At 43.9% G+C, this 143,766-nt stretch overlaps 2 protein-coding genes and 2 non-coding genes across 11 annotated transcripts; 2 read left to right on the top strand and 2 right to left on the bottom strand.

Moving 5' to 3' along the window:
• Nucleotides 1-9,744: 9,744 nt before the first annotated feature.
• On the bottom strand, nt 9,745-9,848 carry LOC136332686 (U6 spliceosomal RNA). The gene has a single exon (XR_010730851.1). It is a non-coding gene; the product is annotated as a U6 spliceosomal RNA (small nuclear RNA).
• A 27,947-nt stretch (nt 9,849-37,795) lies between these two features.
• Nucleotides 37,796-37,981, top strand: LOC136332534 (U2 spliceosomal RNA). The gene has a single exon (XR_010730764.1). It is a non-coding gene; the product is annotated as a U2 spliceosomal RNA (small nuclear RNA).
• Nucleotides 37,982-63,175: 25,194 nt separating this feature from the next.
• CAP1 (cyclase associated actin cytoskeleton regulatory protein 1) lies at nt 63,176-95,121 on the top strand. 8 transcript variants are annotated; one of them, XM_066269534.1, is made up of 13 exons: nt 63,176-63,337; nt 80,146-80,267; nt 80,885-80,985; nt 83,230-83,307; nt 86,066-86,209; nt 86,322-86,407; nt 88,268-88,373; nt 89,520-89,697; nt 92,279-92,463; nt 92,635-92,758; nt 92,870-92,952; nt 93,275-93,418; nt 93,953-95,121. In XM_066269534.1, exons 2-13 carry the CDS (start codon nt 80,156-80,158, stop codon nt 94,034-94,036), a joined length of 1,425 nt encoding a protein of 474 aa, XP_066125631.1. In that variant the 5' UTR covers nt 63,176-63,337; nt 80,146-80,155; the 3' UTR covers nt 94,037-95,121. The 8 variants fall into 8 exon arrangements, with proteins under 8 accessions (XP_066125631.1, XP_066125633.1, XP_066125632.1 ...); XM_066269536.1 differs by having other exon boundaries at nt 80,143-80,267; XM_066269535.1 differs by having other exon boundaries at nt 63,176-63,355; nt 80,143-80,267.
• A 68-nt stretch (nt 95,122-95,189) lies between these two features.
• On the bottom strand, nt 95,190-126,288 carry PPT1 (palmitoyl-protein thioesterase 1). Its single transcript, XM_066269570.1, has 9 exons — nt 126,150-126,288; nt 118,039-118,148; nt 117,690-117,817; nt 117,303-117,373; nt 114,013-114,115; nt 101,919-102,009; nt 100,601-100,699; nt 98,686-98,757; nt 95,190-96,674 (listed from the first exon to the last, which is right to left on the bottom strand). The coding sequence occupies exons 1-9, from the start codon at nt 126,271-126,273 to the stop codon at nt 96,552-96,554; spliced, it is 921 nt and encodes a 306-aa protein (XP_066125667.1). The 5' UTR covers nt 126,274-126,288; the 3' UTR covers nt 95,190-96,551.
• Between the last annotated feature and the right edge of the window lie 17,478 nt (nt 126,289-143,766).

The following is a 143,766-nucleotide window of genomic DNA, read 5'->3' as shown; positions in this document are numbered from 1 at the left end:
TGGAAGGGGCACCTCTTTCATTGGTGGTCAGTGAGAGGAGCATAGTTCCCATTGAAATATTGGTCAGTTTGTTGATTTAAATTTACTTGTTCTTTATTTTAAATATTGTATTTGTTCCCGTTTTGTTTTTTTACTTTAAAATAAGATATGTGCAGTGTGCTTAGGAATTTGTTCATAGTTTTTTTATAGTCCGGCCCTCCAACGGTCTGAGGGACAGTGAACTGGCCCCCTGTGTAAAAAGTTTGGGGACCCCTGGCCTAAGGCTTAGTTTTAAGACTAAGCTTTTCCCACACCCTTGACTGATTGCATGATGTGGGGTGGTGCACTCTTATGAGGAATCCCATTATGCCTCAGATAAGTGACTTTGTATCAGAGACTTCCTTGTTTGTATATTGGATTAAAGCTGCGGTTCTCAACCTGTGGGTCGCGGTCACGACCCACAGATTGAGAACCGCTGGATTAAAAGTTTTGATTTCTACACTATAAAATGGGGCAGACTGGAAGCTTGCTCTCTCTCTTGATTCCTGAGATTAACATTAGAGGAGAGAGCAGAGAAAAGAGAGCAGAGAAAGGCCACGTGTTGGAGGACAGGAGAAGCAGCCAAAATGGCAGAATGCTGAAGGAGAAGTCAGTTTGTGCAGTTTGTGCAGGAGAAGGAGATGGGGAACGGAGGTGAATAAGGCTAGCGAGCTAGAAACCTTTGATTCTAGGAAACTCGGATAAATCAGTAGCTTTGTGAGCACTGAATGAGTGGGTTTTGGAGCCCAGTGAGTGTTTTTACTTGCCCGCCGTACGCAAGCTAGGATTAAAGCTAATGGCCCACCAGTTCTTGGCTCTGTTGTTTCATTACTGACGGTCCGAATCTAATGAGAACCTGCATGGGCTAGGCGGCTGTGATGGTGGCCGCGGCTACTGGCTTTACACTAATCCAACCCCCATCTGATGCTTGAATGCTCTTTACAACTTTCCTGCCTTGTGTCTGACAGCTTCCGGCTCCCACACGCTGACATTGGCAGACAGCTCATTATGGTTCAAGTCAGCCTGTTTCAATTCTGGAGAAAGGTGTAAAAAAGATCTTTCTTATATTGAGTGGAAACTGTCTTTATGGATTGCCCCCACAGACCCTGAATCTGCCCTTCTTTGGCTACACAAAATACCTCCTCCCTCTCCCTCTCCTACCCGCAGGAAGTTGAAGATAGACTAATGTTCCCAGAAATGGATTCAAAGCGTGGTTTAATTCTTCTAGTTACACTTGTTTTAATTTCATGAAAAAAAGCATACTTTTATTTTGCTTTTGTAATTGAAAAAAAAGAAACTAATTTTAAAATACTTTATTAAGGTATAATTTCATAAAGGAAAATGTACAAATCTTAACTGTATAGTTCAGTTTTTCCATATGTGTACAGTTGGCCCTCTGTATCCGCAGATTCTGCAACTGTGGATTCAACCAACCACAGACTTAGTTTTAAGACTAAGTCTCTCCCACCCTTTTAATACTAAGATCTTTTCAACATCCTTCTAATACTAAGATCTTCTCAAAGCTAAGCTTTTCCCCACTCCCTTGACTGTTGCATGATGGGGGTAGTGCACTTTTATGAGGAATCCCATTTATGCCTCAGATAAGTTGCTTTGTATCAGAGACTTCCTTATTTGTATATTGGCTTAAAGGCTTTAATTTCTTTTTTTTTTTTTTTTTTTTTTTACAGAGACAGAGTCAGAGAGAGGGATAGATAGGGACAGACAGACAGGAATGGAGAGAAATGAGAAGCATCAATCATTAGTTTTTCGTTGCGACACCTTAGTTGTTCATTGATTGCTTTCTCATATGTGCCTTGACTGCGGGACTTCAGCAGACCGAGTAACCCCTTGCTCAAACCAGCGACCATGGGTCCAAGCTGGTGAGCTTTTGCTCAAACCAGATGAGCCCACACTCAAGCTGGCGACCTCGGGGTCTCGAACCTGGGTCCTCCGCATCCCAGGCCAATGTTCTATCCACTGTGCCACCGCCTGGTCAGGCAAAGGCTTTCTTTAATTTCTACACTATCAAATAAGGCAGACCAGGGGCTCTCTCTCTCAGATCCTGCCATCAGCATTGCAGAGGAGAGGCAGCCAAGATGACAAAGTGCTGAAGGAGAAGCCAGTTTGCGCAGAGAGAAGGAGATGGGGAACAGAGGTGAATAAGGCTGGTGAGGTAGAAACCTTTGATTCTGGGAATAGTCAGATGAGTCAATGGCTTTGGGAGCCCTGAATGGAAAGGGAAGTGTTTTCCCACTGTGTGTATTTTTGGCCTGCCAGGTGCGAGCTAGGATTAAAGGTAATGGCCCACCAGTTTTTGGCTCCATTGTTTCATTACTGTCTATCAGAATCAAATGCGAACCTGCACGGGCCAGGCAGCTGTGATGGTGGCCATGGCTACTGGCCTTACACTGTATATATGTTTTTTCTATACATACATACCTATGATAAAGTTTAGTTTATAAATTAGGCACAATATGAAAAAATTAGGCACAATAAGAGATTAACAACAATAACTAGTTATAAAATAGAATAATTATAACAATATACTGTAATAAATGTTATATAAATGTGGTCAAAGTCCAAATATCTTACTATACTGTACTCACCTTTTCACTTAAAGCACTTTACAGCTTTTCTATGGCATATCTGAATTACCAACATCATTATGCCTGTGCTTTAGGATCATTGTTAAGTAAAATAAGGGTGACTTGAACACAAGCACTCCCATACTGTGACAGTCATTCTGATAACCAAGACAGATACTAAGTGACTAACAGATACTAAGTGGATATGCTGAATAAAGGGAAGGGGCATGTCCTCGGCAGGATGGAGTAGGATGGCTGAAGATTTTATCATGCTACTCAGAATGGCATGCATGCAGTTTAATACTTACCAATTTTTTATTTCTTGGATTTTCTACTTAATATTTTCTGACCACAGTTGACTGTGGGTAAATGAAACCATAGAAAGTGATATCGCAGATAAGGAGGGACCACTGTATTTTGATTTCTATCACCATAGATTAGTTTTGTTCATTCTTGAACTTCTTATAAATGGAATCATATAGTACATATTCCTTTGTATCTGGCTTCTTGGTACAATGTTTTTGAAATGCATCTGTGTTGTTCTGTGTATTAGTATTTTTTCATTTTGATTAATGCTGGTAATATTCCATTTTATGAATACATCACAACTGTTTCATTATCCTCGTGATGGGTATTTGGATTTTGCCTAATTTTTGGCTATTATGAATAAAGCCACTGTCAATAGTCTGTACAAGTCCTTTATGGACATATGAACTAATCTTTAGTATATGTCTGAATGTGGCTTTAAAAAAATTGCCAAATAACAACAACACAGGAGAATTCCAGTTACTCTACCACCTCAGCAATCCCTGATAATGACAGTATTTTATAAGTTTTTATTTATTGATTTTTAGAGAGTACAGAAGAAGAGAGAGAACATTGACATATTGTTCCACCCATTTATGCATTCATTGGTTGATTCTTTTTTTTTCCCCATTGGTTGACTCTTATATGTGCCTTGACCAAGAATCAAATGTGCAACTTTAGCGTATTGGGACAATGCTCTAACTAACTGAGCTACCTGGCCAGGGCTTGATTGTATTTTTTCATGAAATATTATTTTAAGCACTTTTTCATATGTTTATTGGCCATTTAAATGTCTTCTTATGAAATGCTTGTCTTTTTTTTTAATTAATTAATTTATTTATTCATTTTTTAGACAGGAGAGAGAGAGAGAGAGGAGAGACAGAGAAGAGAGAGAGAAGGGAGGGAGAAGCTGGAAGCATCAACTCCCATATGTGCCTTGACCAGGCAAGCCCAGGGTTTTGAACCGGCAACCTCAGCATTTCCAGGTCGATGCTTTATCCACTGCGCCACCACAGGTCAGGCTTTTTTGTTTTTTGAATTGAACATTTGTCTTTTTCTTATTTATCTGTGGGATTTTTACATATTTTGGATATGATTTCTTCAGTAGACTATACCTTGCCTATTTGTTTTATCAATGCTATCTTTTGCTGATCAGAGGTGTTTAATTTTAATTTAAAACAATTTATTCATTTTTTTATAGTTTAGAGCATTTTCTGATCTGATTGAGAAATCTTTACTTATTCTGATATCTAAAAATTCTTCTGTGTTTTTATTTAGATGTTTGTTGAAGTTTTTATATTTTGATCTATAATCTACTTCAAATTAATTTTTGTATATAGTTTGAGTTAAGGGTCAATGTGTATCTCTCTACACATATCTAATTGTCCCAACATCATTTATTGAAAGGTCATCCTTTCCTTACTTAACTATAGTTAAGCCATGGCTGCAGGATGGGAACAGAGAAAGAGAGAGGGGTGGGGCAGGGAAGCAGATGGTCGCTTCTCCTGTGTGCCCTGACTGGGAATCAAACCTAGGACATCCACACACAGTGTTAATGCTCCACCACTGAGCCAAATGGTCAGGGCCTGCACCATTTTAATTTAACCTAACTTATTTTCTAAATGTTTTATCATGAGGAATTTTACAAACAAAAGTAGAGAGAACAGTGCAATATGTTCTCATATATCTATCACCTCAATTCAATATATTTTTTTGTGACAGAGACAGAGAGAGGGACAGATGGGGACAGACAGACAGGAAGGGAGAGAGATGAGAACCAACAATTTTTTGTTGCAATACCTTAGTTGTTCATTGACTGCTTTCTCATATGTACCTTGACCAGGGGGCTCCAGCTGAGCCAGTGACCCCTTGCACAAGCCAGCAACCTTGGGCTCAAGAGAGCGACCTTGGGCTCAAGTGAACAACCTTGGGCTTCAAGCCAGCGACCTTTGGGCTCAAGCCAGTGACCATGGGGTTATGTCTATGATCCCATGCACAAGCCAGCAACCCCTCCCACTCAAGCTGGTGAGCCTGCGCTCAAGCTGGCAACCTTGGGGTTTGGAATTTGGGACCTCTACATTCCAGTCCGACTCCCTATCCACTGTGCTACTGCCTGGTCAGGCTCAATTCAATATTTTAAACAATATTTCTCCTCATTTACTTTATTCCCCTCTCTCTTTTCTTTGCAGAAGTATTTTAAAACAAATCCCACACACCGTGTGTTCATACCTGCAGACCCAGCGAAAAGTCCCGAAACTGAAAATCTACTTCCATAACTAGAGGACAGAGGAGACCAAAGAAAGAGGCTGGCCACTCTAGTCTGGTAACTAATAATGTCTATTAAGGGAAATTTGCATATAAGGTGTGTCTTGGGTAACTGCAAGATGAAATGGATCCCTGTGCCTCTTAGCAGGCACCCAAGAATTCAATAGGGTACAGGGGTGGAGGTGGGACTGCAGGAATAGTCATAGGTACCTGTATGTCAGTGCTGCCGGTACGGAAATTACTTTACGTGCTTGCCCAGGTCAGGACAGTGGCCTGTTCCAGGAACCAGCACAAATGGGAGGCAGGGATGGGGTGCCATGACCATACATAACAAAACTTAAAATAGTTCTTCGGTATCATATAATATCCAGTCTATCACCTTCCCTAATGTCTCAGATATGTCTTATTCTGGGTTTGTTTAAATTTGGATCTAAACAAGGTTTACATATTACATTTCCTTATTGTTCCGTTTCCATCTTTTCTATTGTTTTTAGACTTTATTCATTTTAGAGATGAGAGAGAGAGAGAGAAGGGAGGAGCAAGAAACATCAACTCCTGGCCTGACCTGTGGTGGCGCAGTGGATAAAGCATTGACCTGGAAATGCTGAGATCGCTGGTTCGAAACCCTGGGCTTGCCTGGTCAAGGCACATATGGGAGTTGATGCTTCCTGCTCCTCCCCCCTTCTCTCTTTCTCTCTCTTCTTTCTAAAATGAATAAAAAAAAAAAAAAAGAAAAGAAACATCAACTCCTATCTGTGCCTTGACTAGGCAAGCCCAGAATTTCAAACCCCCGAATTCAATGTTCCAAGCTGAGGCTTTATCCACTGCATCACCACAGGTCAGGCATCCCTTTCAATCTTTTAAATCTCCAGTGGTACTCCTCCTCTATTTTTCATACCGTTGACTTATTGTAGACTTAGCTCAATTGTTCTGTAGAATGTTCCACATTCTGGATTTGTTCCCTTTTTACAACAAATCATTTGTAATTTTCCCTTTACTGTCTTGAAGTGAAATTCAGAAAGAATGTAAGTACTGTGTTAGTTAGGGCCTGGAAGAAAACAGATGGCACACACAAGCAGAGTTCAATTGAGGCCAGTTTAATCAACGGATTATTGACAAAGATGTGGGCAAAGTTAAGAGAACCAACAAGGAATAAGAAAGTAGCAGAGGGAGTGTCTCCCATCCTCAGGCCTCAGGGAGTGTGATTTCCCTTTGGCTGATCCCAACTGGAAATCACAGGGAATGGGGAACCGGTTGATGCCTTTCTTAAAGGTTGTTCTTCTAGGGCAGGGAGCAAGGGTGCAGAAGGGCAGAGAATGGATTGGGTCTGCAGGGACAAATGCAGACTACCCCTGTTGGGTGAACGAGTGTTTAGGTTTGCTCGCTTGCATTAGGGCAGTACCATGTGTGTATAGTCTGTGGAAGGCTGCCGGTGCTGATTGCAGATTGCCTTCCTGCTTGGCCGGGCTATTGTTTGCTGGAGAAAGGTTTTCCCCCAGCCTGTTTTTGCTGGAGAGTGCAGAGGTGGGGGGGGGGGGGGTGCTGAGGAGCTGGGAAGCCCTGAGAGAAAGGGAAGCAGTCTTCCCTGCCTATTTGCTCATCTGACATTTTGAGACTTTAATAAACAGATGGCCCACCATTTTCTGGCTCCCCAGTTCCTTTACCATCTGCCCAAATCCAATGAGAACCTGCATCTGCATGGCCACAATGGTGGCGGCTACTGGCCTTACAACCCCTCACCCCAGTTTATACAAATAATTTCAAAATGATGAATTTAAGTCCCTGTAATATAAGGAGAAATAAGGGGAATCTAACACATGCAATTATATGAACATGTAAAAGTTACACACTACATACAGTACTTTAGTGGAAGCTCTAAAGCTATCAGCAGATGCTTGCAGCTATCCATCTCTAGAATCACTGTACCTGCCAAAGCTGCACATGCACACTGACCCAGGAGTGCTGGATTGGCATTCTAATACAGAGAGCAGCAGTGTTATTGATTTTCCAAACAAGACAGAGCACCCTCTTCCACCAGTCACATGGAAGTAGCATTCTTGGGAATCTCAGTGTATATTAAAACCATATAAAAATACTGTGTTTTTATGTGCAAAACAGATTTATGCTCTAGATTGAAATGAGTAATAAACATATTTTTCACTAAATGAATGTCCAGTAGGACATCTGAAAATCATGTGAAATGTGGGACAGTTGCTGTTGTGCAGAGAATTGTCTTATGCATTGCAGGATGCGTAGAAGCCCTGGCCCCACCCACTAAAGCATTATAGCATTTCTCAGCTCACCACTGTGATCATTACGAGGCCCTTCCTCCGCCACTTATGTTCTGGCAATTTTCTAAATTTTTCTCTAGTGGGTGGATCATTCCAGGAAGAATCATTGGCTTAGCCTTAGGTGATCTTCTATACTATACCTCCCAAATTACTGATTCAACTTCATCCTCTCTCCCGAATACACACTTGTAGATTCAATTTCTACCTGATGTCTCTATTTACATCACTAACGAGCATCTCAAAACTTGCATGTCAAACCAAAATATTTTTTCCCATTGATTTGAAGAGAGAGAAAGAGAGAGAGAGAGAGAGAAAGAGACACCAACTGTACTTGTATACTTGGTAAATAAAGCTGCCCACTTGGGGGTGAAGGGGGCAGACACATCAGGTGGTACTTTAGCTCTCTTGACTGCAGAGATATTTAGGTCCTATACCGTATTTATCACACTGAGGGACAGTGATATGTCTCTCTCCTTATGGGAAAAATATCTTTCCACTCTATTGGCAGCCAACCTCAAACTTCCAGGGACAGCTCAGCTAAAGTGGTAAGTGCCTTATATTCAGTCTGAAGTCCTAGGATGGGATCAACCTTCAATTCACCACTTACTAGTTGTGTGACCTCGGGTGTGTTATATAACCTCCCCCCCCCTCCCCAGCCTCTGTGTACTCATTTCAGAAAAATCAGAAAATACTAACAATTGTGACTAGTAAAAGAAAACCACACTCTTTGTCCCCTTCTTATGTAACTTGCATAAGCACAGCCTGGAGGAGTTTAAGAGTTTAGTTTCAAAGCTTTGGCAGGGCCTTTGTGTCTTTGTGTAGAAAAGGGAGATGCTATTAAGAGGTACCTGACTCTTCAATAGGCCTGCTCATTATTCCCAGCAGGCCTAAAAGAACACAGTTTGGAAAGGCAAGGATCAAAGAAATAAATACAACTGTTCTGCATTGCAAATAGGAGTCCTAACCCATTGTGAGAGAGGCAGCTTTGCAAATTATGGGGGTAGAGGGAATGAAGTAGCTAAGGTGAAACCCAAGAGTGGAGAATTGTATCAACCTTCAGAGAAGGTAGGTGAGAAAGTGTTATATAGGACAGGAATGGGAGGGATAGGTTCCCCCTCCTGTTCTGTCACAGTCTGTGGCAGCAGGGCCACCTCCATCCCACACAGGAAGTTAGTAAACGATGCCCCTTCTCTGAGCAGAAGCAGCTCTGTGCCAGGGTGCAGGATTTAGTGTGTGGAGTGTGGGTTGGGCTCCATCTCCAAGGCTATGCTCACTGGCCCCGCGTGCCAGTCCTCACTGTAGGCTACTGGGCTGCAAGGAAGATCTGCCAATAGGAGTGGACCCAAATGGAGACAGAACAAGGGTGCTGCTCAGGATTCTCCCCCCTCTCAAGACATACCTGGTAGGACAGAAAAAGGAGAGGCCAAACACATAGGTTTTTTTTTTGTTTTGTTTTGTTTTTGTTTTTTTTTTGTATTTTTCTGAAGCTGGAAACGGGGAGAGACAGTCAGACAGACTCCCGCATGCGCCCGACCGGGATCCACCCGGCACGCCCACAAGGGGCAATGCTCTGCCCACCAGGGGGCGATGCTCTGCCCCTCCGGGCGTCGCTCTGCCACGACCAGAGCCACTCTAGCGCCTGGGGCAGAGGCCAAGGAGCCATCCCCAGCGCCCGGGCCATCTTTGCTCCAATGGAGCCTTGGCTGCAGGAGGGGAAGAGAGAGACAGGGAGGAAGGAGGGGGTGGGGGTGGAGAAGCAAATGGGCGCTTCTCCTATGTGCCCTGGCCAGGAATCGAACCCGGGTCCCCCACACGCCAGGCCGACGCTCTACCGCTGAGCCAACCGGCCAGGGCCACACATAGGTTTTTGTTTTTATTTTTCTTAAAAAAATATGGAGGCCCTGGCCGGTTTGCTCAGTGGTAGAGCGTCTGCCTGGTGTGCAGGAGTCCAGGGTTTGATTCCCGGCCAGGGCACACAGGAGAAGTGCCCATCTGCTTCTCCACCCCTCCCCCTCTCCTTCCTCTCTGTCTCTCTCTTCCCCTCCCGCAGCCGAGGCTCCATTGGAGCAAAGATGGCTGGGCGCTGAGGATGGCTCTGTGGCCTCTGCCTCAGGCGCTAGAATGGCTCTGGATGCAACAGAACGACGTTCCAGATGGGCAGAGCATCTCCCCCTGGTGGGCGTGCTGGATGGATCCCAGTTGGGCGCATGCAAGAGTGTGTCTGACTGCCTCCCCGTTTCCAACTTCAGAAAAATACAAAACACACACACACACACACACAAAATATGGAACGCTTCACGAATTTGCGTGTCATCCTTGCGCAGGGGACATGCTAATCTCTGAATTGTTCCAATTTTAGTATATGTGCTGCCGAAGCGAGCATCAAACACATAGGTTTTATATGTAGCCCAGCTCTTTACCCTCTGAGAGTACTTAAAATTGCCTCTAACCTCTAATCCCAAAACATATGGAGAAAATCTACAGATTCCTTAAGAATCCAGTCAATTCTCAGGGGTTACATGTTATCCCTCTAGGTTTCTGGTTCCTTCCATGTGTATCATCTCCCCTCTTTCTCCAAGTTTTATAAATGCTACTCATTCTTTCTTCCTTTTTTTTTTTTTTTTTTTTTTTTTACAGGGACAGAGAGAGAGAGAGAGTCAGAGAGAGGGACAGATAGGAACAGACAGGCAGGAACGGAGAGAGATGAGAAGCATCAATCATCAGTTTTTTGTTGCGACACCTTAGTTGTTCATTGATTGTTTTCTCATATGTGCCTTGACTGCGGGCCTTCAGCAGACCAAGTAACCCATTGCTCAAGCCAGCGACCTTGGGTCCAAGCTGGTGAGCTTTGCTCAAACCAGATGAGCCCGCACTGAAACTAGTGACCTCGGGGTCTTGAACCTGGGTCCTCTGGGTCCCAGTCTGATGCTCTATCCACTGCACCACCGCCTGGTCAGGCAAAAAGCTACTCATTCTAAGCGTAGCTTTGAGTATTAGATATTACAGAAAATGGGGATGGGCAGAGAGAAGAAGAAAGTGTTTGCATTGAAGTGATGTACACTTAAACTTTGCCTAAGGGAAAACTCCAATCTCATCTTTTCAGTTATCCTGCCATTCTACAGGTTTCTCACTGACATTTAACCCCATGTACACCCAATCTTCTAGAATTTTGCTAGCGCCCATCCCCCCTTTCTATCTCTTCCTCCTTCTAGAGCTGTCTTCTATACTCCAAATTTGTCTCCCTCAATTACAGAGGAAGGCCATCTTTGTGTGGCCTTTTCATGTGTGTGGTGTGCACACATCCGTTTCTCTGTATAATGGTGGCTTTTAAACATTAAAACATTGTTAAAAATGTAACTCAGCGGGACTTCAATGTCCTGCTTTTATAATGATGAAGGGGAGGAGTGCTTCACCTAAGGAATGCTAAGACTAGTTCAGTTACTCTGCACAGTTTTATGTAAAGATGGAGCTGCCATAGCCAACACAGGTCCAGAGTGTTTAGATTCTCCATAACTTGGGGGCAGAGATCAAAGCAAAAGGTCTCACTTCTAGTTAAGTTTAATAAGTCAGAGAATCTGCTGTTCCAAGAAGTTAAAATACGTCCTGCATGGACTTCAGTGAATCACAGTTTGTATCTTAGATAGTAGAGAGGTGAGTCAAGTGGAACTACCTACTACAAACTGGTGTGGAAGAAATGATCAAACTGACACAGTTTCATAATCAAAATATTTAGGATTCTTTTCTTTTTTAAAGATCAGTGTTTTATTTATTTAATTTTTTTTACAGAGACAGAGAGAGAGTCAGAGAGAGGAATAGACAGGGATAGACAGACAGAAACGGAGAGATGAGAAGCAGTCAATCATCAGTTTCTCATTGAGCATTGAGACACCTTAGTTGTTCATTGATTGCTTTCTCATCTGTGCCTTGACCATGGGCCTTCAGCAGACCAAGTAACCCCTTGCTCGAGCCAGCGACCTTGGGTCCAAGCTGGTGAGATTTTTGCTCAAACCAGAATAGCCCACGCTCAAGCTGGCGACCTCGAGGTCTCGAACCTGGGTCTTCGGCATCCCAGTCCGACGCTCTATCCACTGCGCCACCGCCTGGTCAGGCTAGGATTCTTTATCAATGAAATTTCACAAATCTCTGGCAACCTGCCAGGGTTCTTGGGAGGGACAAAAAGTGGTGATTGTTGAGTTAAGAGTGTAGATGTTGAACAACTTAGAATGTTGGGGCAGAATGTTTCTCAGGACGTCCCAAGAACATGGCATTTGCTGCTCTTTGTCCCCAGGTCCTCAACTTACCAACATCCTGAATCTCCTTTTTCTGGTAGCTATAAGAAAATCGGGTAAGAAGGGTTGGAAACTTGGTAGCAAACTGGTGGGATCTTTTTATTTTATTTTATTTTATTATTTATTTATTTATTTATTTGTATTTTTCCAAAGTGAGAAGTAGGGGGCAACAGATAGACAGACTCCCTCCCACATGCACCCAACCAGGATCCACCCGGCATGCCCACCAGGGGGCGATGCTTGGCCCATCTGGGGCGTTGCTCCGCTGCAACCAGAGCCATTTTAGCGCCTGAGGCAGAGGCTATGGCAGGGGTCCCCAAACTACGGCTCGTGGGCTGCATGCGGCCCCCTGAGGCCATTTATTTGGCCCCGCTGCACTTCTAGAAGGGGCACCTCTTTCATTGGTGGTCAGTGAGAGGAGCACATTGATAATCTCATTAGCCAAAAGCAGGCCCATAGTTCTCATTGAAATAGTGGTCAGTTTGTTGATTTAAATTTACTTGTTCTTTATTTTAAATATTGTATTTGTTCCTGTTTTGGGTTTTTTTGTTGTTGTTGTTTTTTTAAACATTGTTTTCTAAGGTTTTCAATTTATTCATTTTAGAGAGGAGAGAGAAAGGGGGAGAGAGAGACAGAGAGAGAAGGTGGGAAGGAGCAAGAAGCATCAACTCCCATATGTGCCTTGACCAAGTAAGCCCAGGGTTTTGAACTGGCAACCTCAGCATTTCCAGGTCGATGCTTTATCCACTGCACCACCACAGGTCAGGCCCATTTTTTTTTTTTTTTACTTTAAAATAAGATACGTGCAGTGTGCATAGAGATTTGTTCATAGTTTTTTTGGTGTTTTTTTTTACAGAGACAGAGAGACAGTCAGAGAGAGGGGTAGATGGGAACAGACAGACAGGAACGGAGAGAGATGAGAAGCATCAATCATCAGTTTTTCGTTGTGACACCTTAGTTGTTCACTGACTGCTTTCTCATTTGTGCCTTGACCACGGCCCTCAGCAGACCGAGTAACCCCTTGCTCGAGCCAGTGACCTTGGGTCCAAGCTGGTGAGCTTTTGCCCAAACCAGATGAGCCCGCGCTCAAGCTGGTGACCCCGGGGTCTTGAACCTGGGTCCTCGGCATCCCAGTTTGACGCTCTATCCACTGCACCACCACCTGGTCAGGCCATAGTTTTTTTTATAGTCTGGCCCTCCAATGGTCTGAGGGACAGTGAACTAGCCCCCTGTGTAAAAAGTTTGGGGACTCCTGGGCTATGGAGCCATCCTCAGCACCAGGGCCAACTTTGCTCCCATGGAGCCTTGGCTGCAGGAAAGGAAGAGAGACATAGAGAGAAAGGAGAGGGGGAAGGGTAGAGAAGCAGATGGGCCCTTCTGTGTGCCCTGGCTGGGAATCAAACCCAGGATTTCTACACACTGGGCCGACACTACTGCTGAGCCAAATGGCCAGGGCCCTTTTATTTTATTTTTTAAAATTGATTTTAGAGCGAGAGAAACATTGATCTGCTGCTCCACCCACTCATTCATTCATGTACCCCAACCAGGGATTGAATCTGTAAGCCCTGGCGTATCAGGAGGATGACCCATCCAACTGAGCTACCTGGCCAGGGCCCAGCTGGGGTCCTTTTAAAGGAAAAAAACCCCGCAAAAGTATGAGTACAAAGTTATGTACATGGTCCTGGAAGGCTCTGATGCAAGGAGGGGATCCTAAATCTAAAGTTTCATTAGCCTCATGGTAAATATGTTTCTCTTCTTGCCTGATATTTAGAAAATTTATTTCTGTTCACTGCATTTGTGGCTATTTGTCCTTCTGGAAGGTATTGTGGAAAAGGACTGAAATCCATCATATTTGTCCCTAATGAGTGATGGCATAACATCAGAGCAGCAACTCTGGGTCACTGTAGGAACATTATAGTGAACCAAAGGTCAATTCTGTAATGAGAGAAGAAAGTAGAACAGTAGGAACCTATCTGGAAAACATCGTGTTATTTATGACTCTTTTTCCAGCATCCTCATGCTGAATGCTTGAAGTTATTTGCACTAGCTGCACAATGAACTGTGGAGAAGAGCCAAGATGATTAGGCCAAGTTTGGCTATTTATAACTATCCATCACAGTAACACCTTCCTCCTTTTTTTTTAAAATTTTTTTTTTTATTATTAATTTTGAGAGAGGAGAGAGAGAGAGAGAAGGGGAAGGGAGGAGCAGGAAGCATCAACTCCCATATGTGCCTTGACCAGGCAAGCCTAGGGTTTTGAACTGGCAACCTCAGCATTTCCAGGTCGACGCTTTATCCACTGCGCCACCACAGGTCAGGCCCTTCCTCCTTTTTTAAAATGTGGAAATCACACAATTTTTACGATAGCCCCTAGTTTCCTACTGTGTAGCCAGGGGATGACACAGGGGGATACATTTTCCAGTTACCTTTTAAACTGGCTCATCACTATATATCTGATATGATCTGATTTCTCTTTTGAAAAGTCCCCTCTAGCTGTTGTGTGGAGAGCTGATAGTGGGGACAAGACTGACAGCAGGCAGATGAGTTAGGGTGCTATTGCAGTAGGTTAAGCAAGAGATGATAGAGGTTTAGATTTGGTAGGTAAGACTTCAGAAAAGAGGTAAGATTCTGGATATCTTTTGAAAGGAGAGTCAACAGTACGACTGATGCATTGGATAAATGAATATGAAGTGAGGCTGGGGATGGGAAGGGAAAGAGGATTCAAAGTTGCTTCCTAGGGTTTTGGCTTGAATTACTAGATAAAATTTCAGAAGGGGAAGATGAGGTCAGGTACATATTTGGAAAAAGAAAATCAAGAATTCTGTTTTGAGCCTGACGAGGCAGTGGCGCAGTGAATAGAGCATCGGACTGAGATGAAGAGGACCAGTCCTCCAAAGGAGGGCCAGAGGACCAGAAACCCAGAGGTCGCCAGCTTGAGCACAGGCTCATCTGACTTGAGTGCGGGCTCATCAGCTTGAGTGTGGGGTCATTGGCTTGAGGGTGGGATCATAGACATGACCATGACCCCATGGTCACTGGCTTGAACCCCAGATCACTGGCTTGAGCAAGGGGTCACTAGCTCTGCTGTAGCCCCCAACCCCCATGTCAAGGCACATATGAGAAAGCAATCAGTAAACAACTAAGGAGACTAAGGAGCCATAATGAAGAATTAATGCTTCTCATCTCTCTCCCTTCCTTCCTGTCCCTATCTGTCCCTCTCTCTGTCCCTTTCTCTGTCTCTGTCACACACACACACACAAAAAATTCTGTTGTTTTTTTTTGTTTGTTTGTTTGTTTTTGTATTTTTCTGAAAATGGAAACAGGGAGGCAGTCTGACAGACTCCTGCATGTGCCCGACCGGGATCCACCCGGCATGCCCACCAGGGGGCAATGCTCTGCCTATCTGGGGCGTCGCTCTGTTGCAACCAGAGCCATTCTAGCGCCTGAGGCAGAGGCCACAGAGCCATCCTCAGCACCCGGGCCAACTTTGCTCCAATGGAGCCTTGGCTGTGGGAGAGGAAGAAGAGACAGAGAGAAAGGAGAGGGGGAGGGTTGGAGAAGCAGATGGGCACTTCTCCTGTGTGCCCTGGCCAGGAATCGAACCCAGGACTCCTGTACACCAGGCCAACGCTCTACCACTGAGCCATCTGGCCAGGGCCAAATTCTGTTTTGATCAAGAAATTGACCAAGTCAAACTTCATTGACTATGGTACACCTATTCAAACGATGCAAATGTTCACTAAAATATTCATCCATTAGAGAACAAGCTCTATAAATACCAATGCAAATAATATATTTGCATAAATAAATGTTATTTCTTTTACCCTGACACAGAGACTTCCATGTCCTGTTAATATTATAACTGTGACATCTTAGGACAAGTGGTGCAGGCCACCAGCCATGAAAACTTAGTACATCCAGTACGTGGCTGGAGGAAAAAGATAAACAACCGTTAGAAATGTAGCAATATTTTCCACTGAACTCTATGTACCCAGATCAAGGAAGCCGCTACCCTAGAGACTTAGCCAAGAATGAGGTCAGCTAATCGCACCTCTCCCACCCTTGTAAGCATTGCTTGCTTGCTCAGCCTAGATAGCCACCCTATAAAAAGGAGCCATTTTAGAAGCTCAGGGCTGCAGTGTTCCCTTGCATGGGTTGCCTGCAGCTGCGCAGGTTTGCAATAAAACTTATAAAATTCACTTTGGGTTTGCTGTGGTCTGTCTCCTGGGATGTAACATATGGAGGCCCCAGCGAGATTGGCCATGTAAGACCCCTCCTCACAGAGTAGGCTGCAGCAGACGTTGGTAGTTGGCCAGCCTCTGGCAGTTCCCGTTTGGAAACTGAATTTGGCTGATTTGAAACATTTGGAATCTCGAGACTGTTTGGTAAGGAAGCTTCCTCTTTGAATATTTGGAAACAGAGCTCTGGTTAGAAAAGGGTGTAGTGGAGCAGGCGGGACACCACCTGATTTCTCCCTACCCGGTCAGTCGGGGAATGCAGGACGCTGCCTTCTCCCTTTGGTTTTGGTTTAGAAGTTTTGTTTGTTTTGTGTCCATATTTGGTTTGTTTGTCTGCTTCGCCCGTTGCTTCCTCACAGGATTCCTTCGAGAGTCAAGGGCCATGGGTCAGGGGCAATCTACTACCCTAATGCCTCTTCAGTACTTGCTTGATAACTTTTCTGATTTCTCTCGCAGGGCACGAGACTATGGGACTCCTGTTTATTCCGCCATGTTGCAGACTCTTTGTGAACTAGAATGGCCAACCTTTGGTGTAGGGTGCCCTTGGAGGGCACTTTCAATTTACCCACACTCTTTGCTGTCAGGGCAAATGTCTATTGGGTCCTGCACCCTGACCAGATGCCATACATAGATGTGTGGATTGACATAGCCACGGGAAGACTGGGTTATATTAAGAAATTTTTTAAGAACTATATTAAGGGAGATAAAGTCCGGGCAGGAGGAAAAGCTGTCCTATTGGCAACCCCAAACCAAGGCAAAGGGAGGCTTCCCTCCCCAAAACAAGAAACTTTGAGAGAACAGCCACAGCCTGCCCGCAGACTTTATCCAGTAATACCAGAAGATCCAGGGGCCGCTGAGTCCTTACTAGATCCCATTCCTCCTCCATATCCAGAGCAAGCTGAGGACCCGCCTAAAGCCGCGGGGCTACCCCCCGCAGCAAGCCCACAACCGGGACTGGCCCCCTCTTGGGAAAGCCCACCCCATACCCGTACAGGAGCCAATTATGGTCATCCTAGAATGCCACCAGCTCCAAAGCCTGCACCTTTGCTTCCCCTCCGAGAAGCTGCAGGGGGGATCCTAGGGGCCCGGTTAGATTAATTTATGTCCCCTTCTCTACTAGTGATTTATATAATTGGAAACATCAGAACCCCCTTTTTCAGAGAAACCCCAGAGTCTAATTTCTCTTCTTGAAACCATTTTCCATACTCATCGTCCTACTTGGGATGATTGTCAACAGGTTCTTTATACTCTCTTCACTTCTGAGGAAAGGGAAAGAACCTACCAAGAGGATGCTAAAGCAGCATTAGGGGATGGAGATCTACATAGCCTTAGTCAAAGGCAAGAATTAGAGGAAGTTCTCCCTTCGACTCCCCCCCCTGACTGGGACCCCAACACTTCTAGGGGACAGGAGGCTTTACACAAGTATCATGATTTCCTGCTCAGGGGTCTCCGGGCAGCAGCAAGGAAGCCAACTAATTTTAGTAAAGTCAGTGAAATCATGCAGGAAAAGGATGACTCTCCTTCGGCTTTCCTTGAAAGGCTTTTAGAAACCTATAGAGCCTGACCTGTGGTGGTGCAGTGGATAAAGCGTCGACCTGGAAATGCTGAGGTCGCCGGAAATGCTGAGGTCGCCGGTTCGAAACCCTGGTCAAGGCACATATGGGAGTTGATGCTTCCAGCTCCTCCCCCCTTCTCTCTCTCTCTCTCTCTCTCTCTCTCTTTCTCTCTCCTCTCTAAAATAAATAAATTTTAAAAAAAGAAAGAAACCTATAGAACAGAGGTCCCCAAACTTTTTACACAGGGGGCCAGTTCACTGTCCCTCAGACCATTGGAGGGCGGACTATAAAAAAAAACTATGAACAAATCCCTATGCACACTGCACATATCTTATTTTAAAGTAAAAAAACAAAACGGGAACAAATACAATATTTAAAATAAAGAACAAGTAAATTTAAATCAACAAACTGACCAGTATTTCAATGGAAGCTATGCTCCTCTCACTGACCACCAATGAAAGAGATGCCCCTTCCAGAAGTGCGGCGGGGGCTGTATAAATGGCCTCGGGGGGCCGCATGCGGCCCGCGGGCCGTAGTTTAGGGACCCCTGCTATAGAACATATACTCCATTAGACCTGGATGCCCCAGAGAATAGGAGTCTCATAAACGCAGCCTTTGTCTCCCAAGCAGCCCCAGACATTAGAAAGAAGTTACAAAAGTTAGAAGGATTTAATGGAGAAAATAGAATCAAGCTTTTAGAAGTTAGAAAGTTTATATGAACAGGAAGGATCCAGAGGATCGAGGTGCAGAAAAGGTGGCAAAAATACTAATCGCAGCCCAACAAAAGAAACCCACTAAAGGAAAGCCACAAAGGAAAGGGCAGAATAGTAGACGGCCTCTACACAAGAATCAATGTGCTTATTGCAAGGAGACCGGGCATTGGAAAAATGAGTGTCCTAAGCTAAAGGAGAAGAAAGGACAGGTCCTCTTCGAGGATCAAGACTGAAGGGGGTTGTCTCAGCGGTAGAGCGTCAGCCTAGCGTGCGGAGGACCCGGGTTCAATTCCTGGCCAGGGCACACAGGAGAAGCGCCCATTTGCTTCTCCACCCCTCCGCCACGCTTTCCTCTCTGTCTCTCTCTTCCCCTCCCGCAGCCAAGGCTCCATTGGAGCAAAGATGGCCCGGGCGCTGGGGATGGCTCTGTGGCCTCTGCCTCAGGCGCTAGAGTGGCTCTGGTCGCAACATGGAGACGCCCAGGATGGGCAGAGCATCGCCCCCTGGTGGGCAGAGCATCGCCCCTGGTGGGCGTGCCGGGTGGATCCCGGTCGGGCGCATGCAGGAGTCTGTCTGATTGTCTCTCCCTGTTTCCAGCTTCAGAAAAAAGAAAAAAAAAAAAAAAAAAAAGACTGAAGGGGCCAGGGTTCCATACCATTAGGCCCCCAGGAACCCATGGTAACACTGTCCACTGATAGGAAGCCCACAAATTATAGGAACTAAATAAAGACCTAAGAGAGTGCTAGAGGAAGTATAGAGTAGAAACTAGTTTCAGATATTCACCTACTGACCCAAAGAAATTTTACCCATTTAGAAAATAAAGGGTAAGAATTAATATTAAGAAGATACATTGAGCCTGACCTGTGGTGGTGCAGTGGATAAAGCGTTAACCTGGAAACGCTGAGGTTGCCGGTTCAAAGCCCTGGGCTTGCCTGGTCAAGGCACATATGGGAGTTGATGCTTCCAGCTCCTCCCCCCTTCTCTCTTTCTCTCTCTCTCTGTCTCTCTCTCCTCTCTATAATGAATAAATAAAATCTTTAAAAAAAAAAAAAAAAAAGAAGATACATTGAGAACTCTCTGTAAATTAAAATGGCCAACTTAAGAGCAGACTGGCCAAACCAAGGATTGCTAGACTCATAGAAAACATAGAGAGTCTAGCGTACTATCACCAGCACCCACCCGCAGGCAGGTGGCACGGTCAGTGTGCAGCCCAGTACGGCAGCAGAGGTAGAGAAAGAAAAGGTAGCCAGGCTGCAGCTGGCTGCAGGAGAAGCAGCAGAGAAAAGGAGAAGCGGCAGGCTCCCCTCACAGTTTCGGGCACCTGCCCCTCCCCCTTGGGAATCGGGAATTCCAGGCACCCTGACTAATTCCCTTATAGTGTATATAACAAACAAACCTCTTTCTTAGCTCAAGGGCTGAGCCACTGCTTGGTCAGGCAAAAGATAACAGCGCAGTAAGCTAGAGGCTATCATCACCTTGCTATAGCCCCCTGCCCTCCTCTGCTTTGGCTCTGGGGAATCCCCACCTTCTACCTGGAGCCAGATCCGAGGAGAAGATTTAGGGAATACGGCCCCTTCTTTTTTTTTTTAATTTTTATTTTATTTTATTTATTCATTTAGAGAGGAGAGAGGGGGGGAGAGAGAGAGAGAGACAGAGAGAGAGGAGAGAGAGAAGGGGGGAGGAGCAGGAAGCATCAACTCCCATATGTGCCTTGACCAGGCAAGCCCAGGGTTTCAAACCAGCGACCTCAGCATTTCCAGGTCGATGCTTTATCCACTGCGCCACCACAGGTCAGGAAATACGGCCCCTTCTAAACCCACTGCTTTAGCCATAATAGTCAAGAATTATAAGAAAAGGGTCCTCAGGGAATTATAGGGTTACTATGTCCCTGAGGAAATTGAGGACCTTAAGTAAACTAGAATACCCCACTGTTAAGAAAATAAGTTTATAAAATTGTGTGTTTTTTTTTTAGTTTACTACCCCGACCCTTATAATAACTTAATGTTGTAAAGCTTAATAGGTCAAAAAAGAGGGTTAGCATCTCTTTGCCAGCTGGGAAGCCACAAAATAGTAACTACATTTTGACCATTCCTTATTTTTCTCTGAAAATCAGTAGTTCATTAGGGATAGTAGTTTATAACCTCTTATTGTGAATCGTACTAAATTTGTACTAATAATAAAGCATATAGAATTGTATAGTCTGTCAAATACAAAGACCTCCTTTTTGTACCAAAGATCTGTTGTTGTAAAAAAACATTTTCTATGTTAGAAATGTATATGTTATTTCAACAGTCTTTTGTTAATTCTCCTTTTCATTTGCTATTTCATAGCCTGTGATGTTAAAATTTTAGTTTAAATATTAGGGGATATGTAATAATTCAGTAATTATTAATTGTTCAATGTTAGGTCACAAAACCCAGAGTAACAAATATTACTATTGATTAGCTTAATAGAAGAATTCTTAACATAATAGGCAGAAAAGAGAACTCTAGAGACATAATCCTGAACCTCCACCTGATTTACCACCCTATCAAACTGCAATTGTTAATCAGCTAAGTAAATTAGTACATTAGGAAAAGTGCAGAGGTGAAACTGCTCGGGTTTTACTTAGTATTTCCTATAGAAATGTCATAGATTAGAGCCCTCATAGTTCCAACCGAGTTAAAGGGCAGGGTGCTGATTTAAGGTAGCATAAGAACAATAGTTCAATTACAGCTGACAGTCAAGGAAGGAGAAAATAAGAAATAGTTTAAATTCTTTTTTCCAAGTAGCCTACAGAATTAGAAAGCTCAGAACCCCTTTTTCTCAGAGGGGCCTCAAGCCTGAACAGGACTGTTAGAAATCTGTACTGTACATAAGCTGCCCCACTTACAACAACTGAGACCACCTTGAGAAAATGTTTCTAATTGCCTAGCCTAAGCGGGACCCCACCACTCAAGCAAGTAAAGAAATTTTTAAACACTTTCCACCAGTTTCTGTTAGCCTAGATCAGAGAAGATACTCAGAAAAACAACCATAAGTTTATCTAAGGTGTCAGAAGTTATTCAGGATCCTCAGAAGACCCCCACAGCTTTCTTAGACTATAGAAAGCTTACAGAGTCTATACACCCCTAGACTTAGAGGAGCCAGAAGATACTAAGGCAGTCAACTTAGCCTTTACATAGCATTCAGCTCTAGAAATTAGAAAAGAAATATATTATAAGTTTTTCATTAGGTAGAAACATCGGCTGCTAAAACTAAGCATTTTAGAAGGAACATTGCTCCTCCCTCACTCTCATGGCCATAAATAACTCTGGCCCCTAAGATGGCTGGTTAGCCAAAGACGGGTAAGATTCCTGAAGTCAGGAACAACCTAAGACAGGCACAGTCAAAGAGGGGCCATCAGGAGAAGGCTTAAGAACTAGCAAAAGTGAGGCTCAAACCCTCACCCCGGAGAATACAGGAGACTGCTCTCCTGAAGTAGTGTTCATCCACTGGTCATCATCCACTGTCCAGGCCACCTAGAAAGGAGGACTCTGTAGAAACTCTCAAGAAAAACCAAGCAAGCAGCTGATAATGCTACCAATAAGGTAACCCTAAAACCAGTAGGGTTTTAGGAAATTTTAGTAACTTTTCTAGAACCCAGGTTGCCAAAGGTTTTTGGGTTTTTTTACAACCAATTAGAAAAGTCAGACTTAGAATCTAATAGAGAAAGCATAATTTCTAAGCGTTCAGTCTGTACCCAAATAAATATTAAGCAAAGTAAAGAAATTATAAAGAGAAACAGAGAGAGAACTTTCCCAGGTGAACATTTAGAAATAGATTTTACTAAAGTAATTGACAGGTAGAAAACATGAATTGGATCTTAAAGGAAACTTTATTTATTTATTTATTTATTTTTTGTACTCTTCTGAAGCTGGAAACGGGGAGAGACAGTCAGACAGACTCCCGCATGTGCCCGACTGGGATCCACCCAGCACGCCCACCAGGGGCGACGCTCTGCCCACCAGGGGGCGATGTTCTGCCCCTCCGGGGCGTCGCTTTGCCGTGACCAGAGCCACTCTAGCGCCTGGGGCAGAGGCCAAGGAGCCATCCCCAGCGCCCGGGCCATCCTTGCTCCAATGGAGCTTTGGCTGCGGGAGGGGAAGAGAGAGACAGAGAGGAAGGAGGGGGTGGGGGTGGAGAAGCAAATGGGTGCTTCTCCTATGTGCCCTGGCCAGGAATCAAACCCGGGTCCCCTGCACGCCAGGCCGACACTCTACCGCTGAGCCAACTGGCCAGGGCTTAAAGGAAACTTTAAACTTGTTTTAAACCGGTAGAAAGTAGCCCACCTTACTCCCCTTAGCCCTCCTTAGGGTGAGGTACACCCCCTACAGGGAAGAATTCACTCCTTTTGAGATAATATTTAGGAGACTCCCTCCCTTCCTACCGAATCTCAGAGAAGAAATAAAACAACTAAATTAAATAACCACTCCTTCCTTAAGTACTTACAGCATGTGTCCCCAAACTACAGCCCCCTGAGGCCATTTATCTGGCCCCTGCCGCACTTCCGGAAGGGGCACCTCTTTCATTAGTAGTCAGTGTACTGGAGTACTGTGTGTGCGGCCCTCCAGTGGTCTAAGGGACAGTGAACTGGCCCCCTGTGTAAAAAGTTTGGGGACCCGTGAGTCTTACAGGGTCTACAGATTACTCAGCAGGTTGTCCAAAAGACTGTCCGGGAAGTGATTCCAGCACTGCCAGAAGACCTAATACATCCCTTCCAGCCTACAGACTCAGTCTAGGTAAAGAAGTACACCACTCAAGGACTGACTCCCACATGGACAGGTCCACACACCATGATCCTGACCACTCCCACTACTGCCAAGGTGGAAGGCATACCTGCCTGCGTCCACCACAGCTGGCTGAAGCTTGCAGTCCCAGCAGAGACACCCTTGTAGACAGCGGAGACTGACCCCGCCAACCCTTGTAAGCTGACCCTGAGAAGGACAGCATGCCCTGCTTCAGCCACAAACCAGAAGTTGACTGGTCCACGCGTGGCTAATGCCTAGAGAAACTCACTAAGGACCTCCTTTTTTTTTTTTTTTACAGAGACAGAGAGTCAGAGGAACGGAGAGAGATGAGAAGCATCAATCATTAGTTTTTCATTGCGCGTTGTAACACCTTAGTTATTATTATTTTTTATTATTTTTTGCATTTTTCTGAAGCTGGAAACAGAGAGAGACAGTCAGACTCCCGCATGCACCCGACCAGGATCCACCCGGCACGCCCACCAGGGGCGACGCTCTGCCCACCAGGGGGCGATGCTCTGCCCATCCTGGGTGTTGCCATGTTGCGACTAGAGCCACTCTAGCGCCTGAGGCAGAGGCCACAGAGCCATCCCCAGCGCCCGGGCCATCTTTGCTCCAATGGAGCCTTGGCTGCGGGAGGGGAAGAGAGAGACAGAGAGGAAAGCGTGGCGGAGGGGTGAAGAAGCAAATGGGCACTTCTCCTGTGTGCCCTGGCCAGGAATCGAACCCGGGTCCTCCGCACGCTAGGCCGATGCTCTACCGCTGAGCCAACCGGCCAGGGCAACACCTTAGTTATTCATTGATTGCTTTCTCATATGTGCCTTGACCACAGGCCTTCAGCAGACCGAGTAACCCCTTGTTGGACCCAGCGACCTTGGGTTCAAGCTGGTAGGTTTTTGCTCAAGCCAGTTGAGCCTGCACTCAAGCTGGCGACCTCGGGGTCTCGAACCTGGGTCCTCTGCATCCCATTCCAACGCTCTATCCACTGCGCCACCGCCTGGTCAGGCAAGGACCTCCTTTAAATTAGACTTTCGGAAGAGAGGGGAACTAAGATCAAAGGAAAGCCAGAACAAGTTGTCTTAAAAGTTAATACATGTACTACTATAAGTCCCTTAGTTAGAAGGGAAGCTACAAGGTAATGAAAAATATATGTGTACTTACACTTAACCTATAAATACTAGCTACTGAGAGGGAGGACACCTTCAAGAGGAAGTATACTTTAAAGAAAATTACTTATTGCCAGCTTAGTTGTCACTAAAGGTAAAGGTTAAGATTTTTAAAATTAAGAGTTCTAACTGAAAGGAAATTGTAGTTTCAGTAATAAGAGGTATAAGGTATAGAAATACTTTAGAATGAAAAAGGGAGAAAGTAAGTTATTATAAAGCCAGTTATTTCTGAATAGATATGAAAGTTCATAAAAATTAAAGGTTTATGTAAGTTGCAGAAGGTTTGTGCAAGTTGTAAGAAGTTAGTACAGAGAAGAAAAATACAAGGCAGAAAGAAATTAGTATGAGAATTTATTCTCTTCATCCCCTTGGCTCATTACGTTATTTACTGCTCTTACCGGACCCCTCGTTTTACTTATAGTAGGGGGTCACCATTGGTTCGTGTATTATCAACTGCCTCACGCAGTATGTACAAAAGAGAATTCAAGCTGTAAAGGTTGTAGTACTAAGGGCACACTATCAGCATGCCAGCACATACTAGGGAGGACCCCTGACCCAATTAGCTGATAGCTACAGCTAAAGTAGAAAATTCTCATGAGCCTCAGCAAATATAATCTTGCTAGCAAAGGCAGGATACGTTCCTTGTGTATCAGCCTTGCAGATATTGCAGGAAAGTAGTTTATTATCTTAGAACAGTGTGTGTTTGTATGCTTTTGCAAAGATATTGTACAAACGTGCTGAAAACATTGTAACCTCGTAGGTTTCGCCTATAAATACCCCTCTCCCCCTGAGCTCATCGCTGACCATTGTGAGAGGTGTAGTAGGCTGATCACTAGCCAGTGTATAAAACCCAAATTGATTGCATCAGTTTAGGGTCCAGTTCCAGTTTGTTGCAGTTGCACCACAGCATTTGTTCGAGAAAAAATAGATACTGTAAGACTTATGGTCTTAGCTCAGCCCTACCAGATTATACCCAGTTTGGATGAGCAATACCAAAGTTCAATGATTTGAACTAGTAAGAAGAAAACGGGGGAATGTGACATCTTAGGACAAGCGGTGCAGGCCACCAGCCATGAAAACTTAGTACATCCAGTACATGGCTGGAGGAAAAAGATAAACAACCGTTAGAAATGTAGCAATATTTTCCACTGAACTCTATGTACCCAGATCAAGGAAGCCCCTACCCTAGAGACTTAGCCAAGAATAAGGTCAGCTAATCGCAACTCTCCCACCCTTGTAAGCGTTGCTTGCTTGCTCAGCCTAGATAGCCACCCTATAAAAAGGAGCCATTTTAGAAGCTCAGGGCTGCAGTGTTCCCTTGCGTGGGTTGCCTGTAGTCCCTGCGCAGGTTTGCAATAAAACTTATAAAATTCATTTTGGGTTTGCTGTGGTCTGTCTCCTGGAATGTAACAATAACTAGGTCAGCCAAACCAAATTTCACTTCCATTTACTTTAAAAAGTAAATACAGTAAGTAAACTCAAATAACCACCATTTTTTAAAAAAGAGTTTATTTCAGCCAAATTCACAATTGCCAACAAGTATATAAAATGTTCCCAAATAACCACCATGTTTGCAGGCCAAATAATGACATAAAAGTCAAGTCTCAAGATTTAATGATGCCTGACCTGTGGTGGCGCAGTGGATAAAGCGTCGACCTGGAAATGCTGAGGTCGCCGGTTCGAAACCCAGGGCTTGCCTGGTCAAGGCACATATGGGAGTTGATGCTTCCAGCTCCTCCTCACCTTCTCTCTCTCTCTGTCTCTCTCTCTCTCCTCTCTCTCCCTCTCTGTCTCTCTCCCTCCCTCTCTCTCTCCTCTCTAAAAAAAAAAATGAATAAATAAATAAGTAAATAAATAAAAGATTTAATGATCAGCAGTAGACAATTCTGAAAGAAACCTTGTTAAGTGGGGAAAAGTTTTCTGTGTGCCTTCTCATTAATTACTTGATTGGTTAATTAGTGTAGTAATCTTACATGTATACAAAAAATATACTCAATTCCTTCCAGAAAGAAACAATTTATGTCCAGTTATGGCATCCATTCCTTCCCTGGTTACATATGTTCATTTAACAAACATGTAATGAATGCCTATTACGTACCAGGCACAGTGCTAGATTATAAAAATTTTGATCAGAACATCTTCCTTGTCCCTATGGAGCTTCAAGTTAAATTGTGGAGATAGCAAAGTAAATATATGGGACTTCAGCAATCTGTAACACTTAATAAACTAAAACGTTCTTATAATAAACACTTAGAAATGCTGGCTAAAATTTAAGGGAATGCTCAACTGAACTTGTGAGAAGAGACAAAAATCTCCAGGGAATAAAGTGAAGAGAGAGGTGAAAATCAGGGTGGTAAGCATGAGAGCAGACGATGTAGCTATCCTGAGGTAGGACTTAATCCCGGTAATCTAAAATATTCTAGGACCTACTGAATGTGGGAGGACATAAACACCAGGAAGCAAGAATCACTGGGTGCCTTTTTTTTTCACTTAATAACTTAATCTTTCTTTTAAAAAAATTAATGAATTTATTGGGGTGACATTCATTAATAAAATTATACAGGTGTATATTTGGCATCAGCTGTATATTGCATTGTGTGTTCGCCACCCCAAGTCAAGTCTCCCTCCTCACCATGTATCTCCCGTCTACTCTCCTCAAGTCTCCCTTTCCCTCTTGCAGTCCCCACAGTATTGTCTGTGTCTATAAGTGTGTTTTTTTTTTAAATAGAGATTTTTCTTTTTATTGATTTTACAGAGTGGGCAGAGAATGAGAAGTAGTTGCTTTAGTTTAGCTGTTCATTAGTTGCTTGTCTTATGTGCCTTAACTGGCAACCCAGTGTTTTGAACTGGTGACCTCAGTGTTCCAGGTCACTCTATCCACTCTATCCACTGCACCACCACAGGCCAGGCTATAAAATTTTTTTTATTTCCTTAATCTCTTTACGTTTTTCACCCAGCTTCCCAAACCCCATCTCCTCTGACAGAGGTCAGTCTGTTCTTCGTATCTATGAGTCTATTTTGTATGCTAGTTTATTTTGTTCATTAGATTCCACATATAAGTGAAATAATATGATGCTTGTCTTTCTCTGACTGGCATATTTTACTTAGCATAATAATCTCCAGGTCTATCCATGCTGTCACAAAAGGTGAAATATTTCCTTTTTTATGGCTGAGTAGTAGTCCATTGTGTAAATGTATCACAGGTTTTTTTTCTGCTTACCTACTGATGGGCACTTGGGCTGCTTCCAAATATTGGTTATTATAAATAATGCTGTAATGAACATAGGGGTGCATATATTATTTTATATTAGTTTTCAGGTTTCTTTGGATATATTTCCAGAAGTGGAATTGCTATGTCATAAGGCACTTTTGTTTTTAATTTTTTGAGCTAACTCCATACTACTTTCACAGTGGCTGCACCAATATGCATTCCCAACAACAGTGTTTGAGGGTTCCCTGTTCTCTACATTCTCGCCAGCACTTGTTGTCTGTTGAGTTCTTGATGATAGCCATTCTGACAGGCGTGAGGTGATATCTTATCGTGGTTTTAATTTGCATTTCTCTGATGACTAATGACGTTGAGCATCTTTTCATATGTCTGTTGGCCATCTATATGTCTTCTTTGGAGAAGTGTCTATTTGGGTCCTTTGCCCATTTCTTAATTGGATTCGTTTTTTTGTTTGTTATTTTATTATTATTTTTAGTGCTGAGTTTTATAAGTTCCTTGTAAATTTTGAATATTAAGCCCTCGTCAGATGTATCAGTGACTTTCTCCCACTCAGCATGTTGTTGATGGTTTCCTTTACTGTGCAAAAACTTTTTAGTTTCATGTAGTCTCATTTGTTTTCAAGTCTATTTAAAGTCTATTTTGTCTGACATAAGTATTGCTACCCAAGCATTTTTTTTTTTCATTTCCATTTGCATGAAATATTCTTTTTCATCCCTTTACTTTAGTCTGTGTGTATCTTTCATTCTGTGGTGGGTCTCTTGTAAACAGTATATATATGGGTCTTGCTTTCTTGTCCATTCTGCTACCCTGTGTTTTGATTGGAGCATTTAAGTCATTTACATTTAAAGTGATTATTGATAGGTACGTATTTATTGTCATTTTATTCTTTCAATTATGCTCCTCTTTTCTTCTCCCTCCCCCTTCTCCTCCTCCTCTTTTTCTTCTTCTCATGGTTTGATGGTATCAAACTCCTGTAGTTTTTTCTTGTCTGAAAAGCTCTTTATTTCTCCTTCAATTTTATTTATTTATTTATTTTTATTTATTTATTTTTGTATTTTTCTGAAGTTGGAAATGGGGAGGCAGTCAGACAGACTCCCGTATGCGCCCGACCAGGGCCCACCTGGCACACCCACCAGGGGGCGATGCTCTGCCCATCTGGGGTACCACTCTGTTGCAAACAGAGCCATTCAAGCGCCTGAGGCAGAGGTCACAGAGCCATCCTCAGCTCCGGGGCCAACTTTGCTCCAATGGAGCCTTGGCTGCAGGAGAGGAAGAGAGAGACAGAGAGGAAGGAGAGGGGGAGGGGTGGAGAAGCAGATGGGAGCTTCTCCTATGTGCCCTGGCCGGGAATCAAACCCAGGACTCCTGCACGCTAGTCCAACGCTCTACCACTGAGCCAACCGGCCAGGGCTCTCCTTCAATTTTAAATGATAGCCTTGCTGGGTAAAGAAGTCTTAGTTGTAGGTCCTTGCACTTTGAATATTTCATGCCAATACCTCTGGCCTGAAATGTTTCTGTTGAGAAATCAACTGGTAGTCTTATGGGAACTCCCTTGTAAATAACTAGCTGCTTTTCTCTTGCTGCTTTTAAGATTCTCTCTTAAAAAAAAAAAAAAAAAGATTCTCTCTTTGTCTTTAGTGTTTGGTATTTTAATTATTATGTATCTTGTGTGGATCTCCCTGAGTCCATCTTGTTTGGGACTCCTGAACTTGTATCTATTTTTACTTCACCAGGTTAGGAAACTTTTTGGTCATTATTTCTTCAAAAAGGTTTTCAATCCCTTGATCTCTCTCTTCTCCTTCTGGCACCCCTATGATACAGATGTTACATTTCATGTCGTCCCAAAGGTCCCTTAAACTCTCCTCATTCTTTTAATTTTTTCTTTTTTCTTCTCTGTTGGGTGTTCTTTTCTACCCTGTATTCCAACTCGCTAATCTGATCCCTCTGCTTCATCTAACCTATTGTTTATTTCTTTAAGTGTATATTTTTAAAGTTTATTTTATTGATTTTAGAGAGAGGAAGGGAAAGAGCAGGTGAGAGACAGAAACATCTATTTCTGTATGTGCCCTGAGTGGGGATTGAACTGACAACCTCTGTGCTTCAGGATGATGCTCTGACCAACCGAGCTGTCTAGCCAGGGTTAGTGTATTCCTAATGTCAGTAATGTTTTCTTCATTTCCGAGTGGTCCTTTTCATGCTGCTTTAGTTCTTAATAAGTTCCCTGTAGTTCTCACTGAGTTCTTTGAGCATCCTTATAACTATTTTTTGGAACTCTGATAAATTGCTTGCCTCCATTTCGTTTAGCTCTTTCTGGAGAGTCCTCCTGTTCTGTCATTTGGGGACTATTCCTTTGTCTCCCCATTTAGGCTGCCTCTTTGTGGTTTTTTTCTATGTATTAGATAGATCTACTATGACTCCCAGTTTTTGTGGGGTAGCCTTATGTAGTAGGTGTCCTGTGGAACCTAGTGGCATTGTGCTCCAGGAATGACCTTGTGAGGATTATGTGGGTCCTCCTGTTGTAATTGAGTTTTCCCCTCCCCCCACCCCGAGTTGAGTTTTTTTTTTTAATTAATTTTTTTATTTATTAATTTTTAGAGAGGAGAGAGAGAGGGAGTGAGAGAGAGAGAAGGGGGGAGGAGCTGGAAGCATCAACTCCCATATGTGCCTTGACCAGGCAAGCCCAGGGTTTCGAACCGGCGACCTCAGCATTTCCAGGTCGACGCTTTATCCACTGCGCCACCACAGGTCAGGCCCCGAGTTGAGTTTTGATTGCTATTGGCCTTTCAGTGCATAAGATTAATCCTTAGGCTAGCTGTGAAGGTAAACCCCACCACCACCACCATGGTGTGAAAGTTGTTGTGCAGGTTCTGACCTCACAGAGCAGAACTCACCTCAGCATGGTTTGGTGCTGCCAATCTCACTCTGGATATTCAGCTTGTAAAGTTTACTGTATCCTGTTCTGATGTTGTCTGAATTGGGCTATTAGGTTTGTTGGTTCTGGCACTCTTGGGAGGGACTCTGGTGCAGGAAATGTGAGGCACTATCCATGCCTGGCCCTTGGCAACCTGCTCAATGTGGTTTCTTCTGTGAATCCTTAGTTATAAGACTCACTCTTTCGCTACTCTTCAACTGATTATTCAGGATGATTAATCTTTAATTTAGCTGTAATTCCCGTTTTTTCCTGGGAGAGGGTGAGAATAGCTTTCATCTAGTCTACTGCCATCGTGATCACTGGGTACTGTCTTGAAGGTAGGCTACCACAACCCCCTGGCAAGGCATGACACCAACTGAGGAGCTGGTCATTGGACAACAGAAGGTGGATTGGGTGGGGGAGGAGAGAAGTTTCATGAATGAGCATTGTTGCCTCTTCCTGTATTTTTCTCCTTGCTGTGTCAGGGATATTTTTTCTCTTTTATTGAGGTATAACTTTGCAAGATAATAGAAAATATACATACTGTTCTCTGCACCCATTCCCTAGCACAGAGCTCCTAAACTCCTTGTAATTTCCTAAGTAATAAGAACAAACACTAGAAGCAACTTTTTCTAATGTTTGATATTTGACCCTGCTTCCTGAAACAGAGTTCCTAAATCCCTTGTAATTTCCTGAGTGATAGCAGTGACTTTTGTCTAATGAGGTGACTCTTTGGTGGGTTCCTGCATGGGAGCTGGTCACCAGAAAGACCAAGCAATGATTAGAAGCTTGGAACTTTCATCCCCATCCTCTGTTCTCTGGAGAGGGGACAAAGGCTGAAAACTGAGTTAATAATTGATCACACCTATGCAATAAAGCCTCCCTAAAAATCCCAATAGTATGGCATTTGGAAAAATTCCAGTTTGGTCAATCTATGAAGGCACTGGGAGACTGGTACATCCAGAAAGAGCATAGAAGAGCTCCTTGCCCCTTCCCACATAGCTTGCCCTATGCAGCCCTTCCAGATGGATGTTCATCTGTATCTTCTATCATATCCTTCTATAATACTTTATTTATTTATTTATTTATATATAGAGAAATAGACAGACAGGGACAGACAGACAGGAAGAGGGAGAGATAAGAAGTATAACTCATAGTTGTGGCAACTTTGTGGTTTATTTTTTATTTTATTTTATTTTTTTTAACAGAGACAGAGAGAGTCAGAGAGAAGGATAGACAGAGACAGACAGACAGGAACGGAGAGATGAGAAGCATCAATCATTAGTTTTCGTTGCGCATTGCAACACATAGTTGTTCATTGATTGCTTTCTCGTATGTGCCTTGACCATGGGCCTTCAGCAGACCGAGTAACCCCTTGCTCGAGCCAGCATCTTGGGTCCAAATTGGTGAGCTTTTGCTCAAACCAGATGAGCCCGCACTCAAGCTGGTACCTCAGGGTCTCGAACCTGGGTCCTTGGCATCCCAGTTCGATGCTCTATCCACTGCGCCACTGTGTGGTCAGGCCTTTGTTGTTTATTGATTGCTTTCTAATATGATTCTTGTATGTACCCTGACTAGAGATCAAACCTGCAGCCTTGGTTTATCAGAACATTGCTCTAACTAACTGAGCCATCTAGCCAAGAATTCTTTTTTTTTTTTTTTTCTTTTTATCTGAAGCTGGAAACGGGGAGAGACAGACAGACTCCCGCATGCGCCCGACTGGGATCCACCTGGCACGCCCACCAGGGGCGGACGCTCTGCCCACCAGGGAGCGATGCTCTGCCCCTCTGGGGCGTCGCTCTGCCGCGACCAGAGCCACTCTAGCGCCTGGGGCAGAGGCCAAGGAGCCATCCCCAGCGCCCGGGCCATCTTTGCTCCAGTAGAGCCTTGGCTGCGGGAGGGGAAGAGAGAGACAGAGAGGAAAGTGCGGTGGAGGGGTGGAGAAGCAAATGGGCGCTTCTCCTGTGTGCCCTGGCCAGGAATCGAACCCGGGTCCTCCACATGCTAGGCCGACGCTCTACCGCTGAGCCAACCGGCCAGGGCCTAAAAAAATTTTTTTAAATAAAATAGCCTGACCAGGCAGTGGCACAGTAGATGGAGTGTCAGCCTGGGATACTGAGAACCGAGGTTTAAAACCCCAAGGTACCAACTTGAGTTCGGGCTCATCCAGCTTGAGCGTGGGTTCACAAGACTGAGCGCAGGATTTCTGGCTAGAGCGTCAAATCATAGACATGACTCCATGGTTGCTGGCTTGAACCCAGAAGTCACTGGATAGAAGTCCAAGGTCGCTGGCTTGAGTAAGGGGTCACTAGCTCAGTTGGAGCCCTCCCCCCCTCCCGGTCAAGGCACATATGAGAAAGCAATCAATGAACAACTAAGATGCCCCAACTATGAGTTGATGCTTCTCATCTCTCTCCCTTCCTGTCTGTCTGCCCCTGTCTATCTCTCTCAATAAATAAAATAAAATAAAATACTCACAAAAATTTAAAAAGCATGATTACTAATATTTTTAAATAGCAAAGGAAAAACAATGTTTTTTCCTCCCATACTTATATACAGTGATGTGAAGAAAGTCAGAATATTTAAAAGTAATTATCCTTCTCTTTCCCTTTCCCTTCTCTTAGAATTGTATATGGTGTGGCTGGGTGATGGTTTAGTTTGTCATTTTGTTCACAAATTGTACAATATGCAGGGGGATCATGATGGAACCAGGGAAGGAAGGAATGCCATAACTGGACATGGATTTTCTCCTTTTGGAAGGAGTTGAGTGTAATTTTTTTTTTAATGTGAGATAATTATATTGTTAGGCAAAGACATTTAAAAATTGTATATGATTAAAAAAAAAGTGGGAGGACGTTGCTTGGCAACCCATGTTTGGAATGCAGAGAACATCTGTTGTTTTTCTCAATCAGCATTTTATCTCCTTTTGTAGACTGCCTCCTCCCCCACTGCACATTGACTTGATGGGGCTGTCAATCATTGTTCTCTGCCCTTCCTTAGTCAGAGTATGGCATCTAATCCCAACTAGGCCAATTGGAAATGCTTCTTCTGGTAGAACATTTTAGTAGGAGACAGGACAGAAAACTCTTAAAACTAATTCATTCTGGGGCAGCATCCTGAAGAGATTTTCTATTTGTTTCTATTACTTATATATCCAGAACTGCCCTATTCTTATTCTTTTTTTTTTTTTTTTTTACAGAGACAGAAAGAGAGTCAGAGAGAGAGAGAGATAGGGACAGACAGGAACAGAAATAGATGAGAAGCATCAATCATTAGTTTTTCGTTGTAACACCTTAGTTGTTCATTGATTGCTTTCTCATATGTGCCTTGACTGCGGGCCTTCAAAGCAGACCGAGTAACCCCTTGCTCAAGCCAGCGACCTTGGGCCCAAGCTGGTGAGCTTTGCTCAAACCAGGCGAGCCCGCGCTCAACCTGGTGACCTCGGAGTCTTGAACCTGGGTCTTCTGCATCCCAGTCCGACGCTCCATCCATTGCACCACCGCCTGGTCAGGCCAGACCTGCCCTATTCTTGAATGTCTTGATACTTGGCTGCTCAGATCATCATTTGACTTACTGAATATTCATATTTTATTTCAATAAATTCCTTTATGTTTCCCCTTAAGTTATCCAGAGTTGGTTCATATTGCTTGTAGCCAAAAGACTTTAATTAAGGCCCTGGCTGGTTGGCTCAGTGGTAGAGCGTCGGCCTGGCGTGTAGAAGTTCTGGGTTCGATTCCTGGCCAGGGCACACAGGAGAAGCGCCCATCTGCTTCTCCATCCCTCCCCCTCTCCTTCCTGTCTGTCTCTCTCTTCCCCTCCCACAGCCCAGGCTCCATTGGAACAAAGATGGCCCGGGCGCTGGGGATGGCTCCTTGGCCTCTGCCCCAGGCGTTAGAGTGGCTCTGGTCGCAAAAGAGCAACGCCCCGGAGGGGCAGAGCATCGCCCCCTGGTGGGCAGAGTGTCGCCCCCTGGTGGGCGTGCCGGGTGGATCCCGGTCGGGCGCATGCGGGAGTCTGTCTGACTGTCTCTCCCCGTTTCCAGCTTCAGAAAAATACAAAAAAAAAAAAAAGACTTTAATTAGTAATAGTTGGTCTCTTAGCATTAAGCTTAATTAGGATAGTCTCAAAACAAAAAGACAACTCAGAAGAATACCATAGACAGCATAGAGGACTCCCAAATGAGATGATATTTAGTGATCCAACTTTTTCAACACATGCATACAACAATTTTCTTCCCAGGTATACTGCCACAATGTCTGGACTGGAAAGGTTTCAGGAAGGGTTCCAGTAGTTACTGATACATTGTACTCAGAACCATCACCTAGATATGGCCTTATATATTTTGTACTACAAAAAACTCCAGGAAGTGCCATTCACATAGATTATGATGTGAATGGTGTTCTTGGTGTTGTTTAGTGTAGTGACCTGTCACTCCCTTCTCATTGTCCCTGTTGTGGGACTTGGTTTCTTGTGACAGCTTCATACAACCTCCCCCTTCTCTTGAATTTTTCCTCAAATGCATAGCCGAGCTTCCCTGAAATCAGGCAGGGCCATACCAATCCATCAGATGGGTTTGTATGTATCTGAATCAAAGAGTGGACAGAGATCAAGACTTTGTTTCTCAGGAGGTTCCGGGAAATCAACATATACAGTAAATGTTTGTGTCCCCCTCTGAATTCATATGTTGAAGCCCCAACCCCCTATGGCTGTATTTGGAGATGGAGCCTCTAAAGAAATAGTTAAGGTTAAATGTGGTCATGATGGTGGGTCTCTGACCTGAGAGTATTAGTGTCATTATCAGAAGTGACACCGGAGGCCCTGGCCAGGTTGCTCAGTGGACAGAGTTTTGTCCCAGCGTGCTGAGGTCACAGGTTCAATTCACAGTCAGGGCACATACGAGAAGCAACCAATGAATTCACAGTTGGAACAACTTGATGCTTCTCTCTCTCTCTCTCTCTCTCTCTCTCCCTCTCTCCCTCCCTTCTCTTTTTCTCTCTCCCTCCCCTTCTTCTCTTTCTCAAATCAATACAAAATTTAAAAAAATAAAGAAGAAACACCAGAGAACTCTCATTCTTCCTCCTTCTTTCCCTCTCTCTCTCACTTTCCCTCTCTCGCTCTGTCCCCAGTGCATGCACTGAGGAAAGTCCATGTGAGGACATAGCAAGAAGGCAGCTGTCTGCAATCCAGGAAGAGAGTTCTCACCATAAACCAAATTGGACAGCACTCTGATCTTAGACTTTCCTGCCTCTAGAAGTGTGAGAAAATGAATTTCTGTTTTTTAGGCCACCAGGTCTCTGATATGTTGTTTTGGGAGCCAAGCTGTCTAAAACAGATTTAACAGGTAGGTGGAGGTAGAGAGAAGGGTATTAATGAATTTCACTCATCAGAAGCACTGACTCCCAAACTATGTCCAATCTAGCCACCTTGCTACATAAAGAAGTTAAAATTAACTAGTTGGGTGTCTTTTTTGTTTGTTGTGGGGGAGAACAATTGAATGAAAAATTTGGGAGAGAGTAGAACCAACTCTTTCTATACTTTATGTTTTCTTCAACATACAATCTATAAATATCTTGTCACTATAGCAATGTAATTATCACACCACCATAACCACACAAACACACACAAAATTAAAACAAATGATATTAATCATTAGGGAAATGCAAATCAAAAACTACAATGAAATACCACTTCACAACTACTAGAATTGTTATAATAAAAAAGATAGACAAAAACAAGTGTTAGAATGTGGAGAAATTGGAACCCTGATAAATTGCCAGTGGGGATGTAAAATGGTGTAGCTACTGTGGGAAATACTTTGGCAGTTCCTCAAAAAGTTGAACATAGAATTGCCTTATGGCCCAACAATTCTACTCCTAGGTATATACCCAAGAGAAATGAAAATATATATTTATACAAACACTTGTACACAAATGTTCATAACAGCATGGTTCATGATAGTCAAAAATTAGAAACAATCTAAATGATTGTCAATTGATGAATGAATAAACAAAATATGATATATCCATAAATTAAATAGTATTCAGCCACAAAAATAATGAAAGATTGATATATATAAGGCAACATGGATGAATCTTAAAAACATTCTGCTTAGTGAAAAAATATCAGACACAGGAGGTCACATATTGTATGATTCCATCTAACTGCATAGAATAGGCACATGCATAGAGATAAAAAGTACAGTAGATTAATGGTTGTCAGGTGCTGGGGGAAATGGGGAATGATTGCTACTAGGTATGGGGCTTCTTTTTGGGGTGATAAAAATGTTCTGGAATTAGATATTGGTAAGGATTGCACAACCTTGTAAACATACTAAAACAAACTAAACGGTACACTTAGGCAAATTTTGCAGTATGTGAATTATACCTTAATTAGGAAAACTAGAAAGGATAACAAGCTGACTTCTGTATTTACAGACTTTGAACAAACAGACATTTGGTAATACCATCCAACTTTGAATTTTCTACCAAAATGCTTAGCAAGAAATAAGTACTCACCTGACCAGGCGGTGGCGCAGTGGATAGAGTGTGGGACTGGGAGGTGGAGGACCCAGGTTCAAGACCCCAAGGTCGCCAGCTTGAGCGCGGGATCATCTGGTTTGAGCAAGGCTCACTAGCTTGAGCCCAAGGTCACTGGCTCGAGCAAGGGGTCACTCGGTCTGTTGTAGCCCCTGGGGCAAGTCACATATGAGAAGTCAATCAATGAACAAGTAAGGAGCTGCAATGAAGAATTGATGTTTCTCATCTCTCCATTCCTGTCTGTCTGTCCCTATCTGTCCCTCTCTCTCTGTCTCTGCCACTAAACAACAACAAAAAAACCAAACAAACAAAAACTTAGAGAACAAGGAGAAAGAGTTGATTTTAAATTAAATTATGAAATGTTAATTTAAAAAATCTATATTGGACACAAGACTAATTATAAATGCAATACAAAATTTTACAAAATGCAAACAATACCTAACTGCATAATGTAGAAAATCAAATTCTCCTATAACCTTATTGTATGAACTAATGTATGCTAGCAGTTTAACAAATCCTGACATCTCAAATGCCTGATAAAAATTTATTTTTCACTTCTGAAATCCAAAACAGAATTTCATTACTGATCAATAAACTACTCTCCTATAAGCAATGATTCAGGGACCCCAACTCCTTTCATCTTATGTCTTCAACTTGATTGAACACCGAGCTTCCAAAGTTGATACAGAAGGAGAAATAACATGGAGAACTGTCCACAATTCCATTGGCCAGACCTCAGGCACATGGCCATATCTATCTGCAAGGGCAGCTGAGAAATGTAGTGAGTGCCCAGAAGGAAGAGGAAAAAGATTTATTGAATTGTTGACCAGTGTCTGCCACACCCACCCCATAAATAACTCTGTCAGAAGTTCAGAGCAAAGTCCTACAACTCTTTTTGTATGCATACATTAAAATAATAGTACGTAATCACTTCTTGAACTTCTGGCTAAGATCAAGTGTAGTATCTGTTCTTATCAGTTTAATATAATAATACTTAAAACTGTTTATTCCATTGATTTGAGAAAAGGGGGAGGGAGCCACACCAGCGAGAAGCATTAACTCATTCCATTTAGTTCTTCCATTTAGTTGTGCACTCATTGGCTGCTTCTCATATGTGCCCTGACCAGGGATTGAACTTGCATCCGCAGTGTGCTGGAATGACACTCTATTCACTGAACCACCTGGCCAGACCCTATAATAGTAGTTTTTGGTTTTTTTATATTTGTCTTATTGAGGTTAGAGAGAGAAGAGAGAGAAAGGTGGGTGGGTGGGTCAGGAAGCATCAACTCATAGTTGCTTTTCATATGTGCCTTGACCAGGCAAGCCTGGGGTTTCAAACCAGTGACTTCAGTGCTCCAGATCAACACTTTATCCATTGAGCTACAAATGTCAGACTATAATAGTATTTTTTTGTAAAAATGGTATCATACTATGCATACTGTGCATGAGTAGGTTGATTCAGATATAACCCACACTTATTTGTCATCACACACAGAGTTCAGAATATACTGATTCAAACCTTGGTTACCTCAAGCAGACATTATGCACTGTTATTCATGTTTCTCATGCTGACTCAGATGCTACTCGCATACTCTCTCACATGCTTACCTGTGCAGATGGCCAATCCCAAGCAGGAAGAATTGAATGGGTAGGGGTGTTCACAGCTCTCCTGAGGTTCATTTCCCTAGAAAGTTACCTTTTTAACTTCTTCAAAAGAAAGTTTTATATTTTCTAGCTTTTTATATATCTGTTTTTTAAAAATATTTTATTGATTTTTAGAGAGAGGAAAGAGAGAGAGGGAGTGAAGGGGGCAGACGAGTAGGAAGCATCAACTTGTAGTAGCTGCTTCTAATATGTGCCTTGACCCAGGAAGCTCAAGGTTTCAAAACAATGACCTCAGCATTCCAAGTTTATGCTTTATCCACTGCGCTACCACAGGTCAGGCTGTGTTATTTTTATTTTAAGCTCAGATGCATCTTCTCTTCATGGCATATTATCATCATTGGTCCATGCAACAATGTTCTCTCTCTTTATTATATATGAATTTTGTGGTATGTGAATTATACTGTCTGTCTATATATAGAGAGACAAATCCTTTAATTTTATAACACAGTTCCTTTCCCACCCCTTAGACAACCACTGTAATGTGTTTAATACATATCTTTGTGTTTGTGTCCTAGTAAAGTGTATTGCTTTATATCCACATTTTAATTTGCTTAAGTGGTTTCTGTTTATAACTTATTCTGACCTTTTAAAAAATTTTTTATTTATTCTTTGAGAGGAGGGGAGGCAGAGACAGACTCCTGCATGCGCCCTGACAGGGATCTACCAGGTAAGCCCACTAGAGGGTGATGCTCTGTCCATCTGGGGCATTGCTCCATTGTTCAGCAACCAAACTCTTCTTAGCACCTGAGGTGGAGGCCATGGAGCCATCCTCAGTGCCCGGATGCAACTTACTCCAATGGAGCCATGGCTACAGAAGGAGAAGGTGGGGGGAGGGGTAGAAAAGTAGATGGGTGCTTCGCCTGTGTGCCCTGACTGGGAATTGAACCCGGGACATCCACATGCCAGGCTGACACTTTAGTACTGAGCCAACTGGCCAGGGCTATTTTGACCTTTTAAAATCAGCACTTTTTTTAAGTTCAGGATCCATTCATGTTGTTAAATGTACATCTAATCATCATTCTCAATTGCTATATAGTAAAGTACTTCATAGTGTACATTTACCGCATTTTATGTATTCAGTCTCCAAGTGAGAGAATCACAGAGTATCTCCACTCCTCTGCACCACAGATAAAATCCTTATTGGGCTTGTGTGCAAATTTCATTGAGATATAGACTCAGGAGCTGATTTGCTGGGTCATTATATATAGTACTAGAAAGCCCGGCGGTCATACGAAATGACGGCTGTTCTAGATATTTTAAATTGTAATTAAAATGATTTGTGCAGCCTGACCAGGTGGTGGCACAGTGGATAGAGCATCAGACTGGGATGCGGAAGGACCCAGGTTCGAGACCCCGAGGTCGCCAGCTTGAGCGAGGGCTCATCTGGCTTGAGCAAAAAGCTCACTAGCTTGGACCCAAGGTTGCTGGCTCCAGCAAGGGGTTACTCGGTCTGCTGAAGGCCCGCGGTCAAGGCACATATGAGAAAGCAATCAATGAACAACTAAGAAGTCGCAACGTGCAACGAAAAACTAATGATTGATGCTTCTCATCTCTCTCTGTTCCGGTCTGTCTGTCCCTGTCTATCTCTGCCTCTGTAAAAAAAAAAAAAAAAAAAAAAAAAATGATTTGTGCAAAGGTGTCTGCTAATTCAAACTGAATTACCCAGGGCAGGCGGTGAGGACTCCCCTCTGCTTACTGCCCCACAGGGTTTCCCCCTTCTACTTGCTTAATTGCTTAAAGTGTAGAGTGCAATGAAGGAAACCACTGGTGGTACATTTCTTAAGAGCCACCGCTAGCTCAATAAATAAAGGTGATTTAAATAATAAAATGTCAATTCACATGTCAAAGATCTCTTTGTACACAACATTTCTTGTGTAGATCTTTCCATCATTTTTAAGCTCGCCTTGCAGAGGACCATCAATTATTTGTAATTTTACCTCCGTTCTTTCACGAACTCTTGAATAGGCAACATAAAGTTGACCATGTCCAAATGCAGGCTCAGGTAAAAAAATGCCAACAGCCTGACCTGTGGTGGCGCAGTGGATAAAGCATCGACCTGAAAATGTTGAGGTCGCCAGTTCAAAAACCTGGACTTGCCTGGTCAAGGCACATATGGGAGTTGATGCTTCCAGCTCCTCCCCTTTCTCTCTCTGTGTCTCTCTCTCCTCTCTCTCCCTCTCTGTCTCTCTCTCTCTCCTCTCTAAAAATGAATAAATAAAATAAAATAATTATATAAAAATAATTTTAAAAAATGCCAACACGCTTAAGCGTTTGGCCCTGAGACTTATTGATGGTCATAGCAAAGGCAAGTTTTACAGGAAATTGTCTATGTCTCAATTGAAACGGCAACCCTGTTTGAGATGGAGCCAAATCAATTCTTGGAATGACATGTATTTCACCTTTAGAGGAGCCAGTCAAAGACTTAGCTATTATGACATTATTTTTCAATTGGAGAACCTCAGGTCTTGTACCATTGCAAAGACCCCTTCTGGTGTTAAGATTTCTTAACAGCATAATAATTGCTCCAATCTTTAACCTCAATTTGTGAGGTGGCATGCCAGAAGGCAGGGCTATTTGAAAGCCGTGGCAACTTCACCCCATTGGCTAGTACAGTTACGCAAGCAACCAATAAGCTATCAGCGACAAACAGACACTTAAGCCGCATATAATAAAGATATACATTATTAGACTACGTGCCACCATTGTGCACTCTAGAATAGTTGCACCAGACTTGATTTCCATCATGAAGAGCTCCTATTTCTCCAACAAAGCTCATCATTATCTCTCTAATTTCTACTATATGATTAGAAGTAAAGCAATATCGCATTGTTAATTTATATTTTTCTGACAATTTAGTTTAGATATCACTTTATATGCTTATTACCCTTCTGAATTTACTTTTCTTTGTATTACCTACACATATTTCTTTCTAATTTTAAATTGGAGTTATTTTTCTTGTTGATATGCAAGAGTCCCTTGTCTTTTTCAGATCAGGATCAGCAAACTATGGCCTACAGACCAAATCTGGAGCACCTCCAGTTTTTTTGTTTGTTTGTTTGTTTTTTTACAGAGACAGAGAGAGAGTCAGAGTGAGGGATAGACAGAGACAGACAGGAACAGAGAGATGAGAAGCATCAATCATTAGTTTTTCGTTGCGCATTGCAACACCTTAGTTGTTCATTGATTGCTTTCTCATATGTGCCTTGACCGCGGGCCTTCAGCAGACCGAGTAACCCCTTGCTTGAGCTAGCGACCGTTGGTCCAAGCTGGTTAGCTTTTGCTCAAACCAGATGAGCTGCGCTCAAGCTGGCGACCTCGGGGTCTCGAACCTGGGTCCTCAGCATCCCAGTCCGACGCTCTATCCACTGCGCCACCGCCTGGTCAGGCCACCTCCAGTTTTTGTAAATAAAGCTTTATTAGAACAAAGTCACACCCACTCACTTACTGTGTCTATGGTTGCTTTCCTGCTACAATAGTAGAGTTAAATAGTTCTGTCAAAAACTATCTGAGCCCTGGAAGGATAGCTCGGTTGGTTTGAGCATCATCCTGATGCATGGAGGTTGACAGTTTGATTCCAGGAGTGGATAGATGTTTCTGTCTGTCTGTCTCCCTTCCTCTCTAAAATCAATACATAAATTAAACAAATAAAAAAAAATCTGGACCACAAAGCCAACCCAAAATATTCGCTGTTTTGTCCTTTACAGAAAAAGTTTTCCAAATTCTGCTCTAGATAATAATCTTTTACTTTCATTAGATATGGAAAATCTTTTCCCATTTTTTTCATGTCTTATAACTTTGTCCATACAGTCCTTCATTGAACCAAGAATCTAAATTCAGAAGAATGTCACCTGTGATAAAACACAAGATGGAAAGCATACTTAATGCACGGGGAACTTGGCTAAGATTTCCTGGCAGAATGTTCAAAATGCCAACTGGTTTCTTTCAGTTGTCAATGATAACAAACAGGAAGAGAAAGATAAGCTAAAAAGGGAAGTGTTCAGCTTCCTATGAGAATTTAGAGGATATATGAAAGGCTCAGAAAGTCTTTCTAGCCATCAAAAGATTTTCAAAAGAAGAATATTCTTAAGATAAAGATGAAGTCAAGAGTGCATCGTCAGACTCTTTGTTAAGACTTTAGAAAGTTCATACTGTCTTTTAAGAATGCTAGAATGTCTCTTAGACTCCTTTTCTTAATAAACAAGAGAGCTTTACGGCTTGACCTGTGGTGGTGCAGTGGATAAAGCATTGACCTGGAATGCTGAGGTTGCCGGTTTGAAACCCCGGACTTGCCTGGTCAAGGCACATATGGAAGATGAAGCTTTCTGCTCCTCCCCTGCCCTTCTCTCTCTCTCCCCCTCCCCCCCTCCCTCCTTCTCTCTCTCTCCCCTGCCACCTCTCTAAAATGAATTTTAAAAAATAAAAATAAATCTGCCCTGGCCGGATGGCTTGGTTGGTTGGAGCATCGTCCTGAAGCACAGAGGTTGCCAGTTCGATCCCCAGTCAGGGCACATACAGGAACAGCTTGATGTTCCTGTCTCTCTTCTGCCCTCTCCCTCTCTCTAAAATCAATAAAATAAATATTAAAAAAATAAAATAAAAATAAATTTTAAAAAGAGAAAGCTTTGAAGAATCTTAAGGATTGCCTGACCGGTGGTGGCACAGTGGATAGAGTGTTGACCTAAAACACTGAAGACCCAAATTCAAAACCCTGAGATTTCCAGCTTGAGCATGGGCTCATCCAGCTTGCGTGCAGCTTTACTAGCTTGAGCCTGGAGTTGCCAGCTTGAGCGTAGGATCATAGACATGATTCCATGGTTGCTGGTTTGAGGCCAAAGGTCTCTGGCTTGAGCAAGGGTGTCATTGGCTTGGCTTAAGCCCCTGGTCAAGGCATATATGAGAAGCAATCAATGAACAACTACGAGTTGGTGCTTTTCATCTCTCTCCCTCTTTTTTTTTTTTTATTACAGAGACAGAGAGAGAGTCAGAGAGAGGGATAGATAGGGACAGACAGACAGGAATGGAGAGAGATGAGAAGCATCAATCATCAGTTTTTCGTTGCAACACCTTAGTTGTTCATTGATTGCTTTCTCATATGTGCCTTAACCATGGGCCTACAGCAGAGCGAGTGACCCCTTTCTTGAGCCAGCAACCTTGGGTCCAAGCTGGTGAGCTTTGCTTAAACCAGATGAGCCCGTGCTCAGGATCTCAAACCTGGGTCTTCCACATCCCAGTCCGACGCTCTATCCACTGCGCCACCGCCTAGTCAGGCAATCTCTCTCCCTTGTCTATCATCTCTCTCTCTCTCAAAAGAAAAAAAAATCAAGTAAAAATTTAAAAAGATGCCCTGGCTGGGCTGCTCAGTGGATAGTGTTGTCCTGGAATGCTGAGGTCGTGCATTTGATCTCCGGTCAGGGCACATATGTGAAGCAACCAATGAGTGCAAAACTAAATGAAACAAGTTGATGCTTCTCTCTCTCTTTCCCCTTTCCTCTCTTTCTCTCTCTCAAATCAATGAAATTTAAATTTTTTAAAAGACTACTCATTTTACAGAAGAGAGAGAGAGAGAGAGAGAGAGAGAAAGAGAAGGGGAGGAGGAGCAGGAAGCATCAACTCCCATATGTGTCTTGACCAGGCAAGCCCAGGGTTTTAAACCAGCAACTTCAGTGTTCCAGGTCAATGCTTTATCCACTGCACCACCACAGGTCAGGCTAGAATTTTAACATTTTTAGAAAAAATTTTAAAATAAAATATATATTCTCTGATATTGAATAAAGTTTTTGAAATGTAATTTATTAAATAAAATATATTTTTAAAAACTACTTATTTTTCAAATAAATAATCTAAGATTTAGAAAGAATTAAACATGAGGAAAATTAAGAAGGTCAAGTAAAAGTTATAATTATTTGCCTTAATAAAAAATTATTTTTTGATATAGAAAAGATAAAGCCAAAAGATAAATGGCTGGGAAAATGTTTGCAATGAATAGAAAAGAAATTAATACCTGTAATATACAGTGAGAGCTGTAGTTTTTTGTTTTTTTGTGTGTGTTAAAAAGGCAACGCCACAATCGGCAGCAATGGCGCTATAGTTCAGCCCATTAACCTTCTTCTTCTAAGTTTCTCCTCAGGAAAAGGGGCCTGTGAGAATTGCAGAGGAGGAACTACTTTCCAAAGATGTATGGAAGAGTGGATGCCTGAACAGTGCAAGGTATATTTTCAACCTTTGTTTCTCACGCACTCATAAACTAATTACTAAAGAAAAAGGGGCCCTGACCTCTTCTTCTTTAGTAACTAATTTATTTGTACCATGAGATGAAAATGGTTGTATTTAGTCAGGGGCACTGACCTTACTAATTAGTGTGTGTTTGTGCCATGAAAAAAAAGGTTGAAAATCAGATGGACTGTGCCCTGGCTGGGTAACTTAGTTGGTTAGAGCATCATCCCAATAGGCAAAGGTTGCAGGTTCGGTCTCTGGGTAGAGCACGTGCAAGAATCAACCAGTGAATGCATGAATAAATGGAATGACAAATCAATGTCAATCTCTCTCTCTCTCTCCCCCCTTCCTCTTTTTCTCTAAAATCAATAAATAAAAACTAAAAAAAGAGAAGTGGATTGTGTGCATAACTTCTTAAATTTACCTTTATAAGTAGACCTGCTGTAGAAGTATAGATTGCTGATGGCTTCTAACTGCTATACCGTTGAGATTTTTCACAGCATCCACATCAAGGCACACTCTCCCTGGACTAATCCCAGCCAAGGACTGAGCCCAGTGGCCATGACAGACCTGGGCCATTGCTGCATCATGTGGGACTCCTCTAATGGGAAATGGAGCTCCCTGCACTGCACTCTGAGACTCTTCTTACCCAATCTCCTTTCACAGTCACGCATCATTCTGAAGATTCTTCCCATCTTCCTGCTGCCTCTCACCTTTATCTTTCACAGGTTATTTCCCTCTTGAACTTCTGATTCCATCTTTGGCCTCCACTTGCAAGAGGACTCAAATTTACACAGCTTCTAAGTTTTGGCATAATTCATTATGCAGCTATAGATAAGGAAACAGTGTGGTATGGGTGTTGCCATAACAAAAGCCTAAAACATGCGACATTGGTTTTCAAATTGCATGGCAGAGAGAGGTTGAAGGGACCTTGAGAAGAAAGGCCAGAGGCCTCAATGAGAATGTTGGCTAAAACCTCAAGCACCTGGAGGAGGTTGCTGATAAAGGCACAAAGGAAAGTGAGAAAAATGTTATTGAAAGCTGGAGAAAAGGGGGCCCTTTCCCAGAAAGTTTGGCAACGGTGTCACATGATATAATACAGAAAATAAGAGTCTGCTGGTGGGCTCATGGCACAGCAGGAGACCACTGTGCTGGAGCCCACTGAAGGATGGTAAGAGTGGTGAGAGATGCAGTCAGGTACGTGAGGCTGGAGGCTGGGTACGGTAACATAGGACCTTGCAGGCCATCGTACAGATACTGGGTTTTGTTCTAAGTGTGATGGAATCTTATTGGAAAGTTGAGAGGAAGGACTATTGAGATCTGACCCACACTTTCAAAGAATCACTCTGGCTGCTTGTGGAAAACAAATTGTAGGGGCCAAAGTAGAAGTAAGGAGACTTGTTAGAAGGCCTTTGCAGGAGCTCAGGGCACAAATGACAGACAAGGATGGTAGCAGTAAAGGTAGTGAAAACTTGTCAGATTCCAAATACATTTTACTAATGGGATTGGATGTAAATTATAAGAGAAAGAGAGGTGTGAAGGCTGACTCCAAAGTTTTTGGTCAGAGCAACTAGGTGAATGCAATGTCATTTACAGATACAGAAGACCCTAGGGAGGTTTTCTTGGGGGTGGGGTGGGAGGGTTTTGTGGAGAAGGGGATGATCCTGAGTTTATTTTAGACATGTTAAGTTTGAAATGATGGTTAAATATTCAAGTAGGAATGTTGGGTAGGTAGTTATAAATATACGTCTGAAGTTTAGGAAAAGAAATCAGAATTGGAAGAATAAATATAAAAACATTCAGTATACAGTGCGTATATATATTTATATATGTATTTATGTTATGGAAAAATTTTAAGCATATACAAAAGTAGAGAGAATAATATAATGAATATTCATATACCAATTACTTAGCTTAATCAATGATTAATATTTTATTAGTTTTGTCCCATCTTCCCTCACTATGTCCTGGGTTGGGAGCATTTTAATACAAACTCAGGATATTGTTTTCCTTGTAGATACTTCTGTTTGTAGTAGATTGTTTTTTAAAGTCATGGGGCCAAATGATATCACCCAGGGAGTGTGTATAAATAGAGAAGAAGTGGGAGGACTGGTTCATGACTCTCCACCTTCTGAGGTTGAGAACAGGAGGAGAAATCAGCAAAGGAGACTGAGAAAGAGCAGCAAGTGAGATAGGAGGTGTAAAGCCAGTAGCTGTGGCCACAGTCATGGTTGCCTGGCTTTTGCAGGTTTGCATTATTTATTTATTTAAGAGTCAGAGAGAGGGACAGATAGGGACAGACAGGAACGGAGAGAGATGAGAAGCATCAATCATCGTTTTTCGTTGCGACACCTTAGTTGTTCATTGATTGCTTTCTCATATGTGCCTTGACCGTGGGGCTACAGCTGACCAAGTAACCCCTTGTTCGAGCCAGCGACCTTGGGGCCAAGCTGGTGAGCTTTTTGCTCAAACCAGATGAGCCCGCACTCAAGCTGGCAATCTCGGGGTCTCAAACCTGGGTCTTCCACATCCCAGTCCAACACTCTATCCACTGTGCCTCTGCCTGGTCAGGCTGCAGGTTTGCATTTAATTTGGACAGATGGTAATGAAGCAACAGAGCCAATAACTGGTAGACCATTTTATTCTAGACTCATACTGACCAATGAGTAAAAACAAACATAGACACCAAAAGCCATTCTTTCTGTTTTTTTCCTTGAATCAAAGGCCTCACCAGCTTCACTCAGTCCCCTCTGCATGCCTCCATTTTGGCTGCCTCTTCCCCTCCAACCACTGGCCTCTCCTTCTCTACAGTGTGGTCTCTCTCCTCTTCCCTAAAATGGCCTCCTAGCTCCTCTTTTTAAAACTTTTGCCTGGGAGCCTGACCTGTGGTGGCGCAGTGGATAAAGCGTCGACCTGGAAATGCTGAGGTCGCTGGTTCGAAACCCTGGGCTTGCCTGGTCAAGGCACATATGGGAGTTGATGCTTCCAGCTCCTCCCCTTTCTCTTTCTCTGTCTCTCTCTCCTTGCTCTCTCTGTCTCTCTCCCTCTCCTCTCTAAAAAATAAAAAAAAATAAAAAAATAAAAAAGCAAACAAGCAGAGTTTGCCCTGGCCGGTTGGCTCAGCAGTAGAGCGTCGGCCTGGCGTGCGGGGGACCCGGGTTCGATTCCCGGCCAGGGCACATAAGAGAAGCGCTTATTTGCTTCTCCACTCCCACCCCCTCCTTCCTCTCTGTCTCTCTCTTCCCTTCCCGCAGCCAAGGCTCCATTGGAGCAAAGATGGCCCGGGCGCTGGGGATGGCTCTGTGGCCTCTGCCCCAGGCGCTAGAGTGGCTCTGGTCGTGGCAGAGCAACACCCCGGAGGGGCAGAGCGACGCTCTGGAGGGGCAGAGCATCGCCCCCTGGTGGGCAGAGCGTCGCCCCGGTGGGCGTGCCGGGGTTGGGCGCATGCGGGAGTCTGTCTGACTGTCTCTCCCCGTTTCCAGCTTCAGGAAAAAAAAAACAAAAAACTTTTGCCTGGGCCCTGGCCGGTTGGCTCAGTGGTAGAGCGTCAGCCTGGAGTGTAGAAGTCCCGGGTTCGATTCCTGGCCAGGGCACACAGGAGAAGCGCCCATCTGCTTCTCCATCCCTCCCCCTCTCCTTCCTCTCTGTTTCTCTCTTCCCCTCCCGCAGCCGAGGCTCCACTGGAGCAAAGATGGCCCGGGTGCTGGGGATGGCTCCTCGGCCTCTGCCTCAGGCGCTAAAGTGGCTCTGGTCGCAACAGAGCGACGCCCCGGAGGGGCAGAGCATCGCCCCCTGGTGGGCAGAGCGTCGCCCCCTGGTGGGCGTGCCGGGTGGATCCCGGTCGGGCGCATGCGGGAGTCTGTCTGTCTCTCCCCATTTCCAGCTTCAGAAAAAATACAGAGCCTGACCAGGCGGTGGCGCAGTGGATAGAGCGTCGGACTGGGATGCGGAAGTACCCAGGTTCGAGACTCCGAGGTCGCGCGGGCTCATCTGGCTTGAGCAAAGAGCTCGCCAGCTTGGACCCAAGGTCGCTGGCTCCAGCAAGGGGTTACTCAGTCTGCTGAAGGCCCACGGTCAAGGCACATGTGAGAAAGCAATCAATGAACAACTAAGAAGTCGCAACGCGCAACGAGAAACTAATGATTGATGCTTCTCATCTCTCTCTGTTCCTGTCTGTCTGTCCCTGTCTATCTCTGCCTCTGTAAAAAAAAAAAAAAAAAAAAAAAAAGAAAAAATACAGAAAAAAAAAACAACCTTTTGCCCGGGACAACCCCCTCCTCCAGCAACATTTGCATAACCAAGCCCCTTCCCAAGCAAGAAGGTAATTAACTGTACCACATGAGAGCATCATTATGTGAGAAGCAGCCATCTTTAACAATAAGAGTGAGTAAAACCAGAAAATACAGATGTTACAACTCATTTTCCCCAACAGGAGGAAGAGTGTGATGAACATGGCTCTGTTCTGTGTGCCTCCCACTCCCCCTCTTTTTGAAGGGGATGACTACAGAGGTCATCCTGTGCCTTTCCCACCACTATATGTACAATGTGTGTGGGGAGAGAGAACGAGCCTCTTCAGTTCACAGATTTGCTAAGTAGGAACAAGTGTCAGGGAGAGATCAGATTAGAAGGTAAATTAAGACTCTTAGGATGGCCTAGGCAATGACAAACAACAAAAAAAGAGAGGAGAAAAAAAAAGAGAGAGAGAGAAGCTAGCCTAGGCAAGAGATGATGGTGATTTGGAGTAGGTAGCAATGGAGAAAGGGATAAGTGTGAGATTCAGAATATATTTTGAAATTGGAGCCCCCAGGCTTTGCTGATGTGTTGGAAGTAGGACACAAGAGAAAAAGAATAGTTGAATATGACTCCACAGTCTTTAGCTTGAAGAACTGGCTGAATGAATGTCTTCTGCAAACCCCTTTATTCTGTCTCTTATCAGAACAAAGTTTTCAAGAGTGACTTACACTGCTGTCTCATTTACTCACTGCTCACTTCTCGTCCTACTTCTGTCTAGTCTCTGCCTACTACCACTCTGCAGAATTGCTGTTGGTAATATCACCAGTGGCCACCATGTTTCTAAATCCAATGGATACTTTTCCATCTTCTTTTCATTTGATCACTCTATTGCATTTAGTACAGGTATCTACTTCCTTTCTGAAATGTTTTCTTCCCTTGGCTTTCTTTTTTAAAATTTTTTGGAAAAGATTTTATTTATTGATTTTAGAGAGAGGACAGAGAGAGTGGGGGGGAGGAGTGGAAAGCATCAACTACAGTAGTTGCTTCTCGTATAGACCTTGACCAGGCAGTTTTGAACCAGTGACCTCAGCATTCCAGGCCAATGTTTTATCAACTGTGCCATCGTAGTGGTCAGGCTTTTTCTTTTTTTTTTTTTTTAATATTTTAAATTCCCTTGGCTTTCTTGAACCATGTACTTTTCTGATTTTCTGGTACATCTCTTATTGCTCCTTCTAAATATCCTTTTCTGGCTTTTCCTTTAACTACTATTGATATAGCTCATCAGTAGCTCTGGCTGAACCTTTTCTTGTCTCCCTTTATACTCTTTCAATCTTTGGACTTCTAAATCCACACCTCCTGTCTTCAAAGTTCCATATGTCTACCTGCATATTCAGGAGATCCAAAAACACCTCAAACTGAACATATCCAACACAGAACTCATTACTTTCTCCCCTCAATCTTTGCCTTCCTCCAGTATTCCTAGTTTCTATAAAAAAAAACAAACAAGCCTGACTTGTGGTGGCACAGTGGATAAAGCGTCGACCTGGAAATGCTGAGGTCGCCGGTTCAAAACCCTGGGCTTGCCTGGTCAAAGCACATATGGGAGTTGATGCTTCCAGCTCCTCCCTCCTTCTCTCTCTGTCTCTCTCTCTCCCTCTCTCTCTCCTCTCTAAAAATGAATAAATAAAATTAAATTAAAAAAAAAACAAACCCAAACACCATATCCCCAGCTGCTGAAGCCAGAAAACAGATAGGCTACTCGACTACTCATACTCTCATAGACAATCGAGCTCCTGTAATTTTCACCTCTTAGATCACTCACTCTCAAATCTGTCCATTTCTTTTCATCTAATGCTGCCACTGTAGTCCAAACCACCATCACCTCTTGCCTGGAATTCTGCATCAGACCCTCACTCCCAACCCTGCTGGACTCCTTATATCCACTTTGGCCTCCCTGCCATGGCCTGAATGTTCTTGTTCAAACACTAATAGGACCATGCACTTGCACAGTTTAAAATCTTTCAGTGATTTCATAATACCCTCAGAATATATATTATAGAATCCTTCATAGAGTTTAGAAGTGTTTGCAAAATCTGGACCCTGCTGTCTCTTTCACTTCAAACTCATCACTTCCCTTTATTCTGTGTCCAACCACACTGATTTTTTCTTAGTCCCTTGAACCTGCTGAGCTTTCTCTTTTGGACCTTCATACTTTTTCTCTTTGCTCAAACAGCTTTTCTTCAGTCTTTGGCTATGTATGGCCAGTAGCCGCAGCCATCATGGCCATTCACATGCAGGCTCTCATTGGATTCAGGAAGACAGTAAAGAAACAGTGGAGCCAAAAACTGGTGGGCCATTCCTTTATTGAAGTCTCTCACTGGCTGACAAGCAAACACACAGGGAAAACACTTCCCTCTTCATTCATTCAGAGCTCACAAAGCCCTGACACATTATCTGGTTCCACAACCAGGAGAATCTTCTCTGGTTTCCCCTAAAATCAAAGACCTCACCAGTCTCAGTGGAGCTCACAAAAGCCCCTCAGCTCTGGTTCCCCATCCACACACCTTCATTCTCTCTGTTCTCACTCTGCAAACATGGCTTCTTTCTCTGCAAAACTGGTTTCTCTCTCTGTCTCTTCTCCTTCTGCTCTCTTCTTTTCAAAACTTTCTGGCACAAAAACCTCTCCTTCAGCAAACATTAGCAAAACAATAGCCCTTCCCAAGCAGGAAGGTAATTTGCAATTTCACAGACCACATATACCTGGTACTGCCCAGCCTCCAATGCAAACTATAGTGAGCAAACATAAAAATCATATTTTACAGGCCTGACTGGGGTGGCACAGTGGATAAGCATCAACCTGGAAATGCTGAGGTTGCCGGTTCAAAACCCTGGGCTTGCCTGCTCAAGGCACATATGGGAGTTGATGTTTCCAGCTCCTCCCCACCTTCTCTCTCTGTCTCTCTCTCCCTCTCTATCTCTCTCTCTCTCCCTTTCTCTCTCCTCTCTAAAATGAATAAATAAAATTTAAAAAAAATTTTTTAAAAACCTGATTAAAAAAATCATATTTTACAAACTTATTTGACCAATAGGCTAACTCTTACTCATCCTTCAAGTCTCAAATTAAGTAATATTTCCTTAGGGCAGTCTGCACTAATCCAGCCAGATTAAGTCAGTTTACTGTTTCTTTAACTTTCTGAATGTCTGTTTGGCAGCATTTTGTTTGTGATTTTTATTGTTATTTATTGAAATATGTTTCATATTTGTCTTTCCCTCCTAGAGTAACTCCATGATGATAGACTGTGCCTGTTTTATTCACTATTGTGTCCACAGTGCCCAGGAGTCCCTGGAATGTAGTTAGATGCTCACTAAATATTTCTAGACTGGCTGACAATCAGGGAAGGCCCAAGCAGCACTGGCTTTGCACAAAGGTTACAATGAGACTACACCCCCATCCTTTTCCTCCCTTAAGGTAATTTGTAAGGGCCAAGGGAAATGGATGTACTGGATGACCTCCTGTCTAGTACAATATGAAAGAATATTCATCACAGTTTTACTTATTAGGGTGAAAAATTAGAAAAAAGCCAATATCACCTAAATGTATAACAATGATGGAATGGTGTAAGGCCAGTAGCCACACCCACCATCACAACCACCTGGCCCATGCAGGTTCGCATTGGATTTGGACAGACGGTAATGAAACAACGGAGCCAAGAATTGGTGGGCCATCATCTTTAATCCTAGCTCACACCTGGCAGGCCAGAAATACACACAGTGGGAAAACACTTCCCTTTCCATTCAGGGCTCCCAAAGCCACTGACTCATCCAAGTATTCCTAGAATCAAAGGTTTCTACCTCACCAGCCTTATTCACCTCTGTTCCCCATCTCCTTCTCTCTGCACAAACTGCACAAATTGGCTTCTCCTTTGGTACTCTGCCATCTTGGCTGCTTCTCTTTCTGCAATGCTAATTTCAGGAACTGAGAGAGAGAGAGAGAGAGAGCCCCTGGTCTCCCTTATTTTATAGTGTAGAAATCAAAACCTTTAAGCCAATATACAAATAAGGAAGTCTCTGATACAAAGTCACTTATCTGAGGCATAAATGGGATTCCTCATAAGAGTGCACCACTCCACATCATGCAACAGTCAGGGTGGGGAGAAAAGCTTAGTGTTGAGAAGATCTTAGTATTAAAATGGTGGCAAAGGCTTTGTCTTAAAACTAAGCCTTAGGCCAGGGGTCCCCAAACTTTTTACACAGGGGGCCAGTTCACTGTTCCTCAGACCGTTGGAGGGCTGGACTATAAAAAAAAACAACTATGAACAAATCCCTATGCACACTGCACATATTTTAAAGTAAAAAAACAAAACAGGAACAAATACAATATTTAAAATAAAGAACAAGTAAATTTAAATCAACAAACTGACCAGTATTTCAATGGGAACTATGGACCTGCTTTTGGCTAATGAGATGGTCAATGTCCGGTTCCATATTTGTCACTGCTAGGCGTAACAAGTGATATGATGGACTTCCAGAACTGTGACGCATGCGTCCCGCGTCACTGGAAGTAGTACTGTACGTGAGCTACACCTATGCTTTGCGGCACCGCCACATACAGTACTCCAGGATGCATCCTGTGCTCACCATTGAAAGAGGTGCCCCTTCTGGAAGTACGGCGGGGCCGGATAAATGGCCTCAGGGGGCCGCATGCGGCCTTAGGGCCGTAGTTTGGGGACCCCGACCCCTGCTTTAGGCTATAAGGACTCTGCCTGCGTACAGCCTGTCCCCTACACCCAATGCAAACTATAAGTGAGCAAACATATACATCATATTTGCAAACTTATTTGACCCACAAATGGCTTCATACAGTACTCCACTAGTTTAAAAGTATTGTCGAATATAGTTAATCCTTATTTTTCAAATCAAACCTTACATGGAGCTTAATATGTAAAATGCATTAAAATGGTGCTATTCTAGTTGAGTGGGGATGGGACAGAGCTGGATCTCTTAGGGCTCCCTAGCCCCTCCCCCAAATCTGGAAGGCTGTCCTATTTCTGGATTTCTTCTCTCTTTTAAAGCCAGGGCTTTGTTTCTGCTTAGGTTTCCATGAGGCACTCCCAAATGCTTTGTTGTGTTGTTGTTAAGCTGGCTCAAATTGGTTTCCTGTTACTTGCAATTAAAAACAAAAACAAAAAACCTCGAATAATACTGTTGCAGTTTGAGATTCACTTATGTAATGGAAAGAAAATTGGCTTTGGAGTCAGAAAACTGATTTCAAATCTAGGTCCTGATTTTGAGCAAGTTAACCATTTTCAACTCAATTTTCTCATTTGCAAAGGGGATTATATTTAACTTTAAATCTTAAAAAATACTAACATATTAAGCCTGACTTGTAGTGGCACAGTGGATAAAGTGTGGACCTGGAACACTGATATTGCTGGTTCGAAACCCTGGGCTTGCCCAGTCAAGGCACATGTGGGAAGCAACTAACTATGCGCTGATCCTTCCTGCTCCTCCCTCCTGCTTCTCTTTCTCTTTCTCCTCTCTCTAAAATCAGTAAATAAAATATTTTTAAAACCTAGTATATTAAAAGAATCAGCACTGAGTAGGTTCTCAACAAATGTTATATTAACAATATTAAAGTCTTACCAGAAGTCACTCCTGACCCCTCCAACTTGAAGGAATTGATAACTGGATTCAGGGTAGCCAAAATTAGCAAGGCTGCCATCTTGTGGTGATTTACTGACACCGTCCAAAGTCATTTAGCATATTTGAAGCAAGATGCACAAGAACCTAAAGCTATGTGAAAGGATGGCAGACACATCACATAGCCACTGGAATGAAAATAATAACTAACGACACAGGACAGCATGACCTATGGTGGCGCAGTGGATAAAGCGTTGACCTGGAATGCTGAGGACGCCGGTTCAAAACCCTGGACTTGCCTGGTCAAGGCACATATGGGAGTTGATACTTCCTGCTCCTCCTCTCTCTCTTCTCTCTAAAATTAATTTACAAAAAAGAAAAGAAAGATACTGGACAAAGGGAATTTGATCATTGGCAAGCACAAGAATAAAGAACATAAGACTGAACTTTTAGAAATTAACATGAAGCAGAGAAGTCAGGGAGAGAAACAAAAGAAGTGATTGATGAAGGAGGAGAAGTAAATAGTAGTTGGCTATATCACTCAAGCCAGGGCTGACATTTATATTTGTGTTGATAGCCAATCTAATCCTGTCTTTCATTTTTCTTTTTTTTTTTTTTTTTTAAATTTTTTTTATTTATAGGTTTAAATTATTTTATTTATTCATTTTAGAGGAGAGAGAGAGAAAGAGAGAGAGGGGGGGGGGAGGAGCAGGAAGCATCAACTCCCGTATGTGCCTTGACCGGGCAAGCCCAGGGCTTCGAACCGGCGACCTCAGCAGTCCAGGTCGACGCTTTATCCACTGCGCCACCACAGGTCAGGCATGTCTTTCATTTTTCAAGACTTCAACAGCCATTAACAAAAGCCAACTGACACCATAATCCTTATAATACTATTGCCCAGGCTATTCAAATGCCATTCTTACTTTCTTTTTTTAAGTGAGGGGAGGGGAGATAAAGAGATAGATTCCTACATGTACCCCGACTGGGATCTACCTGGCAACCTCATCTGGGGCCGATGCTTGAATCAACAGAGCTATCCTCAGTACCGGAGCCAACACTTGAACCAATTGAGACACTAACTGTGGGAGAAGAAGACAAAAAGCAGGGGGAGAGAGAAGGGAAGAGAAGCAAATGGTCACTTCTCATGTGTGCCCTGAATGGGGATCAAATCTGGGATGTCCTGCTGCTGAGCTGATGCTCCATCCACTAAGCCAACTAGCCAGAGCCAAGATCCTTAATTTAATCACACCTGCAAAGTCCTTTCTGCCATGTAAAATAGCATTATCACAGGTTCCAGTGATTAGTATGTGGACATCTTCAGAGAACCACTATTCCACACACCACAGTGCATTTTTCTCAATTCTATATTCAGTGACATGACATTGGCAGTTTAAAATTGGCTCTGATGGGAAGGTTCACACTGTAGAAATTAGCAAATTCTACAAATCAGGGGTTTTACCCCTGGAGAGCTTACTGTTAAACTTTACGGTGATGCATGGGCTGAATGAGATTACTGAGGTAAAAGATAATTGTCATAATAGAGAAAGGGAGAATTAAGGATATAATCCAGAGGATGCCTAGTGTACCTCCTACTCCTGCCATGTTTAGTGCAGAAAATTATGGGAGCCTGACCTGTGGTGGCGCAGTGGATAAAGCGTCAACCTAGAAACACTGAGGTTGCCGGTTCAAAACCCTGGGCTTGCCTGGTCAAGGCACATATGGGAGTTGATGCTTCCTGCTCCTCCCCCTTCTCTCTCTCTCTCTCTCAATCTCTCTCTCTCTCTATCTATCTCCCCCCTCCTCTCTAAAATGAATAAATAAATAAAAATTAAAAAAAAATTATGGGAATATCATACAGGCAGGGCCACCAAGGTCTCTACTCCTTTAAGAAAAAAGGTTTGGATCACCTCTAGAAAACTTATTTATATGATTAAGTTCTATTTAATACAATATAAGTGGAAGTTATATATGCCACTTCTGGATTGGGGCCTTTAAAACAGTAGTATGCCTCCTTTGTGCCCTCTTCTTTTCCCATCACTATGACCCAAAGGAACTCAGCTGTTGGTTGAAGACAAAGAGAGTATGGAATGGGGAGTGGATACGTGAAGTCAAAACTATCAACTAAGGCCCTGCAATCAGCTGTAGAAAGGTTTACCTGCCTTGTCAGTACAACAGTTACATACTGTATCTAATTTTCTTCTCCTTTCCTCCCAACCCCTAATATATGTAGCATGTGGTATGTTGTGGTGGTTGACTTTAAATAAAGTTCAATCCATAGACTGAAGAACATTGAAGCAGGATCATTACGGAACTAGAGGAAGAAAAAATATTTTCCAGTGATCCTGGACTTTAAGCTGGATAATGCAATTGATGAGACTTTGGCTGATTTCTGTTTGAGGGTGGGGGATAAGTATAATGATGACGATTTAGGTGATAAAGGAAAGTTGTTTTAGTTAAAAGTTTTGTTTTGTTTTATTTCTTGAAATCAAAATATAGAAAGAAGGGTATATATTGCTGTTGGGCAGTCCCAAGTGTTTATTATCATGGACTTCGATCATTCTTATTGGACACTTAGCATCTGTATCCCCTTCATATATACTGCTCACAAAAATTAGGGGATATTTTGAAATGAATATGAAGCGATAAAATATCCTCTAATTTTTGTGAGCAGTATATTTGGGCAACATCCCAAACAGAAAGAGATCAAAGCTGATCATGTTCACCATAACTATCCTAGTGTCGCAATTGATTTATCTAGTTTTAAAGCCAACAGCACAGGCCCCAACTTGGAATCAAAAGGTAATGATATAAAGAAGTAATGATATAAAGAACTGTGGGGTACTTTTCTTAAAATGGGACAGTAGTGGCAGTGGTTATGGTGACATCATCCATTGTGTCAATATTTCTACCTTATTTTGCTTCCTGGTAGTCTTCACCAGAGACACAGACAATAGACTCTTTATATTGAATAGTAATTGTTACTACTCATTCAGTATTTACCTTGAGTCAAATATTTTGTAAATTTTTTCTCCTAATTATTATATCAACCATTCAAGATGGATATTAATATCCTCTGAGGTTAACTGACTTGACCAAGATTACAGTTAGCAAGTGGCGGGATTCAGGTTCAGGTCAGAGTGATGCCAAAGCCAGATCTTAACCACTAAATTATATTGCCAATATTCCTGTTGCCAACTTGTCATTTTTGGACTTGAAATCCTAATTCAGGCTGAAGCCTGCCTGCAGCCCATCCCAGGAGGGGGAAAAAGATGGGTTTGCATAGATTATTGTCTGTCATCAGCCCCTTCTGGCAGGGGGATATAGAATCTGTCCAAATGCAGACAGGCTCTGAGCCAGGCTGCACAGATGCAGGCAATCCTCCGAGCCAGGCTGGGGAACACTCCAGATGAACCGCCAGACTTCTGTGTCTGAAATTCTGAGAGATAAGAAAGAATCTTGGGTGACACTTTCAGAGACAAAGAGATCTGTAGGCTTAGAAATGTGCTGAAATCTAGGCAAAATGAAAAAATGACAGTACATGAAGAGGGGGCATGTGTGAGAATCAATCAACTCTCTGTTGTCACTTCTTTTTTTTTAATTTTTTTTTTAATTTTTATTTTTATTCATTTTAGAGAGGAGAGAGAAAGGGGGAGAGAGAGACAGAGAGGGAGAGAGAGAGGAGAGAGAGGCAGAGAGAGAAGGTGGGGAGGAGCTGGAAGCATCAACTCCCATATGTGCCTTGACCAGGCAAGCCCAGGGTTTCGAACCGGCGACCTCAGCATTTCCAGGTCGACGCTTTATCCACTGCGCCACCACAGGTCAGGCTGTTGTCACTTCTTGCTTGCAAAATAATTACCTGCACTCCTTTAACCCTGTCTCTTCCCAAGGCTAGATTTTGAAGTCTGAGGCTCAAAACCCTAAAACCCTGATCCAGTCTTCCTCCTGCCTTCCATTCACCCATGCTCCAAGTCTCAGAGCCACCTTGGCCCCTTTCATCATTTTCATTTAGTCAACATTTCCCACAAGTATCTATTGAGTATCAGTTTTGAGCCAGAGAGGCAAGGACTCTAACCTCAAGTTACTTACAGAAAAAGAAGTCATTATAAGATAATTGCATGAATAATTAATTAGGATGGTGAGGCCTGCTAGGGAGGAAAAGTAGTATTCAATGGGAGTCTAGACCTAGACTGAAAGTTATTCAAATTATTCCCTTTCCATTTGTCTTCTTCCTCTTTATTTTTTTATTTTTATTATTTTTTACAGAGACACAGAGAGAGAGAGTCAGAGAGAGGGATAGATAGGGACAGACAGACAGGAACAGAGAGATAAGAAGCATCAATCATTAGTTTTTCGTTGCGACACCTTAGTTGTTTATTGATTGCTTTCTCTTATGTGCTTTAACTGTGGGCCTTCAGCAGACCGAGTGACCCCTTGCTCAAGCCAGCGACCTTGGGCTCAAGCTGGTGAGCCTTGCTCAAACCAGATGAGCCCGCGCTCAAGCTGGTGACCTTGGGGTCTCGAACCTGGGTCCTTCCACATCCTAGTCCAATGCTCTATCCTCTGCGCCACCGCTTGGTCAGGCTTTTTTTTTTTTTCTCTCTCTCTTTTTTTAAGATCTTACTTGTTGGTTTTTAGAGAGAGGGTAGAGAAGGGAAAGAGAGAGAGAAAGAAAGAGGAGAGAGAAGTGGGAGGCATCAACTCATAGTAGTTGCTACCTGTATGTGCCTTGATTGGACAAGCTCAGGGATATGAACTGGCAATCTCAGGTTGACACTTTATCCAATGTGCCACCAAGGGGCAGGCTCTCCACTTTATTCTCTTCCTCATCACTGTTCCCTTCATAAGAATGGTAGCTTATGCATTGTCCCCTCTCCTGCAACCCCATACCACAGCCTTGATTCAAGTTCTCGATACATTTTTTTATCTGTCTTCTAACAGGTCTTCCTGCCCCTTTTATTGCTCACTCAAACTCATGCTCTACACCACAGTTAGAGTTTCTTTTTTTTTTTTTTTTTTTTTTACAGAGGCAGAGATAGACAGGGACAGACAGACAGGAACAGAGAGAGATGAGAAGCATCAATCATCAGTTTCTCGTTGCACGTTGCGACTTCTTAGTTGTTCATTGATTGCTTTCTCACACGTGCCTTGACCGCGGGCCTTCAGCAGACCGAGTAACCCCTTGCTGGAGCCAGGGACCTTGGGTCCAAGCTGGCGAGCTCTTTGCTCAAGCCAGAAGAGCCCGCGCGCGACCTCTGGGGTCTCGAACCTGGGTACTTCCGCATCCCAGTCCGACGCTCTATCCACTGTGCCACCGCCTGGTCAGGCCACAGTTAGAGTTTCTAAATGCAATCTGACCAGCTCTTCCTTGCTTTCACATTAAGGTTTTACCTCTCTTGCCTGGCACAGTTGGACAGCTTGCTGGGCCTCTTTTTTTTAACCTTATCTCCTATTCCTCTCCTACAGGAATCTCGCACCTCAGCCAGTCACAGATTGACATCTCCACTATTTTTTGCTCTAGATGTTCTACCCATCTATCTCAGTCCAGTAAATGACCACTCTGAATTAAAGCGTCTCACTGAATATGTGCTTGATGAGAGCCCTCCATGGATGAAACTATAGGTACTGGGCAAGATCAGTGAAGAGGAAACAGCTGGAAGCCAATAGCCAGCCCATGTTCTGATGACCCCCTCAAGTGACACTGTTTCCACAACAGACTATAAGCTCCATGAGGACAGTGACAGGGTCTGACTTGTCCACTACTGTGGCCCTAGTTGTGCCTGGTACAAAGTAACAGGGTTCCTAGCACAGAGGAAGAACTATTAATTTATTTTGAGTTTAAAGTGAGAGTTTATTAATGCCATGAGACAGAAAGTGGCTACTCCACAGTTCAAAAGTGACAGATACTCTTAAACTGCCTCCCACTAAAATTATTAAGTGCTTACGTTTCGAGTCTTTAAAAGATTAGAAGTGTCCTAGATAACCCTTTCTCATGTGTGCATTCTTTACCAAAAAATTACTTTATAAAGTGGTTTCACATAGGTTAATGCTTCTCTTTCTCATTATAACCTCATATATTATTACCCCATTATATAGATGGAGAATTTTTTCCTTTCTTTCTTCCTTCTCCTTCCTGTTTCCTCTTCTCTCACCTTACTCTAGTATGCATGTGTGGTCTTGGAATTTCCTGTCTCTAACTGAGAAAGAGATTCAGAAGGACTAAATGGAGAGGTGATTACAATGAGGGCCGCGGATGCTACTTGCTCTGGGTTGCATATAAATGAAGCACTCAAATATAACCTTTTGATGTTATGTCTAAATCAAGTCAAAATTTGTATGTGTGTGCTTCTGACATTGTTTTTTGGTAAACGTTATTTAAAATATACAATTCCTGTACAATATTGTGTCTTGTCATTTTTCTTCTTTGTGTTTTTTTTTAATTTTTATTTTTTTTCTGAAGTTGGAAACAGGGAGGCAGACAGACTCCCGCATGCGCCTAACCGGGATCCACCAGGCATGCCCACCAGGGGGTGATGCTCTGCCCATCTGGGGCATTGCTCTGTTGCAACCAGAGCCATTCTAGCGCCTGAGTGAGAGGCCATAGAGCCATCCTCAGCGCCCGGGCCAACTTTGCTCCAATGGAGCCTTGGCTGCAGGAGGGGAAGAGAGAGACAGAGAGGAAGGAGAGGGAGAGGGGTGGAGAAGCAGATGGGTGCTTCTCCTGTGTGCCCTGGCCGGGAATCGAACCCGGAACTCCTGCACGCCAGGCCGATGCTCTACCACTGAGCCAACTGGCCAGGGCTTGTCATTTTTCTTTTAAACATACTGGGCGTCATAAAATTGGAAAGAGGCCCAGGTTCAGATAAGTTAGGTACTGATAAAAGTCTGACCCTTTGTTAAGGGTCTAAGCCAGGCTTAGAACCCAGATGTCTCCTCATCCAAAGGACAGGTAAAACTGACTCAAAACTGCCCCAAATGATTCCACTATGGCAGGGGTCCCCAAACTTTTTACACAGGGGGCCAGTTCACTGTCCCTCAGACTGTTGGAGGGCCGGACTATTAAAAAAAAAACTATGAACAAATCCCTATTCACACTGCACATATCTTATTTTAAAGTAAAAAACAAAACGGGAACAAATACAATATTTAAAATAAAGAACAAGTAAATTTAAATCAACAAACTGACCAGTATTTCAATGGGAACTATGCTCCTCTCACTGACCACCAATGAAAGAAGTGCCCCTTCCAGAAGTGCGGCAGGCGGGATAAATGGCCTCAGAGGGCCGCATGTGGCCCCCGGGCCATAGTTTGGGGACCCCTGCACTATGGTTTATATATAGAGGTTAATAAGCTCATGGGACTTAAGACTCAGAGAGATGTGTTCCTTTCAAAAAGGTACAATAGTTCCTCTGTGGCCGTGGCAAATAATTCAGCTTCCTCATTTGAAAACTGGAGGCTATAATGGCACCTACCGCAGAGTGTCCCTATTAGGATTAAATGAAAATGCACTTGAAACATTCAGTACAGTCCTGGCATGTAGTCAGCGCACAGTGAATGGTAGTTCTTATAATAAGAACTTTATTTGTTGAATGAATGACTCTGGCATATAACATCTGCATTCAACTTGAAGCAACTTGTCATAGTTGTTCAATCGGAGGGATGGGAACTACAGCACTCGCTAATTTTTTCTGGAAATAAATCTGTGTGGGAGGATAATCACTGGTTGTTAAATGTGATCCTTGAGGCAACAAAGCACTGATCCCTGAACTCAGTGGCAGCTGGCTGGGCACGCCCAGCTCGGGGTGAGGCTGCTTCAGAAGCGGGTTTTAGTGGAGCGGAGCAGTTTCTCTAATTCTGCTCAATTATTCTCAGAGACCGCACCCTGCGAGCCGGGAGGAAGGACTCTAAAACCGCGGGGCGGAGGCTTCCGCGAGGCCCCAGACCTGACCATCTATGGTCAGAGCGCACCGAACAAACAGGAAGTGGAGCGAGCTTCCACCTTCCAAGCCCGAGAAGCGCGAGTTTGGCAGCGGCGGACACGCCCAGAAACCCAGGACTGAGCCCACGCGCTCTCCCTTACCCTCTCCCCACACCCAGCCTCTGAGGGACACCCAGATAACTCTGTCCAAGGGGGCCTTTTCAGGTCACAAACGGGGAAACCGAGGTAGCCACGCCCAGAGAGGCGGGGCTTCGTTTCTAACGCCACGCATAGTTGACAACCGCCGGGAACTCCGATCTCCAGAAAAACCTACCGCTTGGTCCCTCCAAGACTCCTTCTGGAATGCTGTGAAAAGACACTGGCCTTTGCCATTAAAACTAAACTAACAAGGAGAGTTGGCCACCCATCGGTCCTCCTTATCCCGAGGTCGTGCTTAGGCAGTAATTGTGTCCCTTCATTGGTCTGGGCGATTGCGGCTTCTACAGTTGAAAGGCGTGGCTAGCCTAGAGCACGCCCCACAATGTCGCTCCCATCTCGGAGCGGGGCTCCATTGCTTGTGCCCCCTGGGCTAGCGGGTACTCTCCCGGGTATGATGAGTAGGAAGTGGAGTCACGAGCGGGGCGGTCGGACTTCTTCCCCGGCCCTCCTCTAGTCTGTCGTTTCAGCCGGCCGCTCACTTCCGGTGGGGGTGCCGCGCCCAGTGAGGGCCCGGAAGTGGGTCGCGCGAAGATTGCTGGGCGGTTCTTGCCGGAAGTGGAGAGCGGCTGTTCGCAGTCCCGAGGTGAGGCAGAACTCTGAGGTGAGCGTGCGCTGCTGGGAAGGGACGGGGGTCCTCTCCGCGGCCCACTGGTCCCTGGCGTTATTTAGTGGTCTATGTTTCTGACCTATGCGAGCGTGGTGAACCCTGCTGAGGGGCTTGGGGCGGAGGCCCCCAGGACGACCTGGGATCTTGGGTGCGGTCTCTTGAGATGGGGCCGGGGTGACCACCTGAGCCGGGCTGTCCTGGGGAGGCCTTTCCGCTGGATTTCTCAGTCTCGTTCATCAGCCTCAGCGGAAGCCTGATAGCTAAGGTGCCCTACCTGAAAGGAACCTCCAAGACCTTAATAGTCTTCAACCATCTCGTCCCCATTGCACAAACGGGTAAATTGATCTGGGAGGTTGGTCTGCAGTCATATAGGGAGTGAGGGAAAGAATCGGAATCATGACTTAAATTACTTAAATCTAAGCCCAAGTCCTTTCCGCGTTCATTTCCCGGGAAACTCTGTTTTGAAGAAGCGGTCTTCCTGTGATGTCTTCTCTTGAGCAGCGGCAAGTTAAAGACTGCTTGAACTTTTTATTTATTTGTTTGTTTATTTATTTATTCGTAGCGTTTTTAGATTGCCTGGGGAGTTTTTAAAAAGAAGGGCAAGTCCTTGTATTTGCATTCAGTTCGTCTTCCCTTCCTCTACTCTGTTACTCTTATTCTTAAGAATCAAGTTAACTTTATTGAGGGTGTTGCATCGTTCTCTTTCTGAAATCAGATGGCTCAGGTTTGGTCTTGTCTTATTGCTAAGTGTCTGTAGCCATAGATGCCTTATTTAACTTATTTGCACCTCATTTTTTTTATATTAAAAAAATGTTTATTTTAGAGAGAGAGGAAGGGAGAGAGAGAGACAGGAACATCAATCTTTTCCTGCATGTGCCCCGACCAGGGATTGAATGAGCAACCTCTGCATTTTTGGGAGGATGCTCTAACCAACGGAGCTATCCCGCCAGGGCTCTTTTTCATCTTTTTAAGTGGCAAGCCCTATGCACCTCACAGAATTAAATTTAGTACAAATTGTGTCTATTCTATCTCAGGCACTCTGCCACATCCAGGAAATGCAGTTTTGAAACAACACCAGCTAGACACTGCCATCATGGAGCCAACAGTGTTTGCAGGGATGTTTAAAAAGTAAACATAAATATGTTGAGTTTTAGGAAAGAACAGGGTGCTATGCAAGTATGTAACAGGGGCTCAGGAAAATCTCTTCTGCAGAAGCATAGTTTAAGTTGAATTTTGGAGGATGAATAAGAATAAGTTTGATGAAGAGAGGATGACAGCCTTTTGAGACAAAAGTTAGAAATGTGTCAGTTGAAGTTCTTTGTAAGGATCCTTGCTCAAGTGAAAAACAGCGCAGCCAATACATTCATCATTTGCCGATTATTTCTTGAGCCTTTAATATGTGTGAGGTACATATTAAATGAGGCACTTGGCCTTGGTAGCTAAGAATACAGTTGTTCTTATGGAGTGGAGGAGGGGACAGACAAGAAAGTGGGGATGGCTTACAATGTTATAGTGAGCACAAGGCTGAGACAGTAGAAGAGGAAAACCTGAGCCAGGTTTTCAGGCTTTGAGAAGAAAGTGGGAGGCCAACTCTTGCAGGACTTTTTTTTTTCTTTTGTGAGAGAGATGGGGGGGGGATAGGAAGGGAGGTAGATGAGAAGCATCAGTTTGTAGTTGCAGCACTTTAGTTCATGATTTCTTCTCATACATCCCTTGATTGGGGGGGGCTTCAGAAGTAGATGCTGAGCCAGTGACCCCTTGCTCAAGCCAGCAACCATGGGGCCATATCTATGATCCCATGCTCAAGCCAGCAGCCCCATGCTCAAGTTGGTGGGTGAGCTTGCACTCAAGATGGCAACCTAGAGGTTTCAAACCTGGGACCTCAGTGTCCCAGGTTGACGCTCTATCTGCTGTGCCACCACTGGTCAGGCTTGCAGGACTTATTTACTGCGGTGAACCTGGAAAAGGGATTTCCATGCAAAGAGTACAAGTGCAAGGACATGGAGGTCTGGACATGTGAAAGACCATGACTAGTACATTGTGACTGGAATTCTAATAATGCTTGAAGAAGAGGAGAGAATTGGAAATGGTGAGGTCAAATATGAAAGACCTTGTAAACTATGCTGAGGAATTTGGAACTGACCCTGAAATCTGTGGGGAGGTTTTGAAGATTTTATTTAGGAAAATGATGTGGTTGGATTTGTTTCGGGAAGTTCAGTCAAGTGGGAAGAGAAATGATGAGGAAGTAGACTGGTGTTTGGAAGTATTGCCATAATCATGACTTGAACTAAAACAGTGACTTTGGGAAGGAGAGGAGGAACCAGATTTGAGCAATATTAAAAAGATGGAATCCATAGAACTGGAGGCTGATTGTTTATGGGAATGAGGAAATATTCCCAGTCTAGGATGATTGCCTGGTTTTCTGGCTTAGGGAACTGGGTGGTACCATTCACCAGGATAGGTAATGTGAGAGGGAGGGGTGAGTTGGGGAAGTGGCATGGAAAGAAAATTAATTTTGGACATACTAAGTTCGGGGTGTTTGCAGCACATCCAAGCAAAAGAAGCAGCAAGAGCAAAGATGTGAAGGCAGGAAAGGGTTGACGTTGTTCAGTGAGGTACTGGAACCTGGAGTTTATGGCAGAAGACCAGAAAGAAGTAGATGCCTGCCAGGTTATGAATGGGTTTTGATGCCTTGTTTAAAGCATTTATATTTTATTCTGTAGTTGGCAGTTTGCTGATTTGAGTTCCTGCAGTCCAACATAAAGAAATTTCTATAGCCCTGACTAGGCAGTGGTGCAGTGGATAGAGCATCAGCTGGGATGCAGAGGACTTGGGTTTGAAACCCTGAGGTCGCTGGCTTGAGCGCAGCATCACTGTCTTGAGCATGGAATCATAGACAAAACCCCATGGCTGCTGGCTTGAGGCCAGAGGTTGCTGGCTTGAAGACCAAGGTTGCTGGCTGAGCAAGGAGTCACTCGCTCTGCTGAAGCCCCCTGTTCAAGGCACATGTGAGAAAGCAATCAATGAACAACTAAGGTGCTGCAACAAAGTATTGATGCTTCTCCTATCTCTCCCTTCCTGTCTGTCTGTCCCTGTCTATCCCACACACACGCACACACAAAAAAAGAAACAGAAATTTCTATAGGCATTTCCTGCCTTTTTCTTCCCCCAAAATACTTGATCAATCAGGTGAACATAATTTATGTCTCAGAGAAGTTTAAATAAAATGGTAGCAGTGAAAGTACTTTGTGAAGCGCAGCTTGTCATGCAAACTGAGAGTGGTGGTATTGTTAAGATTTGGTGAGTGTATTTTTGCCTTGAGGAGGTTAGCTGTTCAGTTTGTAAAATGTATCCAACACGAGGGGATTTTTTTCTCATCCCTTTTCTTTTATACATACATTTGTTTAGTTGTAATTATTTTTTTAACCAGGGACTAAGTCTTTTAAAAGTAACTTCCTTCTTTTAGTTTTCTGTGAAGCATTATGAGTCAGAAATTCATTTTACTTAAAACAAGCAAATGCATTGAAAGTTGAACCTTCTGGTTTGAAGTTTAATCCCAAGATTTGAAATCTGAGGATTGTTAAGCCATATCTTACCCAGTCCTAATGGTTATTCCTTTGAATTGTCATCATCAGGTTTTTTCCTTTACTTTCTGCTACTTGGGTTTGTTTCCTATACTTCATCTCTACCACAATGAGACTAATCTTAAAAAAAAAAATTTTCATCTCATTACTCTTCATATTCCCATTGTCTTCATTGGATGTTGCTGTTTGACATTCTAAATTAGAAAGGCCCAAGCTCTACCACATTAGTATTTTATTTGTACCTCTTGTGCTTCCCTTTTGCTCATTACCATTAGGACAGGGTTTCTCAACTTTGGCACAGTTGACATTTTGGGCCAGATTATTTTTTGTTGTGGGGTTATCCTGTGTGTTATAGGATTTTAGCAATATCCTGGGCCTCTACTCATTAGATGCCAGTACCACTTCCTCAATTGTGACAACCAGAAATGTTTCCAGACATTTCCAAATGTTTCTTGGAGAACAGAATTGTTCCTGATTGAGAACCACCGCATTCAAAAGTATCACAGCTATCATTGTACAATGTCTTATTGTTCCAACTAATTTCTCTGAGGGTGGGCTCCATGGCCATGCTTAGGACAGTATATGGTACCCTGCAATGAATGAATCATGTGTTTCATCAAGACCTCAAGAATTATTGTTTATTCAAGGAATTCCTGGGTAGTCTTTGAAGGACTTGCCATTTTGATTTGTTTTCTTCATCAGAGGATGATCTTAATAGAGAAATGCTATTGATTAGGGCATTCACTAGACTAGAGGAAAGCTTGTGTTAATTGACAGTGCAAGTTGAGAAATTTTTACAGGATGATGCACAAGTAGTTTTACAGATGTGAGTACATGAAAGAGTTTATTCTTGTATTATTTATTAATTATTATATTATTTTCCATATAAACAATTATAAACTTACTTTTGCCCCATCCTATATATTGAGAATATATAAATTTCTGTTTTTTCATGTTGCCTGCATATAGACAGCTTGGTTTAGAGGACAAGGATTATCATCATTTATTTTAATTTTTTAAATTGATTTTAGAGAGACAGAGAGAGTAAAGGAGAGAGAGAGAATTCATTTGTTGTTCCACTTAGTTGTGCATTCATTAGTCACTTCCTGTATGTGCTGTGACTCAGGATCAAACCTGGAACCTTCATACTTTGGGATGACACTCTGACTGACTGAACTAACTGGCCAGAGCATATTATCATTTATTTTAAATTGCATATAGTTTATGATGTTGTAGTCAATGTTTATGTTTATTGACTAGATCATTATAGTTTTACCATCTTTAATGCAGCTACAGCATTCACCATGAAATTTTTTTTCTTGATATACTATCATATAAGCCTATAAAAATAATCATAGCTCTAAAAATATTTCTCATGTACAACACAGCTTTGTTTGCCTTGAAGTATTACCAAACCTGTCATGTAAAACTTTTCCATCCAATTGGAAAATAGTTATAGTTGAAATGTTCCACGGAAGGAATGAGCTTGCTTTTTTTGTTTTCTTATTTTTTCCTCCAGAGGTCATAAAAATTCCTGTACTTAAGTTAATTATAGACTTATAGTCACAGATCTTTTCATACATCTAATTGTAGCTGAATCGTAGCTAGGGACAGTTGGCATCCTTGAATCTATCTTTATGTATGAGAATGGGGAATGTTCTGTTTAAAGCAACTGCCCAGCTGAAATCAGCCAATGCAGTTTTTTCTTATACAATGTCAAAGGTGCCTGCTAAATGCTCTTATGCGGTTAGTCTTCATAATATTCCTTGAATATAAGAGAAAGAGTGAGAGAAAGAGAGCCTGACCAGGCTGTGGCACAATGGATAGAATGTGGGCCTAGGACACCGAGGACTCAGGTTCGAAACCCTGAGGTTGCTGGCTTGAGTGCAGGCTCATCTGGCTTGAATGCAGGGTTGCTCTCTTGAGCCTGGGATCATAGACATGACTCTGTGGTTGCTGGCTTGAAGCCCAAGGTCGCTGGCTTGAGCAAGGGGTCACTGGCTCAGCTGGACCCCACACACACACCAAGGCATCAATGAGCAACTAAAGTGCTGCAGCAAGTTGATGCTTCTCCTTTCCCTTCCTCTTTGTCTGTCTGCCTCCCTCTTGCTAAAAAGAGAGAGAGAGAGAAACCCATTTCTACACAGTTACTTGTTTGCTGTTGGCTGTTGAAACAGTTCCCAAGTCTGACTTCAGCTTGTACACTACTACTAGCTTTCCTTACTCCTGGAGTTTGAGATAGAGGACCATGTTAAGGAGGGAACAGGAGACAGGTGCTGATACTGAATTGGATTCTTTCCCTCCCTAGAAGATAGTCCTTTCTTTCTCTTAATCTAAGCCTCAGATGGCAGTGACTCAGGCACTAAAATGTCATTGGTTTCATCAGTGAAACCAAATGCTTGGGGAAGAACACTGGCTCCTGATTTGGGTTAGATTTAGATGGCATCTTTACTGGGGCAAAGTGGTGTCTGTCTGTTCTTTGGTTTCTGGGTTAAAACAGACAACTTGTAAGTATCTGTTAGCATGTCTAGGTTTTGCTTTGTGGCTGAAGTGTTAGAGCCTAGTGATGAGAATTTCTATATTGTTAGAAGTAGAACTAATGCCTTATAACATTGTTAAAGTTTGGAAAATAGAGGGGCAAATTGTCCAAAACCCCATCACTCTGATGTGACAAATACTTTAAATTTTGTGTTTTCTTCAAGTCTTTTTCTACAGTGCATTTAACTATTGTGCTATAATTGGAAGTCTAAGCTAACATTCTAGTGAGCATCTTCCCACCTATCATTTTTCCCACATTAGGATTACTTTCTTAGGATAACATCTCAGAAAGAGAATTACAAAGTCAAGGCCAAGAGAAGTATTTTGAAGCAGATCAGTTGTACTACCATAGTACCATGTTTCCCCGAAAATAAGACAGTGTCTTATATATTAATTTTTGCTTCTAAAGATGAGCCAGGTCTTATTTTCAGGGGATGTCTTATTTTTCCATGAACAAGAATTCACATTTATTGTTGAACAAAAAAATCATTTATTAATATACTGGAGTCATGTCATCACAAACATCAGCATAACCAGCCAAACTCTGAATGCCATCAAGAATTTCTTGTGACTCTATTTCTTTTCTTTTTTTTAATTTTAAATTTTATCTATTTATTTTAGAGAGGAGAGAGAAGGTAGAGAGGGAGAGAGAGAGGAGAGAGAGAGACAGAGAGAGAAGGGGGGAGGAGCTGGAAGCATCAACTCCCATATGTGCCTTGACCAGGCAAGCCCAGGGTTTCGAACCGGCAACCTCAGCATTTCCAGATCGATGCTTTATCCACTGCGCCACCACAGGTCAGGCAGTGACTCTATTTCCATGTACAACAATCTACCCTGTTTCCCCGAAAATAAGACAGTGTCTTGTATTAATTTTTGCTCCTGAAGACGCACTAGGTCTTATTTTCAGGGGAGGCCTTATATTTCTAAGCTTGAAAAAAACTGCACTAGGTCTTATTTTGGGGGAAACGGTATTCAGGCTGACTTGTATAGTTTCTTTCTTTTCAATTTCATTTTAAGTTAGGACTTAGAGAAACAACTATCAGACAAAGTAGAAAACATTTTCAGCATAGCAACTTCCTACTCAAGTAGAAATTCATACCACTGGCTTAATTGCCTGATGAAATGAGACAAGAACTGCAGGAGTAACCTAGTTCCATTTACTTTTGAATGACTTCCTTGAATAGAAGGAATTGGGTTGTTTGAATTGTTAGAATGGTGAGTATGAAGCAGCTTTAACAGGTGTCCCTAACCATTTCTGATTTTTTCAGACCATAGAAGAAATTGCTAGAGAATCAAGATTCTAGTTTTTTTTTTTTTTGCTCTGCGTGATATCCCTCCAAGAGCCTACCCATTTTTGTGACTTCATGACATTTCTTTGCCAATAACTTGCAGATATTGATCTCCTGCCTTGATCTTCTTCAAGCTTTATTTCTAACCAGTTACTAGACATTTCTTATTAGAAGCTTCATCTCTTCACACTCTGCATATCCAAAACTGACCTCATCTTTTGCCTAACTGGAACACTGCAGAACATGTTTCTGCCCATATGTCATTATTCTCGTAGGCGACTGGATTTACAACTCTGAAGTCATCTTGGACTCTCTTCTCTGAATGCTGCTGTATACTCAATAGTCAGTGCTACACAGTTATTACTTGTTCTGTGTTTAATGCACACTTGTTTTGTGTGATCTCCAAGGGCAAACCAAGATCAGTGGGTGGAAGTTGCAGGGAAGCCAATTTTGCCTCCATATAAGGAAGAACTTCTAAATACTTTGAGCAGTATGAATGCAGTGGGCTGCTTCCAGAAGTCTTGGGTTCTCCATACTGAAGGTATTTGAACAGAGGCTACCTGACTAATTGCTGGGAATGTTGAAAGGACTCTTCTGGCATCAGATGGAGTTTTTACAAGATGATTCTAGACTCTCTCCTAATCTTGAAAGCCAGTGATTCAGTGCGTTTTGTTTCTCCTTGTGGATTCCCTTAGGTCAGAAAAACTGTTTTACCATTCTATTTCCACAGCACTTAATTTAGGTGCTGGTCACTTAGTTGCCTAAAACTGATCGTTTGTAGGTTAATTGATTCTCTTCATTTGGTTTCTATATCTGGTTAGACACTAGATGTGGATTTTTAACTTTGAAATATAAAAATAATATTTTGTAGTTTATTTTATAGCTAGATGAATAATGGCTTTCACCCTTAGACCCTAATATCTTTCCTTTTTTCCAAATCCCATTCTGTTTATCAGACAGTATTTGTGAAATTTTGTTTATTTTGTTATTCCATCAGTCAGAATCCTTGAATGGTTTTACACTTATCACATCAAATTCAAATACTGCCTAGCTTTTCCGTGCCCTCCATAACCTAGCTTGACTTTCTTTTTCAGCCTCTTTTTTCATGATACTTAAAGCTGCATGATCTATGTGGGCTAACCTACTCATATTTGCTGTATATAGCCTCCTGGTTCTCTCCTCTTGCTTCTGATTACTCTGGAATGTCTTCCCTTTTTTCTTTTATCTTTTCTATCAAGATGCCCCACTTCCTTCCTAAAACTAGATTACTACCTTCAGTCCTCAGTGATTTCTTCTGAGCTGTCAGACTACATAATTAATTATTCAGTAGAATTCAGAATCTTACAACATTCTAAAGAAAAAGCTTTAGTATAAAGGCTGGTACTTTGCCTGACCTGTGGTGGCGCAGTGGATAGAGCATTGACTTGGAATGCTGAGGTTGCCGGTTCGAAACCCTGGACTTGCCTAGTCAAGGCACATGCCAGAACCCTGGGCTTGCCTGGTCAAGACACAGGCAAGAAGCAACTAGCAGTTGATGGTTCCCGTTCCTCCCAATCCCACCTTTCTCTCTCTCTTTCTCTCTCCCTCCCTTTTCTCTAAAATCAATAAATAAAATCTTAAAAATAAGTAAACATAAAAATAAAGGCTGATACTTTAACTTTCCTTGATCCAAGTGAAGTTAGACAATCTCTGATAGAACTTTTAAAAATATAGGCTTCAGTCTTTATTACATTGACATTTCATGTGCATTGTCCTTCCCAGTAAAAATGAAAGCTTCTGGAGGGCAGAGACTATATATCTTCTATTTCTTCAGTAGCTGCCATAATGCTAAGCACCTTCATTTTATGAGCATCTCTTCTGTGTGCCAGGTTGTTCTGGGTGCTGTGAACTAATGGGCTGGAGTTGGGGAAAGAGACTTGATACATATCCATCCTCCTGAAGGCCTCTATTCTAGCACACAGTATGCAGTGGTAACATTTTACATTTGATCTGCATTTTAAGGCTCCCAAAGTAAGTACTCCTCTATAAAATGTACTCCTTTGAGCCTGACTGGTGGTGGTACAGTGGATAGAGTGTCAATCTGGGACGCTGAGGTCCCAGATTCAAAACCCCAAGGTCACAGGCTTGAGCCCAAGGTCACAGGCTTGAGCAAGTGGTCGCTGACTCAGCTTGAGCCTCTCTACACCCAGTCAAGGCACATATGAGAAGCATTCAATGAACAACAAAAGTGACGCAACTACTAATTGATTCTTCCCATCATTTTTCCTTTTTTGCTCACTCTCTCTGTCTCTTTTGCAAAAAATAAATAAAATATACTTCCTCAATTTTTTAAAATTTAATTTTATTGATTTTAGAAAGAGAGACAGACAGAAATATTCATCTGTCTCTGTATGTGTCCTGACTGGAGATTGAACCAGCAACCTTTGCATATCCAGATGATGGTCTAACCATCCAAGCTCTCTAGCCATAGTCTTAAAAGAAGCAACAAATTGGTAATATATAGCACAGCCATTAGGGAGTTTATTTTCCTATAGAATCAGTTTGAAGATCTCTATAGCAATGTGGTTTGTGCCCAAGAAGGCAGCATTTTGAAAGATTGGGGTGTTTGTAAGATCCTAAAACAGATGAGCCAAAAAGGAAAAAAGGGGAAAAATACTTTTCCCCAGACTTATCAGAGAGAGGAGATAGCCAAACTTGTGTTTATTTATCTGCCCCTACTGCCACCCAGGAACTCTTACCAAACCCCACTATTTATAGTGCCTAGTACACTTAGAGTACGGGGATTACAAAGACAAGACATGGTTCCTCACAATGGTTGGAGGAAAATTACCTGTTGACTATTAAATAAATTGTTATTTTAAATTTTATTTTATTGATTAATTTGAGAGGGAGAGAGAGACATTGATTTGTTATTTTACTTAGTTGTGCATTTATTTGGTTGATTGTTATATGTGCCCTGACTGGGGGGTTGAACCCGCAACCCTAGCATATGGGAACAACACTCTAACCAACTGTGCTACCTGGCCAGTGCTTAAATAAATGAGTTGAAACCTGTGTGTTAAATGTGTGGTAGAGATAAGTACATGAGGTACCAGTATGTGGGAGTACATACTGGAAATGCTTCTTGGAGAGGTGATACCTTAGATAAGACTTAATGGACAATAGGAATTCTGAAGAGGGGGCAGATTGGAAGGAAAAGCATGCCACACTTCCTGGAAAAGGGCAATACCTTAGCTGAGACTTAAAAGGCAGTAGGAGTTCTGCTATAGGGCTGACTGGGGAGAAAAAGTAACCAAGCAAAGAGGATAGCATTATAAAGGCTCAGAAGTGAGAGATAGTATGACTGTCTGGAAAATGCAAGTAGTCCTGTATTACTGTAGTGTGCTGAGAAAAGGTGTGGCAAGAGATTAAACTGGATGAGTAGTAGGTGACAAAGCAGGACCAGATTATGGAAATCTTGTTTGGACTTTACTCTGAATGCCCTGGGTAGTATTGAATAGTATTAAATAAAAGACTGTCATATTTGCATTAAGAAGGATCTGTGGTAATTTGGAGACTGGATAGAGTGTATTACTGGAATTAGGAGGACTGGCAGGGAGGTTATTGCAGTAATCTAGCAAAAGTCAAAGACTGAATTTTTGTCAAAATGAAGGCAAGGGTAATTATAAAGGAGATTTGCAAGATGGAGACTGTGGGTTTTGAAAACTGATTAGATTTGGGGAGTAAGGAAGAAGATAATTTAGTTAACATTTATGGAATCCTTGTTAGTTTTTAGGACTGAGCCAGCTACCTCTACATGTTTTGTTTTTTTCAAATACAAGCAAAAGTTTATTTAGAAAGTCAAAGCAGTGGAAGAAGGGAGCCAGCTGGGCTGTGTGGGCTCAGGAAACAGTTACAGAGGCAAAAGACCCTTGGAGCTTAGGAAAAAGAAAGGCAGAGAGAAGGAAAGGTATGGGCAAACTGCAAGGAGAGAGAGCTCAGGTATTTCCTCTTGATTCTCACTGCAGCCCCTTGGATTTTGTACTGTTGTCTCCATTACACAGATAAGGAAGATGAGGCTCAGAAAGTTTGATAACACAGTCACAGAGCCAAGTAGTGCTGTTATTCAAACCCCAATCTGTCTGACTTCTCTAAAGACAATACTGTTGTTTGTTTTTGGTTTTTTTGGTTGTTTTATTTGACAGAGAGTCAGAGAGAGGGACAGATAGGGACAGACAGACAGGAAGGAAGAGAGATAAGAAGCATCAATTCTTTGTTGCGGCACCTTAGTTGTTCAGTGATTGCTTTCTCGTATGTGCCTTGACCAGGGAGGGTGCTACAGCAGAGCAAGTGACCCCTTGCTCAAGCCAGTGACCTTGGGCTGCAAGCCAGTGACCTTTGGGCTCAAGCCAGCAACCATGGGGTCATGTCTATGATCCTGTACTCAAGCTGAATGAGCCTTTGCTCAGGCTGGTGACCTCGGGGCTCGGGGTTTTTAACCTGGGTCCTCCACATCCCAGTCTGATGCTCTTTCCACTGCGCCTCCACCGTCAGGCTAAAGATAATACTCTTAATCTGCTATACTTTATTGCCTAACTCAGTGGTCCCCAACCCCCGGGCCGTGGAGCAGTACTGGTCCACAGAGAAAGAATGAATAACTTACATTATTTCCGTTTTATTTATATTTAAGTCTGAACGATGTTTTATTTTTAAAAAATGACTAGATTTCCTCTGTTACATCCGTCTAAGACTCACTCTTGACACTTGTCTTGGTCACGTGATACATTTATCCATCCCATCCTAAAGGCCGGTCCGTGAAAATATTTTCTGACATTAAACTGGTCCGTGGCCCAAAAAAGGTTGGGGACCACTGGCCTAACGGTTACCAGGTTACTAACTTGGTCAGTCAGGTGATTCCTGAGACAGTGTGGGTGGGAAGATGATAAGTTCTCTTTTTCACATTTCAGCTTGAGATGCCTTTGGGACATCCAAGTAAAGATGTCTAGGAGGAAGCTGGATCTAAAATTCTGAATCCCAGAGAATGGCCTGCACTGGATATGCTGCTCTGGGAGTTCTTAGTTTGTAGCTGGTTGTGGTTGTACTACATGGCAAGCCAGCTGGCTGGTACTCTGATAATGGTAGTGGAAAGCTTGGGAGTGGACATGACCACCTAAAGAATGTGAATGTGTGCATAGACAGTGAGACAAGGTGTATCTTTGGTCCCTTCAGTTCTGGATGTTCTTTCCCATATCATCTCACATTTCATTCTACCCCCACCAAAAACAAAAAGCTATGTACTGTTACATATTTGGTTAGTGGTAGAATGAGATCAGCTATAAAGGATTGCTGTATTGCCCTTTTCATTCTGCTTAAGTTAGACAGCAGAACTGTAGCTTGTTTAGGAAAGCTTACAAGTGAAATAGGGGAGCCAGATGTCAAGAAGCTACATTAAGCTTTTAAGATCGGTAAGTGTTCACCAACCCTGGCAGTCTTTGGAGACACTTGTACTGTTTCCATGTTAACACTGGTCTCAACTTGTAGATGAAGGGAACATGTTTTAGAATGGATGGTATCTGTTAATGGAAGATAGCTTGCTGGTTTATTACATTTGCTGCTTTTTCCCTTTGGATTTACTGAATGTGATAAATTATATGTGCCGGTCCCTGGACAGTATGCACAATGGGCGCCAGTTCAGGAACTCAAGTGATTGGTAGCATAACTTGAGGAAGACAATATCAGCTACTTCGAGCCTTCTCCATTTGAGAGTAGAGTAGAGAGCTGGAGGTTTCTGCTGCATCTCTAGGCCAGGGAATGGAAAGGTTTATTTGGTTCGCATTCTTACTTTTTTCTTTGATTCTCTTTTAAATAACATTCTCTGGCAAGTCACTGGACCCAGAGACACCAGAGTCCATACACAGAAAAGAATGGACAGGGATACTTTATCTTGTGGGCTGCTTATCTCTTCCACAGGTAGGACAATGTGTTGAGATATTCTGGCATGTCATCTTTGGAAGAATTGTAATTGCTGTGGTCATTTTAGGCAGCTTCAAAGCAGTCGAGTTCATTGGCTTCAGTTACCTGAACTATTTAATGCTTTGAAATGGAATCTCTCCAAGTCAAGGCTTTGATTGAAATTTCACTGATTTTTATGAGATCACTTATGGTCTCAAGCATTTTGTGTATATTGATAACATTTTTTTAAAGGTAAGGTATATGTTTTTATTTTCTTTTCTTTTTTTTTTGAGAGGTGGGGACACAGAGAGAGGAGAGAGATGAGAAGCGTCAACTCATAGTTCCTTCACTTGAGTGGTTCATTGATTGCTTCTTTTATATGCCTTGACCAGAGTGCTCAAGCCAAGCCAGTGACCCTGTGCTTGAGCCAGCAACTCCACACTCAAGCTGACAAGCCCGTGCTCTAGCTGGCGACCTCAGGGTTTCAAACTGGGGACCTCAGCATCCCGGTTGACACTCTATCCACTGCGCCACCACTGGTCAAGCTGTTGATAATATACTGCTCTCAAAAATTAGGGGATATTTTATCACTTCGTATTCATTTTTGAAATATTCCCTAATTTTTGTGAGCAATATATTTAACACTTATTTATGTGTATAGGATGGGCAACTTTCAGAATATTTATCCCTTTGGAGTTTTGGGATGTTATACTTCAGATTCATTAACTTCACTATTTATTTTTTCTTCTTCAGTGAGAAGTGGGGAGGCAGAGAAACAGACTCCTGCATGCGCCCCAACCAGAATCCACCTGGCAAGCCCCCTACCAGATGATACTCTGCCCATCTGGGACAGATGCTCTGTTGCTTGGCATCCAAGCTATTTTAGCATCTGAGGGGAAGCCATGGAGCCATCCTCCTTGTCCAGGGCCAACTTACTGCAACTGAGCCATGATTGTAGGAGGGGAAGAGAGAGAGAGAAGGGTGAAGGGGAGGGGTGGAGAAGCAGATGGTTTCTTCTCCTGTGTGCCCTGACCAGGAATCAAACCCCAGACATTCATATGCCAGACTGACACTCTACCACTGAGCCAACTGGCCAGGGCTTTTTTTTTTTAAGTGAGGGTAGGAGAGAAGGAAAGACAGACAGGAAGGGAGAGAGATGAGAAGCATCAACTCATAGTTGCAGCACCTTATATGTGCCTTGACTGGGGAACTCCAGCTGAGCCAGTGACCCCTTGCACAGCCGGCAACCCCACTCTCAAGCTGGGTGAACCGTGATTAAGCTGTCAACCTCGGATTTTCGAACCTTGGTCCTCAGTGTTCCAGGCCAAGGTTCTGTCCACTGTGCCACCACCTGGTCAGGCAACTTCATAAATATTTATTGAACACCTTCTACCTGTCAAGTAGTGGTCTAGATAGTAGAGCATAATAGGAAACAAGTCAGAGAAAGTCCCTTCTCTGGTGGAGCATGCTTTCTTTAGGATATTAGACATTGAATGAGGCTAGTTTAGATAAATTAGTACTTGTAAAAGATCTGTAAGAATGTGTAAGAATGGATTTGTCTGTTCTTCACATGATAAATATCCTATTCATCTTGGTTTTAGTCATTCATATGCAGACAGCAAGAAGTTGTAGGAAAAAATACTGAACTTAGTGAGTACTGGCTTCCCTATTATCTTGTCATGTGACTATAGGCAAGTCATTTAACTTTTTTTTAAAATTATTTTTATTTAGTTATTCATTTTAGAGAAGATAGAGAGAGAGAGTTAGAGAGAGAGAAGGGGGGGGAGCAGGAATCATCAACTCCCATATGTGCCTTGACCAGACAAGCCCAGGGTTTTGAACCAGCGACCTCAGAGTTCCAGGTCGACACTTGATCCACTGTGCCACCACAGGTCATGCCACTAAGTCATTTAACTTTACTGGAATTAAATTTTCAGTGGGTGGCTCAGTGGATAGAGCATTGTCCAAGCACGCTGAGGTCACAGGTTGATCCTTGGTCAGGGCATGTATGAGAAGCAATCAATGAGTGCATAAGTAAAGGAAACAACTAAATGGAACAATGAGTTGATGCTTCTTTTTTCCTTCCCCTCCCCCCCTTCTCTCAAATCAATGGAAAAATTAAAAAGAAAAAAGTTTCCTATCTTTAATAAGAGTGTAATAATTTTTTCATTCCTGAATAGTTGGAAGGCACAAACTAAGATAATGTATGTGACTATATTTGTAAATTCTAAATTTTGTCGTAATATACCCTATTTCCCCGAAAATAAGATATCTCCCCAAAATAAGACCTAGTGCAATTTTTTTTTTCATACAGGGACAGAGATAGTCAGCGATAGGGATAGATTGGGACAGACAGACAGAAACAAGAGAGATAAGAAGCATCAATCATCAGTTTTTCATTTTGACACCTTAATTGTTCATTGAGCCTGACCAGGCGGTGGCGCAGTGGATAGAGTGTCGGACTGGGATGCAGAGGACCCAGGTTCGAGACCCTGAGGTCGCCAGCTTGAGCGCGGGCTCATCTGGTTTGAGCAAAGCTCACCAGCTTGGACCCAAGGTCGCTGGCTCAAGCAAGGGGTTACTCAGTCTGCTGAGAAGGCCCACGGTCAAGGCACATATGAGAAAGCAATCAACGAACAACTAAGGTGTTGCAACGCGCAATGAAAAACTAATGATTGATGCTTCTTATCTCTCCGTTCCTGTCTGTCTGTCCCTGTGTATCCCTCTCTCTGACTCTGTCTCTGTAAAAAAATAAATAAATAAAAGGGACATTTCATAATTGTTCAGAGAGATGAGAAGCATCAATCATCAGTTTTTCGTTGCGCATTGCGACACCTTAGTTGTTCATTGATTGCTTTCTCATATGTGCCTTGACCGCGGGCCTTCAGCAGACTGAGAGTAACCCCTTGCTTGAGCCAGAGACCTTAGGTCCAAGCTGGTGAGCTTTTTGCTCAAACCAGATGAGCCCGCGCTCAAGCTGGCGACCTCGGGGTCTCGAACCTGGGTCCTTTCGCATCCCAGTCGGACGCTCTATCCACTGCGCCACCGCCTGGTCAGGCAATGTTGATTTTTTTGTTCAACAATAAAGGTGAATTCTTGCTCATGGAAAAATAAGACATCCCCTGAAAATAAGACATAGCATGTCTTTAGGAGAAAAATTAATATAAGACACTATTATTTTTGGGGAAACACGGTAAATATTCAGTAAGTATTTGAGCGAGTAAACATTTGCTTTCAGTGAACTTCTTTTCCTGGGTAGTTCTTGCTTAATGAGGTCTTTATGATTTTGCAAATATGCTAGGTTACATTTTAATCTTATTTTATTATTAAATGATTCTGTTCCTCAGAATTGGCATTCTCTCCACCCCCCAAGAGTATTATGTCTCTTCTCCTTAGGTACTTTGTAATAATAAAACAAATGACATTTGATCTGTTTTAGCAGGTGGTGCATTATGGCTGATATGCAAAATCTGGTAGAAAGATTGGAGAGGGCTGTGGGCCGCCTGGAGGCCGTATCCCATGCCTCTGACATGCACTGTGGGTATGGAGGCAATACTCCGCAAGGTAAGCAATAATACATACTGCCCAGCCGACTACTTTGAAGACTCAGTGTCTTGGCCTGTAATTTTTCTCTCACAGTGTATTCTCTCCTTTGGAGCTAACTTTCCAAAATGCTTAATCTAGAAAGTTCATTGCCTGTAATTTATATTGCTGTAAACAGATAAGGGAGGAAGTGACTTGTGCAGGGAGGCCTGTGGTTAAGTTATTTTAATGCAAGAACTTCCTGCTTGTGTGCTATTTCCTGTTCTTTCTTTAGCAAAATGACTCCAGTGTGAGACAGATGACAAGTAATATTAAAATATTCTTTCTCAAAACGTTTGGAAAATTGGCCAGTTTGCATGTGCACCAGTTAACTCATAGAATATTAGAGGCAAAAGGAACTTTAAGGGATCATTTTGTTTATTTTCATTTTATACATAAAATTAAGCTCAGAGGAAAAATGACTTAGTCAAGGTAACACAGCCAGTTAGTGTTGGTATTGGTATTGGATCCCAGGTTTCCTGATTCATGTTCTAGTATTTATTTATGGTATAACCTTGCCTCTACACTTTCATATGGAAGTGCCTTTTAACAAACAGTTTTTTGATGCATGACATTTGTGGTGTGTCTGTCTTCAGCAGGAGCAGTTCCCTATGTGCAAGCATTCGACTCACTGCTTGCTGGTCCTGTGGCGGAGTACCTGAAGATCAGTAAAGAGATTGGAGGAGATGTGCAGAAACATGTAAGGATGTTCTGCCCTTTTTTCCGTCTTTTAAGGCTTTCGTCAAATCCTATTCATTCTTGTTTTAAGAGCCCCTTGCAAGTCTCCTGGTTCTTTTCTGGCTAAGTTCTGCTTGGAGTTCAGTCCAGGCACTGGAACCATTCCTTAAATTTTTTTAGACCTCCTGCTTTTATCACTTACTCTGTATAAGCTTATTTTATACAGATAACTTGCTTGGTGCATAAAATATGTTCGCTTCGTCTTTGTAGTGAGACCTGCTACCAGTCTCATCACAACATGTTATATAACCAAGCTTAGGGTGGCTTATTCAATAGAGCCATTATCATGACTTAGCAGTTATAAAACTATGCTTGATAGTTTTTGGTTATGCTAATGTGAGTTATTTTCACACTTATCCCACAGCAAGAATATGAAGTAGGCAATGACAGATGCCTCGCCACCCACCTCCCTTCATGTGCTGCCACCTACATCGTCACCACCACCCCCCACGCACATAGATATATTTGGTCTCTCTCTTTGGGACCCATAATCTTCCAGCTAGTCTCCTCAGTGATTCATTGTAAACAGTAACCATGTTTAAGATCGTACTGACCCTTCAGTAGGACTGGCTGCTTGATCTTTGGAACATCTATTTTGAGCCTTTTATGTACTTACCATCTGTTGGCAGTGGTGTTAACTCTACAGAGTGGGACTAGGACTTACATAGGGGTGTTGGGGGCTTGTATTTTTACTGTTATGCACTCTGTAACATTTGAAAAAAATTTTAAATGTGTATCACTTTTATATATATTTTAAAAATGAAATCTAGAAGAAATAGGTTATCTTATTTAAGTTTTTATATTTTAATTGTGCTATATATAGCCCCATGATTCTTAAATTCTTTTTGACCATGACTCTGAATAAGAAAATACATATTTGCCCTGGCCGGTTGGCTCAGTGGTAGAGCGTCGGCCTGGTGTGCAATTCCCGGCCAGGGCACACAGGAGAAGCGCCCATCTGCTTCTCCACCCCTCCCCCTCTCCTTCCTCTCTGTCTCTTTCTTCCCCTCCCGCAGCAAGGCTCCATTGGAGCAAAGATGGCCTGGGCGCTGGGGATGGCTCCTTGGACTCTGCCCCAGGCGCTGGAGTGGCTCTGGTCGCCCCGGAGGGGCAGAGCATCGCCCCCTGGTGGGCAGAGCGTCGCCCCCTGGTGGGCGTGCCGGGTGGATCCCAGTCGGGCGCATGCGGGAGTCTGACTGTCTCTCCCCGTTTCCAGCTTCAGAAAAAAAACAAAACATATTTGTAACAAATACGTTTCACAAAATAATACTTACACTACTTGTACAGCACTTATTTTTTAAGTGAGAGGAAAAAAGATAGGCAGACTCGCACATGTACCCCGACTGGGATCCGCATGGTGACGCTTGTCTGGGGCTGATGCTCTGCCCATCTAGGGCTGTGCTCACAACCAAGGTATTTTTAGTGCCTGAGGGGAGGCTCCATGGAGCCATCCTCAGTGCTCTGGGCCAGTGAACTTGAACCAATTGAGCCATGGCTATGGGAAGAGAAGAAAGAAGAGGGAGGGTAAGGGTGGAGAAACCGATGGTTACCTCTCCTGTGTGCCCTGACCAGGAATTGAACCTGGGACTTCCACATGCCAGGTTGATGCTCTACCATTGGAGCCAACTAGCCAGGGCCTGTTCTGAACTTTAAAAAATTTTTTTCTTTGGGAAATAATTTCAAGCTGATGTACTACACTTACTGTTTTATTTTGTTCTATTTCATTTAATAAAGTACTGGTTATGACTCACTAAGTTGATCTGATTAATTACCTATGAACGGATCATGATCCAGTTTGAGAAATGGTTTGAACTTAAAGGTGTAAATACCTTGAGCATTTTAGGGATAAATTTAGGGCTTTGCTTTTATTCCTACCTCTGCTTTTTGAGAAAAGAGGGGTTTTTTTGTTTGTTTTTTCAGTTAACTTCATAGCACACTGTATTGTGCAGTTTCTAACTTGATTTCATCTAAGGGTAGCCCTGATTATCGTAATTTCCTGGATATGCATCCCTGATGAGTTTCAACAGGAATCGTAGTACATGTAACTCTACTATCAGTCCCTAGAATCTGGAATACCTGAGGAGAGCAATGTGAGGTGCCTGGGTTGCTACCAAAGTACATGGATGTGGAGGTTTCAGGTTTTTCTTATCAGGACCTCTCCCGTTGTAATGTGTCATCGATAGCTGATTCTTTTCCTTTCCGGCAGGCGGAGATGGTCCATACAGGTCTGAAGTTGGAGCGAGCTCTCTTGGTTACAGCCTCACAGTGCCAGCAGCCAGCAGGTGTAAGTTCACTACTAGTTGGTTTTGTTTTGGTTTGATGCTCAGGGGAGGTTCAGAGGTTTCTGCTGAGCTATCACAACATACTAAAATAAAATTACCTGACTCATGTATGTACTATATGATCACACCAATTTCCCGAAGTAGAGTCATTTAAAGTGCCATTCTGGGAAGGTGCTATTGGGTGTTTACTGGGCTCTACTAGCCTTTCTTCTGTCATTTTACTTAGGTTTGTAGTTATGCCTGGGACTTTGTTGCTTCTCTTTTTTATTTTCTTAAGAGAAAGCTTATATAGAAGGTCATAGAGGTAGAAGTGAGTTACAGAAGAAATGGGTTCAGGAAATAAGTTACAGTGGCAAAATAAGGGCCCTTGGAGCTTAGAGAGAGAGGCGAGGAAAATGTGCCTGGGGGAAGAGGGTGGGGAAAGGTGGGGGTGTGCTCCATAGAGTCGTGCTGCTTCTCTTAATAGACAGCCTTTTTTAGCCTCTTGGTTAAGTCTAAATTCATCATATTGTCCCCTAAGCCCTTTGGGTCACAGAGAGTGGTCCTCTTGCTTCACTGTGAAGTGGGCTCTAATAATGCTGTGGAGATCCTAAAACTTCTAAAGTACTGCTTCTCCCCTTTAGCTCTACTTCTGTCTCAAAATTTTATGCTGCCAAGGTGTCAAAATGAAGTAGAGAAAGTTTAGATTTTTCTTGGAGCCAAAGATTTTAGTTTTGTTATTTGGGATTTGGCTTTCCTGGACAGAAGGGTAATAAAATTCCTGCTAATGCTGTATTAAAACCTTTGGACTCTTGGCCCTGGCCGGTTGGCTCAGTGGTAGAGTGTCGGCCTGGCATGCAGGAATCCCAGGTTCGATTCCCGGCCAGGGCACACAGGAGAAGCGCCCATCTGCTTCTCCACCCCTCCCCCTCTCCTTCCTCTCTGTCTCTCTCTTCCCCTCCTGCAGCTGAGGCTCCATTGGAGCAAGACTGGCCCGGGCGCTGGGGATGGCTCTGTGGCCTCTGCCTCAGGCACTAGAGTGGCTCTGGTTGCAACAGAGCGACGCCCTGGATGGGCAGAGCATCGCCCCCTGGTGGGCGTACCGGGTGGATCTCGGTCGGGTGCATGCAGGAGTCTGTCTGATTGCCTCCCCGTTTCTGGCTTTGGAAAAATACAAAAAAAAAAAAAAAAATGAACTAAAACCTTTGGACTCTTGGCATACATTAGTAATGTAAAAAATAGAATAAGATGCCTGACCTGTGGATAGAGTGTCGACCTGGAGCACTGCGGTTGCCGGTGTACAACCCTGGGCTTGCCTGGTCAAGATACATAAGAGAAGCAACTATGTACTATTAATTGATGCTTCCCGCTCCACTCCCACCCTTTCTCTCTCTCTCTCTTTCTCTCTTTCTCCAAAATCAATACTTTTGAAAAAGTAGTATAATATTAGACTCTGATTATTAATCTCTCTTGAATGGCTAAAGAATTTTGTTTAAATATTTTCTCTAAAACAAATCAGGCAGCCGAGATACCTATTATATTTGCCTTCCTTTAAGCTAGGGATTGGTAGACAACATCCTGTAGGCCAAATCTATTTTATACCTATTTTGTAAAAGGAAATTTTTGGAACACAGCCATGTCCATTCTTTTATGTGTTTTCGGTTGCTGCTTAATGCACTACAATGGCAGAGTTAAGAAATTGCAACAGAGACCGTATGGCCTGCAAAGCCTGAAGTATTTATTGTCTTGCTTTTTACAAAAAGTTTGCTGACTCTTGCTTTAGACTGCTTTCATACTAAGAGCAGAGAATTGAGATGTTCAGGAAAACTGAGCTTTGGAAAAAAGATCAAAACATAGAAACACAAGGTCCATCTTTTTTGCTAAACTGCCTGCTCAGATGCCAAGCACCCTAACTGCATTTGATTCAACAGTCTTCTGCTCCGCAGCTGCTGTTTGGCTGGCAATGTGTTGAAGGCCATAAGGATTATAAAAGAGGTCTTAGACAAAGCCCTTGTCTTTAAAGAATTAATGAGGAAAAAAGACATTCACATGTGTTCATTAATATTTTGTGCTGGTGTGTGATACAGTGCCAAAATCAGTTATGCCAACAGTAAATGCTGTAGGAGGCCAGTGTGGCTGGAGTTGGAGCACTGTTCCTTATGAAGCATGAGGAACATTTGGATAGATTGAAAAAGGAGATGGCATCTTGAGTAAAAGCCCAAGGAATGAACTAGTATTTCCTATTAGTGGGACAGAAAAGGGACTCAAATGGTAGAATTTTGTGATACAGCCAGAGTATGGGTCCTGATCATGAAGAACCACAAAATCTGACCTGAGGGAATGGAACTCTTTAAGGAGAGAGAGAGATGATAAGCAGAATTTTAGCCATATGAATTTGTGTGGGATGAATACAAAGTCTGTTTATTTTTTACGTAATACTACAAAGTTTATTTGAATGATTATTGTAGTCCATAAAGAATTCTTGCCTTGCCTAACCTGTGGTGGCACAGTGGATAAAGCCTCAACCTGGAACACTGAGGTCGCCGGTTCGAAACCCTGCACTTGTCTGATCAAGGCACATATGGGAGTTGATGCTTTTTGCTCCTCCCCCTTCTCTTTCTCTCTCTCTTTCTCTCTCTCTCTCTCTCTCTCCCCTCTAAAATGAATAGGTTTTTTTTTAATTTAAAAAAAAAAAGCTTGCCTTCAGGATCAGAGCTGACCAACGTATAAAACTTATATAGAAAGACTCTAACTTGAACCTTTTCTTGCATCTTTTCCTAGAATAAGCTTTCTGATTTGTTGGCTCCCATCTCAGAGCAGATCCAAGAAGTGATAACCTTTCGGGAGAAGAACCGAGGCAGCAAGTTGTTCAATCATCTGTCAGCTGTCAGCGAAAGTATCCAGGCCCTGGGTTGGGTGGCTATGGTGAGCAGTGCAGCTTCCATGGGAGGGAAGGGATAGGATGAAAAAGGTAAGGAGGTGGTAAGGAGATAGCACTGGAGAGGCTCTGAGTCACTGACATCTTCTCTTTCTCTAGGCTCCCAAGCCTGGTCCTTATGTGAAAGAAATGAATGATGCTGCCATGTTTTATACAAATCGAGTCCTCAAGGAGTACAAAGATGTGTAAGTCCAGCCGTTCCTCAAGGGGTAAAGGACAAACCCAGCAGGGCACTTGCTGGAGTACTGCTTTGGGCTTAAGGCTGCCTTTGACTGCTTTGTTGGTTCTCCTATCTCAGGGCTGCTTTCTGGGAAGTTTGGTAGATATTGGCTCATAGAAGATGTATTTGCAAGCAGGAAGTGTTTCTCCTTCCACTTCTGCTTCTCTAGGGTTTGTGGACACCCTTTCAGTCTTCTAATGTGTACCCTTCCATGTTTAGGAGGTTTTGCTAGAGATAAAATGGACTAATAATGCCTTTTATTTATTTATTTATTTATTTATTTATGTATTTATTTATTTATTTATTTATTTTTTATTTCTCTGAAGCTGGAAACAGGGAGAGACAGACAGACTCCCGCATGCGCCCGACCGGGATCCACCTGGCGCGCCCACCAGGGGGCAACGCTCTGCCCACCAGGGGGCGATGCTCTGCCCCTCTGGGGCGTTGCTCTGTCGCCTGGGGCAAAGGCCAAGGAGCCATCCCCAGCGCCGGGGCCATCCTTGCTCCAATGGAGCCTGGGCTGTGGGAGGGGAAGAGAGAGACAGAGAGGAAGGAGAGGGAGAGGGGTGGAGAAGCAGATGGGCGCTTCTCCTGTGTGCCCTGGTCGGGAATCAAACCCGGGACTTCTGCACGCCAGGCCGACGCTCTACCACTAAGCCAACCAGCCAGGGCCTAATAATGCCTTTTAATTTGCCTGTTTAGATGAGATTTTGTTCCTTTGTTGAGGATTTCTAACTGGCCCAGTGGCAAAAGTTTCAGTAACATTTATTAGGAAATTGCTCTATTGTGTGGTTAGTAAAGTGAGAGGAAGACTATCTGGCCAGCGCAGGTATTAAGGGGAGTCACTGTATGGAGTGTTTTAGGTAGCTATTACTTAGCTGCATAGCTACCCAAACCACCCTTCGTTTCTTCTGTTTATCATCAGTTAACATTTGTTGAGTAACTACTCTGTGAAAGAAGTAAGCTGCATGTGCGTGAAGTATGTCCCAGAACACCAGGCACCTCCTTGATCCTCCTGGCAACCTAGAATTACACATCATATGTTTTTTATTATAATCCCTCATTGTAAAGTTGAGAAAATTAGGTCTTACGCTAAATAACCATAAAGTCTTTTAGCTCAGGTGTAAGAGAGGAGACTTGAACTAACTGTACTGCTGTTTCTATCATGTAATGCTGAATATTTTCTCCTAAAGGGAAATTTTCTTGGGGGGGCATATTTTGACACAGGGCACTGTGCTACACAGCAGTTGAGTTTTTTGGGAGTCCTAGAGTTCTACAGTGATGCTCAAGAGATCTTCATTACGATTTCATGCATAAAAAAAAGAATGACTCGCCTGACCTGTGGTGGCGCAGTGGATAAAGCGTCGACCTGGAAATGCTGAGGTCGCCGGTTCGAAACCCTGGGCTTGCCTGGTCAAGGCACATATGGGAGTTGATGCTTCCAGCTCCTCCCCCCTTCTCTCTCTGTCTCTCTCTCTCTCCCTCTCCTTTCTAAAATGAATAAATAAAAAAAGTGACTGCTTTTATTAGTTTTATATATTAGGTTTTGCTAAGGTCTATTATGAACAAATAGTTTTGCTACATTAAAATTTTTTTTGGAAAATACTGCTATAAGAAAAAGAGATAGAATCTGAAGTCCTTATCTGGATGGACTTTGGTCTATTAGGGAATAGGTTCAAGAAAAAGAGAAAACTCAGTGGTGATAGAAAACCTTCTATTGAGCATAGCCTGAAAAACACTGGGCAGGAGGATGTGAGCTCACAATGGCGGGGGGAGGTCTGGAATGTACTCTGACTGCCTGTGATGAATTCTTTACTTTTTCCAGGGATAAGAAGCATGTGGACTGGGTCAAAACTTACTTGAGTATATGGACAGAGCTGCAGGCTTACATTAAAGAGTTTCATACCACTGGACTGGCCTGGAGCAAAATGGTCAGTGACTCCTCCCTCCTTTCATTTATCCAGCCAGGATAGGGTCCACAGGTTTCGTAGACTTTGGCACTACCAAGATCCACAAGGCATGCTAGTCTTCTCAGTGGAGGGGAGAAGGAAAGGGAAAGGGACTTAAAGAAAGCAAGGATCAGAGAAGGAATATTCATTTCAGTTTTAGTAAACATGGTGAGGGACAGTGATTGGGCTGGATAGGGAGATAGATGAATAAGTTACATTATTCCAGCACTCTTGAGCTTAAAAATATAGATTTAAAACCCCAATATGAGTTACCAAGCTAAATATTATAATAAAGATACACAACAGAGTATGAGAAAAAGGAGTGATTCTCATTGGGATTGTACCGTATACTCTGAACTGAGACTTTTTGCAAGTATAAGGCAGTGAGAAGTGGGAGAAATGGGGATACTAGCAAACAGCATAGCTTAACCAGAGTAAATCCAGAGTAAATGTAGAGATTGCTCATCTCTGGCTTTAAGGAGAGATAGAAAGATTTACGAGAAAAGGCGAGAAGGTTGAAAGTTTTAGAGTGTAAAATAGGCGATAAGTATCATAGATATTTGAGCAAGAAAGTGATAATGATCAGATTTGTCCTTAAGAGAGTCTCAGTTTATAGATTAGGGATAAGGGTGCATGCTCAGACTAACTATGGAAATGCTCATGGTCCTAGTGGCTCATACAGAAGAATTTGCAGGAGATAGAATCAAAGTAAAAGAAAGATTTAAAGAGATTGAGGGGGTTGAAAGGCTCAAAGAAAACTGAACAGTCAAGCTTGGGTGGTAATGTCTTTCACTGAGATAGAGACAAGGGGGTGATTATACAAGTGGGGAGTGGGCAGATGATGACTCAGTCTTGAACTTGCTGAGTCTGAGATACTGGTGACACACTTAAGTCGATTTTTAGAAGCATGAATTTAAAGCTGGAATTAGGTAGAGGCTAAAGGGAAAATTTAAAGGTTGAAAAGAGCTGAGTTGGATCCTTGGGAAAGAGGGAGAAGGAATAAAGCCAAGCCTTTTTGGATAGGAGCATTAATTGCATCAAGGGCTACAGTGGACATATGTGGGACCCAGCTGGAAATGGTACAGAGGGAAGTGAGGATGACTATGTTGTCTGCATTTGTTGTTCCAGGGGCCTGTGGCAAAAGAACTGAGTGGATTGCCATCTGGACCCTCTGCTGGATCAGGTCCTCCTCCTCCCCCACCAGGCCCACCTCCCCCACCAATGCCCACCAGTTCAGGGTCAGATGACTCTGCTTCACGCACAGCACTGTTTGCGCAGATTAATCAGGGGGAGAGCATCACACATGGTGAGTACTTTGGCAAGAAGGTTTGGTACAGTAAGTGGCTTGGGCCAGATCTTACCAACGAGAGACTGGACAGTTGATACACCAGAACTCTGGTTTGTGTATGGTGAATTAATTTGCGCTGTTACATTCCTTTAGGTTGCCCAAAGGGACAGCAAAGTTGTCTTAAATGGAAATGGGGTGATTATCATTGGGGAAAGCCCTGTTAGGAAAAGTGATTTAATATTAAGTGGCATATATAGAGTACCTTTTGAGCCAAGACATGATGCTGGCAATTAAAAATTTTTTTGTTTTTATTAAATGAGAGGGTGAGAGGCAGGGAGGCAGAAACAGACTCCTGCATGTGCCTCAACACATGCAGGATCTAGGTTGCTGCTCTGTTGCTTGGCAACTGAGCTATTTTAGCACCTTAGGCAAGGTCATGGAGCCATCCTCAGTGCCCTGGGCCAACTTGCTCAAACCATTTGAGCCATGGCTGTGGGAGAGGAAGAGGGTGGGGGGCAGGGGTGGGTGAAGAAGCAGATGGTCACTTCTCCTGTGTTCCCTGACTGGGAATCAAACCTAGGATTTCCACACATTGGGCTGATGCTGTACCGCTGAGCCAACCAGCCAGGGCTGCTGGCAATTTTCCTGAGATTTTTCCATGTCAATACATGGTCTATTTGGGATGTCATTGTGTTGGGGGTTAACTTCCTCAGAGTATATATAATAGTCTTGGAAAATTTGCATAAGAGTTACCTAATGTTGGTATACGAAAAGTAGACAGCAGGTGGAAGTCTAAATTATTCAGCCTTGTTTTAGGGACCTATAAAAATATCTAAAATAAAGAACAAGTTTTATAGTATTTATAGTAACTAAAAATAGTATAACAACCTAATATCTTAACAGTAAGGGAGATGGTTAATTGTAGTATGTCTTCTTTTTTTTGTTTGTTTTTACAGATAGAGAGTCAGAGAGAAGGATAGATAGGGACAGACAGGAACAGAGAGAGATGAGAAGCATCAATCATTAGTTTTTCGTTGTGACACCTTAGTTGTTCATTGATTGCTTTCTCATATGTGCCTTGACCATGGGCCTTCAGCAGATGGAGTAACCCCTTGCTCAAGCCAGAGACCTTGGGTCCAAGCTGATGAGCTTTTGCTTGAACCAGATGAGCCCGCGCTCAAACTGGTGACCTTGGGGTCTCAAACCTGGGTCCTCGGCATCTCAGTCCGACGCTCTATCCACTGCGCCACTGCCTGGTCAGGCTGTAGTATGTCTTCTTGATGAAATACTGTGCAGCCATTAAATCTCTCTACAGTGAACCAAGCAGTGTGTAAGAAGAATCTAGTATTTAAACTACCACCATTGGGAGTGATGGAGCTAAAAACACCACTCAGTATTGGTTACTAAGATTGGGCCATGTTCAGGAGCAAGGAGTGGGTTAGCCTGCTGACGGTGATTATGTAGTCTTTTCCCTAAATTAAAAAAAAAGACATTTTTAGAAACTAATTAACATGAGCCCTAGCCAGATAGCTCAGTTGGTTGGAGCATCATCCCAAAGCACAGAGGTTGCGGGTTCAATCCCCAAACCAGAGCACAATAGGAACAGATGGATGTTCCTGTCTCTTTCTCTCTAAAATCAATAAACAAAAAAAATTAACATGAAAAACTTTTTATTAAAGTGTTAACTGGTTAACAACCAAATTTAACTGTGTACAGTTACACCAAATAAAAAACTATCAATTGAAAAATTTGGAAGGAGGGTTTCAAGTGCTAACACTAATTTGAGGGGGAGCAGTTGGTTAGCTGTAGGTGAGCATTTTTTGTTGTTTTCTTAGAAACTTGACTATTACATACTATTTTTTCTTCCTCTGTTGCTTTAAAAACTGCATACATATTTTTTGAGTATATATTTGGTATGTGTCTTTCTAGATCTTTTCCTGTACATTTAATACTCATTCCCCCCATACATACACATATGCCATGTTTTATTTTTTTGAATGGAACTTATATAAGTTAACCTGGGGCAGAAGAGAAATGATAAAAGTGCTTCTTTAAAATTGCTTGAGGCCCTGGCCGGTTGGCTCAGTGGTAGAGCGTCGGCCTGGTGTGCAGGAGTCTTGGGTTCGATTCCCAGCCAGGGCACAGGAGAAGCGCCCATCTGCTTCTCCACCCCTCCCCCTCTCCTTGCTCTCTGTCTCTCTCTTCCCCTCCCGTAGCCAAGGCTCCACTGGAGCAAAGTTGGCCCTGGCGCTGAGGATGGCTCTGTGGCCTCTGCCTCAGGCGCTAGAATGGCTCTGGTTGCAACAGAGCGACGCCCCAGAGGGGCAGAGCATCGCCCCCTGGTGGGCATGCCGGGTGGACCCTGGTCGGGCGCATGCGGGAGTCTGTCTGACTGCCTCCCCATTTCCAACTTCAGAAAAATATATACATACATACATACATAAATAAAATTGCTTGAGAGAACATCTCAAAGGCTCTAGTTTTTAGCTTTGAATTTTTTAAGGATCAGTCTAACTTCTGATAGCAGAAGTTGGTTGTTGTGTCAGCCCAAAGCCCTGATATGAAGGACGGAAACAAGACAGCCTTGTTGTTCTTATAGCCCTGAAACATGTATCTGATGACATGAAGACTCACAAGAACCCTGCCCTGAAGGCTCAGAGTGGCCCAGTACGAAGTGGCCCCAAACCATTCTCTGCACCTAAACCAGGAGTCAGCCCATCCCCTAAACCAGCTACAAAGAAGGACCCTGCTGTACTTGAACTGGAGGGCAAGAAGTGGAGAGTGGTGAGTTAATAATGCCGGGACTGGAGGAACAGGAGTGGATGGGGCTTCACGGAGCACCGCCAGATAGATGCACGCAGGGTTCTGGCTTAGATTGCAAGAAGGAAAGTTTGGGATAGCAAGTTTGGTGTGTGCTTAGTGGTGAGATTGCTGAAATGGGTGTCTCTTTAACAGGAAAATCAGGAGAATGTTTCCAACCTGGTGATTGATGACACAGAGCTGAAACAGGTGGCTTATATATACAAGTGTGTCAACACGACATTGCAAATCAAGGGCAAAATTAACTCCATTACAGTAGGTGAGTTCATATCCTGCTGAGAGGGCTGGAGCCATACCTATCCTGTTTGTAAGATTCTTAAATATAGTACTTTAAAGTAATACTGTTGACCTGCTCCCTTTCTTCTCCTAGATAACTGTAAGAAACTTGGTCTGGTGTTTGATGACGTGGTGGGCATTGTGGAGATAATCAATAGTAGGGATGTCAAAGTTCAGGTAACTTGATATTTTGGCTCCTTCCTTGGGTCCCTGAGGAATTAATTGAAAGAGACAGCCGACCCACAGATGTTGCTGTGGTGGGAATCTGATTCTACAAAGTCTGTAAGCTGAGCTGCTTTGGATGTGGTCAGAGAGGAGTTGGCTCTTAGAGAGAGCTGTTTCCAGCACCCATCCCAGCCTGCCCTTAGTATCCAATATCTTGTGCACCTGTGAGCTTTTTATGTAGCTGCTGCATCATGTGAACCAGTGAAAGCTTTTCCTATAAATTACTGTTGTTCTCCCAGCTGCAGGCACTTAGTGTTCTTGGTGTTCTCTGCAGGTAATGGGTAAAGTGCCAACCATTTCCATCAACAAAACAGATGGCTGCCATGTTTACCTGAGCAAGAATTCCCTTGACTGTGAGATAGTCAGTGCCAAATCTTCTGAGATGAATGTCCTCATTCCTACAGAAGGCGGTGATTTTGTAAGTTTCTTTGGCTTTTATTAGTATGATCTAAAAACAGAAGGGACTGAAAACATGTTACATTAGACAAATCTAGTTGATGGGCATTCTGCACTGAGTGGCTCAAACCCATCGAAGCATGAGGTAGTCCCCGTGAAGCAGCGCTCCATACAAGGTGGTGTCTGCTTTTCTTAGGTTGAAGGGATTGAGTCACAGCACACTGTTGATTGGTGCCACGGAGCTATACACGTTCTCATCTACACCTCATAGGCTTAACAGTCCAAGGGTCAGTGGTCAGTGAACAGTAGGGAACAGATTCAGTCCTACACCTGGCTTTGGAGCCTTTGTTCTTCCTACACTGCAGTGTTCCTGTGTGGGTGGTAGGGGAGCTGGAAGTAGATGTGGCACCGCCGGTTTTTCAGGTGGGTTGTTGCTGTCACTACATCCTGCCTGCTCTCAGAGCTTAGTAGAAGCAGGCACTGGAAGAAAAGTGTCAAGCTGAATCCCAGCTTATTTTTTGGCTCAGATTTAAACCTGTTGTTTCTTTATTTGCAGAATGAGTTCCCTGTCCCTGAACAGTTCAAGACCCTATGGAATGGGAAGAAGTTGGTCACCACAGTGACAGAAATTGCCGGATAAGCGAAGTGCCACTGGGTTCTTTGCCCTCTCCCTCACACCATGGGATAAATCTGTATCAAGACGGTTTTTTTCTAGATTTCCTCTACCTTTCTGCTCTTAAACTGCTTCTCTGCTTTGAGAGGCACAGCTACCTGCCTTCACTGAAATATACCTCAGGCTGAGATGGGGTGGGAGAGCAGGTCAGTTGATCTTCTGCAGGAAGGCACAGCTTTTCCATATCAGCTCAACCACACGGCCAGTCCGTCCTTACGGAACCGCAGACCAGGACTGGTGTGTTTTAGCTTTCAGCCTTTGGGATTATTCCACCAACAGTCTTTGGGGAAGAATAAAGCTGTACCCAGGAATTAACAGCTCAGAGTGTTCACACAAGTTAATCTTTTCCTAACAATGAGCGTGAAGGTAGCAGAAGCTGGTGTGATTCCAGCTGGTTCTTCTAACCAGACTAATTTTTCACTTTTGACAAGTGAGACAGGGGTTGCACGGGACCAAAGGCTGAAGCTTGACCATCTAGCATTCCAAGCAAAATTGTTTCCTGTCATTATTCATTTTATTCTGCATTCCATCCTGGCTCCACCAGCACCTGAGATGGTAGGTTCGTTTGTGGGACCTGTGCTGGGGAAGTGCCCTGCACCCAGCCAGGTTAAGGAGTCTTGGATCCTTTCTTTTTCTGGGATCCCTGCCCAGCTCCTTCCTACAGAGATGACTTAAAAAGAAAAAGGAAAATCACACCATTCCGAGGAATCTGGCATTCCTTCCTCTTTCCATGCTAGGTGCCTGTCATCCACCTTCACTGTCTCCTTCGCCCTGTCATGCTCAACAGCTTTTGGCCTCTGTCCAGGCACCTGAACAAAGGACTAAAATCTCCACTGCTGGCTGGTTTTAGGTCTTATGTAAGAATCTTGCACAGCATTGCTAATGTAAATTTCAGTTTTTCCCGCTAGGACAAACACATACCAAAATATGCAACTTTTGGTGGGAAGAGAGATTGTCCTGTGACTTCTACCCATTTCCTGAGGCCTGTAGAAATAAACCTTTATGTACTTAAAAGTTATACAGAAAATAGAATAAAATTAATACCAAACTTGTGTACTATTTACCTGTTATTTCTTGTACAGAGATGTAAGAATGTTGAAAACAAACATGACACCAAGGATAAGAAGCTACTCTTTATTTTAAACAACCTCATACAATTTTTTTCACATCCCTCCCCCCCACTCTTGCCCGTAAGCCTCATCTTTTAGTTGAAAAATAAGGCTTGAGAAAGGTGAAGGGAAATCATCAAGGGTCAGCTTGACAGCACTAACATGGTACTTCTCATGTGGAGCTCAACATCTCCCCAAACTGGTATTCTGCACAAGTCTTCCAAAAAGTGTCGGTGGGGTTTTCACAGGTGGGAGAGGAGAGGCTAAGATGTCCATGCTCAAATAGTGTGGGGAATGGTAAAGTAAGGTTAATTTTCTTTATCACAATAGGAATTCTCAGAGTCCTTAATATTCCAATATGGGTTGATCCCCAAGAGGAGAAGAAGGGTATGTAATATTCCCAACTTTTTGAGCAAGCAATCTTTTTTTTTTTCAGAGAACACATCAGAAACAAGTTTGGAGTGTGCTGGTAAATAGGATGTTTTGAGGTGGCAGTTAGCCTGATCTCTTCACATTTTTCCTCCCCTTCTCTGCTAATGCTAATATAACAGTGTGACTTTAGAACCCAGACCGCTAGTCATGTTAGTGAAGGACCAGTTAATCAAGGATGGAATGGAAAGAACCAGCTGCCTCATTTTTCATTTCTATTTCTACATTTTTCTTCTCACACACACAACACATGTCTAAGTTCAGCAATACATACACTTCCTTCAGTAATCCAATTGGGTGTTCCTTCCCTCCTTTTGCGACAGCAACTAATTTATTATTACCTGAGGAAACAAAGTGCTACTGAAGCAAGATGGTGAACTGGTGCAATCTAATAATTGCTAAGATACCACAGAAGACAACATATTCAAAGAGGAGGGCAGCCTCAGATTATGCAGCAACTAAGCAATAGTTTTACAAGCACTGGTTAAATCCCCACCAGCAAAACAATATGTGAATACCGGAGGCCTGGGTATCGGCCTTCTCTTGGCTTGAAATATGGCTAGAATCGTGAGAAAGATGTTTGTCCTTAGAATCTATGTCATCGCTTTAGCTTGTTCAGTCTCTTCTGGGCCGAGGCACAGCTCTGGCAGTGACTGCAGCAGACTGTTTCCTTAGTCAGCTTGACTACATCAAATGGTTGTAAAATAATCTGTGGTTATTAACTAATTAAAGTTGGATTCAACACCATATGCTGATAGGATGAAGCAAAGGATAAGATTTGGATCTTAGATCTTTCCAAGCAGGGCATCTTGCTTAGATGATGATGAGAGAAAAGGGTTAGTTGCAGGCTGGATCTGAGCTCAGGCTTGGGCATAAAGGGACTAGTCTTCATTGGTTTGTAAGTGCCGGGGGCTCCCTGAGCTCTGGTGCCAACTGCAAAGGTTTCACTCAAGGAAGGGTATGATGTGGGCATAAAACCAATCTTCAGACAGCTGAAGATGATCCCCTTCTACAGCCAAGAATACTAGTTGTCCTGCATTGTCCATTTCTTTTAGCCCTAGGCGGTCCTGCAGAGAAAGGCCATAATTAAAAGGCTTAATGAAAAGGTATGGAGTAAAAGTAAAGAAATAGAATGTTAACCTGAGATATATTTTTAACTTTTTTTTTTTTTTTTTTTTGTATTTTTCTGAAGCTGGAAACGGGGAGAGACAGACAGACTCCCACATGCGCCCGACCGGGATCCACCTGGCATGCCCACCAGGGGCGACGCTCTGCCCACCAGGGGGCGATGCTCTGCCCCTCCGGGGCATCGCTCTGCCATGACCAGAGCCACTCTAGCACCTGGGGCAGAGGCCAAGGAGCCATCCCCAACGCCCGGGCCATCTTTGCTCCAATGGAGCCTTGGCTGTGGGAGGGGAAGAGAGAGACAGAGAGGAAGGGGGGGGGGTGGAGAAGCAAATGGGCGCTTCTCCTATGTGCCCTGGCCAGGAATCGAACCCGGATCCCCCGCACGCCAGGCCGACGCTCTACTGCTGAGCCAACCGGCCAGGGCCCTGAGATATATTTTTAAAATGCAGTCTTTTCCCTAAGCATTACAATTTGGGTATATTGGCAAAAACGCCAAAAAAAAATACCTATTTTTCCCCCTAAGCAGTTGAGGTTATTCTAGAGTTTCACATTCTGTATTATGAAGTTTCCCACGGCTTCTGGAGGACAAAACCCTCAAAATGTCAGTTACGTAGAACTGACCTAAAACAGGAGAACATTAGCTTTATAAAACATATCCAGCCCTTAGATAACAAACTTGGGACACTTTCATATCTTGCTGTTGAAAATATTATTGGCCCTGACCAGTTGGTTCAGTGGTAGAGCGTCAACCTGGCATGTGGAAGTCCCAGGTTCGATGACCAGTCAGGGCACACAGGAGAAGTGACCATCTGCTTCTCCCCCCCAACCACCCCTCCTGCAACAATGGCTCAACTGATTTGAGCATGTTGGCCCAGGGCGCTGAGGATGACTGGAGCCTCTACCTCAGGTGCTAAAAATAGCTTGGTTGCAAGCATGGGCCCCAGATGGGCAGAACATCAGCCTCAGACAGGGGTCACCAGGTGGATCCTATTTGGAGCACATGTGGGAGTCTATGTCTCTATCTCCCCTCACTTAAAAGAAAAAAAGAAAAGAAAATGTCATTACCCATAGCCTATATGCTGCAGAACAAATATGGTGGGGAGATGAGCAGTTATGACAGAATGTTGCTTCTGTGGCTACCATCAGTTGGAGTTTCTAAAACTTAACAGACCCTAGTTTCCCTTTCACCTCACCCAAGAGGGACACCAAATACAGAAGAAAAGCCAAGAGATATGACAGCCTTCTGAAATTTCAAGAAATTCTAGTAGAGGTAATTGGTTCAGACACAAATAGCACTTGGTGCATTTTGAGGAGAGTCTATCTCCAACATAAAATCTTCACTGTGGAACTGGAGGTGGTGAAATGCTATAACCTCTGAGAAATCACCTAGTGTTCAAAAGTTCACAACACTAGTCCCATTCACTCCTGCAGGAGGAGCTCCCCTTATCAGAGCCTAATTTAAAAACAGAACTTCCACATCTATTAAAGTATTAAAGTAACACCCATTTCTTCTCTGTTTTCATTATGCCTGGGGGACTTCTTGGATTTGATCCAGTCTGCATCTCAGCAAAGCCAGTTCTAAACCTTTTTATCAGAAGGAAGGAATTAAGAGATGCAACCCTTGAACATGGTTGAAAATCATGAGGTATAGGTTCTTCAGCCTTCAGAATGTAGATTTCTGAAAACCAGCACCTAACAGACTAGTGCACTGGTCAGCAGCCTAACCAGCCTCATCCCATCAAATATGGGTCAGATGCCTCATGATCACTTACTGCTCTGGGGTGTACAGCACAAGGTCCATCACTCAGGAACCCAGAAGTGCTCTCTCGGTTCCTGAGATTATCATTAGAGGAGAGAGCAGAGAGGAGAGCAGAGGAAAAAAAAAAAAAGAACCCAGCAGTTTCAGCAGCTGGGAGCTGAAAGGAACAGCACTTTTCCCCACCCTGTTACCTGTGTGTACAGAGTGGTCTCCTGTAAAGGAATGGTTTCCTTGTCTTGGCCACTTCTGTAAAATCCAAACCACTAAACGAAAGAAGGAAGAAATATGCGGGTCAAACACATGGCACAAACTGCCAAACTAATTTAAGCCTGGCTGGTAGCTACGACTACCAATAAATTGAACATCATGAAGGTATAGCCGGGAAAAATAAGAGTATGATTTGAGTCATCTAGGTAGATCTTGAGAGATGAGTTAATCTTTCCAAAGAACTTTCCAATTTCCCAAAATTTCTGCTTTCTATAATTATGGAGCAGCTACCCTGTGAAAATCCTTGTGCTGAACCCTAGACATTCTAGATATATAGTCACTGTTTTCAAAAAGCTCTAGTCTCATGAGGCATGGAAACATCTAATTGTTTAGCAGGAGTGTCAGCAAATTTTTCCGTAAATACCAGATATAAAATATTTTTGGCTTTAAGAGCCACAAGGTTGCAAATACTCATTGCTCTCATAGTAATGCAAAAGCAGTCACAAAAAATACTTTTTAAAACATGTGTTCCAATGAAACTTTATTTATAGACACCGACATCTGAATTTCATATAATTTTTACATCATCAAATATATTTTATTTTTTCAATCATTTAAAAATGTATGGTTCCTGAGATTATCATTAGAGTCTGGAAAAAAAAATGTATACGCCTGACCAGGTGGTGGCACAGTGGATAAAGCATCAACCTGGAATGCTGAGTTTGCAGGTTCGAAACCCTGAGGTTGCCATCTTGAATGCGGGCTCATCAACATGATCCCATGGTCCCTGGTTTAAGCCCAATGTTGCTGGCTTGAGCAAGGGGTCACTGGCTTAGCTTGAGTCCACTGGTCAACGCACGTATGAGAAAAAATCAGTGAACTAAAGTGCTGCAAATATGAATTGATGCTTTTCATCTCCCTTCCTCTCTTTCAAAAAAAAAAATTGTCAAAAACCATCCTTAGTTCACGGGCCATACGAAAACAGGTGGCAGGCTGGATTTGGCCAGCAAGCCATGGTTTGCTAGTCCCTGCTGGTTTGATGTGATATGATGAGTGCTGTAATAGAGGCTGATTGATTCTAGAAAAGAGAATAAATTCTACTCAAAACAGGGACAGTGTTCTGAATGGAGGAAGTGGTTTGGGTTTGGCCTTGAAAGGTGAATAGAAGCTTGTCAGGTGGAGAAGCCTGGGGCAGGGCATTTTAAGAGACTTAAAAGATTAAACAAAGGCACGCAAGAGAAAAAGCATATGCCAAGTTTGGGGCGTTTCAAGAAGTACAATGCAGTTTGATCAGAGAGTATGAAGTGGGTAGTGAGGGGAGATTAGGTTGGAGAAACATGATGAAGCCAGGTTGAGGCAGGCCTTCCGTGTCAACCTTAGGCATTTATAAACTTTGGGCTGATGGTTCTGAACTTTTTGTTGGGTCATTGGTCTCTTAAAATCTAATCAAAATTATTGGCCCTGGCCAGGTAGCTCAGTCAGTTAGATCATTGTCCTGAAACTGCAAGGTTGCAGGTTGGCTTCTCGGTCAGGGAATACATGGGAAGCAGCCACTGAATGCACAACTAAGTGGAACAACAAATAAATGCTTTTCTTTCTTTTACTCTCTCTCCCCCCATTCCTCTGTCTCTCTAAAATCAATCAACTAAAAAATTATTTTTAAATTATAGACCCTTCCTCAGAGAATGGTACTTATCATTTTGCATACAATTATGGGGATGGGAGTTTACAACCCTCATTGTCCTGAGGTCTGCAGACCTCAGATGAAGAACCCATGCTCTACACAAAGGTGGGTGGGAGGGACTAAGGTTCCCCCACCCCCAACAGGTAGCTGTATTTTAATGCCATTTGCTCTAATGGTCTCCTGGCATGCTGTGGCCTGCCCAAGCAGTGTCTCACCTCAGAATCCACCGGGTCCACAACTGAATCATTGAGGAATTTCACCATCACAAACTTCTTCAGGGCCATCAGGTTTTTCTTGTAGGACTCACTGATGTCCTGGAGGGAAAGGCCAGCGGTGTCTCAGAGACATCAACATCGGGTTCCAGCAGGGGGGCTAAAGCCTGTCAGTGCTCTGGTCTCCCTGACCCTGGACCACCATGTTTCCTCCCCATGGTACGAACTGCTGCTTCAGCTTCCTGACCAGAATATACCTTGTACAGCCTTTCCCTACCATCCTCTCTGACTGGCATGTCCCACCAACAATGGTGCCACCGTTAGTCTGTCACTGCACTCCACAGGCATCGTCATACAGGTTCAAGACGTCCAGCCAGAGAAAGCCAAGGCAAAAGAAGAAGCTGGAAATTCTGAGTGGTTTTGCTATACTATCGTTCCCACCCTCTTTCAAAAAAATTGTTTTAGGCCCTGGCCGGTTGGCTCAGCGGTAGAGCGTCGGCCTGGCGTGCGGGGGACCCGGGTTTGATTTCCGGCCAGGGCACATAGGAGAAGCGCCCATTTGCTTCTCCACCCCCACCCCCTCCTTCCTCTCTGTCTCTCTCTTCCCCTCCCGCAGCCAAGGCTCCATTGGAGCAAAGATGGCCCGGGTGCTGGGGATGGCTCCTTGGCCTCTGCCCCAGGCTCTAGAGTGGCTCTGGTGGAGGCAGAGCGACGCCCCGGAGGGGCAAAGCATCGCCCCCTGGTGGGCAGAGCGTCGCCCCCTGGTGGGCGTGCCGGGTGGATCCCGGTCAGGCGCATGCGGGAGTCTGACTGTCTCTCCCCGTTTCCAGCTTCAGAAAAATACAAAAAAAAAAAATTGTTTTAAAAGAACCTTCTGACAAACACAATAAATATAAATTGAGCCATCTACTATAGTTTACCAGAATCTCCCAAACCATGCTGGTGTTTGGGACACTCAGTCTCCTTTGCAGTCTCTCTTCTAAGTAAATCTCTTTTCTGAGAAAATGTGACCCAAAAGGGACCCACCAGAAGGCTTGCCTCACTAAAGCAGCAGGTGGAAGCCAGCCAGCAACCCACCGAGCTGACCGTGCTTCGACACTAGGAAAGGGAAAGGACCTACGGGCAGAAAGCCAACTGGATTTCAGCTTCCCTAAAAGGAACTGGACCTCAGGAGCACTGGCTCCCCTGCCAAAAAACAGAATTTCTGTCTCATGGGTTCTGCCTGGGATATTTTAGGTAAACAGTCACTGTTGGTCTTTTTATAAATGCCCCACATAAAAAAATGAAAACACAACTCCAATAGCCTGGGTTGGGTGCTTACTCGCTCCTGATTAATATCTGCCAAGAAGACGCTATGGTTGCGGTACAAGTCCTCCTTTATGGGGTCGTGCCAGTATTCTGCTTGCACCAGGCTGCAGGGAGAAAAAGGAATCAGGGTGACCAAGTTGCTTATCAGTATGCCTCTGTGCACAGGTCACCAAGAAACTTCGAAAGACCAGAGCCCTCGAGTCCTGGGCCTTGACCCTCTATTAAGGAAGACAAGATTTCTACCTACCAAACAGTTCATCAGCTAGACACTTGAGGTGAGGATGTGCTATTTAACACAGTTCAGTCCTAAAGCTTAGGAGAAGGACTCACCAATATGGTTACCCTGTGGCACTGAGCTTTAGCATACTTCTCATGCTTCCAGGTCATGAAGGCACATGCTGTCCCCTCCCACAACCCCAATCCCTTCACCGTCCTTGGTTTCCTACTCATCCTGCAAGAATCAGTTCAATCCCACCACCTCTGCCCCCTCTTCATCTATCTCTTCATCCATCTTGCCATCTTCAGATGGGGATGGAGCTCTAATCTTTCAATTATAAAGCACTTACCATACTACTGAGTGATGATACTAGTTTTCAGGTTTCTGGTATGTCATGCAATTTTTAAGAACAAAAGGCAGTAGCTTGACCAGGCAGTGGCACAGTGGATAGAGTGTCAGACTGGGACCCAGAAGACCCAGATTCGAGACCCTGAGGTCGCCAGCTTGAGCACAGGCTCATCTGGTTTGAGCACAGTTCACCAGCTTGGACCCAAGGTCACTGGCTTGAGCAAGGGGTTACTTGCTCAGCTGTAGCCACCCCCCACCCATCAAGACACATATGAGAAATCAATCAATGAACAACTAAGATGCCGCAACAAAGAATTGATGCTTCTCATCTCTCTCCCTTCCTGTCTGTCCCTATCTATCCCTCTCTTTGACTCACTCTGTCTCTATCACACAAAAATAAACCCAGCAACAAAAAAACAAAAAGCGGTATTTGATGATTATAATACTATTATTTCAGACACAGATTAGCAGTTCTCTTCCCACTTTTTTACTTTCTCTCCACTCTCTCTCCACGTTCCCTTCCCTTCCCTGCCCTCCCAGCCCTCCTCCACCAAAACTGACCCTGCAGCCCGAAGTCCTCCCAGCAGCTATCCCTACTTAGTTCCTGCATCTATACAGCAGCATTCCAGCTGGAAAAATGGGGAAAGGGAGGCGTTAGAACATGGGTGGGACTCTATCTCAGTTTGGAGGGAAAGGTCAAATTTTCTACAACAGGAGCCCAGCCAACTGGAAGAGCAGCCCAGTGGCAGTGGTCCTGAAAGTGCCACTCCGCAGCACAGGTGGCACTGACGCCCAATGGACCAGAGATGATGGCAGCTCCTCGCGCCCAGGAGCAGACAGGACTGAGCTTAAAGGAGGCAGCAGCTATTGGACTCTCAGCAGTCAGACTGACATTCTCTAATCTGTTTATCAATGTATTTGAGAGTTTTTAAAGGTTTAGTTTCTCCAATTTTAAAAATATTATGAACTCTGAACATTTATAGAATGCTGGTATGAGTAGTGCTCTTGTTTCGTTTCAGTATTATCACTTTCCGTGTGAGTACTGGTCTCGTCTCTCCCCTACAAGGCTGGGAGCTCCCAAGCAGTGACTGTCTGGCAAAGGGCAATTGCCGAATAAGAAAGAATGGTGTAGAGATGTAGACAAGCAAGGCAAGAAGTAGGCCTGGCCCTGAAGGAGGGTAGGATTTACAGATGTGATGGGAGTATAGTTAGAACAAGGGAGGAAAAAGCTTCAGGAGTGGGTGGTTCACTGTCAAATGCTGAGAAATGATGAGCACTTAGCACACATATTTTTCACATCGGTGGCCAATCAAGTTTCTTCAGAAAATGTAAGTGAAAGAATACAAAGATCTCTGGATCTTTCCAGGCCAGGCTTTGGTGACTCCAAACAGCAGTGGGGAGGCCTAATGGCTAAGGATCAAAGAAAGCTCAAAAGATCAAAAAGGCTTCCTTTTTGTATGAAAAGGAAACAGCTAAGAAGGGCAACAGGGAGAAAGGAAGGGCATTTTGTTTCGTAGGAAGCCTGGTGCACACGGCACAGCCAAGGGAAGGACATGAGGATGAGCAGAGGCGGGAAATGCTGCAGAAGGTGGGGAAGTTGGGGACGGGAGGCTCTTCAGGAGGTAGACAGAGGAGAAACATGGGTTTGTACTATTACCTCCTTTTTAGCACTGAAGGGCTGGCTTCCGAGAGCTTAAGTAACTCTCCCTAAACTACAGAGTCATCAATAGAAAAGGTAAAATATGAGCCTAAATCTGTCTGAGTCTACACTCTTTCCAGTGCAGCAGTGAAGAGGCAGGAAAGGACAGCTCCCAAGCCAGACCTTCCCAACCACAGGCCGCCCTTGGTGAGATAAGCCTCTACCCTGAGGCTCTAAGCATGAGGCTTGGAGATAATAATAGTAACATAGCTCTTAACTATATATCAGGTCTATTCTAAGCACTTTATACATACATATTAACCTATTTAATCCTTACAAGTAGTCCATAGGGTAAGTGCTATTATTATACTCATGTTTACAAATGAAGCAACCACACTCTGGAGAGATTAAGTACCTTGCCCAAGGTCAAAGTGTTAGTAGTAAGAGGGCCAAAACACAGGAAGGGAAGATTGGGCTTTTCAACACAAGGATGTTCTGTGAAAGTTGTTTGTTATGAGAAATTGAAAATGATGAAATGTTTGCAACATGGGACTCAATAAACTGTGAAGTCATATAATAAAATGCCGTGCAGCAATTAAGATGAATCAGCTTCGCCTGACCAGGCAGTGGCGCAGTAGATAGAGTCAGACTGGGATGTGGAGGACCCAGGTTCAAGACCCCGAGGTCGCCAGCTTGAGCACAGGCTCATCTGGTTTTAGCAAAAGCTCACCAGCTTGGGCCCAAGGTTGCTGGCTAGAGCAAGGAGTCACTCAATCTGCTGTAGCTCCCCCCCCCCCAGTCAAGGCACATATGAGAAATCAATTGATGAACAACTAAGGAGCCACAACGAAGAATTGATGTTTCTCATCTCTCTCCCTTCATGTCTGTCTGTCCCTCTCTCTGACTCTGTCTCTGCCACAAAATAAAAAAGATGAATCAGCTTCATGAATATGTAATAACATGTTTAGATCTCAAAAACATAATATTGAGAAAAAGTCATTTGTAGAATGAAATGCACAATACCATATCCATTACATAAAATTTTAAATATACAATATAACACTACATATTTATTGATTTGTGTACAACGCAATTTTTTTTTTTTTTTTTTTTTTACAGTGACAGAGAAAGAGTCAGAGAGAGGGATAGACAGGGACAGACAGACAGGAACGGAGAGATGAGAAGCATCAATCATTAGTTTTTCGTTGCGCATTATAACACCTTAGTTGTTCATTGATTGCTTTCTCATATGTGCCTTGACCGCGGGCCTTCAGCAGACCGAGTAACCCCTTGCTCGAGCCAGAGACCTTGGTTTCAGGCTGGTGAGCTTTTGCTCAAACCAGATGAGCCTGCGCTCAAGCTGGCGACCTCGGGGTCTCGAACCTGGGTCTTCCAGTCCGACGCTCTATCCACTGCGCCACCGCCTAGTCAGGCTAAAAATTTTTAATAGAAAGGTGGTATTCTGCTTTCTTGATGGGGTTTGTCACTATGGACAGAGGGCAGAGAATGGGCGAGATATGTATAAAAATTCAATTTTATCTGAAATTAAATTTTCTGAAATTCAATATTCTGTTCTTAAAAATACCTGAGGCAAATGACAAAATATTAATTTTAGGTACACAGTAGTTTGTTACATTACTCTCTATGCTTTTATGAATGGTTGAAAGTAATCTGAGGGAGCTTGAGTGGTTGCCTCAGTATTACTAGGAAACTGTGGCAAGCTGAGGGCAAAGGTGTGGGCAAAGCGGGACAACAGAAGGAAAGCACTCTGAGAGCCGTGGGGGAGGGGCTGCAGGCCTGCCAAGCAAGGAGCATGCAGGCTAGGAGCCAGGGACCAGCCTAATGTGCAAGAACAGAGCTTGCACAGGGGAAGACGAGGGGCCAAGGCTAGGGCAATAGTGGGGTGGGCGAATGGCAGGAGAAAATGAGGAAGCAGAAGTCAGGGAGGGCTGCCAGCTCCTCAGAGGGGAACCAGAGGGCAGATTTCACAGTCAGAAGGTGAGAGAGAGAGCGGTCACACTCACCATTACTCATTGTCCCCACTGTGCCTGGCTAGGGCCTAGTGTTTGAAAACACTTCTTCACTGCTTACTCAGGGTATTCGAGTATCAAGTTTGCTTTGCTATGGTCAAATTATCTAAACAGTATAGAAAACATCTGCTGGGGTCCCTGCCTAAATTAAAACCACTCTCCCTTGTGAGAAAACCACACCCTTCCAGCCCCCTCCCACCAGTGACAGGGGCAGGTGTGGTTGGCCACATCATGAGACCACATGGGTACCTGACCTGATTTGGGACATGGTCCCTTCCTTAAGAACACAAAGATTCTAGCTTCAGACTGAGATAATCTGAATAAGCTGTGCTGGCCACCTTTCCCCAGGGCAGGACGCTGGTCTGTGTGGAGAGAAACAAGAAGCAGTGACAGGGACCGAGAAGCAATGACGACAGCTGGGGAGAGACTGCCTCAGCTCTCAATGGCTCCCATTTGTTTTTTCTTTTCACTCCCTTCCTCCCTCCTTTTTTTTTTTTTTTTTTTTTTTTTTTGCGAGAGACAGACCGGAAGGGAGAGACACAAGTGTGAACTCATAGTTGCATCACTTTAGTTGTTCATTGATTGCTTTCTCATATGTGCCTTGACCAGGGGGCTCCAGCCAAGCCAGTGACCCCCTTGCTCAAGCCAGTGACCTTGGGCTGAAGCCAGAGACCTTGGGCTTCAAGCCAGTGACCATGGGGTCATGCTGATGATCCCACACTCAAGCCAACCACCCTGCACTCAAGCTGGTGAGCCTGCACTCAAGCTAGCAACCTCAGGGTTGTGAACCTGAGTCTTCCGCGTCCCACGTTGACACTCTATCCACTGCATCACCACCAGTCAGTCTCAATGGCTCTCATTTCTTGATTTCAGTCCCTCTGAGGCTGTGGATACCAAACTATGAATTTCTTTTAAAATTTACTTTGGCTTGATTTGGTTTCTTCCTTGCAACCAAGAAAGATCCTCCCTAATACAAAGACCAACCTAGGACAACACTGCAAAGAGAAAACTATTTCCTTTTGTCACGTTAAGCTCTCATCATCCCCCTTCCCAGAACTCTACTTGGACTACTTGCCTCTTTTTTTTTTTTTTTTTTTTTTTTTATTCATTTTTAGAGAGGAGAGAGAGAGAGAGAGAGGAGAGAGAGAGAGAGAGGAGAGAGAGAAACAGAGAGAGAGAAGAGGGGAGGAGCTGGAAGCATCAACTCCCATATGTGCCTTGACCAGGCAAGCCCAGGGTTTCGAACCTCAGCATTTCCAGGTCGACGTTTTATCCACTGCGCCACCACAGGTCAGGCGGACTACTTGCTTCTTTAAATCTCATATTGACATGTGTTAAAATGAGATATTTACAAAGAAACTTTAAAAATAAAAAGCAGGCCTTGGCTGGCTTGCTCAGTGGATAGTGTCAGCCTGAGGTACAGATGTCCCAGGTTCAATTCCCAGTCAGGGCACACAGGAGAAGCAACCATCTGCTTCTCTCTTCCTCCTTCTCCCCCTTCTTTCTCTTCTCCTCCTGAAGCCAGTGGCTCAACTGGTTCAAGCATCGACGCTGGGCGCTGAGGACAACTCCATTGATTGGAGCATCGGCCCCAGATGGGGATTGCTGGGTGGATCCCAGTCAGGGCACATGCGGAAGTCTGTCTCACTATCTCCCCTCCTCTCACTTAAACAATAAAGAGCAAACTTGCCCTGGCTGAATAGCACAGTTGGTAAGAGCACTGTCCCGAAGTATAGAGGTTGCCAGTTCACTTCCTGGTCGGGGTACATATGGGCACATACAGGAACAGATCCATGTCCCTGTCTCTGTCTCTCTCTCCCTTTCCTCTCTCTCTAAAATCAATAAAATAAACAAAAAAACAAAGCAAACAACTCTATAAAATTAGAAAATTATCCTACAAGTTAATGAGCTTGTAAATGAGCTGAGAACTAAGAATGCATTTCCCAGGGAAACTGTTATAAATGGTGAGCTGTGCCCTGGCTGACAGTTTAGGTCATCTACAATGTTACGAAGCAAATGTCAAGTCATTCCACTTCTCTCCATCGCACTCGTCTTCCTATTCCCTTCCTATAACCTCCAGATAGCTTCCCATGATGTTCAGAAGGAAAGTCAAACTCCTTATGTGGCCTATAAGCTTTTGCATGATGTACTTCTTGCTTCTGTCACTAGACTCTCATCACCTTGGCATAGAACAAGCCAAACTTGTCTCAGGCTTGATGCCTTTGTGCCTGCTGTTCCCTCTGCCTGGTCCCTTTCCGTAGCTCCTCCTATGCTCCTTCCTCCTCATCCTACCGATCCCGGCTTAAATATCTCTTCTTCAAAGACCGTTCTGTCCAAAGTAGGTACCCCTTCCATTACTCGCCATCACTGCATCCTGCTTATTTCCACCAGCGCCACAGCATTATTCAAGGCCCCCTAGTGCACCTGTTTGCTTAGAGGTCCCCTTGCCCCACTAGTATGTTCTGTCATGAGAACAGGGACTTTAGTTGTCTGTTTTCCATTGTATCTGTGAGACTTGCAACAGGACCTGACAAACAAGAGTAGTTCACTATTTGATGAAATTATGGATGAAATACTTTACAACAGTAACAAAACAAAACCACTGCAATACTTAGAAACAAATAGGAAACTAAAGTTGAATTAATAAACACAGCACCACTAATGGTCACAGCTCAAACCTGCCTATGTAATATGAACTGAGTGCTACACTGCATGCTTTACACTCAATTTGTTTAATCTTCACAACCCTTGCCTGACCTGTGGTGGCGCAGGAGATAAAGCATCGACCTGGAATGCTGGGGTCTCCGGTTCGAAACCCTGGGCTTGCCTGGTCAAGGCACATATGGGAAGCAACTATGAGTTGATGCTTACAGCTCCCTCTACCCCTCCCATCTCTCTAAAGTAAATTAAAAAAAAAAACTTTAATCTTCACAACCCTGCAGCAAAGTACTATTAACCTCACAGTAGAGATGAAGAGACTCACTCAAGCCCACTCTCACAGTTAGACAATACAGACCTGAGCTGCTCCAACAACCCCCTAGAAAGAGGGTATGGAAGGCCATTTTTTGTTTTTGCATGTCTGAAGATGCTTTTATTTTCCCTTCACATCTGATTCTATTTTGGGTTTGGTAGTGAATTCTAGGCTGAAATCATCTCCCCTCAGAATATGAAGGTCCTGCACCATTGCCTTCTGGCTACTACGGTTGCTGTCAGTCTGCTGCCATTTGGACTCACTCTGGCAAGCGGCCTCACTAGGATTTAGTCTTTATCCCTGTGTTCTGAAATTTCACAAGAATATACCTTAGTGTGGGTCTTTTTTTCCTTCCTTTCCTTGGCTATTTCGTGAATCCTTTCTGATCTGGAAACTCATGTCTTAATAGTTGTTAGAAGTTTCCTTGTATTACTTCTTTTTTTTTTTTTTTAATTTTTAAATTTTATTTATTCATTTTTAGAGAGGAGAGAGAGATAGAGGGAGAGAGAGGAGAGAGAGACAGAGAGAGAGAAGGGGGGAGGAGCTGGAAGCATCAACTCCCATATGTGCCTTGACCAGGCAAGCCCAGGGCTTCGAACCGGCAACCTCAGCACTTCCAGGTTGACGCTTTATCCACTACGCCACCACAGGTCAGGCCTCCTTGTATTACTTCTTTAACAATTCCAATCCACCCTTCCTCTGTACTCCTCTTGAAATTCCTATTAGACATTGGACTTCCTAAATGGTATCTCTAATTTTTTCTGTTCTTCCCTTTCTTCTACCTCTTTCAGCTTTTTTTGTTTTACTTTGTTTTTTGTTTTGTTTTTTTTCTGAAGTTGGAAACAGGGAGGCAGTCAGACAGACTCCCGCATGCGCCCGACCAGGATCCACCCGGCATGCCCACCAGGGGGCGATGCTCTGCCCATCTGGGGCGTTGCTCTGTTGCAACCAGAGCCATTCTAGCGCCTGAGGCAGAGGCCATACAGCCATCCTCAGCACCAGGGCAAACTCTGCTCCAATGGAGCCTTGGCTGTGGGAGGGGAAGAGAGAGACAGAGAGGAAGGAGAGGGGGAGGGGTGGAGAAGCAGATGGGCGCTTCTCCTGTGTGCCCTGGCTGGGAATCAAACCCGGGACTCCTGCACGCCAGGCCGACGCTCTACCACTGAGCCAACCGGTCAGGGCCCTCTTTCAGCTTTTGGTCTAATTTCTAAGAGAATTCCTCAACTTTATATTCCTATACCTCTTATAAATTTTAGTTATTTACAGAGACAGAGAGAGTCAGAGAGAAGGACAGACAGGAACGGAGAGATGAGAAGCATCAATCATTAGTGTTTTTTTACAGAGACAGAGAGAGAGTCAGAGAGAGGGACAGACAGGAATGGAGAGATGAGAAGCAACAATCAGTTTTTCGTTCCGTGTTACAATACTTTAATTGTTCATTGATTGCTTTCTCATACGTGCCTTGACCGCAGGCCTTCAGCAGACTGAGTAACCCCTTGCTCGAGCCAGCAACCTTGGGTTCAAGCTGGTGAGCTTTTTGCTCAAACCAGATGAGCCCTCGCTCAAGCTGGCGATCTTGGGGTCTCAAACCTGCGTCTTCCACATCCCAGTCTGATGCTCTATCCACTGCGCCACCGCCTGGTCAGGCCCTCTTATAAGTTTTAAAAGTTTATCTTATTTTTACTTTCCAAGAGCTCTCTTATCCTCCGATTGTTGGTTTTCTTTGCATTCTGTTCTAGTGTCACGGATGCAATCTCTGACCTCTGAAGATAATTATAGGCTTTTTAAATTTAGGTTTTCTTCTGCTCTAGAATTGCCATCTGTTTCTTCCAAGTTCCTTTTTACTTTTTGTTTTGGTCTGCATTTCATGTTGGAAGCCTTCCTCGGATGTCGGACTGGGAGTCCTTAGCTCACTGTTCTTACTTAAATAGAGGTATACAGAACTGACCAGAGGCTCTTCACACAAGACAGAGCTTATTTGCACAGTAGGCAGGAGTCGTCTTGACTTGTGGAAGGCTGAAAACATCAACCCGTAGGTCTTTTCTCTGGTGCCAGTTTTTCCAGAGGGTATCCATCAACCTTCCACTTATCAGGGAGTAAGCCCAGCTGCTATCATTCTCTGAGTGGAGAGGGAGGAAAGGGGAGTCGGTGGAGATGGGTTTTCAGTATAGCACCAGACCACCCTCCTGGGCTTGTGATCTCAGTCTGGTACTTCTCTAGTTAAACCGCTCCAGAAAATAAAATCTCCTTCTCTTGTTAGGGTCAGGGAGGAGCAATCAGTTGGATGCGCACTTATGGGAATTGAGGACTCTGATCACTCCTTGTAGATTTTCTCTTCCAAAGTTTCTTATGCATCTAAATCCTGAGCCATTTGGAGCTGTAAAAAGTGAATCTCCTCTCTTCCTGTCTGTGCATCCCTCCACAGACACAAAGACCTCAGCATTTTCTGCTGTTAAAATACTTATACTCATTCATCTGCTCTCTGTTTTTCAAAAACTTATTGACATCCTTCATTATCGCTTATCTCTTTTCCTGTTCTCTTTGCCCTTGTGGATCTATCACTTTATATTCTTTTGCTACCACTGTATTAAAGTTTAAAGAGGAAGTGAAGATAAACACATCAATCTACTACTTTAAATCAGTATTTAGGTACCACTGTCCCTCCAGCCCCCTGCTGACTGCTCATTTAGTTGGATTTTTTTTTTTTTTTTTTTGTATTTTTCTGAAGTTGGAAACAGGAGGCAATCAGACAGATTCCTGCATGCGCCCGACCGGGATCCACCTGGCATGCCCACCAGGGGGCGATGCTCTGTCCATCTGGGGCGTTGCTCTGTTGCAATCAGAGCCATTCTAGCGCCTGAGGCAGAGGCCATCGAGCCGTCCTCAGCGCCCGGGCCAACTTTGCTCCAATGGAGCCTTGGCTGCGGGAGGGGAAGAGAGAGACAGAGAGGAAGGCGTGGCGGAGGGGTGGAGAAGCAGATGGGCGCTTCTCCTGTGTGCCCTGGCCGGGAGTCAAACCCGGGACTCCTGCATGCCAGGCCAATGCTCTACCACTGAGCCAACCAGCCAGGACCTGACTGCTCATTTATAGTTACTAAAAATTCTGATTGCCAAGGGTTTGTCAGGTTCACAAAAGAGAGAAATGGGGGGGATGAGTTTTTCTGAGGTATCTGAGCTAGAATTAGAATAAAGAGTAAATTAAGAATAAAATGTAAAGAGGACCTACATATCCATGAGAACAAAGAAAATGCAGGGCATAAATAACCAAGTTATAGCTAGTCAAGCCATGTAAGAGGGTAAAGCTTAACAGTAGTATGAGTTGCTTGAGAGGGATGAAGATGGAAATATAAAGTATCTTAGTTTCCTTCACTGACCGTCAGGTGGCACTGCTGACCCACGACAGCTTTGTACCTTGGAAAATGGCTTCAAGGAACTGTTGTATTGAAGAATTGTTATTAGATAAGAATGACAAACCCATAGGCCAGATATTATAACCATACTCTAGTTGATCCTAAATCTCAGTTATCACCTCAAATTCTCTAGACCTACTGAATCTGAATTTCTTGGAACGGAGCCCTATAATCCCTTTTTTTATTAATTTCCCAGGGCTTCTAATGTATTTTTTTTTTTTTTTGTATTTTTCTGAAGCTGGAAACGGGGAGAGACAGTCAGACTCCCGCATGCGCCCGACCGGGATCCACCCGGCACGCCCACCAGGGGCGAAGTTCTGCCCACCAAGGGGCGATGCTCTGCCCCTCCGGGGCGTCCCTCTGCCGCGACCAGAGCCACTCTAGCGCCTGGGGCAGAGGCCAAGGAGCCATCCCCAGCGCCCGGGCCATCTTTGCTCCAATGGAGCCTTGGCTGCGGGAGGGGACGAGAGAGACAGAGAGGAAGGAGGGGGGGTGGAGAAGCAAATGGGCGCTTCTCCTATGTGTCCTGGCCGGGAATCAAACCCAGGTCCCCCGCACGCCAGGCCAACGCTCTAACGCTGAGCCAACCGTCCAGGGCCTCTAATGTATATTTTAGTTTAGAAAAAACTGGACAAGAACACATTACAAAAGCGATTCTCTATATTTTTAAATACCCAAACATCACACACACACACACACACACACACACACACACACACTACCGTGTGCATAGAAAGAAAAAAGTAAATAAATACCCAAACACATTTGAGTAGTCAGATACACTGATGCAGGAGACTATTTGCTGCTAACAATGTTAAAAATCTGTTCTCCAATATTAACAGTAATTCCTTAGGCTTGGTACTTTCTAAAGAATTATTGGGCCCTGGCCGGTTGGCTCACTGGTAGAGCGTCGGCCTGGCGTGCGGAAGTCTCAGGTTTGATTCCTGGCCAGGGCACACAGGAGAAGTGCCCATCTGCTTCTCCACCCTCCCCCTCTCCTTCCTCTCTGTCTCTCCTCTTCCCCTCCCACGGCCGAGGCTCCATTGGAGCAAAGATGGCCCGGGCGCTGGGGATGGCTCCTTGGCCTCTGCCCCAGGCGCTAGAGTGGCTCTGGTCGCGCATCGCCCCCTGGTGGGCGTGCCGGGTGGATCCCGGTCCGGCGCATGCGGGAGTCTGTCTGACTGTCTCTCCCCGTTTCCAGCTTCATAAAAATACCAAAAAAAAAAAATTTTTGTTTTTAAGATGGACATTTATTCTGTTGTGATTACATTTTTCCTCTATAGAAAAATGCGTTTCATTTTTAAAATTAATATTAAAGCAGTTTTAGGTTTACAATAAAATTGAGTAGATAGTACAGAGATATTTACAAAAATTAATCTCACTTGACTGTCACCAGCAACTACTTCTAGAATCATGTGCATGATGTTAGCAAGGAAGTCATCACGTTTTCTTGCAGTGACAGTTCTGAGTCCTTTTCAGCGACCATACATACCGTTCCTGAATAGCTTTGTTGTAAGCCCCAGCATTCAGTGTTTTTCTGATCAAGTCACAGATGTGAGAGCTCGCTCCTGGGCAACGAGGGAGTCCAAAAACACCTAGAGTAGCGGAAGACAAATATCCATTCCTTCAATAATCATGTATTGAATATCTACTATGTATGAGACACTGTGAGAAACAAACAAAAAAATAACCAGAGCTTGACTCTGATTTCATTCATGTATTCCTCAAGAGAATATTATATTGAGGATTAATAGTATAACCAGCTTCCTCCTGGTACTCCCACAGTCTTTTCTGCCTAAGTACCTTTGTACCTGCTCATCCCAGGAGGATGTACAGGTAAACCTCAGAGGTACTGCAGGTTCAGTTCCAGACCACGGCAATAAAGCACATATCTTAATGAATCATTCAAAATTTTTAGTGCATATAAAAGTTATGTTTACACTATGCTGTAGTCTATTAAATGTGTAACAGCCTTAGGTCTAAAAACACAATGTATATACCTAAATGAAAAAACGTTATTGCCTGACCAGGCGGTGGCGCAGTAAATAGAGCATCGGACTGGGATGCGGAAGACCCAGGTTCAAGACCCCGAGCTCACCAGCTTGAGCACGGGCTCATCTGGTTTGAGCAAAAGCCCACCAGCTTGAACCCAAGGTTGCTGGCTCCAGCAAGGGGTTACTCAGTCTGCTTAAGGCCCGCGGTCAAGGCACATATGAGAAAGCAATCAATGAACAACTAAGGTGTTGCGACGCGCAATGAAAAACTAGTGATTGATGCTTCTCATCTCTCTCTGTTCCTGTCTGTCTGTCCCTGTCTATTCCTCTCTCTGACTCACTCTCTGTCTCTGTAAAAAATAAGTAAATAAAATTAAAAACAAAAAAACATGGGCCCCAAATTCTTTGATAGCCCAAAGACTACAAAGACATGATTATCAGGGTTTCACCATTAAAAAAAACCCCGTTATTGCTAAAAAACACTAACCATCATTGGAAATTTCAGCGAGTAGTAATCTTTTTGCTGGTGGAGAGTCTTCCCTGACTGCTGATGAAAGTGCAGTATTTGTGAAGCACCCTAAAGCAAAGTGCAATATAACAAGGTATGGCCTGAACGGGTGGTGGCGCAGTGGATAGAGTGTCAGACTGGGACACGGAGGACCCAGGTTCTAAACCCCAAGGTTGCCAGCCTGAGTGCAGGCTCATCTGGTTTGAGCAAAGCTCACCAGCTTGGACCCAAGGTCACTGGGTCTTGATCAAGGGGTCACTCGATCTGCTGTAGCCCCTCGTCAAGGCACATATGAGAAAGCAATCAATGAACAACTAAGGTGCCGCAATGAAGAACTAACTGATGCTTTTCATCCCTTCCTGTGTGTCTGTCCCTCTCTCTGTCTCTCTCTCTGTCTCTGTCACACACAAAAAAAAACAAGGTATGCCTATACCTCTTCTCTCGCTGCTTCAATGGGTGGACTCATTTGCATCTCACAGGTCTCAGCTTAGAAAAGTCTTATCTGACTGCCCTAACTCAAGTAGTTCCCAACCCCATTTCCTTCCCCTCCCCTGCATACACTTCCATCCTCACCATCCTCCTCAATAACATTTTTGGGGTTACCAGGCATATTTCTGAGCATATACTGATAATAATTAATTTAATCCTCACAACCACACTGTTGAGTAGAAATCATCATTTGCCCCATATTACAGATATGAAACTTTAAAACAGGGAGGCTCAATACCTTGTGCAAGGTTGGATAATAAATTATATGGCCAGGAGAGGCACACAGGCATTTCTGGCTCCAGAGCCCACAACCTTTAACCAGTACCACCACAATTTTGTCCCTCGAGTGTTAACCCATTTTTCCTTTATCCTAGTCACCACTGTCTGTATTTATTTTATTTGTTTCATGTCTATTCTCCTCCCCATCCCTACCCTCAACTAGAATGAAAGTTTTAAGAAGGCAGGGACCACATGACCAGGTGGTGGCGCAGTGGATAGAGCGTTAGACTGGGATGCAGAGGACCCAGGTTCAAGACCCCGAGGTCGCCAGCTTGAGCACAGGCTCATCTGGTTTGAGCAAAAGCCCACCAGCTTGAACCCAAGGTTGCTGGCTCCAGCAAGGGGTTACTCGGTCTGCTGAAGGCCCGCAGTCAAGGCACATATGAGAAAGCAATCAATGAACAACTATGGTGTTGCAATGCACTACGAAAAACTAATGATTGATGCTTCTCATCTCTCTGTTCCTGTCTGTCTGTCCCTGTCTATCCCTCATTCTGACTCTATCTCTGTCTCTGTAAAAAAATAAATAAAAGCGTTGCAATGTGCAATAAAAAACTAATGATTGATGCTGCTCACCTCTCTCCGTTCCTGTCTGTCTGTCCCTGTCTATCCCTCTCTCTGACTCACTCTCTGTCTCTGTAATAAATAAATAAATAAATAAATAAATAAAATTAAAAAAAAAAAGAAGGCAGGGACCTTGTCTGTCATGTTTCTAGGTTTTCAATAAATATTTGTTGAATGAATAAATGATAAAGCTGTGTTTACCAACTTGCCCTTGAATAATACTTCATTTTTTTAAAGTATTTCCTACTTATTATTTTACTTCATCCTCTGAAAAGTTCATACAAGAAGAACAGGGCCTTACTTTAGTTTCCCTCATCTGTGAAGGGACCTAAGATACCAAATTACTTCACCATCGGTAGTGGTTAATTGGGTGAATCCAGTTTCCTGATTATAAGGAGAATCCTTCTACCCCTATACTACTCTACCTGACAGGTATATACCCATCAGAACAGAGATAAGTTCCATTCCAAAGACACATCCTACCCCAAAAGTCTATAATTCTGTCTAAACATAAAAACCTGTTGTTCTTCAGAGAATTTAATTGTTACTGTTAATTTTTCAGACAAAAAAAGGCCTAGACATTATTCTTTGCCAAAGCCTAAATTCAAGACATCACCAATATCAGGAAAAAGGAAAGGTTGTCAGACTTTCCTAATTCCTCAATCACCACCTGCTATGTGGCTGCAACCATCTTACCTCCAGGAAATCATGTCAATTAAACTGGAAAGTAGATGACAACCTAATGATTCACCTGTGTTCTAGGCCTATGGAACCCTAAGTCTCTTCCTATTTCTTTGGGAGTGCTGGCTAGTTTACTATAAGGTGGAAAAAGCAGAATTTTGCAAAGATAGCTTACTTCTTGTACAAACAGAGCTGCTAGAATTAAAAAAAAAAAGTGGTCATGTGAGTTAGAACATAGGAGAAAGGAGGCAAAGAAGCCAAAGTTACCTTGATGTTGCCCTCCAACTGAGATCAGATTGACCATGGGAGGGGAGGGACATCTCTGAGCCACTGCTCTCCTGAGGGGAAACAAAAAAGGATGATCAGGTCTGTCAGATGGAAATGTATCACCGCCAACAAACAGTTTCCCAGACTAAGATACGTCATTCTCTGTGGTTCCCCAAGGCCACAGAGCTGCAGGACTTTCCTCTGATATGACCAAACGCAGATCTTTGTTCTTTCCATAAAGTTCCATAAAGCTTCCTATATGGGGACATTTTAGAATAGTTTCCCTTCCAAGATAGGGGAAGAGCCAAGAAGAATCAGAGTGGATCTGTTCGAATAAGAGAAAAAGAAATCAACTCCATGTCACTGGTATAACAGAAAGGAACTTACAGAAATTGGCCTCCCTGGGAGAATCCCATGGCGTTGTAGCCTTGCTGCAGCTTAGGATCCTTAGCAAGAATGTCACACACTGTTTTTACTTGGGAATTGACATTCAAGAAGAAGCTGTTCTCCACATCCTAAAAGAGGAGCCACAGGGAAGTGAGAAGTGGGGGTGAAAACAAACACTGGCATCTTCTCTAAGAGGTAAACTTGTTTAGGCTGGTGTCTTCACATAAGCCACTCATGAGTTAAAGGGTCATGGCATGATTTGCTGCTAAAAACACAAGGTAGCATTTTAACACATTCTACAAAATGAGTCAGCAAGCCTTCTAAAGAACAAAGCTATGAAGAGCCTTACCTCCATCATGGTCTTCCCAATCTCTAGAGATAAGACGTAAATTCCAGGTATTTTCTTCTCAACCATTTTTTTGATAGCACCCATGCTTAAGGGATTACAACAGCTGTCTCCTAGACAACAAAGACAATGGAGGGGAATGCATGAACCAAAACATTATAATTTTTTTTTTTTTTTTTTACTGAGACAGAGAGTCAGAGAGAGGAACAGACAGGGACAGACAGGAACAGAGAGATGAGAAGCATCAATCATCAGTTTTTTGTTGCAATACCTTAGTTGTTCATTGATTGCTTTCTCATATGTGCCTTGACCGTGGGCCTTCAGCAGACTGAGTAACCCCTTGCTCAAACCAGTGACCTTGGGTCCAAGCTGGTGAGCTTTGCTCAAGCCAGATGAGCCCGCGCTCAAGCTGGCAACCTCAAGGTCTTGAACCTGAGTCCTCCGCATGCCAGTTCAACACTCTATCCACTGCGCCACTACCTGGTCAGGCTATTATTATTATTATTATTAATTAATTATTATTACTTTAGGTGAGAGGAGAGGAAGATAGCAAGGCAGACTCCTGCATGTGCTCCCACCAGGATCCACCTGGCAACCCCATCTGGGGCTGATGTATCAAGCTATAGTATTTTTTAGTGCCTGAGGCTGAGGAACTCTAAGGGAGTGATCTTCAGTACCTACCCAGAGCCAACACTCACCAATAAAATCACTGGCTGCTGAAGGGGAAGAGAGAGAGAAGAGGGAGGGAAAGGGAGATGAGGAAAAGCAGATGGTCCTTTTTCCTGCGTGTCCTGATCCAAAATTGAACCCAGGGAGTCTATACGCCGGACCGATGCTCTATCCACTGAGCCACTGCCCAGGGCCACAACATTATTTTTAAAAAATGTTTGTGCTTCAAAGGGCATTATCAAGAATGTGAAAAAGTAACATATAGTATGGGAGAAAATATATATTAGCAAAACATACATCTGATAAGGGTTTAATATCTAGAATATACAAAGAACTCTTACAACTCAGCAACAAGATGACCTAATTAAAAATGGAAAAAAGGCCCTGGCCGGTTGGCTCAGCGGTAGAGCGTCGGCCTAGCGTGTGGAGGACCCGGGTTCGATTCCCGGCCAGGGCACATAGGAGACGCGCCCATTTGCTTCTCCACCCCTCCGCCGCGCTTTCCTCTCTCTGTCTCTCTCTTCCCCTCCCGCAGCCAAGGCTCCATTGGAGCAAAGATGGCCCGGGCGCTGGGCATGGCTCTGTGGCCTCTGCCTCAGGCGCTAGAGTGGCTCTGGTCGCAATATGGCGACGCCCAGGATGGGCAGAGCATCGCCCCCTGGGGGGCAGAGCACCGCCCCTGGTGGGCGTGCCGGGTGGATCCCGGTTGGGCGCATGCGGGAGTCTGTCTGACTGTCTCTCCCTGTTTCCAGCTTCAGAAAAATGAAAGAAAAAAAAAAAAATGGAAAAAAGGCCCTGGCTGGGTGGATCAGTGGGTAGAGCACTGTCCCAAAATGCTAAGGCTGCAGGTTCGATCTCTGGTCAGGGCACATACAAGAATCAACCAATGAATGCATAAATAAATGAAATAACAGATTGATGTTTCTTTCTCTCTCCTCCTTCCTCTCTCTCTCTAAAGATAAATCAATAAACTAAAAAAGAGATAGAAAGAAATAGGAACCCTTGTACATTGCTGGTGGAAATGTAATATGATGCAACCATTGTGAAAAGAAGTTGGTAGTTCCTCAGACATTACCATATGACCAGTTATTTCACTTCTAGATATATAACCAAGAGAAATAAAAACATTTGTCCACACAGAAATGTGTACATGAATGTTTCTAGCAGCATTATTGGTAATAGTCAAAAGGCAGAAATGACCCAAATATCCACCAATGGATGAATGAACAAACTGCAGTGTATATAACACAACAGAATAGTGTTCAGCATAAAAAGCAACAAAGTACTGACTCATGACGCAATGTACATGAACCTCAAAAACATACATGAGTCCCTGCCGGTTGGCTCAGTGGTAGAGCGTTGGCCTGGCGTGCAGAAGTCCCGGGTTCGATTCCCAGCCAGGGCACACAGGAGAAGCGCCCATCTGCTTCTCCACCCCTCCCCCTTTCCTTCCTCTCTGTCTCTCTCTTCCCCTCCCGCAGCCGAGGCTCCATTGGAGCAAAGATGGCCCGGACGCTGGGGATGGCTCCATGGCCTCTGCCTCAGGAGCTAGAGTGGCTCTGGTAGCAACAGAGCGACGCCCCGGATGGGCAGAGCATCACCCCCTGGTGGGCGTGCCGGGTGGATCCCGGTCGGGCGCATGCGGGAGTCTGTCTGACTGCCTCCCTGTTTCCAGCTTCAGAAAAATACAAAAAATAAAATAAAATAAATACATGAAATAAGCCAGATATAAAAGGTCACATATTGTATGACTCCTTTTAGATGATATATCCAGAATAGGAGAATCCATACAGACAGAAAACAGAACGAACATTTTCAGGGGGTTGTGGGAGAGGGAGAATGAAGAATGATTATTTAATGGGTACAGGAGTTTTTGGGGGTGATAAAAGTTTTGAAACTAGAGAGAAGTGACAGTTGCACAACCCTGTAAATACACTAATTGCCGCTGAAGTGTATACTTTATTATGGTTAACTGTATCCTATGTGAATTTTACTTCAATAAAAAAAAAAGAACAGGTCCTGGCTGGTTGGCTCAGTGGTAGAGCGTTGGCCTGGTGTGCAGGAGTCCTGGGTTCAATTCCCGGCCAGGGCACACAGGAGAAGTGCCCATCTGCTTCTCCACCCCTCCTCCTCTCCTTCCTCTCTGTCTCTCTCTTCCTCTCCCGCAGCCAAGGCTCCATTGGAGCAAAGTTGGCCTGGGCGCTGAGGATGGCTCTGTGGCCTCTGCCACAGGTGCTAGAATGGCTCCGGTTGCAACAGAGCAATGCCCAGAGGGGCAGAGCATCGCTCCCTGGTGGGCATGCCGGGTGGATCCCAGTCAGGCGCATGTGGGAGCCTGTCTGACTGCCTCCCCGTTTCCAACTTCAGAAAAATACAAAAAAAAAACACAAAAAACATTTTTGCTTAGCTCATGTATATTAAGAAATAAATTTCAAAAGTTCATACAATATAATTGGGACAGGCCTGACCTGTGGTGGCACAGTGGATAAAGCGTCGACCTGGAAATGCTGAGGTTGCCGGTTCGAAACCCTGGGCTTGCCTGGTCAAGGCACATATGGGAGTTGATACTTCCAGCTCCTCCCCCCCTTCTCTTCTCTGTCTCTCCTCTCTCTTTCTCTCTCTCTCTCTCTCTGTCTCTCCCTCTCCTCTCTAAAATGAATAAATTTTTTTTAAAAATTAAAAAAAAAATTCTTAAAAAAAAAATATATATAATTGGGACATCAAATTTACAACTGAAAAATAAGCAGACATGCACATACCCCTCCCTGGGTTAATGAACTCAAAAGCGCTTTGGAATTCAATTTCTCTTTAAGGCCAGGACTAGGATAAGACAAGTGAAGCACACTCACCCTTAGGTTTATGCAAGCAGCCAGCTGATCGTGAACTTGGAACAAACCAGAGAGTGAGTGCTTCCTGAAATCTTACATTCTAGGGGCTTCCCTGTTTCACTCACAGCCCAGCCCTGTTTCTTTTCCTGTTTTCAGGAACTGGAACTAAGAATGGGAAGCAAGGCCCTGGCCGGTTGGCTCAGCGGTAGAGCGTCGGCCTAGCGTGCGGAGGATCCGGGTTTGATTCCCGGCCAGGGCACACAGGAGAAGCGCCCATTTGCTTCTCCACCCCTCCGCCACGCCTTCCTCTCTGTCTCTCTCTTCCCCTCCCACAGCCAAGGCTCCATTGGAGCAAAGATGGCCCGGGTGCTGGGGATGGCTCTGTGGCCTCTGCCTCAGGCGCTAGAGTGGCTCTGGTCGCAACATGGCGACACCCAGGATGGGCAGAGCATCGCCCCCTGGTGGGCGTGCCAGGTGTATCCCAGTCGGGCGCATGCGGGAGTCTGACTGTCTCTCCCTGTTTCCAGCTTCAGAAAAATGCAAAAATAAAAATAAAAATAAATAAAAAAAAAAAAGAATGGGAAGCAAAGTGACAGGACAGTGGGTGGGAGAAGTGAGGTGAGATCACCCTTAACTTAATCATCCATTTTAATTTAATCATCCCATTTTCAACCCAAGCAGAAGCTTAAGAATACCAGTAGGGCTTTTTGTTTGTTTGTTTGTTTTTCAGAGACAGAGAGTCAGAGAGAGAGAGAGATAGGTACAGACAGACAGAAATGGAGAGAGATGAGAAGGATCAATTATTAGTTTTTCATTGTGAGACCTTAGTTGTTCATTGATTGCTTTCTCATATGTGCCTTGACCGTAGGCCTTCAGCAGACCAAGTAACCCCTCGAGCCAGCGACCTTGGGTCCAAGCTAGTGAGCTTTTGCTCAAACCAGATGAGCCCGCGCTCAAGCTGGCGACCTCGGGGTCTCAAACCTGGGTCTTCCGCATCCCAGTCCGATGCTCTATCCACTGTGCCACTGCCTGGTCAGGCCTGGTAGGGTTTTTTTTTGTATTTTTCTGAAGCTGGAAACGAGGAGAGACAGTCAGACAGACTCCCGCATGCGCCCGACCGGGATCCACCTGGCACGCCCACCAGGGGCAACGCTCTGCCCACCAGGGGGCGATGCTCTGCCCCTCCGAGGCGTCGCTCTGTTGCGACCAGAGCCACTCTAGCGCCTGGGGCAGAGGCCGAGGAGCCATCCCCAGCACCCAGGCCATCTTTGCTCCAATGGAGCCTTGGCTGCGGGAGGGGAAGAGAGAGACAGAGAGGAAGGAGGGGGGGGGGGTGGAGAAGCAAATGGGCGCTTCTCCTATGTGCCCTGGCCGGGAATCGAACCCGGGTCCCCCGCACGCCAGGCCGACGCTCTACCGCTGAGTCAACCGGCCAGGGCCCCAGTAGGTTTTTAAAGAAGAAAAAGCTAAGGATACAGCATCTTTGATTTCTCTCATAACATTCACCAAACTGAACTGTCATTGTTGCTTACTTACCTGCCGCGCTGTGGACTGACTGTGGCTTGGGAGGACACGGAGCATCTGTGATCTCTTTTAACTCCACTGTAGCAGCCCCAGGATCTGCCACAAAACCCTGAAAGAACTTTATTTGCTGACTCGAATTGTCTCTGAACACTTTCTTTCAGTCCATCCCAACAAGGCTATCCCTCTCTCCACTCTCTTAAAACTGCTTGTCAAGGCCCTGGCCGGTTGGCTCAGTGGTAGAGTGTCGGCCTGGCATGCAGGGAACCCGGGTTCGATTCCCAGCCAGGGCACACAGGGGAAGCACCCATCTGCTTCTCCACCCCTACCCCTCTCCTTCCTCTCTGTCCCTCTCTTCCCCTACCGCAGCCGAGGTTCCATTGGAGCAAAGATGGCCCGGGCGCTGGGGATGGCTCCTTGGCCTCTGCCCCAGGCGCTAGAGTGGCTCAGGTTGCAACAGAGCGACGCCCCGGAGGGGCAGAGCATTGCCCCTGGTGGGCGTGCTGGGTGGATCCCGGTCCCGCGCATGCGGGAGTCTGTCTGACTGTCTCTTCCCGTTTCCAGCTTCAGGAAAAAAAAAAACAAAAACTGCTTGTCAATGTCTTTAGTGATCTTCATATTGCTAAATCCAATGACCAATTCTCAGCCTTTATCTTACTTGACCTGTCAACATTCCATACAGTTCCCTTACTCTTGAAACATTTTCACCTGTTCCCCAGGCTGCTGCACCCTCCTGACTTTTCTCCACCTCCCTAGTTGTTCCATCACTGTCTTCTTTGCTGATTCCTCCTCACCTCCTCAACCTCCACATGTTGGGAATGCGTCAGGACTCAATCTTCAGACCTCTTCCCTCTTCTGTGTACACTCATCACTGCCTTGGTTATCTCACCCAGTCTCCTAGTTGTTTTTTGTTTTTTTTAATAGGGCTGTATTTTTTTTATTTATTTTTTGTATTTTTCTGAAGTTGGAAGGTGGGAGGCAGACAGACTCCTGCTTGCAGCCAACCGGGATCCACCCAGCACGCCCACCACAGGGGGGTGATGCTCTGCCCATCTGGGGCGTCGCTCTGCTGCAACCAGAGCCACTCTAGCGCCTGAGGCAGAGGCCACAGAGCCATCCTCAGCGCCAGGGAAAACTTTGCTCCAATGGAGCCTTGGCTGCAGGAGAGGAAGAGAGAGACAGAGAGGAAGGAGAGGGGGAGGGGTGGAGAAGCAGATGGGCGCTTCTCCTGTGTGCCCCGGCCGGGAATTGAACCCGGGACTCCTGCATGCCAGGCTGATGCTCTACCACTGAGCAAACCGGCCAGGGCCAGTCTCCTGTTTTTTTGTTTTTTAACCTTGCTTTAGAAAAATCTTTTTTTTTCTTTTTTTCTTTATTCATTTTTAGAGAGGAGAGAGAGAGGGAGAGAGAGAAAGACAGAGAGAGAGAGAAGGGGGGAAGAGCTGGAAGCATCAACTCCCATATGTGCCTTGACCAGGCAAGCCCAGGGTTTCGAACCGGCAACCTCAGCATTTCCAGGTCAACGCATTATCCACTGCGCCACCACAAGTCAGGCTCTCCTGGTTTTAAATACCAGCTATGTGCTGAAGGTTTCCCCAACCTAAATCTCCAAACTGTATCCCTCTCCTAGACCCCACACTCCAAATGCCTCTATAATATCTCCTGGATGTCTAACAAGCATTTCAAATTTAGTAAGTTCAAAAGCAGACCCTTGATTTTCTCCCTACCCCAAATGTGCTCCCCTTCAGGTTCCCCTCTTTGGTAAATGACAACTTTATCCTTTGAGTTGTTCAGGCCCAAACCCATATAGTCATCCTGCTTCCTTTTTCTCTCATACCACATCTCATCTGTTAGCAAATCCCATTGGTTCCACCTTCAAAAATTCCAAACTGATCACTTCTCCATATTACTATACTGTTTCAAGCCACCGTCACCTCTTGATTAAATTACTGTAATAGCTGGTGAACAAACAATGCAATCTACAGATGATGTATTATAGAATTGTGCATCTGAAACCTACGTAATTTTATTAACTAATGTCACCTCAATAAATGCAATAAAACATTTAAATAACTAAATAAATAAATTACTGTAAGAGCTTCCTAACTTATCTTCCTGCAAATGTCCATGACCTCCTACAATCCATTCTCAACTAGAATGGTCCTTTTAAAACATAAGACTATGTCACTCATCTCAGATCTCACTGCCAAAGGCTTCCTATCTCATTCCAGCCAAAGTCCCTACAGTAGCCTTAATAGGACTAACAAAAGCTGCAGTCCCCACACCCCCACCTCCAACCTAACCCCCTATTTTCTTTTCCTTGCTCACTCAGTTCTGGCCACACTGACCTGAATGTAGTTTCTTGGACATATCAGACATACTTCTGCCTAAGAGTGTTGCATTTGCTGTTCCTAGTAACAGATAGCCTCATGGCATCTTCCTTGTACGCTTCAACTTCAGGTCTTTGCTCAGATGTCACTTTCTCATGAATCCTTTCCTGACCTTGCTCTATAAAATTGCAAGCCTCCATCTTCGGTTTCTATTCCCCTCCCTGTTTCTTTCCATAGCACTTAGCATCATTTGGCATACTTTGTGTTTTACTTATTTCTTTATAGTCTGTTCCAAAAGGGTCAAGAATTTAGTCCGTTGTGTTCATTACCGTATTCTCAGCATTATAGGTGCTAGAAAACTCAGTGTTAAATGTATGAATGAACTACAGGTGCCTAACATATCTCTGCCTAATGTGTGAATGAATAAAAGAATGAGTGAAATGAAAAAAAAGGTTCATGCTGCCAGAGCCCAGCTCTCCTGTGCATGTGCCAGAGGCTGCATCCCGACGCCACTGCTGTGAGGATGTAACGAGTCGGCACCTAAAACCCGAACGCAGTGCACTGCCCTCTGTGAGCGCTCACACAAGGACAGACCTTCCCCTTCTCCCTTCCCAATGCAGAGTGGCCCCCAATTCTAACGTCGGGCCAGCCGGCTTCTCCGTGACCGCGGTCCTCGCCCATCGCACTCGCACTTTTCAGACCCGAACCCAGACTGGGAGAGACAAAGAGTCGCCAAACCCTTTGCACCCTCCTCTCGCTTACTCACCCATGCCATGCCACATCACGAGCGGCGTTGGTGCCGGCGGGTCGAGGTGCCACCGCCCCCGGGCAGCGCCGGACGCCGGCAGGAAAGCGACGGCCAGGAGCCACAACCAGCTGGGCGACGCCATCTTGACTCAATCACGTGAAGTACTGCGCGCCAGGGCCCGCGCGGGTCCGCCTGCTCCACGCCTCCGCCCGGCTCCCGCGGGCTGGGCGTGTAGCGTGGTGCTATAGCTGTAGACTGCCCGCCGCAGTGACTCAAAATGAATACTAACGTTTATTCAGCACGCACCTCACATCAAACACTATTCCAAGTGCTTTAAATCTCTTAACTGATTTATCCTCTTAACCACTGTATACACTTCTCCCCATTTTACAGTCAGGACACGGAGGCACTGAGAATTTGGGTAGGGTGCCAAGGTCATAGAAACAGCAAATTGTTTTTATTTTTAGTGAGAGGAGGGGAGATAGAGAGATAGACTCCTGCTTGCGCCTGGACTGGGATACACCCGGCAACCTCCCCCTCACCCCCCCCCCCCAACACCCCATCCTCATCTGGGACTGATGCTTAAATGAACCAAGTTATATCCTCAGTGCCCCTCAGCGCCAGGGGCCAAGGTGGAGCCACTGGCTGCGGGAGAGAACTAAGGAGAGAGGGAGAGAGAGGGTAGGAGAAGCAGATGGTCGCCTCTCCTGTGCCCTGTGCGGGGGGGATCCAACCCAGGATGTCCATACACTGGGCGGACACTCTATCCACTGAGCCAACACACCAGGGCGACACAGCAAATTGGAGGTTCCAAAGTTGCTGATTTTTTCTTAATTTATTCATTTTTAGAGAGTAGAGAGAGAGGGAGAGAGAGGAGAGACAGAGAGAGAGAAGGGGGAGGAGCTGGAGGCATAAACTCCCACATGTGCCTTGACCAGGCAAGCCCAGGGTTTCGAACCGGCGACCTCAGCATTTCCAGGTCGACGCTTTATCCACTGCGCCACCACAGGTCAGACCCAAAATTGCTGCTTTTAACCACTGCACTGTACTGCCTCTGGAATAAATTTACTTTGAGTTAAATTTATTCCAGAAGGGAAGAAGGATTTGGCTCTATTAGAAATGAAAGGGGGGGAGGGTAGGGCCTGACCAGGCTGTGGCACAGTGGTTAGAGCGTCAAACTGGGATGCGGAGGACCCAGGTTCGAGACCCCGAGGTCGCCAGCTTGAGCGCGGGCTCATCTGGTTTGAGCAAAGCTCACCAGCTTGGAGCCAAGGTTGCTTGGCGGTCTGCTGCAGCCCCACAGTCAAGGCACATATGAGAAAGCAATCAATGAACAGCCAAAGTGCCACAACGAAAAGATGATGATTGATGCTTCTCATCTCTCTCTGTTCCTGTCTGTCTATCCCTCTCTCTGTCTCTGTAAAAAAAAAAAAAAAAAAAAAAGAAGAAGAAGAAGAAGAAATGAAAGGGTAGGGGTAATTTTCAGGCAGGGTCAATCAAGGCAAGGTGTGTGCTCTTTAATCCTTTTATGTTCTATAACCAGATTCACTATTTCAGTTCATTTTCATCATCTTAGTTCTCTGTTCATTTTTTTGCGCCCCCCCCCCGCAGAAAAACATTGAAATAGTTTAAGTGTTTTTTTATTATTATTAATTTTTAGAGAGGAGAGAGAGTGAGAGAGAGAGAGAGAGAGAGAGAGAGAGAAGGGGGAGGAGCAGGAAGCATCAACTCCCATATGTGCCTTGACCAGGCAAGCCCAGGGTTTTAAACTGGCGACCTCAGCATTTCCAGGTTGATGCTTTATCCACTGTGCCACCACAGGTCAGGCAACATTGAAATAGTTTAAATAGAGAATTTATTAAGTAAGTTGAGGTATATCCGCTAAGCAATGGAATATTATGAGGCAGGTTTTATAAAGGATGTGGTAGATTTATATACAGTAACATGGTAAATGTTCTCAGTATATTGTAAAGGAAAAGCTGGTTACACACCCACTAGACTAGAGACCCTTTTATCAGATGTTTTCGGGACTGGGGGTTAATTGAAAAAGTCAATTATGCCTGACCAGGCAGTAGTGCAGAGGATAGAGCATCAGACTAGGATACAGAAGACCCAGTTTTGAAACGCCAAGGTCGCCAGCTTGAACGTGGACTCATCCGGCTTGAGCATGGGATCATAGATATGACCCCATGGTTGCCGGCTTGAAGCCCAAGGTCGCTGGCTTAATCAAGGGGACACTCAGTCTGCTGTATCCCCTGGGTCAAGGCACATATGAGAAAGCAATCAATGAACAACTAAGGAGCTGCAATGAAGAATTGATACTTCTCATTTCTCTCCCTTCTTGTCTGTCCCTATCTGTCCCTCTCTCTGTCTCTGTCATACACACACACACACACACACACACACACACACACACAAAGAGGTCCTGGCCAGTTAGCTCAGTGGTAGAGCGTCAGCCCAGCATGTGAAAATCCCGGGTTTGATTACTAGCCAGGGCACACAGGAGAAGCACCCATCTGCTTCTCCACCCTTCCCCTCTCCCTTTTCTCTCTCTCTCTTCCCCTCCCACAGCCAAGGCTCCATTGGAGCAAAAGTTGGCCCGGGTGCGATGATGGCTCCATGGCCTCTACCTCAGGTGCTAGAATGGCTCCAGTTACAACGGAGCGACGCCACAGATGGGCAGAGCATTGCCCCCTGGTGGGCATGCCAGGTGGATCCCGGTTGGTCGCAAGCAGGAGTCTGTCTGCCTCCCACCTTCTAACTTCAGAAAAATACAAAAAATAATCATAATAATAATAATTGAGAAGTCTTGGTATAAGGATATGTAATAATCAGTGAATTTACTTAAATACATAATTAATACTGAACACTTGTATGAAATGCTCTAGAGCAATGTATATTATACAAATTAAGACTGTAAAGTAATATGACTAAGAAGTATTGGGCCCTGTGGGAATGGGTTATGGAAGATAGTGTGAACATGTTTATGTACTGATATCCCAGGGTCCATTGATTCTAATTTAAAATATGTGGGGGTTTTGGTGGGGTTTTTTTGCATTTTTCCAAAGCTGGAAACAGGAAGGCAGTCAGACAGATTCCTACATGCACCCGACCGGGATCTACCCGGCATGCCCACCAGGGGGCGATGCTCTGCCCCTCTGGGGGTCGCTCTGTTGCATCCAGAGCCACTCTAAGTGCCTGAGGCAGAGGCCAAGGAGCCATCCCCAGTGCCCGGGCCATCTTTGCTCCAATGGAGCCTCGGCTGCGGGAGGGGAAGAGAGAGACAGAGAGGAAGGAGAAGGGGAGGGGTGCAGAAGCAGATGGGCGCTTCTCCTGTGTGCCCTGGCCGGGAATCGAACCCAGGACTCCTGCATGCCAGGCCAACGCTCTACCACTGAGCCAACCGGCCAGGGTCTGTGGGGTTTTTTTTAAAGATAATGTAATATCAAAATCCCTTTTTTTTAATTTTTATTATTTTTTTATTTTTATTTTTTTCTGAAGCTAGAAACCGGGAGAGACAGACAAACTCCCGCACGCGCCCGACCGGGATCCACCCGGCACGCCCACCAGGGGGCCACAGCTCTGCCCACCAGGGGGTGATGCTCTGCCCCTCCGGGGCGTAGCTCTGCCGGGACCAGAGCCACTCTAGCGCCTGGGGCAGAGGCCAAGGAGCCATCCCCAGTGCCGGGCCATCTTTGCTCCAATAGAGCCTCGGCTGCGGGAGGGGAAGAGAGAGACAGAGAGGAAGGAGAGGGGGAGGGGTGGAGAAGCAGATGGGCGCTTCTCCTGTGTGCCCTGGCCGGGAATCGAACCCGGGACTCCTGCACGCCAGGCCGACGCTCTACCACTGAGCCAACCGGCCAGGGCCTGTGGGGTGTTTTGTTTTTTCTGTGGGTTTTTTTTTAAAGATAATGTAATATCAAAATCACTTTTTCTAATCTTGAATTTCTTTTTAAGAAATATCTCTTGCCTGACCAGGCGGTGGCACAGTGGATAGAGCATCGGACTGGGATGTGGAAGGATCCAGGTTCGAGACCCCGAGGTCGCTAGCTTGAGCGCGGGCTCATCTGGCTTGAGCAAAAAAATATTGATAAAAGCGCACCAGCTTGGACCCAAGGTCACTGGCTCCAGCAAGGGGTTACTCCGTCTGCTGAAGGCCCGTGGTCAAGGCACATATGAGAAAGCAATCAATGAACAACTAAGGAGTCCCAACAAAAAACTAATGTTTGATGCTTCTCGTCTCTCTCCATTCCTGTCTGTCTATTCCTCTCTCTGTCTCTCTCTCTGTCCCTGTTAAAAAAAAAAAAATTCTCTTGTAGTGAATAAACTCTTACTTGATGCTCAGTTTTCCTTTTAGTTTCTTTTAATTTAGTTAAATTCAAGTGAGCTTGAATTTAATACCTTTTCTATTTTTAAGTAACACATATAGTGTGATACCATTTAAAAAGTAAGTATATTTATCCACCTGGCTGGTGTCACAGTGACTAGAGCATTGTCCCAGATTGCCAAGGGTGTCAGCTCAATACAGAGGGCACCAGTTCCAGCCCTGGTCAGGGCACATGTGAGAAGCAATTAATGCCACAACTAAGTGGAACAACAAGTTGATGCTTCTCTCTCTCCAAAAAAATAATTAAAAAGTAGGTGAATTTATCTGTATCTGTTATTCTGTCATACTATCTGTATAAAGGCATGGAAGGATAGTCAAAGTGATGTTAATCAAATGTTAATGGTTATTTTTAGATAGAGTTTAGAGGCTTTTAAATGTTTTTTTTCTTTGTGCTTTTTTTTTGCATTGTTTAAATTCTTTACAATGTATTTTTATAAGAACAATAAACTGATTTTTCTTAAAACAAAATGAGAAACAAATCTTCAACACTTCTCCTAAGTCTTTAGGGTATGGTTGAAGCTTTTGTATTCAAAATAAACGCACCAGACCGTTTTCCAAACCTATCTTCCTTTACTCCCACATTAATAGGGTTTATCTGTAGGAGGTGTTCCCTGAATATTCCTACTCTGCTCCTTTTCCCAAATCATTTTTAACATCTTGAATGGATGCACCATCCTTATCCTACCTCGACAAATACAGCCCATCTCACAAAGCTCAACTTCCGGTCTATCTCTTCCATTGGCCTCTTCAGAGCTCATCCTCCTCTCCAGCATTTGTTAATCAAATAGTTAAAAATATCCACATAGAGAAGTACAGAGTTCTTACTTCCTCTGGATTTGGTTTCAAGAGGAACCATTTAATGAGAGACAAGCAAAGCTCTCTCGGTTTAAGTCAATTCCAGGGGGTTTTTTTGTTTGTTTGTTTGTTTTAATTTTTTTTTAATTTATTCATTTTAGAGAGGAGAGGGAGAGAGAGAGAGAGAGGAGAGACAGAGAGAGAGAAGGGGGGGAGGAGCTGGAAGCATCAACTCCCATATGTGCCTTGACCAGGCAAGCCCAGAGCTTTGAACCGGCGACCTCAGCATTTCCATGTCGACACTTTATCCACTGTGCCACCACAGGTCAGGCCAGGTTGTTTTTTAATAAATAGCCTCAGAAGCTTATTAATATTATAATAGGAAGTGAGAACTTGCAAAGCCTGAATTTCAATGTAACTTCAAAGAGTACTGTAAGTTAATTACATATCCATTCCCTAAAAAGACAAGGAACAATGGGAACATAGAGAAGTATCTGAATACTCGTAGGTTTCAGTTTTCTTTTTTTGCACACACAAGTAATGCTTTTTGTAGATGAAAATTTTTTAATAAAGTTGCTTGCTATTAAAACATGTTTATTTATTTTATTTATTTTTTTACAGAGACAGAGAGTCAGAAGGATAGACAGGGACAGACAGACAGGAATGGAGACAGATGAGAAGCATCAATCATTAGTTTTTCGTTGCGTGTTGTGACTTCTTAGTTGTTCATTGATTGCTTTCTCATATGTGCCTTGACTGCGGGCCTTCAGCAGACCAAGTGACCCCTTGCTGGAGCCAGCGACCCTGGGTCCAAGCTGGTGAGCTTTTTTTTTTTTCTCAAGCCAGATGAGCCCGCACTCAAGCTGGCGACCTCGGGGTCTCGAACCTGGGTCCTTCCACATCCCAGTCCAACGCTCTATCCACTGCGCCACCACCTGGTCAGGCATAAAACATGTTTATTAATAATCAAGATCCAGATACCTACTAGTTTTTCAATAAAATGAACAGAAATTTCACCAAGTGACCACATAGTGTAAATACTCAGACTGAGTATTGCTTCCAGCATCTGGGCCATGAAAAAAGACCATGATTACCATTACCTAGTGGCAGCAATAGATAAAAGTAATATCAAGATTTCTTAGTTTGTTAACTATTGGGATCTACAAGAATGATATTAAAAGTGAAATAAGTTATATTAGATATGCCATCTATATTAAAAATTTTGAAAAAATGTTTTCATCTTCTTGCCCAGCGGAAAAGAATATTTTTTGTAACATTGTGACAACTTTTATTTATTTGTTTAGAGAAACAGGAAGGTAGAGAGGGAAAGGAGAGAGATGAGATGAGAAGCATCAGCTCATAGTTGCTTCACTTTAAGTGTCATAGATTGCTTCTCATACGTGCCTGGATGGTGGGGGAAAGGGAGCTCAAGCTCAGTCAGTGACCCCTTGCTCAAGCCAGCGACCCTGGGCTTCAAGCCAGCAACCTTGGGATCATGTGGATGATCCCCCACTCAAGCCAGTGACCTTGGGTTCAAGCCAGCGACCCTGGGCTTCAAGCCAGCAACCTTGGGATCATGTGGATGATCCCCCACTCAAGCCAGTGACCCTGCACTAAAGCTGGCTACAGCCCCAGACTCATGCTGGCAAGTCCATGCTCAAGCCAAGGAGCCTGTGCTCTAGCTGGTGACCTTGGGGTTTAGAACGGGAGCCTTCAGCATCCTAAGCCAGTGCTCAATCCACTGCACCACCACCAGTCAGGCTATTTATTTTTTTACTGATTATTATTATTATTATTATTATTATTTTAGAGAGAGAGAGAGAGAGACATTGATTTGGTATTACACTTATTTAGGCATTCATTGGTTGATTTTTGTACGCACCCTAACCAGAGATTGAACCTGCAAGCTTGGCATTTGGGACAACACTCTAACAAACTGAGCTAACCTCCAGGGCACATTGTGACAACTTTTAAAGCTTTTGAAATTTTTTTACAATATATAGACACATACAGTGTTTAAATTTTAAGAAGAGCCTAAAAGAAAAGGTGAAGTCTCTTTTCCTCCCCATTTATTACCAAGCCAAACTTCCTGGAGTCAATTCTGCTAACACTTTATACTGTTTAGCTTTTTTTAATTTAATTTTATTTTTTTTGTATTTTTCTGAAGTGAGAAGCAGGGAGGCAGAGAGACAGACTCCCACATGTGCCCAACCAGGATCCACCTGGCATGCCCACCAGGGGGTGATGCTCTGCCCATCTGGGGCTCTGCTCAGTTGCAACTGAAGCCATTCTAGCACCTGAGATGGAGGCCATGGAGTCATCCTCAGCGCCCGGGCCAACTTTGCTCCAATAGAGCCTTGGCTGGGGGAGGGGAAGAGAGAAACAGAGAGAAAGAACAAGGGGAAGGGTGGAGAAGCTGATGGATGCTTCTCCTGTGTGTCCTGGCTGGGACATGCCAGACTGATACTCTACCACTGAGCAAACCAGCCAGGGCTGCTGTTCAGCTTTTTTGATGTTTACTATAAGTTCTTCAATCTGTATAATTATTTATTGGTTTACTAATTTTTTTTTTCACAAAAGAGAATTTTTTATTAGCTTACTAGAGTGGATTTTGATTTAGCAGTTCAGTGATGTCAGGAATGCATTTTCTTTCCAATCTGCCTCCTGTGGTTGAATTTCATCCACAGCTAGCTTCTCTCATGGTGGTTAAATGTCTACAGCAATTCTAACTTCATACTCATAACACACTGTCCAGAGGGAGAGAGAGCTGGTTCCTGGTGGCTCTGTCATAGGAGTTAGTAGCCTTTTCTAGATACCAGCAAACTTCTGGTATCTCATTGACAAAAATTGGGCCATTTGCCCACTCTTAAGCCAGTTTTTGGCTATGGAATTATTGGTTTACTAATTTTAATGTGTACCTCTCCAAAGTAAAATACAAATTAAAAATTCTCTTTTATCCCCTTCTCTCCACCTCTAAATTTTTGTTCATTGTTGTACATATTTGTACCATTTATATTTTCGGTGACTGAATTAAATGCAAAATTAATTTGTATACAGACTGAAAACTAAACACCAAAACCCAACATTCACCATATTATCTCTGTAGAACCATGTGGTATAATTAGACCTTAGTGAAGGAAATATATCCTTATGTCATTAAAACTTTGCTCTCTCTCTCTAAAATGGTACAGTGAATAAAGCATCAACCTGGAATGCTGAGATTGCCAGTTCGAAACCCTGAGCTTGTCTGGTCAAGGCACATACGGGAATTTAGCTAGGTATATTATTTTGACAAATACTCTCTCCTTGACCAACTTTAGACAGGTTCCTCTGAGTCCTTTTTTTTTTAAATTAATTTATTTTTTTATTCAGTTTAGAGAAGAGAGAGAGAAAGAGAGAGAGAAGGGAGGCGAGAAGCAGGAAGCATCAACTCTCATACATGCCTTGACCAGGCAAGCCCAGGGTTTCAAACCGGTGACCTCAGCATTCAAGGTTGACGCTTGATCCACTGCGCCACCACAGGTCAGGCCTCTTTTTATTTTTAAGATTTTATTTCTTGATTTTTTCAGAGAGAAGAAAGGGTGGGAGAAGAATGAGAAGTATCAACTCATAGTTGTTTCACTTTAGTTGTTCATTGATTGTTTGTTGTATGTGCCTTGACTGGACAAGCCCAGGGTTTTGAACTGGTGATCTCACCATTCCAGGTCAACGCTCTATCCACTGTGTCACCACAGACCAAGCTGAGCCTTCTTTTTGACTATTCCTCATCCTTACGCTCTGTACTCAGCCTGCCTAGCCTAGTTTTAACAAAATCCTGCTAAGTAAGTTTAGAAAGAATTACTACCCATTCTTTTTTTTTACAGAGACAGAGAAAGGGATAGACAGGGACAGACAGACAGGAACGGAGAAGCATCAATCATTAGTTTTTCGTTGCGACACCTTAGTTGTTCATTGATTGCTTTCTCATCTGTGCCTTGACCATGGGCCTTCAGCAGACCAAGTAACCCCTTGCTCAAGCCAGCGACCTTGGGTCCATGCTGGTGAGCTTTGCTCAAACCAGATGAGCCCAAGCTCAAGCTGGCGAGCTGGGGTCTCAAACCTGGGTCCTCCGCATCCCAGTCCGAGGCTCTATCCACTGCGCCACCACCTAGTCAGGCTACCACCCATTCTTGATATCTGATCACGATTAATATTTGATCAAGTTCTTCATTCCCCATCCTTAATATCTAAGTACTTGGTCTCCTTTTAGCAAGAATCCAATTAGACAAATTTATCAAGAATCCCCCTACTAATGTCTCCTCTTAGTAATTGCCCACCCATTGACTACTTCACACTGTTTTTTGCCGAAAAATCCTGAGCCATCTTTGCTGTAGCTGGAGTTGAACTCAGTTTTACTAAAGCCTGTCTCCTACATTGCAATAGTACTGAATAAAGTCTGTCTTTACTATCTTTAATTACTGTCTGACTCTATTTCTCTTTAACAATTCTGGATTCAAATACTTCTTACTTCATAACCTTGAAGATGTTTATTATTAAAGATGACAAGTCTCGGCCCTGGCCGGTTGGCTCAGTGGTAGAGCGTCGGCCTGGCGTGCAGAAGTCCCAGGTTCGATTCCCGGCCAGGGCACACAGGAGAAGCGCCCATCTGCTTCTCCACCCCTTCCCATCTCCTTCCTCTCTGTCTCTCTCTTCCCCTCCTGCAGCCAAGGCTCCATTGAAGCAAGGATGGCCCCCGGCGCTGGGGATGGCTCCGTGGCCTCTGCCTCAGGCGCTAGAGTGGCTCTGGTCGCAACAGAAGTGATGCCCTGGATGGGCAGAGCATCACCCCCTGGTGGGCGTGCCCGGTGGATCCTGGTCTGGGGCATGAGGGAGTCTGTCTGACTGCCTCCCTGTTTCCAGCTTCAGAAAAATACAAATAATAATAATAATAATAATAATAATAAATAAAGCAGAGAAAGATGACAAGTCTCATTCATTTATTAGAGAACCCTTTTGTTTGTTTCCTTGTTTTGCTTTTTTTTTTCCTTTGGATGCTGCGTTGCCCACTCATATTCCTGTATAGAAAGCTAGCCTGAGTTTCTTCTGCGTGTGTTTTTCCAATAGGCCTATCCATTAAACTTGCTCTCTGTGTGAGAGGAGGTGCATATTGTTCATTAGACAAGGTTCTTGGTAGGGTGCATGGGAAGTAGAAAGGCAATCTGGTGACTTCTATAACTGACTTCATGAGGGTGGAGTGTACTTTTCATGAATCATGCCTGAATTAAGGTGCTATTCTTACCTACCTTCCTTCTCTGCAAGTGTGACCTGCTTTTTTGTCAGGCTAAATACTCTTTCTGGGATATCTCTAAGAGCCAGGTCCAGGCAAATCTCCACTGTCTTCAGAGAGCATCTATGATGTGATCAGCAAACAAACCCTTACAAAAAGTGGCTGGGTTCTTCCTTTGGTGGATGGCTGTGTCAGATTATCTGTTGGAAGTTCACACCATTTACCCGCTCTGTGCTCCTCAATATCACAGGGACTGAAAATTTGGGATTTACATTTTCCAAACCCCTTACCAATGCAGTTCAGGCTAGGGCCAGTCAATGAAAGCCATTCAAATGAGATTTGGAAAACAAAAGAGAAACAGATGCCATATATTATTGCTTCACAGGCAGCAGCAAAAAGACAAAACGTTTTGCAGTGGCCTCCAAGTATCTCCACACAAATTGCCCATTTTGGTGCTACATGAAGTAGAAATTGCTGCAATTTCTAACATTTGTGACTCTTTGAAAACTAGTAGCAAGTCTGAGAGCAAAGGGTGATTTTCCCTGACTATTAATCCTTCAGCTCTTCTAATGATTTGGTAAAGCCTAAAATAAATTCCCTTCTGCTTGAAATATCTAGAGTAGTTTCCTTTTCCCTGAATGATTCTCAACTGACACAGTGACAAAGAGAAGGAAAGCTGGTATGATAAACATGCTTTGAGATGAAATTGGTTTAAGAAGGCCCCACATGGTGAAGTCGAGGGGGTGGCAGCTCTGAGAAGAGAGAGAAAAGGGTTACATCACCAAAGCTCAGAGCAAAGAATGCAGGGCCCAAAGGGCGGGGGATTGCTTTTAGATTCTGAGTACATAATCTTCTTTATTTACCACTGTATTCCTACTGCATTGCATATGCTTAACATAGAATTGGTATATGATAACCATGTTTAATAAATGCATGACCAAGTAGAAAACTGCCTTTTTTTGTGGTCCAGATAGGGTGCTCTTAGTTGCAAGTAACAGAAAATCCAATGCAAACTAGCATAAGCAATAAAGGGAATATTTTACATAACTTAAAAAATTAGGCAAAGCTTATTATTCCTTAAAAAAGATATGATTGGATTGAATTAGAACACATGCCTAGTCCTGGACCTATCACTTTGTAGCTGGGACTGAGCACAGTAACTACTTGTAGTGAGAGTCACTGGATAGATGTAGACTCCATAATGGATGAGACACGTTCAAATAATTCTACTTAGTGATAGAGGATCCCATTTATTTCAGTAAGTCCCCACCATTCTCTGGACAAAGATGTTTATTCTCTGGAAATAATACTGATAAGGAAGGGGGTATACCTTGAGCCACAAGAGGCAACGCCTGGGTCTACAGAATTTCCTGTCGGTACTGAAATGAATGCAATAAAACCTAGATCCCACTTCCTCTTACCTACTCCAGGACTTAGCTCATTAAATTATTCCCTCTCACTTCTACATCATCAGAATTTCCCTTTCTACTTGATTGTTTCTATGAGCATACAAACATGATGTAATTTCTCCTACCTTTTTTTTTTTTTTTTTTTAGGGAGAAAGAGAGACAGAGAGGGAGAGAGAGACAGAGAGAGAGAGAAAGGGGGAAGAGCTGGAAGCATCAACTCCCATATGTGCCTTGACCAGGCAAGCCCAGGGTTTCGAACCGGCGACCTCAGCATTTCCAGGTCGACGCTTTATCCACTGCGCCACCACAGGTCAGGCAATTTCTCCTATCTTAAAAGTGTGCCTTCGGCCCTGGCCGGTTGGCTCAGCGGTAGAGCATCAGCCTAGCGTGCTGAGGACCCGGGTTCGATTCCCAGCCAGGGCACACAGGAGAAGCTCACATTTGCTTCTCCACCCCTCCGCCATGCTTTCCTCTCTGTCTCTCTCTTCCCCTCCCGCAGCCAAGGCTCCATTGGAGCAAAGATGGCCGGGGCGCTGGGGTTGGCTCTGTGGCCTCTGCCTCAGGCGCTAGAGTGGCTCTGGTCGCAACATGGCGACGCCCAGGAGGGGCAGAGCATCGCCCCCTGGTGGGCAGAGCGTCGCCCCTGGTGGGCGTGCTGGGTGAATCCCAGTCGGGCGCATGCGGGAGTCCTGTCTGACTGTCTCTCCCCGTTTCCAGCTTCAGAAAAAAAAAAGTGTATCTTCTTGAACTTTACCCTTTCCTTTGGTTATTATCCAGCTCTTTTTTACAAAAAAAAAAAAAAAGATTTCTTACAAAGTTGTATGTCCTTGAAATCTCTGTTGCCTTCTCTCTTTCTCTTATGCGTATAATACCACTAAACTGCTCTCATCAAGATTACTAGTGATGAGGGCAAAGGGGATAAATGGTGATGAAAGGGGATTTGATTTGGGGTGATGAACATACATTACAGTATACAGATGATGTGTTATACAATTATACTCCCCTCAAACTTACATAATTTTATTAACCAGTGGCACCTCAATAAATTCATAAAGCAAAAGATCACTAGTGGTTATTTTTCAGTCCTCATCTTTCTTTGCTTCTCAATAGCATGTGACACAATTGATCATTCCCTCCCTCTTTTTTATTTAAATTTATTTTATTGATTTTAGAGAGATGAAGAGAGAGAGAAACATCGATCTGTTTCTGTATGTGCCCTGACCAGGGATCAAACTGGCAACCCTTGCACAGCAGGACAACACTCTAACCAACTATCTGTCCAGGACTCATTCCCTCCTTCTTGAAAACTATTTTTCACTTGACTTCCAAGACCCCACACTCATCACACTTTTCCTCCTATCTCACTTGCTCTCCTTCTCAGTTCCCTTAGCTGATTTCTCCTCCTGTTCCCAACCTCAGAAAGTGGAGAGTCATGAATCAGTCCTCCCACTTCTTCTCTATTTATACACACTCCCTGGGTGATATCATTTGGCCCCATGACTTTAAAAACAATCTACTACAAACAGAAGTATCTACAAGGAAAACAATATCCAGAGTTTGTATTAAAATGCTTCCCCAGGGCACAGTGGGGGAAGATGGGACAAAATTAACAAAATACCAATAATTGATTAAACTAAGTAATGAATATGTGAATATTCATTATATTATTTTCTCTACTTTTTTTTTTTTTTTTTTACAGAGACAGAGTCAGAGAGAGAGATTGACAGGGACAGACAGACAGGAACAGAGAGATGAGAAGCATCAATCATTAGTTTTTTGATTGCTTTCTCATATGTGCCTTGACTATGGGCCTTCAGCAGACCGAGTAACCCCTTGTTTGAGACAGCGACCTTGGGTCCAAGCTGGTGAACTTTTGCTCAAACCAGATGAGCCTGTGCTCAAGCTGGTGACCTTGGGGTCTCGAACCTGGGTCCTCGCCATTGCAGTCCGACGCCCTATCCACTGCGCCACCACCTGGTCAGGCTTCTCTACTTTTGTATATACTTAAAAGTTTCCATAACATAAAATAAATACATATATACAGACAATCTATATACTGAATGTTTCTATATGTATGCTTCCAGTCCTGACTTCTTTTCCTAAACTTCGGACATGTATTTTTCACTGCATACCCAACATTTCTACTTTATTGTTTAACAGTCATCTCAAAATTGACATGTCTAAAATGAACTCAGGAGGCCTGACCTGTGGTGGCGCAGTGGATAAAGCGTTGACCTGGAAATGCTGAGGTCGCTGGATCGAAGCCCTGGGCTTGCCTGGTCAAGGCACATATGGGAGTTGATGCTTCCAGCTCCTCCCCCTTCTTTCTCTCCTCTCTATCCCTCTCTGTCTCTCTCTCTCTCTCCTCTCTAAAAATGAATAAATAAAATAAAAAATTAAAAAAAAAATAAAATAAAATGAACTTAGGATCATCCGTTCTCCACCAAACCCTGCCCACCTCACTGCTGGAGAAAACCTCCCTAGGGCCTTCTGTATCTGTGAATGACATTGCATTTACCCAGTTGCGCCTACCAAAAACTTTGGAGTCAGCCTTCACTCTTCTCTTTCTCTTATAGTTCACATCCAATCCCACTAGCAAAATGCATTTGGAATCTGAAAGGTTTTCAACACTTCTACTGCTACCATCCTTGTCTGTCATTTGTGCCCTGAGCTCCTGCAAAGGCCTTCTAGCAAGTCTCCTTACTTCCCCTTTGGCCCCTACAAGCAGCCAGAGTGATTCCTTGAAAACAATCAGATCTCATCAGTTCTTCCTCTCAACTTTCCAGTAAGGTCCCATAATTGGAATAAAACCCAGTATCTGTACAATGGCCTGCAAGGCCCTATGTTATCTGTATCCAGCCTCCAGCCTCACATACCTGACTGTCAGTTATAGCCTAAGGCTTAGTTTAAGACTAGGCCATTCCCACTCTTTTAATACTGAGATCTCTTAACACTAAGATCTCTTAATACTAAGATCTCTTAATACTAAGATCTTTTCAACACTAAGATTTTGCCCACACTCTTGACTGTTGCATAATGTAGGGCGGTGTACTTTATAAGGAATCCAATTTATGCCTCAGATGAATGGCTTTGTATCAGAGACTTCCCTATTTGTATATTGGCTTAAAGGCTTTAATTGTCTATGCTATATAATAAAACAAAGACTCGGGTTCTCTCTCTCTGATCTTGCCATCAGCATTGCATAGGTCTCCCAATTCCATCCTTTTCTCGGTGAGTCTATTTTCTTAATTCCACTCCGTTCTCCCTCAGGAGAATTACTAGCTGCACTGGTTTGTGGCACCTGACTGCATCTCTCACCACTCTTACCATCATTCAGTGAGCTCCACACACAGTGGCCTCCTGCTGTGCCATGAGCCCACCAAGCAGACTCCCCACCTTGAGATAACTGCTGTTCTTTCTGCCTGGAATGCTCTTCCCCAAGGGTTTGCATGGCTTACACCCTTACTTTATTCCAGTCTTTGTTTAATCATCACCTACCTAGAACTTTCTCCAAACAATATATATAAAATAAATACTCCTGTTACTCTCTATCCCTTTCCTATTTAATTTTTTATGTATTATATATCATGTATTACCTGCTTTGTAAATGACATAAGAGCAAAAACTTAGTCTTGTTTACTGCTATATCCCTAACACCTAAAACAATTCATAGTATAGGTAGACAACCAATATTTATTGAGGGAATTAATGGGTTTTACATAAGGGTGGAAGATAGCTCTGCTTTTGAACACTCCAGGATGAGGGGATATGACTTCCCTTCCCCAATTTCAGCTTCTCCTATGCTGTTCATCTGAACCATGCTATGTCCCTTCAGTATCCAAAGGTTTGTTCTAGGGTGCAACAAAGTAAGTGGGTATAACCTTAGATCTATCCTTTTAGGAGGAGACAAGAAGAAGCTCTCTGCAGGCCTGTGAAAGCACCAACTTGCCTGAGTTCATCTATTGCCTGATCCAGTAACGGGACTGTGAATGCTGCTAGCTAGTCTCCTAATGCCTTCTCTTTGTCTGTGGCAAGACCAATATTTCTGACACCATCTTCTGCTCAGTTCTAGAACAGCTGTCAGACTCTGCAACTCTGCTCTGCCCCAAGGTCTCACATGCCTGCATATGTAATTCATAGCCTCAAAAACCTAACAAAATTTCTAGGCTTCTCTGTAGACCTCAGGACTGGCCACTTTGGTAGACAGATATAAGGTAAACCCAAGCTCCTCATCATGACCTTGGAAGCCATACAGATTTTGTCCCCACCTCTCTATAAACTCACCTTGGACCACTCCTCTTTACTCACAAAGTTCTAGCCAAAATGACCTTTCTGTTCCTTAAATACCCAAGGCTCATTCCCACGTCATGGCATTTTCACTTGCCTCCTCTTCCTGAAATATTCTGTCCCCAGATCTTTGCATATCTGGTTCCTTCTTTTCATTAGTTTTTCAGCTCAAATTTCAGCTCTCCAGCGATGCTTCCTCAAAAGGCCATCCATTTGTATAACATCACTATCTTTTATTCAGAGTAATTTCTACTCTTGTTCATTTTTGTTTACTTGTTTATTGTCAGACTCTTTCTAAAAGAGTGCTGACCAGAGCTGCAGTGGTGGGAAAGTTTTTAACATAGAACCCATCCCTCATTGATTTGAGAGAGAGAGAAAAAGAGAATCAACTTTTTGTTCCACTTAGTTGAGCACTCATTGATTGCTTCTCATATGTGTCCTGACTGGGGATTGAACCCACAACCTCAGTGTGCCAGGACAACACTCTATTCACTGCACCACCACAGGTCAGGCTACATTCAATGTTTTTTGTTTTTTTTTTAATGTTTCTTTTATTTACGATATTGTTTTCTTCAATTTATTTTGTCCTCTTTTTTTTTTTTTTACAGAGACAGAGAGAGAGTCAGAGAGAGGGATAGACAGGGACAGACAAACAGGAACGAAGAGATGAGAAGCACCAATCATTAGTTTTTCGTTGCGAGTTGAGACTTCTTAGTTGTTCATTGATTGCTTTCTCATATGTGCCTTGACCACGGGCCTTCAGCAGACCAAGTAACCCCTTGCTGGAGCCAGCAATTCTTGGTCCAAGCTGGTGAGCTTTTGCTCAAGCTAGATGAGCCCGCGCTCAAGCTGGCGACCTTGGGGTCTCAAACCTGGGTCCTTCCACATCCCAGTCCAACGCTCTATCTACCGCGCCACCGCCTGGTCAGGCTACATTCAGTTTTGTTTTGTTTTTTTTAACTATTTTTTTAATTTTATTTATTCATTTTTAGAAAGGAGACAGAGAGACAAAGACAGAGAAGGGGAAGGAGCTGGAAGCATCAACTCCCATATGTGCCTTGACCAGGCAAGCCCAGGGTTTCGAACCGACGACCTCAGCATTTCCAGGTCGACGCTTTATCCACTGCGCCACCACAGGTCAGGCTACATTCAGTTGTTTTTTTTTTTTTTGTTGTTGTTGTTGTTTTTCATTTTTCTGAAGCTGGAAACAGGGAGAGACAGTCAGACAGACTCCCGCATGCGCCCGACCGGGATCCACCCGGCACGCCCACCAGGGGGCAATGCTCTGCCCATCCTGGGCTTCGCCATGTTGCGACCAGAGCCACTCTAGCGCCTGAGGGAGAGGCCACAGAGCCATCCCCAGCGCCCGGGCCATCTTTGCTCCAATGGAGCCTTGGCTGCGGGAGGGGAAGAGAGAGACAGAGAGGAAAGCACGGCGGAGGGGTGGAGAAGCAAATGTGCGCTTCTCCTGTGTGCCCTGGCCGGGAATCA

This window comes from Saccopteryx bilineata, chromosome 3 (assembly GCF_036850765.1).
Source record: "Saccopteryx bilineata isolate mSacBil1 chromosome 3, mSacBil1_pri_phased_curated, whole genome shotgun sequence".
NCBI classification, from domain to species: domain Eukaryota; kingdom Metazoa; phylum Chordata; class Mammalia; order Chiroptera; family Emballonuridae; genus Saccopteryx; species Saccopteryx bilineata.
This window is presented reverse-complemented; position numbering and strand designations above follow the sequence as displayed.

What these genes read in the sequence shown, in the direction of transcription:
- PPT1 (XM_066269570.1), bottom strand. Translation starts at nt 126,273, where the DNA reads ATGGCGTCGCCCAGCTGGTTGTGGCTCCTGGCCGTCGCTTTCCTGCCG. An exon ending in TGGACCCGGTGGATTCTGAG is followed by an intron (nt 98,758 to 100,600) that starts GTGAGACACTGC and finishes TCTTTCGTTTAG; the next exon opens with TGGTTTGGATTTTACAGAAG. An exon ending in AGACCACTCTGTACACACAG is followed by an intron (nt 96,675 to 98,685) that starts GTAACAGGGTGG and finishes CTTTCTCTGCAG; the next exon opens with GACCGCCTAGGGCTAAAAGA.
- CAP1 (XM_066269529.1), top strand. Translation starts at nt 80,156, where the DNA reads ATGGCTGATATGCAAAATCTGGTAGAAAGATTGGAGAGGGCTGTGGGC. An exon ending in GGGGGAGAGCATCACACATG is followed by an intron (nt 89,698 to 92,278) that starts GTGAGTACTTTG and finishes TTGTTCTTATAG; the next exon opens with CCCTGAAACATGTATCTGAT. An exon ending in GTAGGGATGTCAAAGTTCAG is followed by an intron (nt 92,953 to 93,274) that starts GTAACTTGATAT and finishes TGTTCTCTGCAG; the next exon opens with GTAATGGGTAAAGTGCCAAC.